General features: G+C 42.9%; 3 protein-coding genes and 1 pseudogene across 8 annotated transcripts; 3 read left to right on the top strand and 1 right to left on the bottom strand.

The window, feature by feature from the left end:
• The first annotated feature begins 32,439 nt into the window (after positions 1-32,439).
• On the top strand, positions 32,440-44,885 carry Bmi1 (BMI1 proto-oncogene, polycomb ring finger). 5 transcript variants are annotated; one of them, XM_050152708.1, is made up of 14 exons: positions 32,440-32,634; positions 33,902-34,013; positions 34,131-34,194; positions 34,290-34,324; positions 34,924-34,983; positions 41,713-41,843; positions 42,160-42,256; positions 42,771-42,826; positions 42,916-42,966; positions 43,113-43,221; positions 43,299-43,338; positions 43,619-43,717; positions 43,925-44,005; positions 44,093-44,885. In XM_050152708.1, the coding sequence occupies exons 1-14, from the start codon at positions 32,496-32,498 to the stop codon at positions 44,420-44,422; spliced, it is 1,404 nt and encodes a 467-aa protein (XP_050008665.1). In that variant the 5' UTR covers positions 32,440-32,495; the 3' UTR covers positions 44,423-44,885. The 5 variants fall into 5 exon arrangements, with proteins under 5 accessions (XP_050008665.1, XP_050008666.1, XP_050008663.1 ...); XM_050152706.1 differs by lacking the exons at positions 32,440-32,634; positions 33,902-34,013; positions 34,131-34,194; positions 34,290-34,324; positions 34,924-34,983 and adding an exon at positions 36,915-37,362; XM_050152707.1 differs by lacking the exons at positions 32,440-32,634; positions 33,902-34,013; positions 34,131-34,194; positions 34,290-34,324; positions 34,924-34,983 and adding an exon at positions 37,521-37,720.
• A 12,622-nt stretch (positions 44,886-57,507) lies between these two features.
• Spag6 (sperm associated antigen 6) lies at positions 57,508-112,740 on the top strand. Of its 2 annotated transcripts, XM_050152744.1 has the most exons (12): positions 57,509-58,061; positions 58,622-59,139; positions 59,224-59,319; positions 74,297-74,463; positions 78,637-78,820; positions 93,225-93,430; positions 94,326-94,499; positions 95,673-95,825; positions 98,174-98,365; positions 104,150-104,266; positions 106,668-106,813; positions 111,047-112,740. In XM_050152744.1, the coding sequence occupies exons 2-12, from the start codon at positions 58,968-58,970 to the stop codon at positions 111,114-111,116; spliced, it is 1,677 nt and encodes a 558-aa protein (XP_050008701.1). In that variant the 5' UTR covers positions 57,509-58,061; positions 58,622-58,967; the 3' UTR covers positions 111,117-112,740. The 2 variants fall into 2 exon arrangements, with proteins under 2 accessions (XP_050008702.1, XP_050008701.1); XM_050152745.1 differs by lacking the exons at positions 104,150-104,266; positions 106,668-106,813; positions 111,047-112,740 and adding an exon at positions 101,773-101,848 and having other exon boundaries at positions 57,508-58,061.
• On the top strand, positions 83,811-93,360 carry LOC126507895 (60S ribosomal protein L34-like; annotated as a pseudogene).
• A 3,255-nt stretch (positions 112,741-115,995) lies between the features above and the next one.
• Positions 115,996-116,521, bottom strand: LOC126507899 (60S ribosomal protein L27a). Its single transcript, XM_050152747.1, has one exon. The coding sequence runs from the start codon at positions 116,487-116,489 to the stop codon at positions 116,043-116,045; it is 447 nt and encodes a 148-aa protein (XP_050008704.1). The 5' UTR covers positions 116,490-116,521; the 3' UTR covers positions 115,996-116,042.
• Between the last annotated feature and the right edge of the window lie 5,375 nt (positions 116,522-121,896).

The raw sequence follows: 121,896 nt of genomic DNA on the forward strand, positions 1-121,896 counted from the left end.
CACTAGGACAAGCATCGCCACTGCATTGAGAAGAAAAGTAAGATTCAAAGAGAATAAATATTTATTTGAGAATGCTCTGCGCTCTATTCTTTCTCAAGAAGAATCAAAATCACATTTATTTATTTGTTTGTTTGTTTGTGTGTACAAGTGTGGGGACATATTAGCACATGTGTGGCAATCAGAAAACAACATAAGGGAGTTTATTCATTCCTTCTACCATGTGGGTTATGGGAATCAAACTCCGGTCATTGTGCTTTGTGGCAAGTCCCTTTACCTACTGAGCCATGTTGCCTGCCTGCCTTCTTTCTCCCTTCCTCCCTTCCTTCCTTCCTTCCTTCCTTCCTTCCTTCCTTCCTTCCTTCCTTCCTCCCCTGTTGTCTGAGGTTTTCTGTCCTGCCTGGTTCCCACAGTTGTGAAGTCCCAAAGAAATCACACAGAGTTCTATATTAGTTATAAACGGATTGGCCCACTAGCTCAGGCTTCTTATTACTCTTACAACTTATATTAGCCCATTTTACTTGTCTATGTCAGCCACATGGCTCAGTACCTTATTCAGTGAGGCAGTGAAATCTTGCTTCTTCTGGGTCATGAATGCAGACCAAGCTTTCTTCTTCCCAGAATTCTCCTGTTCTTGTTGTCCTGCCTCTACCTCCTGCCTGGCTACTGGCCAATCAGCGTTTTATTAAAATACAACTGACAGGGTACAAACCATTGTCCCACAGCACTCCCCCCACTTTCTCAGTGCTGAGCATTGCACCGAGAACCTCACACACGCTAAATACTTTAGTCCCTGACTCTCATACAACTTGACGTTGCATAACTATTGATGACTCTAAGGTGGGAAAACTGATTTTTCTAATAACTAAGTCATGAAGGCATTTATTACAAATGTCTATTGATAAACACTACATTCAATGAATCAGTTTAAATTCCTTACAGTGCTTAAGGTAAACAATACATTTATTCTTTTGTTTTGACTTATCAGACTAGTTGTAAGAGCAAAGATAATTCATATCTTTTGGCAGACAATAAACAAACATTGTGGCCGAGGATGGCTCAGATAGAATCCTTGCTGTGAGCTTCATCTTCTAAACCGCATAAATCAGGTATGGTGGTCACCCCTGTAGTCCCAGCACTTGGGAGGCAGAGGCGGAAAGATCAGAAGTTCAAAGTCATCCTTAGCTAAATAGTTCAAGTCCGTTCTGAGATGCTTGAGACTCTGGAAGAAGAAGAAGGAGGAGGAGGAGGAGGAGGAGGGGTAGAGGAAGAAGAGGGAGAGAGGGATGGAAAAAGAGGAAAGGGAAGAAGAAATCTAATCTCTAGATCTTGCTAGCTATAGCTATTTAAGTACTTTTCAAAGATGCGCTAGCTGCTGTAATAGGTCTGTGGTTTCCACTGATGCCTGTATTTATTCTTTGTCCTTCTGAAAGAAAGACACCTTATCCATCTCCCGGGAGTTCTGTAACATCAATGAATGAAGAGCTTCAGAACTTTCTTCTGAGCCAGAGAACAAACCATCAGGCTATTTGATCTTGCTCTTTCTTCTGTATGTGCAGTTCCAGTCCTTCTGCTCCTGCATTTGAAGCATCAGAGAGATTTGACCTTATACTGCCTTTTCCAGAAGTCTGAAACCTTGTACTTGGGCTGCATGGGGAACAGGTCTGTGGTTCCAGATACCTGGGAGCCTGGGGTTGAAGTGATTGCTTGAGTCTAGGAGTTTAGAGCTAGCCTGAAAAATATTTTGAGGCTCTGTCTCGAAACAGAACCCCATATGCCTTAGCAGTGCACTGCTCACTTCTAGCATTTTGTAGGTTTAATGAAATGTGAGAAGTAGACAATCTCTGCATTCCAGGATCTTCCGTTTGCGACTGTGCTAGAGAAGAATGCAGCAGGTTCTGCAGAATAGACTTATCTTATTTATCTGATCACGTAAGTTCTCTAAATCCCAGAAAATCTGTTTTTCCCAGACTTGAGGAAGTGTCAGATTTGAGGGCTCTGGGGGCTTGTACACAGCTTGTGGGTAAAGCACTTGCTTAGAATGTGCAATGCTCTGAATTTGACCCCCTGTAGCCCTCCCCACTCTCACCCCAAACTTTTTTCCTGGAAAAAAACCATCACCCTTTGAGTCATTTAAAGCGCGGGGCGCCCCCTTTTGTGACTCAGTTTCTGCAAAGGTGGGCGCAACCTCGTCGTCAGGCTCCTGACAACTCTTTCCTTCACGGTTGTCTAGGGGAAACCTTCCTCCTTAAACCCGGGGACTCTCGCAGCTTCTTCCCAACCCCCACTACTGCCTTCTTCATCTTCTCTGTCGAGAGCACACGGGGACGACTGTGCTACAATGAAGTCCACAGTGCCCAGCTTCGGTGGATATGTGTCCCGACAGCGGCCAGCGAACACACCGTCATGATTGCCCAGGTTGCTGGAGGAAACTGTTACTTTTCTGGCACCTACACACTAAGGCAGGAGTCCAGACTTGTGGATGGGCAGCCAGCCACGCCGGCAGATGGCCACGGGGAAGGTGGCCAAGGAACCGTGTAGGCGCATCCAGCATAGGTGCTCAGAACAGGAGTTCCCGCTGAGAGTATCAGAGCCAGGCTCCAGACCAGGCTAACGGGTGCCAGCCCCCGCCTTGTCTCCCGTCGATAGATTGGGGGTCCAGAGAATTGACAGATTTCGACAGAATCTTAAATTTACCTTTTTGTTGTTGTTGTTAAAACAAACAACAACAAAACAAATGAAGCATAAAGATTATATGTAAAGTAGACATTTGCAGCAAGTGGTTTGGTGGTCTTGTCTGAGCAGAAACTTACTCAAGGGCTCTCTGTGGCTCCATGATTACTAAGGGCCCCTTAAAGAGACAGGAAGCGGCCCTTTCACAACCTACCGCAGTCTCTTATTTCTCATTAAAATGTTCAGGTGCATTCAACTTGTGCTTTAAAGTCACTTCAATTTTTTCTTTTATCTTTTCCTTCCTTCCTTCCTTCCTTCCTTCCTTCCTTCCTTCCTTCCTTCCTTCTTTCCTCCCTCCCTCCCTCCCTCCCTCCCTCCCTCCCTCGCTTCCTTCCTTCCTTCCTTCCTTCCTTCCTTCCTTCCTTCCTTTCCTTCTTAAGACAGAGTCTCACTGTGTAGCCCTGGCTGTCCTGGAACTCATTATGTAGACCAGGCTGGCCTTGAACTCAGAGATCCACTTCTTCTGCCTCCCAGGTGCTGGAAGTAAAGGCATATGCCATGACACCCTCCTTTCACTTTTATTAAGGAACAGACAGACTAAAGTAAATTTCCTAACTTTAACAATCTGTTCAGTCTAGAAAATGCCTCGTCTGTTTCACATTCTGTTTAATTCATAGCAGATAATCCAGAAGGGACTCAACTGGGTTTTAAAGTTTTCCTTCAAAATTAACCCGCGGATCAGCAAGAAGCACTTGCTGTGCAAGCCCAGAGACTGGAGTTCAGTCCCCAGGGAAAAGCTGGAGGCTGTGGCTCCCGCCTGTAATCCAGGTAATGTGAACAAGATGGGAGGCAGAGGCAGGGGAGTCACTCAGACCGAGGCCAGCTATCCTTGAGTATGCAGAGAGCAATAGAGACCTTCCTTCTGAAGGTGGAGGAGAAAACTCCCATGGCCATTCTACTTTCAGTTTTATGGAGGATCCACCACACTGATTTCCATGGTGGTCGAATAGCAGTGTAGGAGGCCTCCTCATTCCCCGCTTCCTCTCTAACATTAGCTGTTTCTCTTGATGATAACGGAGTCTCAAAGACGTTTGCATTCGCATCTCTCTGATGACTAAGGATGTTGAGTACTTTTCAAACATGTACTGGCCATTTGTATTTCTTTTGAGAACTGTGTTCAGTTATTAATGGGATTTTTGCACTTAGTTTAAAATTTTCTCTATATAGCCTATGTCTTAGTCAAGGTCACTGTTGCTGTGATGAGACACCAGGACCAAAAGCAACTTGGGGAGAAAAGGGTATATTTGGCTTATATATCTTGAGTTACCATTCATTGAGGAAAGCTGAGGCAGGAACTCAGACAGGGCAGCATCCTGGAGGAAGGAGGTGATATAGAGGCCATGAATGGATGCTGGCTTACTCCTCATGGCTTGCTCAGCCTGCTTTCTTATAGAATCCAGAACTACCTGCCCAGGGATGGCACAATCCACAAGGGGCTGGGCCCTCCCCTATCAATTACTAATTAAGAAAAGGCTCTATAAGGTTGCATACAGCCTGATCTTAAGGAAGCATTTTCTCAGTTGCAGTTCCCTCCCCTAAAACGACAACAGCCGATGTCAAGTAGTCATAAAAGGAGACAGCACAGACTTTATATTAATTCCCTGTGAGGTATGAGTTGGCAAATATTGTTGCCTATTCTGTGGCTGTCTCTCTACTACGGCGATTGTTTCCTTTGCTGTGCAGAAACATTTTAGCTCCATGCAATGCCCCTTGTCCACCCTTGCCATTGTCTCTGTGTTATTAGTGTCCTCAAAAAGCCCTTGCTGTGCTGATATCTTGAAGTGCTTCCCTGTGTGTTCCTCTAGCAGCTACTAGGTGTAAGGTCTTCCTGTTAAGGTCTCCGATAAATCTTGGGTTGGCTTTTGTGAAGGGTGAGAGGTATAGACCTAGGTCCATTCTTTGATATGCAGTTTTGCTAGCACCAGTTGCTGAAGAGGCTGTCTTTTATCCATTATACGTTTTTGACACATTTGTTGAAAATTAGGTGGCTATAACTTTGTGAAGTTATTTCTGGCTAATCTTTTCTATTCCATTCTTGGTGTACATGTTTGTTTTTGTACCTGTATCATACAGTTTTTGTTATGAGGGCTCTGTAGTTTAGTTTGAGGTCAGTTATTGTGATTCCTCCAGCATGGCTTTTTCTGCTTTGGATTATTATGGTGGCAATTGTGATTATTAGCATTAATTGTCAACTGACAAAAGCTAGAGAGGGGCCTCTGAGCACGCTTATGGGAAAGTATCTTGATTTCATTCATTAAAATGGGAAGACCTAAGCCAGGCGTGGTGGCAGGCGTGGTGGCTCCAGTACTCAGGAGACAGAGGCAGGTAAGTTCAAGGCCAGCCTGGTCTACGTAAATGAATCTAAGAGGGTCAGAGCTACATAGTAAGACTCTGTCTCTCAAAACAAAATGCAGACAACAAGCAAAAGAGCAAAAGGAAGATGTGACGTGCCCACTGTGGACAGCACCATTCCCTGGGCAGTGATGATGAACGCATGAAGTGGAGGCAAGCAGAGAAAGTATGCATGCGTTGTTTGCGCCCTGTTTCTTGAGTAGAAATGGAGTGTGAGCAATTGCTTCAAGCTCCTGACACCTTGGCTTCCCCACCGGGACAGACTGTGCCTTTAAGAATGAGCCAGGAGAAACCCATTCTCTCCTGAGCTGCTGTTGTCATGGTGTGTTCTTACAGAAAAGAAGCCAAGACAGCCCGGGTCATCACAGTTTTCTTTTTAGTCTCCTGGTGGCTGTGGTCATGCCAGGTCATATTCATATTTATAGATTCAGAGTGGCCCAGTGTCCCCCAGGAGGCAGAGGCAGGTGGCTCTCTGCGAGTTCAAGTCCAGTCTGGTCTACAGAGTGATTTCCGGGTCAGCCAAAGCTACACAGAAAAACCCTGTCTCAAAAGAGCTGAAGAAAAAAAATTCGTAACTAAGGTACAGAAGTAAGAAAAAAAATATGTCTTATTTTCTACAAATACACAAGCAAGAGCAAACTTGGCTCTCCGGGTCTGAGTTCCCTTACTTGGTTGCATCTGTTTATCTGCACAGTTGGCCTTTTCAGTATTCTTTATGGCCGAGTAGTATCCCATTGCATAGATGTACAAATTTTCCCCTATTCAATCATCACTTGACGGACACTTAGGTTTCTGTTTCCTAGCTATTGTGAATAGAGTGGCTGAGCAAGTGTCTGCGGAGTGGGATGCTGGATCCTTTCAGCAGGTGACGAGGGTGGCCTAGCTGGACCATGTGGCGGCTGTTACAGTGTGAAGTCATTTCTGGTTACTCTGTCCTATTCCACTCATTGGCGTCCATGTCTGTCTTGTGCCGCTCCTACAGTTCTTTGGGTTTCTATGGTGCGTTTGTACCTCTGCTGGTGTGGGTGCCTCTTCCAGTTTTATTTGGTGATTCTGTTATAGAGCAGCCTTCTCCCAGGTTCTGGATCTCCAGCTCCACTCAGGGAGGAAAACAAACTGTCCTGGCCAGTGTTCTGCTGCAGTGGAGAGACAGCACGGCCGTGGCAGCAGTTAGAAAAGAAAACAGTTGCTTGGGGATGGCTTGCAGTTTCAGAGGTTTGCTCCACTGTCATCACGGCAGGGGGATGCTGGAGAAGGAACTGAGAGTTCTGCGTTCAGATCAGAAGACGCAGGAGGAGAGACACTGGACGAGGCCTGGGCTTTTGAAACTCCAGCACCTCCAGTGACACACTTCCTCCTCCAAGGCTGCACCTTCTAATCCTTCTCAAGTGATGACTAAGTATTCAAATATGTGAGTTTATGGGAGCCATTCTTACTCAGACCACCACAGAAAGTCATTAAAATAGCAAGCACCAGCTTGAACAAAGCAGAAATACACTTAAAATTAGTGAAAGCTCAGGAGTACATCACTAAAGTCTACAACTATATAAGGGAAAGCTAATGTAGAATCTGCTATGGAGTTAAAATTGTTCAGGATAAATGTTGAAATTAATGAATGAATCAGATAAAAGGAAGGAAAAGGAGGAAGTAGAGGAGAAGCAAGATTAAATACATTAAACAAATAAAGGGGAGTAGAGATTAATGCTATAGAAGAGAAAGAGAAAGAGGAGGAAGTAAATTTTTTTCAAAGAAAGAAAAAAGATTTTTTTTTGCAATTAGAAAGTTTGAATACAAACTTTGATAAATATAGAAAAAAGGATTAGCCTGATGGTGGTGGCTCATGCCTTTAATTCTAGCACTTGGGAGGCAGAGGCAAGTGGATCTCTATAAGTTCAAGGCCAGCCTATTCTACAGAGCAAGTGCCAGGATAGGCTCCAAAGCTACACAGAGAAATCCTGTCTTGAAAAAAACAAAACAAACAAAAAGGATTAAAAACAGGAGTGTTTTTAAAACAACAACAAAATACCTACTAAAAGTAAAGTAAGGAAGTAAGTGGTTTTATAAAAAGGAAAAATATGCAAGAGGAAAAATAATAAAATAATAATTGTCGATTGCGTTTGGTGGGTTATTCAGTCTAGGGGTTTGTAACCCACCCTGCAATCAGTTATTCCAGGGTCTCGGAGGGGCGCTACCTGGAAGGGAATGAGCTAGGACAGAAGAAGGAGGCCAAGCAAATTTGTCAAAGCCTCTGTTTATTAGGGATGGGTTACAGTTTATGTATGGTAAGGAATGGGGGGCAGGGCACGGGATCTCGACGAGTGGTCACACCTAGTTCCCTGGATAGCTGGAATGTGAGGCGGGTTCCGCTAACAGATTAGCAGTTAATTGGGTGAGGGGCAGGTTTTCTCAATAGAACATAATTATGGGTGTGAGGTTCTCTGCAGACTCCCTAGGGTGATTTTTAGGGGGGAAATGGCTCCTGACAAATAATTTAAAGATATAAATAAAATTAGATGTATGCATATAGGTGAATTAAATGAAAATATATTTTGAAGATGCTATGAAGTCAAAATACTGATAAAACTGCGATAAAGGAGGTGAAAGCAATTCTAAAGAGAAAAAGGGAAAAGGAGGGAGGGAAGAAGGAAGAAAGGAGGAAGGGAAGGAAGGAGGGAGGGAAGGAAGGAGGGTAAGTGAGAGGGAGGGAGAGAGGGACTGGAGCAGTTTCTCTAGGGATCGTGTAGCTGTGTCTTTCCTATGGCTTATGCTGGTAGGAAATCTGTTTTGGACCAGTGCCTGCTATCTGCCAGCTGCCTCCACCTCGGTAGCTTGCCTTCTTTGAGTACCAGGAGCCTCTGCTGGCCGTGTTTAGCTTTACACGTCACCACCCTCCCAGAGCTCTCTCACCCTCCCTAGAGCTCTGAGCTAATTCCCGGGGGGGGGGGGGGGGGNGGGGGGGGGGGCTGATGTTTTCACAGTAGAAAGTCTCCCAGGCTTCTGTGTTGAAGGCTCCGGAAAAGGATTTGTCCCTTTGTCCTTTCTAGGCCTCTAAGCTATTTGTGACCTTGCCCGAGGGTTTCAGCTGTGGTTGAGAAGCGAGCTTGGGCTTGAGTAGCTAGTCTCCTCCCACTGACCTCAGACCTGGCCAGTCCACTCCAGGGTTATTTAGTTAATGAGGTCTGGTCCCAGGCACCAAAGCTTGGGCTTCCTGTCCTTATGTACTTTTACGCCTGCATCAAAAGCCCCCTTGCCTTGTTAGAGCGTCTCACTTCCTACTGCCTCCGAAGTTGTCGCTTACCTTAGGCCACGGCAGATTCCAGCTCCCTGTCTTGTGCCTGTTTGCCCTTCTCTGGCCCCCAGAGTAGCTCAGTTTTAAACAGGTTCTCTTGCAAGATGGCAGGAGGTCTCTGCCCTGTGAGTCACACAGTAACAGAGTATGATTCCTTTCATCTCTGGAGAACTTCATCTGCTCACCAAAACCCGCAACTAGGCTTGTCAGGTCTGCGGGCTGGTTCTGAGGGCAGGATTCCCTGTCTCTAGTCATTAGGGCTGTTTGGGTTACCTTCTGGAAGCTTCCTCAGATTCCCCTCCACGCAGTGCCGAGTGCAGCTGCTACAGCTGTTATAGCTTTGCTTCCTTCCCTTCTGAGTGCACCCTGTCTTTCTCTCCATCCTGTCAGACAGACCGCCTGTGCAAATTTCTGATATCAATCTCACTGATTCTCTCTTCCTCTTCCTCTCCCCTTCCCCACAACTCCCGGAATGTATCTATGACTTCTTATTCTGGCTCATTTCACCGGGTCACAGGGAGACAACAACGTCTTGTCTTCCAACTCTTTACACATAAATTTGGAATTTTTTTTTAAAGTTCTTTATTCATTGTTGGTTTACAGAAAATCAGCTTCAGCCAGGTGCCGTATCCTGCACTTGGAATCCTAGGTACTCACGAGGCTGAGACAGAGGATGACTTGAGCCCAGGAGCGCAGGACAGGCTTGGGCAGCATAGCAGGACCCCACCTTTAAAACAGGATAAAAACAAACCTGTTTTATTGAGTGTTAACCCTTCACTTTGCTGCTTGTTGGCTTTAGTGCTGATTTTTGCCTTCTTTGAGCATCTCCGCTTTTACTTTCTTCTTTGCCCAATTAGCGCCCTTTGTTACCTTTTCCTGCCTAATTGCTCTGTCTAGAGCCCGAAGCACACTGTTGAGTGACTGAGGTTGGAATGAGTACTCTTATCTTGCTATTAATCTAAGGGGAAAGAGCACACCGTACCACAGTGTTAGCTGCAAGTCTTTCACAAACGTGTTTCCCCTTTTCCTTCCTTGCCTGCTGGTGACTGACCACAGCCTTGTGCGTGCAAGGCTAGTGAGCTGCCTCTGAGGCACCCTGGAATGTGCCCTTTAGTGTAACAAGGAGGCTTCTTCTATTACTACTTTTTTTTTTTTTTTTTTTTTTTTTTTTTTGAAGACAGGTTTCTCTGTGTAGTCCTGGCTGTCCTGGAACTCTCTTGGTAGACCAGGGTGGCTTTGAACTCAGAGGTTTTCCTCTGCCTTTTGAGTGCTGGGTTGAAGGGCATGATCTCCACCACCCAGCTATTCCTACTTCTCTAACTTGACTGATTGCCTTCTTTTTTTCTTTCTGTTTTATAAAAGGATTCTGCCAAATATCGTTGTTGTCTTCTCCCTCTTCCTCTTCCTCCTCCTCCTCTTCTTCATCATTAACCCAATTGAAACTCTTGTGGTTTTCTTCCTTAATCCTGTGGTGTAGTGTGCTAATTATCTTGGGTTTCAGCCACCTTTGTTTCTCTAGTTAAACCCACAAGCCAGGTATAGTGGCACATTCTTGGAATTCCAGCACTCAGGAACCTGAGACAGTAGGATTGAGATTCCCAGGCCTGTCCTAGCTAAATAGCGAGACCCTGAGCAAAGGCAAAGAGAAAATAACCCACCCAATCAGGATCTAATTCTCCTACTGTGGGCTTGGATGGGTACGAATTTGCAGAGGGTTGTGTTTGAACAGCCACCAGGAACATCATCTGTAGATTCTTCCCCCGCAAACCGCCTTCAGCAGGAGAGTACTGGCCACAGAGAATGACTTGGTGTCTCCTTCTCTTCTGTTCCTTGCCAGGGTCTAAAGCAGGTTGATGCTAGTTCTTTAAGTGTTTGGTAAAAGTAGTGTGGTTCAGTTTGAGTTTTCTGTTGTTCGATGGAATTAGGCATCTTGAAGGCTTTTTGGACATTTTTACATCATCTTTGTGAAACTCTATTCTAGTCTTTTGATCATTTGCCAATTGGCATTGTTTCTTTTCCTTGATTGACAGTTTTTTTTTGGTTTTTCGAGACAGGGTTTCTCTGTGGTTTTGGAGCCTGTCCTGGAACTAGCTCTTGTAGACCAGGCTGGGAACTCACAGAGATCCGCCTGCCTCTGCCTCCCAAGTGCTAGGATTAAAGGCGTGCGCCACCACCGCCCGGCTGTAGTTTTTATGTATTCTAGATGCTTCCTTTGTCAGGGATAGCATTGTTAGCCCTTTCTCATTCTGTAATTTCTCTCTCTCACTCCCCCTCCCACTTCTTTCTCCAGGATCTTGCTTGTGCATGCCAGGCTGGCCTTGAAAACCTTCTGCATCAACCTCTTTAGCTGAGGTTATGGGTATCTTATCGTGTAACTTCTTTTAACTCTCTTAAGGCTTTTTTTTTAAAAAAATATTTATTTTTATTTTTTTACATGTATTGGTGTATAACCATGAGTGTCAGGTTCCCTGGAACTGAAATTACAGACAGTTATGAGTCACCATATGGGTGGTGGAAATTGAACCCAGGTCCTCTGTAAGAGCAGACAGTGATCTTAACCACTGAGCCATCTCTTCAACCCTTAAGAGCTTCTCTTGATGAACAGACTTTTTAATTCAATATAACCCTGGTAAATCCTTTTTTTTTTTTTTTTTTTGTGGTCTTGTGTGGTCACCTGTTTGAAGGGTGAGTAAACCATCTTTGCTCATGGCAACGTCAGAAGGATTTCCTCTGTGTTCTCCTTCAGCAAGCACTACTGTTTTATGTGCAGCTATCTAGAATTTATTTTCATATAGGGTGTAAGATTAAAGGGTTGAGGGACATTTTTCCCTCACACTATCTAATTGATCCAGCCGCAATGTTTTCCTCATTGTCCTCCAGTGTCACCTGATCGTGAATCAGATAACCATACACACAGGGCTACTCTTGTGCTTCTGTTCTGTTCTACACACAGGAATTGCCCCGGCTTCACCACTCCAGCAGTCCCAGAGGCTGACAGTGAATGACCTCCCATTGTATTCTTCAAAGTTGTCCTAAATCTTATTATTTACTTTACTTTATTTGTACGAATGTTTTGCCTACACACACACACACACACACATACACACAGACACACGCATGCTCGGTACCCAGGAAGGTCAGAAAACGGCATCAGATCTCCTGGAACTGCAGCTATGGATAGGTACAAGCTACCGTGTAGGTGCTGGGAATCAAATCTGGATCTTTTGCAAGAGCAACAAGTGCTCTTAACTGTCTCTCCAGCGCCATCTTCTCCAAGGTTTTATAAGGCATCCTCCATCCTTGGAAGTCTGTGTTAATTTTATAATTGGCTTTCTGCTTCAATAGAGAAGAAAAGGAAGCTTTCTGTAATTTTAACTGGGAGTATCTTATGCCAGTGGACTCTAGAAGTTGAAGGGGGAAAAAAGTACCTCCAGAATTTGGACACAAGATCAGAAGAAACAATATATATTCAGCAAACATTTCATCAGTGCCTAGTGTTTGCTCTTTTTCACTGTTAGCCTGGATAAGAAAAGTAATTACCAACCATGCTGCAAACTAAATGCTATCTTGCTGTCAAATATCTTTTCTTTGTTTTGTTTTGTTTGTTTGTTTTTCGAGACAGGGTTTCTCTGCAGCTTTGGAGCCAGTCTTGGAACTAGCTCTTGTTCTGGTCTCAAACTCACAAACATCTGCCTGCCTCTGCCTCCTGAATGCTGGGATTAAGGGTGTGCGCCACCACCGCCTGGCCAAATATTTTCTTTCAAACATTTTGTCCATTACTTTAAAAAATTATTTTTATTTTAAAATTATGTGTGTCTGTGTGCATGTGAACATAGTTGAACATGCTTGTGAAGGACAGGAGAAGGCATCAGATTTCCCCGGCGCTGGAGTTACAGGCTTTCGTGAGGCACCCTATGTGGGAGCTAGGAACTACACGTAGTTCCTCTGCAAGAGTACCGTGTTCTCCTAATAGCGGAGCCATCTCACTTGCCCCAAGTACATTGCTCTTAAATTCAGCCTCATCCAAGTTATCAAGACATGGGAAGAATACAGCCAGATTATTTGCCAAGACATAACTCAAATGGCCTCTCGCCCAGTTCCCAAAAGAGTCCTTGTTCACTTCTGAAACGTCGTGAGCTGGGCCTCCGCAGTCTGCATTTCTCTCAGCATTTTTTTCTTCCAAGCTCCCAACAGCCCACCCAGCTCTGCAAACAACACTCAAGGGCTACTCTAGCCCAGAGTTCCAAACTTTCCCATGTTCCTCCCACAAACCAATTCTAGAGGCCTAAGAGCCATGTGGTCATATTTTTTACACCCACAGCCCCATTATCAGTACCAACTTTCTGTATTAATTTTCTCATTGCTGGGATGAGATTCCTGATAAAAATCAACTTAAGAATGTTTATTCCAGCTCCTCCTCTGTTTCTGTTCTGTAGGGGGCAGATCTCCTATGAGTATCAACAAAACATGGTATATGAAGTTGTGGTATGACTAACCACCTCCCCTTGTATTAAGGCTAGACAAGGCAATCCAGTATGAGGAATAGGTTCCCCAGAGCCAGCCAACGCATTGGGTGCAGCCTCTGCTCCCACTGTTAGGAGTCCCACAGGTAAACCAAGCTACACAACTGTCACATATAGGTAGATGGTCTAGGTTGACCCCATGCAGGCTCCCTGGTTATTGGTTCAGATTCTGTGAGTTCCTATGAGCCAGGTTAATTTTTTCTGTGGGTTTTCTTGTGATGTCCTTGATCCCTCTGGCTCCTACAATCCTTCTTTCCTCTCTTTGGCAGGTTAATCTCAGTTTCTTATTTGTGAAAAAGAAGTGAGTGTGCCTGAGAGAAGTGTTGTGAGAAGACCTGCCTCAGGGCATCAGCACATGGTACCCAGCAGATACAACAGACAGCATTTCCCTTGTTTTTCAAGTTATCTCATTTTATTAAGATTATCATGGCCTGAGGTGGCCATGCAGGCCTTGAATCCTAGCATTCAGGAGGCAGAGGCAAATGTACCTCTGTGAGCTTGAGGCCAGCTCACATAGTGATTTTCAGGACAGCCAGACTACATGAGACCCTGTCTCAACACTGCCCCACAAAGGATTACTATGACTTGCTATTCTCCCTCCTGTGTTTTCTCATACATAGTCCTAAGCAGATATGCAAGGGCTAGACTGAGGTTTTTATAGGGATGCTTCCGGGAGGGCTGGTAGGTCTAAAACTCAGCATGCAAACCCAGACTGGCCATGAACTCATGTTGACTCTCTTCCCTCCTAAGTCTAGGAGTCTCCTAAGGACTTTGTAAAATAAAACGAAGTGTTTAGACCCAAACACATTATGGCTAGCATTTATTTTTATGACCCTACACTCAAGAACGGGCATATGGTTTAAGGACCATGAACAAGTTTGTCTACTTTCACTGTTCCTACTCAACATTCACACTGAAGATCCTTGCCAGTGCATTAATGCATGAGCTGGAGATGAAAGACCCAGAGGTTGGAAAGAAAGAGATAAAACTGCCTCTGTTTGTAAAAGACAGAATTATCTACGCAGAAAAAGCTTCGGGTCTATTAAAAACTTCCAGAAGTAGTGAATGACTCTTTGTGAAGTTATAAGGTCATACAAAGCCAGATGGTGTGGTCCTTAGTTATAATCAAATAACTCAGGAGACTCAGGTATGCTGCAAGTTCAAAACCAGCCTGGCTTATATATCAAGCTCTAGTCTAGCCTAGGCTATAAGATTCTGTTTTAAAACAAACCAATATGTAATACAAAATCTCTGTAGGCTTTTGCTGTTGTTTATAAATTAACACGGTTACCCTAAAATTAATACAGAAAAAGCAAATAAAAGGAAGTTATCAAAACAGCTTTTAAAAAAAAACAGGGTTAGAGGATTTGTACCCACTGTTTTTAAGACTTAAATCTGGAATACCCAGTACTGTCTAATATTAGCAAAAGAGTAGGTATATAGATCAACAAATAGAAAACCCAGAAGTAGGCTCAATAGGTCAACTGACTTTTTGTTTGTTTTTCAAAATAGGGTTTCTCTGTGTAATAGTCCTGGCTGTCCTGAAACTCACTTTGTAGACCAGGCTGGCCTCAAACTCACTAAGATCTGCCTGCTTCTGCCTCCCGAGTGCTGGGATTAAAGGCGTGTGCCACCACTGCCCAGTTACAACTGATTTTTTTTAAAGAAAAGATTTGTTTATTTATTATGTTTACAACATTCCTTCCATACATGCTTGCGTGCCAGAAGAGGGCACCAGATCTCATTGCAGATGTGCTCTTAACCGCTGAGCCATCTCTCCAGCCCTTGAACTGATTTGTGATGGAAGTGTAATAATAATTTAGTGTAGATCAGTCTTGGGTCCAGAAAACAAATGTCTCAGTGGTTATCTTAGTATTTTATTGTTATGAAGAGACGCCATGGCCACGGCAACTCTTATAAAAGAAAATATTTAATTGGGGCTTGCTTACAGTTTCCGAGGGTTAGTCTACGGTTGTTGTGGTAGGGGGCATGGCAGCATGTAGACAGACGTGGTGCTGGAGAAGGATGTAGAGTTCTACACCAGGATCCACAGGCAGAAAGAAAGCCACTGGGCCTGCATTTGGGCTCAAAGCCAACCCCCAGTGACACATTTCCTCCAACAAGGCCACACCTACCCTAACAAGGCCACACTCTAATAGTGCCGGTCCCTGCTAACCAAGTATTCAAATCTATGAGACTATGGCGGCCATTCTTACTCAAACCACTACATTCCACTCCCTAGCCCCCAAAGGCTTGTAGCCATATCATAACATGAAAATGGATTCAGTCCAACTTTAAAAGTCCCCATGGTCTATACCAGTCTCAACACTGTTTAAAAGTCCAAAGTTTAAAATCTCTTCTGAGACCCATGACAATCTCTTAACTGTAATCCCCTGTAAAACTCAAAATCGAAAAGCAGATCACATACTTCCAACATTCAGTGGCACAGGGTATATGTTACCATTCCAAAAGGGAGGAAGGGAGCATAGTGAGTAAATACTGGACCAAACAAGACCTAAAACCAGCTTGGCAAACTCCAAACTCTGCATCTCTGTGTCTGATGTCAAAATGCTCTTCATATTTCCAACTCCTTTCAGGTTTGTTGGCAGCAACACACTCCTCTCTCTTGGACTGGTTTCGTTCCCTGTTAGCAGCTCTCGTCAGCAGGTATCCCAGAGCTCTGGCATCTCGAACATTCTGGGGTCTCCCAGGAAATGTAGGTTTCACTTTTAAATATCTACACAAAGGCCTTTCTGGGTCTCCATGCAGTGACACCCCTGGAACACTCCTGGCCTCAGCAACTATCCTTAGCCAAAGAGGGAGAAGCCACAACTCCTTTCCTGTATCTAAAGCCAGAGCCATATGACTGAAGCTGCCAAGTTCTGCTGCTTGCTGGGACTGGAACATTGCACTCTTGCTCAAACACTTTTCCACCTGTCCTGGAACTCAATCTGTAGATGAGGCAGGCCTCAAACTCAAAGATGCCCCTGCCTCTGTTTCCCAAGTGCTGAGATTCACAGCATGTACCACCGCAGCAGCCCTAAGCTTTCCTTTAACTCCTTTTCACAAGTTGGAAACGTGGCCGGGTAGTGTCTCATCCTAAGTTACCACTCCCTTTATTCCACCTAGGATCAGGCCTTTCTTTAAACTTTCTGTCTCCTCGAGAGCGTTGGACTTGGCTTCATTGCACCTCTTGGTGCCCCTTTTCTTCGCAAAGAGTACATTTTGTATTTTTCTTTGCTCAGGCTGCTCTTTTAAATTATAGATTTACATAAGACCGGCCTCTAATAGCCATGCAACACAGTTATGAAATCTCTTCTGCCAATATCACAAGAATGGTCTCTAGGCCACACACTAAATATTCTTCCCCTCTGAAACTTCTTAGTCTGGGCCACCGTAGTTCCAATCCCCTTTAGGACCACTGTATTCCCTGATTCTACTAGGATGGCCCGTTAAATTCTGCTTCAAGAGTCCAATCACTTTTCTAGTCTGGAGTCCCAAAGTGTTCCGTATATCTCCAGAGAAGAGCATGGCCAGGCCTCTCACAGCACCACCCTACTAGCGGTACCAACCTCTGACAGAGACACCATGATCATGGCAATTCTTTTCTTTTCTTTTTTTTTTAATACTTATTTATTTATTATGTATACAATATTCTGTCTGTGTATATGTCTGCAAGCCAGAAGAGGGCACCAGACCTCATTACAGATGGTTGTGAGCCACCATGTGGTTGCCGGGAATTGAACTCAGGACCTTTGGAAGAGCAGGCAATGCTCTTAACCACTGAGCCAGCTCTCCAGCCCCATGGCAATTCTTATACAAAGAAAGCATTCAACTGAAGTTTGCTTACAGTTTCAGGGGTTTAGTCTGTTGTCATCATGGCAGGAAACATGGTGACTTGTAAGCAGACATGGTGCTGGAGAGTAGCTGAGAGTTCTACGCCCAGATTGGCAGGCAGAGAGAAAGCCACTGTGTAGCAGTATTTTGTCTGTGTTTTAACAAATAAAGCTTGCCGGAAGATCAGAGTACAGAGCTAAACCCCTAGAGACCAGGCAGCGGTGGTGGCATGCACCTTTAATCCCAGCCTTTGGGAGACAGAGGCAGAGGGATCTGTGTTAGTTCAAGGTAACCCTGGGCAACACCAAATTGATTCAGTCTAAAAGAGAAACAGAGGTCACACAAAGGTGATCCCAGCACTTGGGATCACTTGCTTTTAATCTCAGCACTGGGGAGGGGGAGACATGAGGGATATTACTGGGTGGAGAGAAAACTATACAGGGAAGAGACAGGAGCTCGGGGCAGTCTGAGGCAACAGTCTGAAGAGGCAGTCTCTGAGGACAGGACTGCCCCTTTGGTCTGAGGATTCGGTAGAGGTAAAATGTCTCTCTAGGGCTGCACTGCTTTCCAGATCTCAGCTTTCACTCCCTCAGTTCTGACTCTAGGTTTTTATCAAGAACAATTAGAATTTGTTCTGCTCCACTGGGCTGGGCTTTGGGCTCAAAGCCCACCCCCAGGGACACACTTCCTTCAGCAAGGCCACACCTACTCCAACAAGGCTACCTCTGTTAATAGTGTTATTCCCTGGGGACCGAGCATTCAAAACAACGAGCCTATGGGGGCTATTTCTATTCAAACCCCCATAGTGATTTTAAGAGCACTGGCTGCTTCTGCAGAGGATGCAAGTTCAGATCCCACGGAACAGCTCACAAACATCTTGTTCCCAGGGATCTGGTATCTTTCACTGGCCTCGAGGGGCACCAGACATGTACATGGTGCACAGACATGCAGGCAAAATACTCACACACATAAAAAACATAAATAAATCTTTTTAAGAAGACAAATAATTGAATAGCCATATAGTAACAAATAATAACAACAAACCCCAATAGCTTAACTTAGTTCATCTTCTGCCATATATAAAAGTTGTCTTAAAATTAATTACAAACATGAATGTAAAATAAAAAAAAAAACCTAGATAGCTTCAAGGGTAAAACAAAGGAGAAATTCTTCACAACTTGGTGAGAAGATAGTTTTGAGATGCAATTTCAAAAGCCTAAGTCATCCTGTTACTTGGTCTTACACAATTAAAATGTGTATTATTTGGAAGACACAATGAAAATATGAAAATGCAAGCCAGAGCTCAGTGAACTGTTCACATTGCCAATCCTAGAGCTTAACTCTTTACATTCCAAACGCTGTGTCCTTCAGTCCACAGTGAATGGAGTCCTCACTGCTGTTAAACATGCTTTCTTTCCTCAATGCCTTATGAAGCCTCTGGTCTTTTAGAAAATACTTCAGAAAAGGTTAAAAGGGATCACAGATTACAGATCACTCAGTAAAAGGGTGACAACCATTCTCAGAAGTAAGACAACAGACCACCCTAGGGGAATATGAATGTATCTTGATTTTCCTTCCTGAGACTTAAAAGAAAATAAAGTACATCTATTTATGTATTGTGTGCGTACGTGCACTCGCTTGCAGATGTGAAAGGTAGGCGGCTTATTCCTCTTACTGTGTAGGTTCCAGGAATGGAACTCAAGTTGCCAGGCTTGACAACAAGCACTCTTGTTGATTCGTTATCTGTGCTCCCTGAGACTTTCTCAGGGAGCACTAACCAAAGCAATTGTTTCCAGAAAACCTGGAGGGGCTGGAGAGATGGATTTGTGGTTAAAACACATACTGCTCTTGTAGAGGACCCAAATTCAGATTTCAGCATCCATCATGGGACATTCATAACTACCTGTAGCTTCAGTTCCAGAGAGATCTGATGCCTCTGGCCTTCATACACATACACATAGACACACACGCAGGCATGCACACACACACATGCACACACACACGTGCACACATACACTTTAAATATAATTCTAGTAGCTGAGCGGTGGTGGTGCATGCCTTTAATCCCAGCACTTGAGAGGCAGAGGCAGGTGGATCTTTGTGAGTTCAAGGCCAGCCTGGTCTACAGGCGACAGACTCCAAAACTACACAGAGAAACCCTGTTTTGAAAAACCAAAATAACAACAACAACAACTTTTTAAAACTCCGAATAAAAACTTTGTTGGCCCTCCTTCAGAGGCAGTGAGGCTGACCATGACTCCAAGATTCCTGAGAATGAGGGAAAGGTCGTTATCAAGAGATGGGAGGGTAAGAAAATCATCATTGGAACCTTGGAGAATATAACGTGGTTAGTGTTATTATAAGACCTCTTAGCCAGGCGTGGTGGTGCACGCCTTTAATCCCAACACTCAGGAGGCAGAGGCAGGGTGATCTTTGTGAGTTCAAGGCCAGCCTGGTCTACAAAGTGAGTTCTGGGACAGCCAGAGCTGTTACACAGAGGAAATCTTGTCTCAAAACAAAAACAAAAAACCAAGTCAAACCAAACTAAACAACCCCCCCCCCCCCCCCCAAACCCCAACCTCTAAACAATTCACTTCTGAGTCCCTGACTGCAGTGCCAGGTAGCCCACAAGGTTTTTGTTTAGTTCTCAGTAGGCACTTGGGATCCACAAAGAAGTAATCACACATGCAACAGCTATGAACGTAACTGAGAAGCCAGCTAGGTCAGTAGACTCAAAGTTCAGGACTGTAGAAGTCTTCTGTTTGGTCCATGTGTAAAACACACACATTTTCTCTGAATGCTTTTGAAGAGTCTCTGGAAATGGTGTCTTTGTCATCTCGACGGTACAGTCGAGGAAAGAGAGACTTAGAGAAATCATCTGTAGCCCAAGAGCATAATAAAGGAGCAGGCGGGACGAGGGGCTGAGCCCAGTTTGCTCTTTCCTCATTCTCTCCCACAGCCATTTATTCAGGCAGTTCTTATGGGCTATCTATCATATGCCAGGCACTTCCCTAATAAAAGGTCTCTTTGCACTGGCTGCTCTTCCAGAGGTCCTGAGTTCAATTCCCAGCAACCACATGGTGGCTCACCACCACCTGTAATGAGATCTGGTGCCTTCTTCTGGCCTGCAGGCATACACACAGACAGAACACTGTGTACATAATAAATAAATCTTTTTTTAAAAAAATACAACCCAAAACATTAATAAAAAATAAAATAAAAGGGCTCTTTATAAGAACAGCAAAGTAAAAGTTAACCATTTTTATAATCCATTTCTAAACCCCTGAACTTCAGCCAATGCGGAGAAGGCCCCGTAGATTATTTGTGTGACTTTATGGTAATCTTCACTATTATAAATATAAAAGTTAACTTTTAAAGAAAAGTTAGGAAAATCTTCTGTTAAAAAATATTGGTATACCTTTGGATGAATGCTGTCTAAAAAGGTTTTAAATACTCCTTTTCAATAAATTTTATTATAACCGCTTGCTAATAGAAAAACAATATTTTACTTAAGACTGAAAATAAACTCTAACACTGAAAATTGCCACTTTATAGTGTTGTAGAATGTTATTTTAAGATGTGTTACATTTGTTTATGCTGTGGAACATTTGTTTAATGATGCAAAGGTCTGTTGCATTCTTTTATGTTACATTTGTTTAACTCTGTGAAGCTGTGACACTTTGCCTGTCTAAAACACCTGATGGTCTAAAAAAGTGTTGAACAATGGATAGCAAGGCAGGAGAACAGATAGGCGGGGCTGGCAGACAGAATAAACAGGAGGGGAAACCTGGGAGAAAGAGGAGCAAGAAAGAAGGAGAGGAGGACATCAGGGGCCAGCCACCCAAGCGTCTAGCCGGCCCGCCCGCCCGCCAGCCAGCCAGCCAGCCAGCCACCCAGCCAGCCAGCCAGCCAGCCAGCCAGCCAGCCAGACACCCACCCACCCAGACAGCCAGCCAGCCAGACAGACAGCCAAGCATGGAGTAAGAGTGAAAGTAAAATATACAGCAGTAAGAAAAGGAAAAGGCCCAGAGGCAAAAGGTAGTTGGGATATGTAGTGATATTTTGTTTTTGCTTTAACAAATAAAGCTTGCCTGACATTCAGAGTACAGAGCTAGCTAGCCACGAGTTAGCCACAAAGGCTAGGCAATGGTGGCACCTTTAATCCCAGTACTCGGAAGGCAAAGGCAGAAGAAGCTCTGTGAGTTTAAGGACACCCTTGGATACACAAGATCGATCTAGTCTGAAAGAGGATCAGAGTCAGATGGTGGTGGCTCAAACCTTTAATCCCAGAACTAGGGAGGTGGAGACAGGAAGGCTTGACTGGATGGAGAGAGGAATATAAGGTGGGAGGGGACAGGAGGTCATGTCATTCAGCCTGAGGATTTCTGGAGACAGGATCGCCCATTCGGTCTGAAGAATCGGCAGAGGTAAGAACTAATGGCTGGTTGCTGTGCTTCTCTGATCATCAGGTAAACTTTATTTGTTAAAGCACAAACAAAATATCACCACGGAGATAATTTTAGAAAAGCCAGCAAGAAACAAGCCAAGCTAAAAACCAGGCATTCATAAGTAAGTATAAACCTCCAAGTGTGATTTATTTGGGATCTGGGTGGCGGACACCTCAAAAGAACAAAGAGTCAAAGAGAAAAAAATAACAAACAACAACATTGTATTTTCCTTAATAATAAATCACATAATTATTCAAGCATCTTTAACAAAAATTTGATAACTTTTCCCTAGGAGAATGGTGAGCTATTATAATGCATGAAGTTGTGACGGCTGCTATGACGGGAGTTCCTGGTGATCAGCTTGACGGTCTCTGGAACGAGCTACGCTCCAGGAGTGGAGGACACATTGTGAGAGTGTTTCTGCTTGCTTTGAAGTGGGTAGACCTTTGGGGTGGGACGACACAGGCTTTTGATCCAGATCGGGAGGCCGGATGACACACCTTTAATCTCGGCTACACCTTCTGCTGGGAGTCTATGGACAGACTTGGAAGAAGGACAGTTTTGCTCTTTGCTTGGTTGTCCTCACCTTGCTAATACATTCACTCTTCACTGGCATTAGAGCCTATTCTTTGAGATTCCAGCATACATAGACCAGCAACTGAGATACCCAGCCTTGTGGGGCTGAGCAGCTACTAGATTCCTGGACTTTTTGTATATATATGTGACTCTAGAGAACCCTGACTAATGCAGCTACTCTCTTGTTACTGTGTTTTATTTAGTTAGGATGGAGATTTAAATATTTTTGCTTATCTCAGTCCCCAGGACCCACATGGTAGAAAGAGAGAATCCTCACCAGTGAATTGTATTTCCACATGACACACTGGGCCATACACACACACACACACACACACACACACACACGAATACATAACTAAGCAAATGTGATTTAAAAGTGATGGCAGACATGACGGCTCATTAGTACAAGTCTTACAGCCTGACTTTAGACAGTAGAACCCAGATAAAAGTGGAATGAGAGAACCACCTTTATAAACTGTCCTCAGACCTCCACATGGGTACAGCACATGAATGTCTACACACAGATGATCCACACTCTCACACACTAAAAAATAAATAATTTTAGATTAAGTATTGTCATAAGGAAAACTCTACAAAATTCTGATGCCAATTCTACAGAACAGCTTTCTTTCTTTCTTTCTTTCTTTCTTTCTTTCTTCCTTTCTTTCTCTCTCTCTCTCTTTCTGATGAATTTTCTTTATTTTTTTCCTTTTATTAAAAATTGATTTTTCTTCCCATAATATACCCTGATTATGGTTTCCCTCCCCCTACTCCCCCCCAGTTCCTCCCCACATCCCCTCCCCTCTAGATCCACTCCTTTCTGCCTCTCATTAGAAAACAACAGGTTTCAAAGATAAAACAGAATAAGCTAAAACAAAAACTAACACATAGGAATTGAACAAAACAAATAAGCAGAAGGAAGAGAGGTCAAGAGAAGGTACCAGAAACAAGAGACCTGCGTGTTCACGCTCTCAGGAATCTCCTAAAAACACTAAGCTGGAAGCCACAACACATACACAGTGACCTGGTACAGACCGGTGTGGGCCCTGTGCTTGCTGCCTTGGGCTGGGCTCCGAGTTCATCTGAGCTTCCGTCACGTTGATTTAGAGCCTTGTTCTCTTGTGTCCTTGGTCCCTCTGGCTTTTACAGTTCTTTTTGCTTCCTCTTCTGCGTGTTTCCCTTTGCCTAGTAGCTGCTCAGCCCCACAAGGCTGGGTATCTCAGTTGCTGGTCTATGTATACTGGAATCTCGAAGAATAGGCTCTTCTGCGTGGCCTGAGAGGAGGGATTTGATGAAGATAAACCTTTGAGGGCTGAGTTGAAACAGCTTTCTTTTCTTTCCTTTTCTTTTTTTCTTTTCTTCCCTCCCTCCCTTCTCTCCCTCCCTTCCTCCCCTCTCCCCTCTTTTATTCGAGACTAGGATTCTCTGTGTAACCCTGGATGTCCTGGAACTTGATTTGTAGACCAGGCTGTCCTCAAACTCATTGAGATCAGCCTGCCCCTGCCTCCTGAATGCTGGGATTAAAAGCATGCACCATCACTGCTGGGCCTGGAATTGCTTTTTTAAATTAATTTTTTTTTTCATTTTCAAGACAGGGTTTCTCTGTATAGCCCTGGCTGCCCTGGACTCGCTTTGTAGAGCAGACTGGTCAGAGATCCACCTCTCTCTGCCTCCTGAGTGCTGGGATTAAATGTGTGTACGACCACACCTGATTTAAAATATTTATTTATTTAGATGGATCTTGTATAGCTCAGGCTGGCTTCAAATTCTCTATGTAGTTGAGAAAGATCCTGAGCACGTAGCCCTCCTGCTTCTGATTTCACATGCTGAGATCACAGGATGGACCCTACATCTGTGTCTCCATATGCTGAGATCACAGGATGGACACCCACATCTGTATTTTCACGTGCTAAGATCACAGGATGCTTTGTGAGACGCTGGAGATTAAACCTGGAACTCTGTCCTTAGCCCTCTGCCAACTGAGCTGCATACTCGGCTTTCTTTGCCGGTGCTGGGACTCTCTCTGCTGGGGTGGGGGGGAAGGGGGTTGCTATACAAATCATTCACTCATTGAGCTGTACTTCTAGCCCTGGTGACTTCTTTTTTAAGATTTATTTATTTTACCTTTTTTATTTGTATGGGTGTCTTGTCTGCATGCATGTTTGTGCAACACATGCATGCAATGCCCACACAGGCCAGAAGAGGGTGTGTGATCCCCTAAACTGGGGTTCAGAAGGTTTGTGAGCCACCATGCTGGGCTGGGAACAAACTGCCTGTTCTTTGAGAGAAGCTGGTGCTCTTATGAGCACTGAACCCTTTCTTCCACCCACGGAGACTTTTCTAAAAACCACGTTAGGAATCATATTGATACTGTGTATTTAAAACTGACCAAGATTGAACACTATTTTCTAGAATTCTAATAAAGGGCACTAAGAGAAAAGGCCTAAGCAAATACAATTAGCTTGTTTTTAAATCATTTACGTCAATGGACAGACATTTGTGGCTGAGGTAAATATTTGAGTCTGTTACTTATGACACATGCTGCCCCTCCACGCACAGGATGTTTGCTTTCGAAATGACTACTCTCCTATAGTTGCTCTTGATTTTAATTTAACAACAGACTATTATTATGACTCAACTTAAACATTAAATGTACTGTCTCTATAAACAGACAAATATTGATCATAGCAACGTAGAAATAAAGAAATAAGAAATAAACTATAAATTAACTTAAAAGTATCAGTTTGAAGATTCTCTATAATCATTGGTTAAAATAGTTCACAAAAGATGTAGCCTTATATTTTATTTACATTCGTTTTGTTACCAAAACAATCTAAGGTAACTTCCAAAAACTATATAAAATGTATGTAGAATATTTTTTCTATGGTTATTACTAACAAATAAAAAAATCAGTATTTACCAACATTTCTAGTGCATACTACTAAAAGAAAGACTTGTTTAAATGTTTTTCTTTAGATTCGTTTGTTTTATGTGTTTGAGTGTTCTGCTTGCATGTGTACATGTGTACCCCATGCATGCCTGATGCCTAAGGTGGTCAGAAGAGGGCATTGGATCCTCTGGAACTGGAGTGATGGATGGTTGGGAACCACCATGTGAGTGTTGGGAACTGAACCCAGATCTTACCAGCTGAGCCATCCCTCCAGCCCAAGAAACACAGGCTTGCAGAAGAGAACGCACAGTGTCTAGAGTAGTTTATGGAACAAACCTGTCCTTTTCACTGTTACCTGTGGTCTCATGAAACTATTCTTCATTTTTATCCACAAACACATGTATGACACTATTATTATTCTAGAAAAACCAATGATTTTCTTCTACTATCTAATATATATTTATATGTTATACTTGGGATTATATATGTTTATATATTATATATCATTGTTATATGTTTACCTATTATATTTGGGCTTTATTTAAAATTCTCTGTCTTGAGTTAAGAAAAGTTTAAAAGGGCCAGGCATGGTGGTGTATACCTTTAATCTCAGCACCTGACAGGCAGAGCCAAGCAGATCCCTGAGTTTGAGGCTAGCCTGGTCTACATAGTAAATTCCAGCACAGCTAGGGTACACAGAGAAACCCTATCTCATAAATATAAATAAATAAGTAAATTAAAATAAAAATTAAGAACACTTCACTGTTTTTTAAAGAAGCAAAGTAAAGCTTATGAAAATTCAGAGTGTCCGGGATCTCTCACTCCATACAAACTCAATCATCCATATTATTATTATTCTCGGAATTTTTTATTTCTTCACCTGTATTTTTTTTTTTTTTTTTTTTTTTTGTTGTTTGAGACAGGGTTTCTCTGTAGCATTGGGGCCTGTCCTGGAACTAGCTCTTGTAGACCAGGCTGGCCTCCAAACTCACAGAGACCGCCTGCTCTCTGCCTCCCGATAGAGAACTATAAATAAGGTTTAAATTGTTATCTTATGATGATTTTAAGGTACTCCAAATGATTAAAAAAAGCCTGTGGAGTTGAATAATTTCATAAATATTGGTAATAAAAGTCCAAGTTTCTAATTTCATGGATTAAATTGACTATATAATACAATTCCCCATTTCACCCTGTTAACAGTTAACAATATTTTCTTGGTATTTTATTACATTAAAAAGTTTTTATGGGCCCGGGGATGTAGTTCAGTGGCCGAGTAATTGCCTAGCCTGCAAGACCCTCAGTTTGAACCTGAGCTCCAGACAGGAGAAGAAAAAAAAAAAAAGGAAAAGAGTTTGTAAACTTTGCTTCAACCCAATCTTTTTCCTTAAAATACAGATGAAAATGCTTGCACTGAAAGTGCTTGCACAGAAAATGCTTGCACTAAAAGTGCTTGCACAGAAAATGCTTGCACAGAAAATGCTTGCACTAAAAGTGCTTGCACAGAAAATGCTTGCACAGAGACTTCTAGCCTGGGTTTGGAACTTGTGCTTACTTAGCAAGCACATGGCCCTGGATAAATCTCCAGGAGCACAAAGAAAACAATTCTAATCTAGAATGTAACATTTGAAAAAATTACAGCATTATATTTTAAAGCTCAATAAACCAATGAAACTAAGAGAAAAACCTGAGTGCCGGGGACGAAACAGTAGGAAAGTTGTATCTGTTTTGTGCTTGCTTTCTCAACAGTCAAAAAAGATGTTTTGAAGTTTTTATAACGATGCAAAGGCTGTTCAGAAAAATTCTATCCATGAGGAAATGTGAGAACGTGGAGACACTAAGGTTCTCTAGAAATTACTTTTTTGGCTGAATTGTTTACAAAATTGTTTCAGGTCTATGTTTTACTTTGAAAATAACTTATTCATTAACAATCATAATTAAAATGTTAAGTTCTCGACCAGTATTATTTTAAATTGTATATGTATTTCAAAAATTCTAAAACTTCTGTCTACTGTCAGCAACAGTCTCCCTGTAACGTATATAACCTGTCGCTTCTCTGGGCTGCTCTAAAGCACCTTGGACACCTAGGCGAGGTCATCAAGTCCATCTTCGTCAAGCTGCAGAGTGCAGACTTGTGATGGAGGGTTCTTCAGAGTCAAGTTCCCACTAGAAGGTCCACATCTCGCAGAAGTGGGGCTTCAGCAAGCTTCATGTAGGTGGGTTTGAAGATATGGTTGCCAAGCTCATCCCTGATGGCTTTGGGAGTCAAATACCCCCCCCCCATTATATCATGGTTCCCCGGAAAGGTAAGCTCTGCACCCCTGAGGGCTTCCACCGCTGAATTCTACACCCCACCAAAGCATGCTCATTAATAAATCTCACATCTATCCTGAAAACAAACAAACCTTTTTTCTGGACTTTTCTTTGCTAAGCTCTTTCAAAATCTTTTCATTTTTGTGGGTTTGTTTTTTGCTATGTTAGGGGTCTGATCTAGGGCCTTGTATGCTCTCAGCAAGTGTTCTGTTGCTGAGCTACAGCCTCTGTCTCTTTTAAAATTTAATTTTCTTTTAAATGCTTATTTTAAGTGAGTTCAAAGTACATTTAACATAGTCTTTTTAGTGTTTATAATGCATTTAATTCAAACCATCCCTTCTACATGTAATGTTCCTGCTGGAATGTATCATTTGATAAGTGAATATAGTCAACTCCTGCAGGTTATAAACAAGGACAGAGTCTCGTTATCTGAGATTTCATCTATAAAACATTCCTTTCCCTTTTCTCGGTTTGTTTTGATTTTCCTTTGAAAACTTAATTTCATTGATTAAAATAAATGAGACTATTTACACTTTAAATTTTAATATATGAAAAGCATGTTCTCAAAATGCAAACTTTAAAAATTATTGCTATAGGCAATGATATTACCTGGCAAAGGCTTATTTGTTTGTGTTTTGCTGGAATTTATGGATCTGATCAAAATTCCAATTTCTGAGGCCTGAGAATATATCTAGCAGCCAAGAGGGAAGATATGGTCAGAGGCCTGTTGTGGCTAAGATGTGAAACACCTGGAAACCAAAAGGCTTCTGGGCACTGCAGTTGCTGATCCTGCTCCGTGGGAATCTGCAGCTAAGGAAGTCTTAAGGGAAGATAAACCTAGTTCATCTCTCTCCTTCCCATTCACACCCACTTCTTATTTTTAATTCACTCTCTTCCTTTATCTCTTAAAAATATCCTGACAATGTAGTGGACAGCCTGACCCGTGAGGACTTTGATATACTCATCAGCACAGACTTATCCCCACGTGTCTGCGCTTCAGTTTCACCCTCAGCTGAACCACGGTCATAGCTGACACCCATCAGTGATGTGGGAAACTGAAGCTGTGATCTTCATAATTCAAACACGCGTGCACGCACGCACACACACAGAGGCAGAGAGGGACAGAGAGACAGACAGAGAGACAGAGAGAGAGGCAGAGAGAGACAGACACACACACAGAGACAGAGAAAGGGGCAGAGAGAGACAGACACACACACACACACAGAGACAGAGAGACAGAGAGAGAAAACTGTGCTATTGAGGGCCTATGTTCATTGTCTAACTAGAGTACTTAGTCTATTTTCTAGAACTTGCTAGATGACTGACCAACTCCTAATTATTGTCACAGCTGTTCACGGGTGATAGAAATAAAATCGATGTTGTTTCAGGAGTAAACTTGCTTTTAACACCTTTTTTTTTTTTTTTTTTTTTTTTTTAAAGGTAAGTAGCTCTGCCACTTCGGCCACTTGATGAGTTTAAAGACAAATTAGTGCTTCCCATTAGTGCGGAAAATCCAAGACACAGAATGCTCTCTTCCTCATTTCTTCCTAGTTTCCTCACCTCTAAATTAAAATTTGCCTTCATCTTTGATAACTGACATTTGCTCATTTCCATTTTCTTCTCACAAAGCATTTCCTCATTTCTCTTTCACAACGCTGGCGCGTGTCACTCAGATATTCCCACGTAACTACTGTTTTGCTTTAAAGTAAGGACTTCGGCATCTTTGTATAAGTTACCCTGAAGCCCTAAAGGGAAGGAATTATTTACTAATATGCAGAAAGCCGGTCTAGTTGCAAAGACTTGATACTACAGACATGTACCTTGGTGCCCACACAAGTCCCTTTAGTTTCACACTCTTCTTACTCTTTCTCTAGTAACTGACAGAGCCACACTGGCCCCCGTGGCAGCAGGTCCCACATTTCAGACACACAAAAGATTTGTCATGATCTTGACTACAGAATTTCCTATTTGCAACTTTTTACAAAATTTGTTCCCTTCTTTCAGGAAAGGCCTTGAGATGGTCCTTTAAAAAAACATATCTTATCAGCGTGATGTTTTAGACTTTTTGAAACTTAGAATTAAACTAATTTTCATTTTTGTTCAATTTTGAAGTTCTTATACTTTATATGCATTCATTTAAAATGAGAGATAGTACAGAATGGTGAAAAATCTTATCAAAATGAAATTAAGCTATTTAGTATTTAATTTCAATGCCTTAAATTAAAATTTAAGGAGAAAAACCAAAATGCTTGTGCCGAATCACAATCATGACTTTTCTGAGTGCTTTAGAGAACTTGTTTTCATGGACTTCTGCCCCTGTGGTTCTAATTTCTTTAAGTCACCTCACATTTCACCTTTCCTCCCATGTTGACTCTGACTCCATTGAATTTAATTTGCATTTTGTTCTTAAATACACATATAAGGACTAAGTTAGACTACCTTAAGGAAATTGTTCTATTCATCTAAATTAATTACTGTAGCAATGGCTGTTTTAGAAATTATTTGAGATTTCATTTTATATTTAACTTGAAAATAAAAGCTTTAGCGCCTCCTCTTAATATTCATGTCACTTGAACTCTGAAATGTTTTTGACCTCAGCTACTCAAAGGTCATGCATAACCCAGTTAAAGTCCTTTAAACTGTCCAGTTACAGTAAAGGACAATGGAAAAAACCAATAAATTCTATTTTCACTAGTGAAATTGTCAAGAGTTTATTATAATTAATCATCAAAGAAAACATATTGGGAACAATAAGCAAAATGGTATTTTTTTTGTTTTGTTTTGGGTTTTGTATGGGTAATCTTTAGATATTTGTTGCCTTCTTCTCTCTGCTAGAACGAGCAGGTTGTTTGATGGGCAGGAATCAAATAGGCCCTCTTTCCTATAGTCTGGCAAACTTTGGCATATCTTGTAGGCCTTCCTGAATATTAGCTTTGATTTCCTGTCCACAGATGTCTAATGGCCTCTTTAAACTACAGGATACCTCCTCTCAGTTTGCTTTGCACAAAAGCAGAAGTACTTGTTCACCTAAAAAATGTTTCTTAATTCATAAAACTAACAAATGTACAACGCTAAGAACTTTGGGGAAGGCTTATCACAGAGATCATATTAAAGTCCAGGTCAACTGTCATTGTAACGGCAGTGCAGTGGCCAGCACTGAGTTGCTAAAACAAACAGAATGTTCAAAGGATACAATATTCTCTGAAACTCTAAAACATGCTTTTAAAACTGATGCTTTTGAGTTCTTGAAATAATATCTAGGTTCTTAAAAAGTAAAACGAATTTATCAATATGTGGTACTTCAGTATTTGTAACAATAGAAGCAAGGTACATTGTTGACAGGAAGATGTTTGAATGCTGTTATTTTCAGCTCCCCCAAAGTCTTCTTTTAAAATGCCCTTTGCGGTCAGACACAGTCCATTGGCTTTGAGTCTGCAAAAATTTGAAAAGTTTAATGAAGTTTGGTTTCAGCCTGGAAACAAAACTGTTAAGTACTTATTTGCTCACTTTGAGAATGTTTTTCAGTTTCTAGCAACATAAAATGCATTGATTTTATGACTGTGGCCAAAGAAGTTTAAGGCATGACTTTGGATGCACATGTCTCTATACATGGCAATGGCTTGTCAAAGACACACATGTCATTAAATGAAATATTTAGTCCTGTGTCTTCACCAAGGGGAATACAAAGAGATTTAAATGGTAAGTGTTAGAGTAAGAAAACCCAGTTATTAGCATGAGAAAACATTATGGTTAAATTTTTGGGAGAGCTGGAAATGCAACCATTTTTGGGGCCTAACGCATGACTCTCTTGATACAGAGGAGCCATACCCTCTGTGCACTGGCACGTGGGCAGGAGGGTGATGTGAGGGCTTTGCCACGTCAACCCCTTGTTTGCTACTCTTTCCAACGACAGCATTTCAGAAGCCCATGCTCACGCATTCATCTTTCCATTTTTGATTCTAGACTATGATCAGAGCTATCAGCTCTAATTCTATTTGAATGCTAACGCTCGGTGGTCCTAAAATGTGTAATAAACAGAATGTTTCGGTGTTGTTAATATTAACATATAGAAGGTTCTGCCCTGTAAAATCAAGTTATCTCGAAATTTTTCAACTGACATTTGCAGAATTTAAAAAGAAATAGAGACGTGGAAAGAAAGAAGAGCACAATTACTACGTGTTTGTTTCCTAAGAACCCTAAGGAGACTTCTAAGCCTTCCCCGCTGGGTTCTCACCTGGAGACCACTGCTCCTGCTTTCAAAGCTCGGCTGAGCAGCGCTATTCAGCTTGTTGGAGGTAAAAAACATCGCGTGCTGTTATTGTGAAGTGGGGTACTGTCCACACGTCGGTGAGTCGTGGCGTATTGACTTCATTCATTAATAACCTTTCCCCCACAAATAGGCACCGAAATTAAGGCAAACAAGAGTGGTTCATGTTGAATCTGACGTTATGTGTTATTTCTCCGGAAGAGTAAAACACGTTTCTTGTTCCATGGCCCTTTCCTCCATCCTTCAAAAACTGGATTTTTTTTAAGTTCTCAAACTCTCTTGATTAAAAAAAAAAAAGCCTAACGTATTTTCACTTCGTGGTTTTCTTTACAAAGAACTATTCTTGTTCTCCTAAGCCAACTTCGTAGTAAAAAAAAAAAAAAAGGGATGGGGGGAGTTAAACTTTATACAGGATTTGTCTTTGAAGTTATGGGTATCTGAAAAGGTAACTCATTTCTACTGCAGATTTTGCCGTTCCTAACCGTACTTTACTAAGATAACCATCTCATATATATTATGAAGACTCTACTGAGTAATTAAAGCCACGGACGTAATAAGTTTAGGAGCACAGAATTTATATGACAGAGTGCGTTTGAAAGATATTTATATGAAGTAGCATATAAAAAATTTAATAATCCTGTCAAATATGTTCATGAATAATTTATTAATCTGCCAATTGTTAAGTACGGCGCGCTCACACCCGCTCTTTATGCCTGTGTCTCCGTGCACGTAACACAGGAATCTACTGCCATATTCCTGAAATGACAAAGACGAGGTAAAATTGGTGTATTTAGCTGTCTACAGCCCCGCAAAAGGGCAGCGCTGCGGGTTAGGTCGGCGAGTAAGACACGCAGCAGTCTCCCGCTGTCCCGAAGCCCCGCTTCTCGCCGCGGTGGCGGAGGACAGATTCCTTGCCTCCCAGCTCCGGGCCCCTTGGGGACAGAGCGGGTGCGGTTCCAGGTGAGCGCCAAGCGAGTCCACTGGGCGTCCTCGGTCGCCGAGGCCGAGGCCAGCGGCTCCCAGAGAGTAGGAAAGGCCGGCGCGCCCGGGGGCAAGGCCCGCAGAGCGGCCGAGGCCGAGAGGCCCAGCCGCCGCTCGAGCTTGGCCCGAACCCTCCCGAACCTCCTCGAGCCTCCTCCCGAACCTCCCCGAACCGTCCCGAGCCATCTCCGAACCTCCCCGAGCCGCCCGCCCGCGGGCGCGCGCGGCCGATCAGCTGGGCGCGCGTCGCGAGTCACGTGGTGCGCATGTCGAAGGTCACGGCGCGCTCACAATGGAGCTCTCCGAGTATGTGCAGAGAGGCTTCCAGACGCTGGCGGATCCCGGCTCCTTTGACTCCAACGCCTTCGCGCTTCTCCTCCGGGCGGCTTTCCAGAGCCTGCTGGACGCCCGGGCGGACGAGGCCGCGCTAGGTAAGCGGCTCGCCCGCCGCCGTGGCCTGGGCGGAGGGGCGCCCGGCAGAGCCGCCAGCCCGGCGCCGTGGGCACAGCCCCGGCCCCGGCAAGTCCCCGGGCTTTGCCCGGCGCTCGGCCCGAGTGTGGGGACCCGAGCGGGCCCTGAGCGCCCTTCTGCCCCTGCAGGGCACCTGCAGGCGGCCGGCCCCACGCTCCTGGCCTGGTTTTCCTGCCAGTCTCTTTGTTCCTTTGTAAAGCCGCCTTCAAGTCTTGTTTGTGGCCTAAATGTGTGGGGTTTTCAGCCTTCTCGGAGCCGCGGCTGTTTTGACACTTGGACTTCAACTGGGGAGGTCCTGTGATTCAGGCTCCCTCGGCTGGACTGGAGGGGGTTGAAAAGGGTCAGTTTCGGCTGGGTCAAACAGCATTGACATTTTCCACCTAGAGAACACCTCCGGATCCTGCGATCACTGCAACACTGAAGTTGTGTGTTAAATCCAGCTTCCCCTCCCAGAACCTTCAAGTAGGGCGCATAATGTTTTTTGTTCTGCAGCGGTTACCAGGAAGAGAGACAGTTTTAAATGTCTGTCTGGTGGCATTATGCCGTTGTCATGGATTAAGAGCGTACTTTAAGACAAATCACTTCTAGGTTATTTCCTTAAATGTATCAACACAATTCAGATCTGTTGTGTCTGTCCCCCGCCCCCACCCCTCACCCCCGGTTTCATACTCGACACTTGGACAAAAAGTATGAAAGTGGAAGCTGTTCTTCAAGCAAAAAATAGTAACCACCACCTGGGTTAATCTCGGAGAGGTGTGTGTGTGTGTGTGTGTGTGTGTGTGTGTAAATAGTGCGATTTTGAAATTTCTGTTGTACATTCTAATGTATGCTATTTTCCTGTCAAGCTTCCTTGGTGTATTTATGTCCACGGAACCAATTACTCTTAAAATGTCATTTTTTGAACATCGTTCATTTTGAAATTTACATAATGTAAACTACCTTCAGTTTCTCCTTTGCTTTCAGTCCATCCAGCAACCACTGCCCTTTTTCTTTGAGGCCTGGTATTTTTAAAAATATTGGGATAAAAATAAAAGGTGATGGAAAGAGATTGACAGCACATTATTGTATTCTGTTTATTGTTGTGCACCTGACCTTGTTCATCCCGTTCATTTACACTTGAATTTTTGTTACCTTTTTTTTCAAAGGAAGCTTTACCCAAACCAAAATAATCCCTCTTAGGGACAGGGTCTAAAGAATTTGTAATCATTAGCAATTAATTTATTTTAGATCACCCAGGCTTGAAACACATCGACCCCGTGGTTTTAAAGCATTGTCATGCAGCTGCTGCAACCTACATACTGGAGGCAGGGAAGCACCGGGTTGACAAATCCACTCTAAGGTACAGGCTTTATCTAAATGCCCATTTACTTTGTAGGTGGTATCTTTGCAATTGTAACGTCAATCAGTTTTTAAAGACAGAGACTAAAACATTGGTTTCCCTCTCCCCACCCCCCAGCACTTACCTAGAAGACTGTAAATTTGACCAGGATCGGATAGAAATATTTTGTACGGAATATCAGGTTACATACTTTAAACTTTTAAATTAGCAATTAGTCCCCTTTCCCCTGCTCTTGTTTGTAAAAATGTGTTTTCTTTCTTTTTTCCCCCTTCCCAGAATAATAAGAATTCTCTTGAAACCCTGCTGGGAAGGTAGGTACTGTATTAGGTGACAAGCTGGGGCACTTTTCACTTGTGGGTAACGAATAGAGCGTGCTGGTGTGAAACAAAACAGGGCCAAAAAATCCTGGGATCCTAACCCAAAATAAAAGGGCCAAAGGGTGTGTGGACCAGTTGAAGTTAGACTAATGTTTTTAAAGATAGAACTTGATATAACCTTAGATGCTTTTACTCTTTGGAATCTAATGATGAAGTTGAGCAGAACTTTAAGTTCAAAGTGGGATGAAGGGGTTGAGGAGAGAAGACGTGGTTTAGTAGACACTACAAAATTACCATTGTCTTTCAGTATAGGCAGAGCTCTCCCTCATGTAACTGATGTTTCCTGGCGCTTGGAATATCAGATAAAGGTAAAGTTTAACAAACTCTTTGTAGAGGGATATAGGGAACTTTCTTTTTTTTAGGTTAAATCCTAGTGTTTTCTGTTCTTTTAGACCAATCAACTTCATAAGATGTACCGACCTGGATATCTGGTGACCTTAAATGTAGAGGTATGTACAGATCCTGGTCTACAAGTTCATGTACAACAAAAGTTTTCATTGCCTTCTAATAAAGAGCATTTTTTTCTTCCATAGAACAGTGACTCCCAGTCCCACCCAGAGATTAGCTTTAGTTGCAGCATGGAACAGTTACAGGTACAGTATCAGGATCTCTGAATATGCTTTTTCCTGTTTGAGAACTGTAGTCCACCTATCATCAGATAATGAAGGTTGGTTCAGGGTTTAATGGCAAAGGGAGAATGGAAAGCAGAAATGTAGCAGATTTTTAAAAAAGTATTTTTAAAAAGTATTTTTAAAAGTATGATAGTAATATTTTCAATAGCATGTATTTGCTGTTTTCTCTAATTAAAATAGACTTCTCAGTACAATTTATCATGTGTCTGATTCATCAAAACTGAGCAAAAATAAGAACAAGGGTTTAAAATGCCTTTCACAAAGTAATCCTCCAAAGCTGTATTTTGAAAGCTGTAGTTTTAAATTACTCTATAAAGGGAAAGTCACACAAGTTCTTAAAACTGTTTATATTGTTAATGTAAAACTGAAGAAACTGAATTTTCGTTGACTGATGGATATAACAACGAATTTCTTTCTTACCAGTTAAATAAAGTGAAGATCATCCCTGGAAATTTGATGAAATTGAATATTCCAGAGACATCTGCAGCCATTTTATTGTAAATATTAGCGAAATTTTAAAAGGTTAAGAAATGTGTGTGAATCAGAACCTTTCTTAGAGAAATTGAGACATGACTTAGATATTCTCTGGCTGCAAAAATTTTGTGAGAAATTCTCTTTTAATTAGAACTTGAATAGCTGATTCGAAGACAAGGTCCTGTGGTTAAACTCCCCTGTAAAGACTCGTTAGGTGTTCTTCCGACTTTTCTTCTTGCCGCTGCCTCCAAATTGGGTGCTTACTTACTTGTATCCCAAAATTGTGACATGAGTGTACATCTTTTAGGACTTGGTGGGAAAACTTAAGGATGCTTCAAAAGGCCTGGAAAGAGCAACTCAGCTGTAACTTGGGACCCCAGGAGCCCAGAGGAAAAGCAGATGAGCCTTGCCTCCTGCAGGACCCTGGGAGCTGGATGTCATTTTCAGGAGAAAAAGAGCGCCCTTTCGAAGTTACGACACCCATTAAGTTTTGACACTTTTTTACACATGTGAAATGGTTAGGAGAGAAACTCTTAAGCATCTGAATTTTCAGTATTAGCAAGCATTCCTTTCTGAGCGTTTTGAAGCCCTAACAAAGTATCGGTCCCTGAATAAATAAGGTGGTGTTCCCACCGAAGGGCGGTGTTCGGTCTGGAGTTTGTGTGTGAGTGACGACTGTGTGTGCGAAGCAGCTCCGAGTGGCGCGGCCTCGGGACGCCCGCCTCCCCGGGTCAGGCGCCGCGGGAAAGGTGTGCGGGGAGCCGCGCTCGCAGCCGGGGACGGCCCGTTACCTGCTCCCGGCCCGCCCGACCCTGCGCGCGGAGCCAGCCCGGCCGCTCCCCGCGCGCGCCTCTCCCCGGCCGCCAGCGGGCGGGGCGGCCGCTGTTGTTTCCGCGGGCCTGAGTCGGCGCAGGTTCGGCGGGGCCGAGCGGGGGCAGCGGCCGGGCGCCCCCGGCGGCGGGCCCCGCGGACGTGTGCGCCGCGAGCGGGAGACACGGTGGGGGCGGGGCGGGGCGGCGTGCGGGGCCGAGCGGGCCGCGCCGAGAGGAGAGGGCGGCGTGTGGCGCTGTGGAGAAATGCCGCCGTCGCGGCCGCGGCGCGCAGCGAGGGGAGGGGGCTGGGCGCGCGGCGCGCAGGGGAGGGGGCGGCCACGGGCCCGACTACACCGACACTAATTCCCAGGCCGCCCTTAAGGAATGAGGGGAGCACGTGACCCGGCGGGGGGCGGGGGGAGGGGGCGGGCGGACTCCGAGCCATTTTGGAGCCGGTGTCAGTTTCCACTCTGCCTTCAGCGGTGCATTTTTTTCCACCCTCCCCTCCCCCTCTTCATCCTTCCTCCCCTCCCCCGCCTCCCCGCCCGCACGCACACTCGGCGCCCCCCGCCCGCCCGCCTCCCCCACGCGAGTCTGAAATAATAATCGTAGTATTAAAGGCAGAGAGCGGGCGAGACAATGGGGAGGTTGGCGAGGGAGCCCCGCGCCGGCTTAGCAACACCTCCCAGCCCCGCAGAATAATACGGCTCGGCCCCTCCGCGCGCCCTCCCCCGAGCGCGGCCGGGAGGCGGCGGCTGCGCCGAGGAGGAGGAGAGGCCCCGAGGAGGCGGCGGCGGAGGCCGCTCGGAGGCGGAGGAGGCCGCGCGGGAGGAGGAGGCCGCAGCGCGCAAGCAGGAGGCCGGCGGGGGAGCGGCATGAGCCGAGCGCGGCGGCCGCGGCTGTTCTCGGCCGCGCTCGGTGCCCATTGACAGCGGCGGCGGCAGCTCGCTCCAAGATGGCCGCTTGGCTCGCATTCATTTTCTGCTGAACGACTTTTAACTTTCATTGTCTTTTCCGCCCGCTCCGATCGCCTCGCGCCGGCCGCTCTTTCCGGGTACGTAGGAGGCGAGGCGCCGGCGGGCCGTGGCCGGGGACTGGTGGGGGTCGGGGCGGTATGGGGGGGGGCGGCGGAGCTGACAGCGTGGGCAACCGGCCCGCGCCCCGCGCCCGCGCCCGCGCGCCCGCCACCTCCCGCGGCGCCGGACGCCCCGCAGCCCGCACCAGCGCCGCCCGGCCGCGCTCCAGCCGCTCCAGCCGCCGCCCGCGCCCGACCGCGCCGCGCCGCCCCACGTTTTAGTTCCCCGCTCCCCCGAGCGCCCCCCGGCACCCTCGCGCCGCACATGGTCCCCGAGAGCGGCACTTGTGTCTTCAGCCTGCGCGGCTCCCGCGGCCGCTGCGCCCTTTGTTGAGAGGTAGACTTTGCTGAAATGGGGACGGGATCCTGAGATCGGGCGCTGCCTGGGTCCAGTGTCTTCCCTCCTCTCCTGAAGAAAGGGCTCTGGAGGTCTTTGAACCTCCAGGGAACGCCCCCATTTTATAGGGATGGGTACTGTGGGGGGCAGCGATCCCGACGAGGTGGGTGTTAGGATGGGGAGAGCCCGGACAAAAATGTTATTAACTTAAGTTGGAGGGACACTTGTGTGAAATTGGATGGCTGGTAAGATGGCGGTTCCCAGTTGTTTCCAAGGTCTTGTGCATTTGTGTTGGAAAGGGTAAAGTTTTCAAGGTGTTATTTGTTGGGAGTCCTGGACAGGGGTACCATACGTACTTGGGGCGAGCTCTCCAGGAGGTGGGCATTTCAAATTTAGAGCTTTGTTTTGGCGTGAAGACGGCGACTGGTCGTTAGCCTTGCTGAAGGCTCCCTTTCTCTGTCCACTTCTTTCCCCCCCCCATTTTTCTTCTTTTCCTTCGAAGACACTGCAACTTTGCCCTGTTCTGTGGGATGCGCAGAGACTCGTGGCTTAGGTCCACCGCGTTGTATAGATTTTACTAAATGTCAGCATAGGTCATGCATAGGGGATGCTTTGAGGAAGGAGTACTAACGCATTGATTGCTTATGTTTACGTAGTCATTTGGACTTGACAGCACTGGAGCGTGATCTTTTCCCCAGAGCTTTACAGTTAATAATTGGAAATAAACAAGGAGAGAGACTTTGATCATTCCCAATTGCAATAAAAGGATTTAGTGGGCTTAGTGGTCACGGTTCAATATCTGAAAGAGAATTGACTGTTAACCCCTTCCCTTAAAGTAGGCAAAATTTCGGGCATATTTACCCAAATGATGTATGATGTTAGCTCAACCTATTTTTATAGGAGACCCTCCCCCTCAACCTTTGGAAACGCATCGTAAAATGTAGTAAAGACTTGATCCTAAAGGATGTAAATTGTTGACGGCATGTGTGTAACCAAGTTGTGAGACTATGTAGTAACATTGGGTCTTAAATAGACGAGTGACAGAATTTCTCAGAGGTTGATTTTTTAAGTAAATAGATATAGATATATCCAGTTCTTTTCCATATATCTCCTACGAAAATGCAGTATTTGAAATTACCTACCAGGGCAAATCATACTCTTGTAATAATAACTTAAAGCTATGTAAAAGATTGTGTATGCATGTGTAGACACTCAAATATGGTCACATACAAACTTTTGTAAGCCAAGTGAGCATTTAGATGTATTTGATAAGTCCATTAATGCTCTACCACTGAGTTCTTGGACGTACGTTAAGTATCCTAATAGGCAGAGTTCTCTCCATGAGTCAAGTCACCTCCAACTTTCCCCTCCTGGCATTTGAGCAGTGAGCCCCCAGAGGGATTATGGAGTTCATTTGCATTTCTTAGGTTGCAGTCAGTAAACTGATTGTTACCATAAGAGCTTGCTTCTGTTTTCCATCATTTTGACCTTACTGGTGTTAGGCCTCCAACTAAAAACTGACAGCTCCTACTGAGTAAGCTATAAAGGCATGTTTTAACTATTGAGTATTTTCAGCGTTGTATGCTTGTTGTATTTTTACTGGCTTACAGGCTCTCTGGTGCAAGAGATTGTTTCTTAAGTTTTTACCAAGCATTCCAGAAAATCTTTATTAGGTTGTCAGTACTGTCCAGTAAGATAAAATGATGAAGAATTGAGGTTTGTATCAATAGCAAAGTGATACTTGATTAGTACTATGAATGGTTATAGGAAAAGGGGCCAGATTATTTTCAACTGAGGTAAGAGAGTTGCATGAATTCCAATTTAAGGTGAATTTGAGAGCCTTTGGTCAAGTTTGTGTGCCTGAAATGTTCCAGGGTAATTAGTGATCACCTTCTATGGAGGCTCGAGTGTTCTTTGAGTTAGTATTTGTACTTAGGTAATAGAATGTGCCTTGTGTAACATGGGGAGAGGCAGGCCCTTTGGTGAACCTATGGTGCCTGCTTTGTAGGTTGTGCTTTCTTGCCTAGGCAGAGTATCAATCAGCCTTGCTGGCCATCTTTCTAGGAAAGACCCTGTGGTCTCACCCGGGGAGTTTCCTTTGAGCAGTAGGCAGAGGTCTTTAATCACCAGGTATGGTTGCATTAGGATCTTGCTCCTCTTTAGAGGCATGATTCCACCCACACCTTCTCTACTACTTAAATCGGTGCTATTTGTTGACAGTACTCTAAACAAGTAATAAAGATGCTCTCTGGTTGAAGTCACTGAGCTTTGTGTTTGGGCCATCTTTTAGGACTCACTGTTAGTTCCAGCCATTGGGGTATGCTTCTTGTTATTTTCCTCATCTGTATTAAAATTTCCTTAAAATTAAAGCCCCATTGCATTTTCCTAAAAATTATACAAGTTCCTATATTTCCAATACAGACAGCTTTGAGGCTGTATTTCAGCCAGGTGTAGAAAGGTCAGCCTTGGTTAGAAGTCTGCAATGAATGAAAGGGTAGTAATTGGAGCTGCATCCCACAGCAGTACACTGGGTAATTGACTTCCCTGATTACTTTCTGCTGTGACGTTGCTGACAGTTCTCAGCTGTGAGTTTTCTAAAATGTATCTGTTGGGATTACCATTTATTCATCTTGTGAGTATTGTATGGAAGTTAGGTGAGAAAATAGCATTTGTTTTTCCCTTCCAATCTTTACTCTGCATTTAGCTTTGGGAATGGGATGGTCACATGGCTTTTTACATGTTGTCACTATCCTACCCACTAAAGTAGTTTTTCTTGCCTCCAGGGTAGTTTATTCAAACGGAGGTTTGTCCCTCCTCTTCTTGTAAAACAGACTTCAGGATTTAGCCCTTCCAAAAACTTTGCACGGCTCATCTGATCTACTGGAGGACTTATTAGAGAAGGGAACCTTAGAGGTTCAGTTCAATAAATGTCTCTGCAACTCGAGTCTTGTCGGGTTGGAGCTAAGTGCACAGTTGGCAATTCTCAAAAGATCTCTAAGTGAAATTTCTGACGAAGTGATTGCTAACAGGACAGACAGAAGAAAAAAAAACCGGCAAGATAAGAAAGTAGCTCTTCTCTCCCAGTGGATGTGGAAGAGATCCGGAGAGTGTCTGGAATGACCGGTACACTCTCTTTGGGGCTGGGACTGCGGTGGCGGTCACCCGAAGATCCGCACCCTACGACCCAGCCCCGCCCCTCCCCCCGCACCCGCCACCCCGCACGCCCGAAGAGGCTTGGCTTGGCCAGCTCCTCGCAGAGTTGCAGCGGTGGCCGGATGCCAAGTGTAAGTGTAAGTTGCTATGGAAACCCCAACAGAGGCGAGTTCCGAATCCGGAGCAAGACCTAGCCCGGGGCACCTCGGGATCCGCCCCTCACATCCCGCTGGTGTCCGCAGCGCCCAGGCCTCTGGAGAGGCCCACGAGGTGCTTCTGTTCTCGGCACCCAGTCCGGAAATGCCAGGGATGCAGGAGGCAGCACCGAGTGCTTTCTCTTTGTGGGGCCTGAGCCCTGCCAGGTTCTGGTTGTTTGAGCCGTCTGAAGAATCCCGAAGTTTTTGACTGGAGGACCTGCAGGAAATTCCACAGTAAATTCGGAGACTTAGATCAAGCGCCAGTGACTTGTAAATATCTGCGGGGACTGCATGGTGTCTGAAGAGTCTCCTGGTGTCTGAGGAGTTGGAGGACAGATGGAAGGAAGAGACTTGAATCCACCCAGCTCCCAGCCCCCATTCCAGACCTTTTCATCTCGCTCCTGGAATGACCTGAGAGGCCAGAAGTAAATTTAGTTGGATCTTTTTACACCATTTCGGTGGAGGTTATTCTGATCTCATTAGTAAATTCCTTCTGTGGAAAAACGTTTGGAGAGTCCAGCTGTACAGTGTTAAACAAATTTTATGAACTACCCAGCGTTTTAGGGTATACAGTTACTGAAGAGTTGTGGAGATCATCTGAATCTCTCTTTGAATTATAGTCAATATTTTTGTGTCTTGCAGGATCTTTTATCAAGCAGAAATGCATCGAACAACCAGAATCAAGATCACTGAGCTAAATCCCCACTTAATGTGTGTACTTTGTGGAGGGTACTTCATTGATGCCACTACTATAATAGAATGTCTACATTCCTGTAAGTACATGTTAGCCTTCTTGTGGCTGTATAGTTCACAGCTCATTCTGGATGCTAAACTAGCAACATTCTCACATTCCTTGGAAATGTTAGCACACAGTTGTGGGGTTTTCTTTCTCTTACATGTAGTGATTTGTTGCTGGTTTTGTTACAATTAGGCAGTATGTAGTGTTCAGGGTATTCATTGGTTTCACTTTTTTACTTTGAGAAATACCTTTGTCATTTCCCATCCTTGAATTTTCAGTTCTGATAGTTTTAATGCTTGAACCTTTATTTTCCACACTTACAAAAAAATTTTCTATGTTTCTCTTTCTAGTCTGTAAAACATGTATTGTGCGTTACTTGGAGACCAGCAAATATTGTCCTATCTGTGATGTCCAAGTTCACAAAACTAGACCACTACTGAATATAAGGTAGGAAAATGCTGAAATTTCTTGGTGGTAATGGTTACTGGAATTGCATAATTCACAGGCAGGGAAGGCATCCTTGTTTTTGCTTTGAAGGAAATTTATTCTTTAGTCTTAATCTGATATGTGTTCTTTCTGGGGGATAGGACTTTAATTTTTTGCCATCTTAATGAAGACTATGTTTTGACAAAGCTCAGTGTTATTCCAGTGTTCTAAGGTGTCTTTTCTGCCCTTTAAAACTAGTTTCCCTGTTTTGTGCATTGCCTTATTGATTTAATGATGGACAAGAATAATTTTCCAATGTTCCCATATTCCTTTCTGTGTTCTTAGTTACACGACAGACAGGCAGCTTCCTTTGATTCAGTGGGTGTGAAGAACTACTAAGCACCCTCACTGTTTCCTTACCCCTGTTCTTTTGCACTGTATCACAATCAGTAAAATAACCACAACACAAAAAAATACCAAAAGCTTAAGAACATTTCTAGTTTTGCCATATTAATTGATTCTTACTCTTTTTCAGGTCAGATAAAACTCTTCAAGATATTGTATACAAACTAGTTCCAGGGCTTTTCAAAAGTGAGTAACTTGATTAAATAAATTTTTAAAAAACGTTGGTTTTACCTGTTGTGCCATATTTCTGTATTTCCCCTTCCCGCACCTTTCAGATGAAATGAAGAGAAGAAGGGATTTTTATGCAGCTCATCCTTCAGCTGATGGTAAATTGTGGTGGGACAAAAGATATTTTATTTGGGGAGGAAAATTTATTAATAATTTATTGGGTCTACTCAAAATTAACCCTTCTATCCTCTTATATACAAAATACTCAGTTTTTTAAAAATCAAATTTCAAAATGTCTTTATAGCATCCAATGGCTCTAATGAAGACAGAGGAGAAGTTGCAGATGAGGATAAGCGAATTATAACTGATGATGAGATAATCAGCTTGTCCATCGAGTTCTTTGATCAGAACCGGTAAGTTCTGCAGGAAATGTGTGCCAGGTAATGCAGTATTAGATTCTTGGTCTCACCAATCATTGTCTGTCTCTTAGGTCAGATCGGAAGGTAAACAAAGAGAAGTCTAAGGAGGAGGTATGTCCACATTACAAAAACACATGGGCCTTTGGTTCTCCATTTTATGTTGTCCTTTACAATACTCTGGAGTCATGTGATGGTGTTAAATGGCCAAATAGTGTTGGAAATTTGTTGATTTAGTGTTTTTAATAATAAATTCCAATTATATCTAGTTGAGAGTTTTGTTGCATTTTGGTGTGGATATTAGTACCTTTTATCATATTTAGGCAATTCAAACTTTCTTTTTACCTGAAGGTTAGGAATTGGGAGAAAATTATTTTTGTAAATGTGCTTATAGGTGAATGATAAAAGATACTTACGATGCCCAGCAGCAATGACTGTGATGCACTTGAGGAAGTTTCTCAGGAGTAAAATGGACATACCTAACACTTTCCAGGTACCCACCCCATGCATTTCATGTAGATTCTTACATTGTTTATTTTTTGGTTCTGCACCTTAAAAAGCAATACAAAGAAACCTTAAATTTGGTGGCAAAGTTTAAGATATCTCTTAAAATAGCTGGTGAAGATGCTTTTAAGACTATTTTGGATTATATTTAGTGTTTGTCTTTTTGTCACTGAATACCTGAAATATACTTCAATAGATTGATGTCATGTATGAAGAGGAACCTTTAAAGGATTACTATACACTAATGGACATTGCCTATATTTATACCTGGAGAAGAGTAAGTAGCTCTCTACCCTTAGCTCATGTTGGCCAAATTCATGTAAAGAATTGAGAGTGATAATTCTTTTTCTTTTTAACTTTGTAGAATGGCCCACTTCCTTTGAAATACAGAGTTCGACCAGCTTGTAAAAGAATGAAGATGAGTCACCAGCGAGATGGACTGACCAATGCTGGAGAGCTGGAAAGTGACTCTGGGAGTGACAAGGCCAGCAGCCCAGCTGGAGGTGTTCCCTCCACCTCTTCCTGTTTGCCCAGCCCCAGTACTCCAGTGCAGTCTCCTCACCCACAGTTCCCTCACATTTCCAGTACCATGAATGGAACCAGCAACAGCCCCAGTGGTAATCACCAATCTTCCTTTGCCAGTAGACCTCGAAAATCATCAATAAATGGGTCATCAGCAACTTCATCTGGTTGAATCCTGAGACTGTTAAAGAAAAGATTTTTCAGCCCCTGATTTAGATACCTTCATCCATTACAGCTTTATAGATGCTAATACATGTGACTATTGTCCAGTTTGCTTTCTTTTGTAGTGACATTAAATTTGGTCATAAGAGATGGACTAGATGTGATACATCATCACATGGATGTTAATTGAAAAGAAAGGTTTTTTCTGTAAAGAATTGGGTTTGAGAAGGCAGGCAAGATTTTCTGTGTTAGGAAAGATGGGGAATGGTTTCTGTGCCATTGTTCGGATTTGGAAATGCTCTGCAGTGGGTAGAAACATTGGGCCGTAGTTTGTTAATCCCAACCAATGCCTACATTACATTCTCTTTGATTGTTCTTGTTATTATGCTGTTTTGTGAACCTGTAGAAAACAAGTGCTTTTTATCTTGAAATTCAACAAATGGAAAGAATAAGCATAGAATAATGCATTCTATGTAGCCATGTCACTGTGAATAACAATTTCTTGCATATTTAGCCATTTTAATTCCTGTTTGATTTTTACTTCTCTGTTGCTACACAAATGATCAAAGGAAACTTCAGTTTTACAATCTGTATGCCTAAAAAGCGGGTACTACCGTTTATTTTACTGACTTGTTTAAATGATTCGCTTTTGTAAGAATCAGATGGCATTATGCTTGTTGTACAATGCCATATTGGTATATGACATAACAGGAAACAGTATTGTATGATATATTTATAAATACTATAAAAATATTGTGTTTCATGCACTCAAAAACAGCTGTTAAAATTCTCCAAACTGGTTCGACCTTTGCAGTTACCCATAGTGCACCCTGTGTTGAGGCTTACTTATCACCAGCACAGAATTTGTTTCAATGCTGATGACTAGTTTCAAATCCTTTTCCACTTAGAAGCAATTGGCAGATCATCATAGTTCTGGCTTTTCTCCAATAATACCTTCAAAATTAATGTTACAGTAAAGAAAAATTTTAACCAAGGCAAATGGAAATAGTGTTTTAATTTTCCATTGGTTAAATAGAATTGTGTTTTTAAATACTATTATCACTGGAATTCTAAAATAGATTTTTAAGTCACCAAGCTAATTGCTGAAGGAAAGCATTTTATCTGCAATGATTTTAGTGTATGTGGCATAATAATAATTTCAAATTTAAGAGTTGTTTTCATAGTTAACGGAATCTGCCTTTTCTGTATTGTCTGGAAATAGAAGCAATTTATTATGAGTTTCTACAGGTATTTTTAAATAGAGCAAACATGTTGAATTTAAAATATGAATGACCCTACCAATTCTGTTTTGCTTTGGTCGAACTTAGTGTGTGTTCATCATCTATCAGTTGTTTGTGAGGATGTTTATTCTATATGAATATTGTTTCATGTTTGTGTGGGAAATTGTAGCTAAGCATTTCATTGTCTCCAGTCTGCGAAAGAAGCACAATTCTATTGCTTTGTCTTGCTTATAGCCATTAAGTCATTACTTTTACATATATTGCTGTTACTTCTGCTTTCTTTAAAGATTCAGTAAATGATGTTTTATGAAGCCACAAAATACATATATTTTTATTTTGACCTAAATTTGTACAGTCCTATTGTGTGTGTTGTTTCTAATTATAGATGTAAAATTAAATTTCATTTTTAATTGGAAAATTCAATAAAAGATATTCATTTTAAAAAAATCTGATCACAGTCTTATTGCATTAGCCTACCTGGCCTAGAAACTGTACTTTCAAAGAGCTGCACATTTTTACATTTTACTTATCTTTGTCCACAGCTCACAAAATATTAGAGATAGCCATGAAAAACTTCAATTACACATTTTCAAGGATAGCTCTCATTTGGTGTATCCGTGCAGAGAGAAGCATATTCATACATATGTGTGGGTCTACGATCCAGAAGTCAGCTTAAGGAGTTGTTCCTCAGGAGTACTCCACCTTGTTTTTGAAATGAGGTCTTTCTCACTGAGACCTGAGAACCACTGATTAGGTCGGGCTGGATCACCTGTTTCCACCTCTTTAGTACTGAGACCACAAGTACATATTGCCACATCTAGCTCAACTCGGTTCTCATAACACCCAACAAGCATTTTACCAACTGATAAGTACTTTTGTAGTTAAGTAAAATGTCTAACTTTATATTAGAATGTAAAACTACAGGTCTTTAAAATATCTTTTTCCACCTTGATTGGCCATGTAGGCTGTTGCAAATACACAGTTTTTTTGCAATGTGAAGCACCCAGAGGTAAGACATAGATGAAGAATACTGTTACAGAAATAGCCAGTTTAGCGAGCCCTCAACTTGGCAAAAAAAAAAAAAAAAAAAAAAAAAAAAAAAAAAAAAAAAAAAAAAAAAAAAAAAAAAAAAAAAAAAAAANTATTTCTGAAACTGCTTGTTAAAATGTCAGAGGCACTTAAGGCTTACACAGCAGTGTGTCACCATACTTGAAAACACTTCCATTTATTGTATCTGGGAAGAGGCTTTTTACCCTTACTCAATTTGAAAATTGCTTAAGCTTAAAAGATATTTCAGTCAAAATTGTCTTTTAATAAAACAACAGAAAGATGAGTCGTGGTTTGCTTCTTAAATGACTAGTCATTATTGCTCTTACCATTGAGAATTAAAACCTTTGCCAAGTTAACATTTTAAAAATTCTCACCTTAAGAAAGTGAAATCTATTGAATCTTCTAACTTTGTAATTTACCAAATTAGGGTAAATTTGAAGAGTTGATTTTAAAGTTTGACTTTTAATCCCGTGTATTCTAGAATGCTAGAATACAAAGTTAACCAAGTGGTCTACAGAAAACGCCTAAATTGATCCCACAGATACTTAGCTGAAAGGTAGAAAGAGAAAAGGGGCTCTACTGCTGTTGTGTAAATAGTGATCTATCTTGCTTTACACATGCATAACACTTTCCAAGTACTTTTTACCTCCTAAATTGCCGGCCGTTAATTGCAGAGTAGAAAAGGGTTGCCCTTCAGTTGACTTAACTAGTTAAGCACATTGCTTCATTTCCATCGGGCGTCTGTTCAGAGGGTAGTTTCTCAGGAAGTAAAACCCAACAAGAGCAAACTGCTGGGACCTTTCCTTCATCTTTTCCTATTATCCCCAAGGTTTGAAATTAAACTACCAATGATGTCTTTCATTACACTGTAATGTTTGTGTGGGCCAATCAAAAACAAGGTTTTTTTCTTCTGAAGCCTATAACAAGAACTTAAAAAGTCACATGAGCTACTCACTGCTTGCACAGATCAGCAAGAAATGAAGATGTATGATTTTTTTATGCACTCCATAGCGTTTAGATGCAATAGGATTCAGAAGCACTCTGCACCAAGAACTCAGCATCCTGGGGTGAAGGAAGTTGTTTTGCTTTTCTCTTTGTACTCTAAAGGTTTAGAGTACACCTTTCCTCCCATCGCACCAGGAATGACAGAAGTTCTGATGATGCTTCCATGAGAGATTGAAACTAACAAAAAAAGCTCTTACTCAAATTACATTTAAAATAACAGGACTTCCATGATGTTAGATCAGTACATCTTCTAACACCACACAAAAACCTCAAAAATTGCATATCCCTTTAAGACACCTAAAAGAATGGGAGCACAGACCGCCTACTCTAATGTAAAGCTCTTGAGTTAGATACATACATATATATATACATATATATATATGTATATATATATATACCTCTTAAGGAAGTCTCTTTCTATATAAAATGCACAGTACAACAGGTGGCCGGTTCCAAAACGACCTAAAAAAATCCCGACTCCTGAAACAACAGCCCTCCTCCAAAAAATACCCCGTGAATTCAAATGGGACAAGGGAGAGAAACAAGTTATCACATTCCAGCCAGTAAACGTGGCTTGAGAAACAGTCCCGCGGAATCCCTGAACCAGAGAATCGCCCTGCAAATCTCAAGATCACCAGCTTTGATTATGAAAGTCTCAGAAAAATGTTTACACAGTCTAGTGTTTCCTGTTTCCGCAGTTAATTTTTAAAACGTTTTTTTTCTTTTGGTTCCTTAAACGGATTTCCTTTATTTGCATCAGTTTCTTTTTCTTAGTATGTAATTTCTGGAGGTCTTTGTCACACGAAGAACCTCACTAACCGCCTTCACCAAGACGACGACGCCAGAAGTCATTTATCATTCCAGGGACCTTACAGGTTTTCTTAAATGTTCAAGTGGAAAACTCATTCCGAAATCTCATTGAGCCCTTTGAAGGAATAGTAAAGCACTCAATAAAAACTTGAGTGGAATTACCTTTTCTCTGACTCTCGCCATAAAAATAGTACTACCGGAGATTATCAGAAGAACTTAAAAAAAAAAAAAGCTGGTGTTCCCTTGGTCACCTACACGTCAAAAAAAAATATCCCTACTTGCTATCAATTTTGGGCCATCATAAAACCCCAACTTCAAAATGATTTCAAGGTTCAGACAGGTTGGAAGCTCTCCAAGTCTGTCCCATATCAGCTAGACCCCAAGGTGATTTAGAAAGCTTTGGACCACGATAAGAGGGGAACGCGTCAAAAATTGAGTGCTGCAGATTGAATCTTCCGTCTAAACGACCCAGAAACCAGGGAAGATATTCCAACAAAGGCCAACAGTTGGGGAAAACAAAGCCGGTGACCAGGGTGATTTCTGGTTGGCGCACCTGTTTAATAATAATAATAATGATGAAAGTTTCCAGTGCGGGGTGGGAAGGAGCGGGACACCTGAGGAAGTAACCTCGCTTGGACGGCAGAGCTGCCTTCCTGGTCTGGAGCAGGTTAGGAGAAAGCGTCCTCGTCCTCCTCTCAGTTTTACCCGTGAGCAGCAGCACGCGCTCCAGGTCCGACCCGCGCCGCGCGCTCCGCCTCTCCCCGCGCGAGCACAGGCCGCGAGGAACCGGGAGGCCATTTTGCGCGTGCGCCGCTCGCCTCGCGCCGTCCTCGGCTCCGCGGACGCCACTCCCGCCAAATTTAAAAGCGAGGTTGTCAGGCCCCACCGGGCCCCGGAGGCCGATGGACTCTGCAGGCTTGCAGAAGCGGAGCCCGGGGGCGAGAGCGGCCATTGCCGGGCTGCGGCCACTGCCGGGCTGCAGCCTCCGGACACGGCTCCTTCTCCGAGGCCGTCCAATCCCCGGCAGCGCGCGGTCACCGAGGCGCGAGGCCGAGCCGCAGAGCCGAGTCCCGCGTGGACGCGGCTTCACCCGAGGTTGCATGATAATCGCGTCTTTGTCCTCCTCCTCTCTGCTCGCTTCTGTCCCAGCGCCCTTTCCCCTTCCACCAAGGAGCTGTCCTTGCAGCTTGCAGTCCGGGTTTGGGTGGATGGTTGGAAGCTGAGCTCCGGGCAAACGCGAAGCTGCCGATGTCCCGCAGGTGACCTGGAGGGAGGAGGGAAGCTCGCTACCTCGGAGCGAGCCAGTCTCTCGGGTGGGCGCCCGGGTGGGAGGGCAGCGTGGTGCGGGGCGAAGGATCGCCCAACGGGGTCCCCTCCCCTAAGTGGGTCGTGCGGCCAGGGAGCGCGGGGACGCCGGGGCTTGAAGGCGCCAGCGCTTCTGTTACCGCAGGGAAGTGAAAGTGGCCTGCCAATCCCCTGTCAGTGCAGCAGGAACCGCCATTTGGTGAGGAGTTCGGCATTTGTGTAGCACGCTGTGTGGAACGTCACAACTGGCTCGCCCACGTGGCTCTGCTCTTAAAAAATAAAATCCACATCCCCCTGCGTTTTAGCGAATGCAAATCCTCCCTCCAGCTTTCCACTTTGGCCACTGCAAGGCCCTGCCTGGCCGGGGGGGGGGGGTAGACCTTCCCTCGGACCTTTGCACCCAGCACTGTCCTCTGCCCAGCACGCCAGCACGGAAGATCTTATTTCTCCGTTCGTAGGAAGGTGTCGTGGGCCCTGTCATTTCTCCTCCCCGCTCTCCCGCCTCACACCTCCTAGGCGTGAGAAGGGGAAGTGCGACCCAGCCCTGTGGGGAAAAGAGGCGACCCTACGAGTGGCGGCCCGGGGTGACGCGATCGGGCGTCACAGCCCTAGGTGCAGCAGCCGTTCTCCCTCTCCCTCCCCCGTGGCGGCGCCTCGGGGGTCGACATTCAGACCCTCACGGCGAGAGTCGGCCACGGAGTGGAGAACAAAGGCCGACCCGCGCGCCACCCGGAGCCTGGCGGGGCTTGGCCGCAGGCAGCCACCAACAGAAGGTGCGGACACCGGGGCTGGAGCTCGGCGATCCGCTGACTTTCACAGGCCGCCGGGCTTCGAGTCCGGCCTGCCATGTTGCTTTCACAACACGATTTTGAGGCGCCAGGATTTTGAGGCTTGCAGAGCTGCGCCGCCGCTGCCGAGCCAGAGGCCTCCGGCTCCTGGCCGAGTACAGCTGCGCTCATGGGGGCGGAGGGCCTCGGGGAGCTGGCGGGGGCGACCGTCCTGTGGGCGCCATAGCCGCTTCCCTCGCCACCTTCCTTGGGCGGCTGCGGGCTGCGCTCGGCGGAGGCACGGTTGCCAGTAGCAACCACACGACGGCGATCCGCAGCCCGGACCGTCGCCGCAGGCGCGGGGACCGCTGCCTCTTCGGACGCCTCAGGACTGAGCTTTTGGATCTAGGGATGGCTTTTGGTGACAGCTCTCTTCCCCACCCGCGACCTCGTTCTCCCGCAGCCTCCTGGGCTGGGCTCGAAAGCTGGAGTCGGGGCTTCGCCCAGCCCCCACGGCAGACAATGGGGGCGGCTGCCAGCGCACACTGCCGTGCAGAGCGGAACCCACATCTTCGAGTTGCGAGCGTTTTCCCGAGCACAGGCTATAGATGCCCTCTTCTCCGACTTAAGTCAAAACCCCTTTACAAGGGCCAGTTAATTGGAACAAGGTTGGTGTCAAAGAAAGCAACACCAAGATGGTCACTACCTTTCTAGCAACACGAACACAAAGCCGAGCTCACTGTATTTGCTCTTGGTTAGGGATGGCTTTCCCACACGCATAAACACACCTCAGGTTTTCCCTCTTTGTGTACCACGAATATTTAATCACTTGCCTTGGCTCAAACACTGTAGGCAGGTTCTTGGTTCCTTTTATTTATTAAGTAGATAGAGGACCTCACCTCCACCCGATTTCAATTGAGGACCCACAGCAGCTTTAGTCGGTGTAGACAAGGATTTGCAAACAGTGATTGGCAAGAAGTATCGCCCCCTCCCACGTGTGTGTGTGTGTGCCAGGGTGTGTTTCTAGGATACTAACTTTTGAAAACAAATGTTTCACACAGGTATTACTGAGGAAAAGTCTTTAAAGTATCCTGCTAAGTGTTTTATTTAACTACTATTATACAAATGCACATTGCCAGATTTCTTTGGGTCTCAATACTTCCCCTGGCCTTAAATATCTATTACATTTAACTGAGTGGTTTTGTGGTTTGAAATTTCACCTAAGTCGCAAATGAGCTGACATTTCTAAGCTCAGAGTTCCTGGGGGAGGGGTGGGGGACAAGCACCTGTCTTATTTACCTTTGTATGCTCCGGAATCTTTTTTATAACTCTGCAAATATTTGTCGGATTTGCAGAGGAACTAAACTACCCTTAGTAGAAAACAAAAACTTAGTGTTAGAGCACAATCTTGACTGTGTTGAGTGGACTCCGTGAAAAGTTCAGCATCTTTCGCAGTTAGTGGCATTAACCAGACACCCTCATCCACACATATTTTTAACTTAATTATGTTTCAAATGTGGTGGGTTGTATTTTAAAACATCTGACAAATGTTTCTGGATTCTGAGATACTCTGTAAGGTAAGAATTTGTAACATTGTTCCTTTCTTGCCCAAAATGTCTGAATTTTGCTTAAGTAAAATTGGCCATGAATGGGATTTTTAAATTGCTTTTCATATTTACAAGTAACATAGTTAGGACACTCACCAACTGTCTCTACAGTTTATGAGAATGCTCAAAGGGGTGGTACTGAATTTCTACTAATACTGGGCACTTTGAAATGCCTATGCAATAAACGTTACGTTATACTAACAAATGCTTACAATGTCTTTATCACACACGATGGTAAAATACATTAAAATGACTCATAGAAATGTTATTAAAAGTAGTTCCCATTCAAGTTTTTCAAAATGTCAAGTTCATTAAGATAGTTTACTTCTAAAAAGAAGTGTCACCTCCTGGTTCCTAGAGGCAGCCTGACCCTGTATTTCACCGGCCACTCAGCTAGCGCCTTAAAAACAGGAGGGTGAGGCTGTGGGGACGTTTCTTCCTACCCTCTTTCAAGAAAGGAAAGTGCCAACAACTTCCTTTGGCCAACTTAGACAGATTATCTCCTCTTTTCATTACAACTGCCTCCTTCAGTGAACCGAAGGATAAGATCAAAGTGCTTTCATATTCATGTGAATTCTTGTTTTTGACTTGAATAATGATGGATTTTATTGTTTTATTTAAACTGAAAACCTGGAACACTGCTGCTCTTGAGGTTACACCCTTAAGGCTGTAGAACTTGTATGAGAACTCAAAAACCAACCAATTAGGTATGATAAACCATGCCATTTGCATCATGCATGTACAAACGACTCTCAGAAAAGAAAAAGAAAGAAAGAAAAAACTGGAGCAGTTACGTTTCTATAGACTCTTGCCACTCAGATTTTGATTTCCTTCCAGCTTCCTTAACAAAACTCCTATGTTCAGCAAGCACAGTTCCCAACTGTCCAGGAACGTGTCACGATGGGAAGATGCATCGATACACTTTTAGCTGTTCAGGAATCACTGACAAATTAGTGTTATCAGTAATTAGCTCATGGGAGGAGTGACTTTTGCTTTGAACATGATCCATTACAGTTTGTTCCCCACTGTAACTGAAGAACTCGGTCAGGGAAGCTTGAGAAATGTGTTTACCAGCTGTTTCCATCTACTCCTTGCGACAATTAAAGTATTTTCAGTTGGGTTTTCTTCAAACTCATCTTTTTTTTTTTTCTTTTTCTTTTCCCTTCCTGAGGAGAAAGAGGCTACCAGATTCAATGGAACCTGCTTGGTTTTTACCAAATGATCATTCTGATCCAAAACTTCATTTGTTAGTGTGCCTCCACCTCTTTGGAGAACACATTTGTAGGAAATCCATTGCCATAAAGTAACCCCACACTGGATAATCTGGGCGACCTTTAAACTAGGCTTCGGGAAACGCATTTTCAGGAACTTTAGCATAGTACATGTAGTCTTTCTGAACTCAAAGGTGGAAATAGAGCTTCAAGTTTACTGTGTTATCTTGGTCTGCCATGGGTCTGGAGTACCCTTCCCAGACGCAGTGGTGCCAGTGCCTCTCTTCTGGAGCTTCTGCCCTCCATTTGTAACATCACAGGAGCGCCACATTAAAATAAAAACCCAATGCTTTCTATCCTGTTGTGTTAGAAGTCTCTCCATGCTGGGCATCACACATCCTTGATAACACCAAGATTCCAGCAGCTGTTTCTCTCTGGGATATGTCCATAAAAATGCTGAAATTATTTGGAAACTTTTTACCCTTGCTTTGTAAATAAAACGATAAGCAGTTCCATATTGTTTCACCCTGAGAACAAGGCTTCCAAAACAGAAAAGCATTCCTTTACAGTTAAGACTACGTTTTTCTCATCAATGGGAAAGGTAATCATATTTTCTTTATGGGAACTATCTTTTGTGCTATTTGTGTGACATTGCTTTTCAGTATAAAATTAAATATGGGTTAATAGTGGAATAAGAAGTAAATTTAAATAATTCAGTTTAGAATATTCATCTTACTTCTGAAACAATAATTCATGATAGCGCAAGCATGTCCTCTGTAGGAATAATATGTAGTGCTCCGGGGGTCCTTGAATTCACTCTAGTTTTCAGCGATGTTCGCTGTCCACTCTGCCCATTTCTCTTAGAGGAACGGACCTGAAGAGTTGATAAACAAGTGACGCTATTTTTACTTCAAAGGTTTCAGAAACCTCGCAAACCTTTTCTGTATTTTTGCAGTGACTTTCAGGAGTCAGCGCACATAGCTAAGTAGTTTCTGAAATAATCACTGCACAAGACATTTTGGCTTGGGACTACTTAGAACGGCAAAAGTTAAAAAAAAATTTTTTTTTTTTTGGAAACCTCGCACATGCGCAGTGAGGTGCAGCTGCTCCGCCACCCCTCTCCTCCGCCTTTTGGCTAAATAAGCAGCTGTGTTCTGCCCCAGCCTCTGGGACCCCGCGATCTCCCGGGCTCTGAGGGAGCTGGCTGTTGGGGGGACCTCGCAGGGCTCTCTCACAGCCCAGTTCCCGTGCCCTTCCCCACTCTCCCCGAGCTGCTCGGGAGCGTCCGGGAGGAGGCCGGCCCGGCAAGTCCAGCCTAGCCGCGGCGGGGCGTTTCTCGCGCCCGGGCTGTGCCCGGGCTGCAGCCTGGCCGCTGGGCTCCGGGCTGGCTCGGCGGAGGCCTGGCCCGCGTCGTGGCCGCGCTCTGGCCGGGCGCGCCGCGGGGAGGCTCGAGGAGTGGCTCCTGCGCGGGAGGCCGGGCCGCAGAGCCCCAGCGGAAGGAGGGAGGCCTTGCCTAGTTCAGCCCCGCCGGCTCCCAGGCCCGAGCGCCGCCGGAGGGCAGAGTGGGGAGCCGGCCCCGAGGCCGCGGGGCGAGGCCGGGTGCGCGGCAAGGCGCTTCCGCACAGCGCTGGCGCGCCCTCCCCTCCTGGGCCCCGCGCGCTCACCGCCCTGCTGCCCGCGCGTCCCCGTCCCCGTGGCCTCAGGGTTGTCTCACCGATTTTGCCGCCAGTCCCCACGCTGCTGGTCTCTTCTAGACCTGAGGTCTGGAAGATGCTCCTGGAAGCTCGAGAAACTTCGGGCTAAACTTTCGGGATAAAGGAGGCCGGGGCCTTGCCCTCGGCCCAGCGCGGCACGCCGTGGCCTGTCGGAGGCAGGCCCCTCGTTTCGGGGACCCAAGCACACCAGGGGAAAGGAATGATCCTCCAGCGGACCCCCTTCTCGGGTCTAGACCACTGCCTAACTTAGGGGACTAGCACCTGAGCCGTGCGTGTGCTCCTGTGCTCCGTCCTTGACGCCGGGGGTCGTTTCCAGCGAAGCACCTTCCAGCATTGTCTCTTGTGTTTTGTACAGTAATTAATAATAATAATAATAATAATAATAATAGGAATTTTTAAGCACGGGAGCGCAAAACCCCACATGATTTCTAAGAAAAGCTCAACAATATAATTTGTGAGACTTAGGGGTTCTCGAGATGGTGGTGGATAATCTTAAATGCAAAGTACTCCAGAGTTTTTTTTTGTAGTCATGCTGGCTTTGGAGCAACTTTTAATTAAGAAAGGTTGTGTAAGTAAGATGCATACATGCACATACGACGCAGCAATAATTTGTGTTTGCTCTGCATGTTACAGCATGAAACATATTACACTGTTTGACTTCTACTTTTAAAACCTAGATTTTTAGTAATCACCGCTATTTTGGGGTAGGGTGGGGGAAATGAAGTCATTGCCCTAATCATAGCTTTTTTGGGGGAGTCTGCATCCCCTGAGACACTTCCAAAGAAGCCATGTCTAGGTGTATCTAGGTCTGTGGGATAATCACTGTCATCTTGACACTGCTGGCCTGAAAAGCCACAGAGCCTTAGGACATAGGAGGCTGACTGTAAAAGAAGTGAGAAGCAAAAGGCAAATACAAGTAAGACACACCACCACACTTACATAGAAATGTCAGTCTTTCTATTCATAGGGAGGTATCCATGGCTCTTTTGCTCTGCTGGCAAATTTGCTGGTACACTGGGTGGTTAGCTCAGACCCCAATGCAGGATCCTGATGCTTATGCTTCAAACAAGGGTTGTACCTTAACTTGGGTAGTCTGTTTGCTTTCTTCATGATAAATAACATCTGAGCCCACCGATTTGGCGCTGGAAAATACAGCACTTCTATCTTAAAGTGTGGAAATATAAAGCTACTTCAGTGATTTTAAACTGGATGTTGGCAAAAAGGATTGTTGAAATCTCACAAGTTGACAAATGACATCCAATTACTAATTGAATACCTTTGAAAACTACTAACATGTTTGAATTGAAAAGATTTTATGTCTATATAGACCAGATAATATTCTGCTAACAAGTTTAATAACCTGTTAACAAGAAGTTTTTCCTTCTCTAAATGTCCCAGATAGTTTGCCATTCCCGACATGACTCAAACCCTCTCATCTTTGCTCTCAAAACACAGTATTTGGGGTGACTTTACACCTGAAATCAGTGATAGGCATACACTGTTGGATTAATAGAGATTGCATTATATGAAGAATGAATTAATTTCTCTTACTAGACTTTATGCCCTGACAGACAGGCACATTCTCTTAAGAGCAGAGTGCCCAACACACATAGTGATATTGTATGTGTTAGGCTTAAGAGAGGAACAGCTGGACACTCCAGAGACCTCAACAGGTTTCTAAAAAGGTGGAAGTTAGTGTATGATTAGTATAGAGAGGACTTTACCTTTTCAGATTCAGCTAGGAACTGGAAAGCAGCCGTGTTAAAATTAACAAAGCTGTATGCTTGAGTAGCTTACAGTCCCACAACAGAGTTTTGTGGATTCTCAGAGGAGATTTGTAAAGAGAAACGGAACAAGATTTTAAAACTGGTTTTAAGCCTCATTTTTATAAATAACTAAATAATGATTTTGAAATTGTATAATTAGCTTTTTCCAAAAGGAGGCAAAAGCTTCCAAACTTCATTGAAACAGTTTTCAAGTTACTATTTCATTCCCAGTCAAACGCATAGTTTTATTTGACAAGCACATGCTATACCTATAAATGCAGCTGGTGCTTTAATAATAAGAACCTTAGTTTGTAACATTTTGAGTAGTTCTTCACTTTACCAATAGTCTAAAGGGTTATATGTGATCATGGGACATTCCTTTAATTATGTAAATCAGAGAAGTATTTTGTTTTAAAGTTAATAACTTAAAAATGGGTCAGAAAAATATAGAGTGGCTTTCTTTTTAATTGCAGTAATCTCTTCATTATATTTGATATTTAAATTACCAACAATTTCACTTATGGGTATATTAGATCATTATGTTACATTTCTTCACTGAATTTTAATGACATTAGGGAAAAATACTAAATAAAAAAGATGAAACTTCATCAATACATCTAACTTCAGATATGAAATAGGCATCCTATACTGTGTTTCATTAGGACAATAAATTCTATTCATGGGCATTGTTCATGCCATACACAAGCCTCCTAGTTTAAAGCACCCTTTCTGCTTAACTTTGCAAACTGTGTAGCATCCCATGAGTAGGTTACTGAGCTCTTAACCATGTTAAGATAGAAATACATAGCAAAGCACCTACTAAAAGTGGAAGGCGAGGCAATTTAGGAGTTTGAATTGTTTAAAGACTGAAGCCTTTTAGTTTTAAGGGACTTTTTTTTATTCTTCAAAATGCAACAGGGAACTGAAAAAATGAAACTAGGACATTTCACTAGCAATTTGAATTATTCACTCAGGGTTTCCTCTACATCTCCATGTGGGAACAGACACTTCTACCTTAAAGGCCCTTTGGGAAGAATGTAGAAGACCACTGCGAGACTTAGCTTTAGAGTTAAGGGGAAGGACGGTGTGGCTGCCTTCTGAACTGGAAGAAGCAAAGGCTGTACCTGCCCTGGACTGAAGTTTAAGACTCCACACACTTCTTTCTTTCGCAGGTAGGTAGGCCATTTCCCAGCCCGCTGGGAATTTCACAGGATACCGAGACTCCTTCAGAGGAGATTTTAAAAGTGACTGTGGAAGATTCCAAATGAGAAAGCCAGAGATGTGTGTGCTTCCTCCTGGTGAGGAGGAGACATCAAGGATTTCCGGTTTGCTACCTTTAGGCAACAGCTGGGGCTCGCTGCCCACTTGACACCTGGTGAAATGGTAGTTTGGGGGGGGGGAGAGAAATATTTAAAGTGACACCTGTCACTGAAACATTTGGGGCAGAATTCTCAAGGAGTAGCTAGAACTAATGATAGTAAAAAGTAAGGCCGAGGAACTCAGGTATGTAAGGTAGTCTTTCCAGTAAAGATTCTTTTGGAAATGTCACTCAGCTGCGAAATGACGCCAGAATTGAAAAGAAATTCTTTTTAAAAATCATACTGAAATAAGGAGACAGCAAACTTGATAGTACTTAGAAAACCTGCAGGATAGGATATTTATCATTTCCCTCTCCTCTGTTTTCCATAGACCCTCTAGGTGTCCTTATTGCTGTTACTATATTGTATTTTAGTGTATGCACACAGTTGCTGTGACCCTCCAGGAATTCGGGAATCTGAAGTGTCAGGTAGGTAAGAGAGCCAGGAGGAGGAACACAGAGTAACTTGAGGTTGTGCAGCCACTGTTGTATTGATCCGATGACTCGTATCTGTCGGAACCGACATCGGGCCCGGAGAGGCCATTCCCCAGGTCCCGGCCCCGGGTGCAGTCGGGGACCCTGCGGCTCTCGGTGCGTCGGTGCCGTCGGCGTCCTCTAGGCGGACGCCTGCGCCCCGTGCCCAGTCAGCAGGGAAGTGACACCAGACGGAACGCGACGTGAGTCCGCGGGTACCAGGGCTTCCCTCTGCCTTCCTTCGATCATGGTTGTGACGTCACGCCCGGGCCCTACCGTTGCCAAGGGACGTCTGCGTTCCGGTTCCGGTCGGTTACCCCGGAGCTTGGGTACACAGAAGCAGTCCGCCAGAGGCCAAAGGGTTGCGCGGAGTGTGAACCCCACGCGCGGCGCCATGAGCCAGCGCCAGGTGCTGCAAGGTAGGGAGCTGTGGGCGGTTGCCCCGACGGGATGGCGCCGGGGGGGGGGGGGGCGCGGTTGCTCCACCTTGCCTCTCTCCCCAGTGTTCGAGATGTACCAGAATGCCCGGACCCGGTTCGTACAGATGGTGGCAGAGCAGGCGACCAGACCTCAGAACATCGAGACACTGCAGAATGCGGGTGAGCCTGAACCACGCCCGGCACCCTGGCCCCACACCTCATCCTGCATCCATCCTCGTCCTCCCACCACCTAGCGCCAGCCTCACCTGGTCCACGGTCGCCTTCTCGCTCCGCTGTCAGCCTCACTTCCTCGTCCCCTTACCAGTTCAACTTCTGGGAGGCTTGGGAATGGGCTTAAGTGAGGCGACGTTCCTCCGGACCCTTTCCTCTCTGAGGGAACATCCTCTGAGGGTGAAGCAGAGGATGGCGGAGGCCAGGGATCATTTCCATCTTCGTTACAATCGGTCAGCCATGTGAACTGCCTGGAATTCATTTTCCCGGATAGGAATCTACCCTAACCAGACCCATTTATCCCGACGCCCTTTCTTGCCACTCTTTGATCACATTCCTCTCCTAGAAGCGGAGAAATTTCAGGCTGCTTTCGCAGCTCTCCTCCCGACATTAGTGGAAGAGGAGCAGTGTAGTAGGCTTGAATCTTTCCCAAGAGATTCGAAGTCGGTAAGGACCTGGCTTTGTGAACTCTACGAAGCAACCCTTTTCACCTCTTAGTCTGAAGTCTGAAAGAGAGGAGGGGGAGAGAGGAGAGTTCATTTTTGGCGAAACTAGTCCTCTGCTCTCACTCTTTCTCTCTGTGTGTTTTTTCTGAAGAGACAGTTATCCCCCCCCCCCCCGCCATGGGGCAACAAGGACAGACCACAGAAAGAATTCCATCCTAGCCGAACTTGAAGAACCAGTGAGTTTTTACTAAGCTTTATTAAGTGCAACCAGCTCACCAGCAGCTACCACTGAAAATCCGTTTCTTCCTCAGCGACCTTAACTACTTAGACGTCCTGGAAGAGGGTTTGGACTTCATAAACGCCTCCTTCTGCAGTCTTTATCTTTTCCCACCCCGTGTGTGTGTGTGTGTGTGTGTGTGTGTGTGTGTGTGTGTGTGAGAGAGAGAGAGAGAGAGAGAGAGAGAGAGAGAGAGAGAGAGAGAGAGAGAGATTGAGAGAGTTCCTGCTGGTAACCACACAGCTGCTGAGAGTTCAAGCACCAGCCTTGCTCAGATGACAACTTTCTACAGGACCCACTGACTGAACTGTAATCTAGATTTTGCTCACTAGGTCTCAAGAAATCCCTAGTTTATAAGATGAGATCTTTAACACTAGTTTAAATGAACACATCATTAAAAATAAATTAAGAACACGTCGTCATGGCCACAGCATTTAGACAGTGTTTGCTCTGGGTTTCTTTGAGGAAACATCTATTTATCAGATACTTTCTCTCCTCACTGGAGTTTGCTGTTTGTGGTTGAGACAGGGAGCCATTTATAATGAAGAAACTATGTTTTTAAAAAGTCTTTAAACATCTGTGATATTGGTGCAGTCGCAGGGAATAATGCAGTCCTCCTATCTAGCGCCCTTCTGGGACATTTTTTCAGAACTTCAGCACATGTGCTGACACAGAAATTCCTGGATCCCAATTCACATCTTCCCAGTTTGTTTCTCTTGTTTTACTCTATAAACTTTTGCTTCAAGATCCTCTGTGATAGTCAGGATACTTTGACTATTACAAACTAGAGGAATTAGTGTGTGCAAATACCATGGTGCCTGGTGGCAGTCAGAGGACAGCTTGGGAGGCCAGGGCTCTCCTTCCACCTCATGGCTCACCTCATGGGTCCTGGGGATTGATCCCAGGTTGTCAGGCTTGTCAAGGACCTTCACCCACTGAGCCATCATGCCAGCCCTCGAATTGTCCTCTTACAATCATGACCACTTCCTGCTGTCCCCAACCCCTGGGCAACCATGGAACTAATATTTGTTTCAAAAATGTTGCCATTGTAGAACTCATTTTGTTCTATAATTGTGTCATGTATATTTATTTCCTTTATTCTACGTACAAACATTACATTTATTAGGACATTTTACATTTTAAAAGCAGTTTATTTTTCTCAGTCCTACTCACTGTACTCTGTGAATGAATGCTTACTGTTTACAAGGATTTACTGCTTGGGCACTATGTACACAAGCAAAAAATACTTTTTAAATAAGAAAACATTTAGAAAAAAATTAATTCTGAAATATTTAAATGTATATAACACTGAAGATATAGAGTGTCTTTTGGTATTTTGAAGGCAGGGAGAATACATTGTGTTTTGCTTTTTCCTTTTAAAACAAGCTTTCAACTTTGGTGTCTAGGTTGGCCTTGAACTCCCTGTCTCAAGTGATCCTCCTACTTTCTTCTACCAAGTAACCAGGGTTATGCTCCAAATGTATGATGAATTTAATTTAAACTAGCTGACTACGTGATTACCAATCTATAAGAGGCACACGACTCGGACCTGACATTCTACACTTGCTTTTGGCTTGTGAAGAAATAAATACAAAAGAGATTAAAGTAGTCTTTCAAAATGATTTTCTTTTGATTATCATCTTAATGTCATGTTAAGATTTTTTTTGGGGGGGGACATTTTAAACTTACTTAAGTTTACTAAATCTGATCATTCTTTTTAGTAATTTAAAATCATGATTATCCTTGCCTGTACATTCCTTTAGTTAAAAATAACCTACAAATTTTATTATGGAGCCTTTTCCTCCTTACAAGACAGTAAGATTAATACATATTTTCAAAAATATATATTCTTGAAAAAATCAACATCGATTTAAACAAGCATTTGAGTGTGGTTGACTCATATTACAGGCAAGCTTTCATCAGGCAAGTGCCTTTCCTTTGATATGTATGGTATGGATGCATTTTACTTTTGACTTTGACACATGGACTATGTATCTGGCATATGTACATTTTATTCCCCCATCTCCAACATATTCTTTAATTAGACATACAGCATAGATCCAGGATTATAGGAGAAACATTTTCCATATAGGCATAATGAGAAAAGCATAATTTTCTTGTTAAGAATTTTAAATCATTGTATGTGAAAGGAATATTAAAGATGAAGATTATTATGAACTTTGATGTAAACTGTTTAAAGAAGTTCTCAGTTTCCATCTTTAGGTACTAGTGGCCATTAAATAAGTGTGAAACTTGTCAGCCTTTGAGATCTCCCTGGGAACCACCAGGGGAATTTGAAGGAAGCTAGCCCTGTCAAATCTTAACAGATAAATCCCTGGAGGTGTGAGGGATGGGGCTGGTAGTAAATTTAAGCCGGTCTCTTAGGGAGCTTTAGGCTTCTCTTGTTCTAAAAACATCTTATCAAACCAGAGCTCTGTAAAAGTATACAGAGAAAAGTCTAGAGTCCCCTAGGTACTGAGAACCAAGGTAGCAGTTCAAAGAATGGATTGATAATCTGCCTGGATCAGGGCAGTTCCACAGAGCATTGTGATTTACTGACTGAGAAGCAGAAGGGAACAAGAGGTGTATTTGCTATCTGTTGGTTGATTTTAAGTTTATGATGAACATTTTATCCTTTCATTTTGGCTTAGGCCATACTTTGTATGAAGTTCTTATTAAGTGGAGCAAAAACTGAGATATCTGCTGAACAGTTGTGTTGGTCCTAGGAGAAACCTGTGCTATATTCTGGAAAGAATGTTGGCTTTGCCTAAGAGCCAATGGGATGGCCTATGAGGATACGAGCTAGGATACTCTAGTTTTCAAAGAGGAGTGTTGGCTTTGCCATCTGTCTTATGCTTCCTGCCATGATGATCATTCGATGTTAATTTTTGAAGATTTATCTAATTTTGTGTATATGAGTGTTTTGCCTCCATTTATGTATGTATGTGCACCATGTGTGGAACTCGTACTCATGAGGATAATCTGGAACTGGAATCGTGGATGCATGTAAGCAACAGGAGCTCCTAACCACCGAGTCATCTCTCCAACCCTCAGTGTTAAATTTCCGGCTTGTTTGCCTTCTTTCTAAAGTATTGGTCTTGTAAATGTGAGCATCTCTAGAGAGAATAATCTCTGCCCACTCTTCTAAATGTTCTGTTTTATGCCTGTCAAGACAGTCATTGTCAAAGAATATGTGGACTACATTGTTTTCCCATAGAAATGTTTTTATAGCAACAGGCATTTTGTTAAAGTTATCCAGGCTGGCCTTGAACTCACTTTGTATCTTAGGCTGCTCTGGAACTCAGAATCCTCCTGCCCCAGCTCTGAGTGCTGGGATACCACCACTCAGGCATATAACATGAAAATTTTTTTTTTGTAGAATACTAAAGTCTAATTTTAAAATGAAATAGATACCTGTCAATGAAGACATTGGCCATCTTGTTGAATTTATCAAAAGATACGGTTATTTATCCTAAATTACTTGTTATTTATTATGTCAAGTTAGCTACTCGATGTGCTATTTCTGGTAAAAATTGTTTCTCTTTATTTTGTAAAATATTCCCCCTCTTCTCTTGCTGACTAAAAACTTCTATTCAGTCCTCAATCGCAATACTAGCCTGCATTTCTGATTTCAGTTATCAATCAGCTCCCCAATACAAAGCTGTTGTCATCATTTTAAACATACCATTTTGTGTGAGCTATGGATTGAACCCAGGGCCTCTAACATACTAAGTATGTAGTGTACCATGTATACACATCTTCTAAAGTAAGCTTTCTCTAACATGCATACAAAGACAGTAAACTGTCTAAATCGTTTCGGGAAAGTATGAGAAATAGGAATTAATTCTGTAAAGATTGTGTGTGTGTTTGAACTGCCTCTCAAATATCTTCTCTGCAGATATTACCCAAGAATCATGTAGTAGAAGCAAGTCCTTTTGGTATAGCTCTTTAACTTAACATTCTGCCTTCTCCCTAATATTTTAATCATCCAAAATTAAATAATCTTATATATTTCATAAGAAACAACACATTAGTAAAAGAAGACAAGATAAAATCAATTTCAGCTGTCCACATGACTTTCAAATTACACAGAACTGTAATCATTTGAATGATTCTTTTCAGTATGGGGTGATTTTTAAGGGGTGGAACAGTTTAAATGGCCAATAAGAGTTGCTTTAAGTTTTAAGAATATATAATTACATTATTGCTACACCTAACATCATATGCCTAATATGAAAATAACCATTTTATTAATTAATTTTTTAAAATTTTGCTTTCAACTAAAGTTTATCTGAAAGAAGAGAAAGTTGTACACTAATTTTCACAGTTGATTCTTTTGTTATTAGTGAACATTTATTGCATGTACAGGTATCAGATGGACACTGAACATGCGCGCTGATCATGAAAACATTAAAAGGATCAGTTTTTGCCCTTCTGTGGCTTATTTGACAGTGGATATAGATTATAATATGTGATATATGTTATAGTTATATATTACTATGTATATCACATAATATATAATAACTACATATTACTATTGTTATATATCTATATATTACTATTTATTTGAAGGACACCTAAATCAAGATTTGGGTATGAGGGGTTCTGTATTATGGGGTGCATCTTGGTGTAGATATTACCTCTGTTGAATTTTTGACAGTGAGTCAGATGCAACTGCTTTTATGCAGAGGAGACATTATGTGTAAAGACAAGAAGGCACAGGAAAAAATCATGCCGAGCAGAAAAGGCCAGTGTTGAGGTATGGCTGGAGCTTGGGTGCAGGGGCCAGGACTGGAGTCAATTGAATCTGGAGAGGAAGAAGGCCTACTTACAGAGTTGGGGTTTGTCCCGAAATAAAGGCAAAGCCATCTCAAGGCTTCAGGTGGAGGAATGATTGGGTCGGTGTTGTTCTTGGGAACGTGGTGTTAGGTTAGTGTGGAATAGTTCAGCAGGGGTTGATAGCACCAGGAAGAGCCTGTTCATGCTGCAGCGGTCGGGCTGGACAAGAGCCCTGGAAGGGGGAAGTGCACAGGATGCATTGAGTCAGAGTGGAGGGCAGGGCAGGTGAGGACAAAGATGGGCTGGGAGACTCCCAGAAGTCCTCTTGCCTGAATACACCTGGCACCGAATAGAAATGGAGGGCACACAAAAGCAGGATTGGCTCCTCCCTCTCTAACACTGTGGAGGACTGAGTGTCTGATGCGGTGAGCTGCTTGGAGACAGAGCAGGACTAGGAATCCACATCTGGTTCCTTGTCTAGAACTTTTCTTAGCTCTCTCAGGCCCTATGTTTGGATAGCTGAGCCTCCATATTAGATGCCGTATGTAGTCAGATCTTTCTTTGGGCAGCCAGCTCACAAATAATGACATGAGACTTCTTATTAATTATGAAAGCTCTCCCTTTAGCTTAGGTTTGTTCCTAACTAGCTCCTTTAACTTAAATCAATCCATTTCTGTTAATCTATGTTCTGCCATGTGGCATTACCTCTCTTCCATCTTGTACCTCCTGTTTCCTCTTTGTGCCTTCTGGCTTCTCTTGCATGCCTAGATTCCTTCTCTTCCTTTCTCCCTCCAGAAATGCTGCCTGTACCTCCTGCCTGGCTATTGGTCATTCAGCTTTTTATTACATCAGTCACAGAAATACACTGTCCACATGTATAAACATCTCACAACATTTCCCCCTTTTGTCTAAGTAGAAAGGAAATTATTTTAACTCTCACATAGTAAAACTATATACAATAAAAACAATTATCAGAGAATTAAATGTACAATGTTTAGTCCATCTACATTTGGCAAATTGGGAGAAAGTACTGCATTATCTGCCCTATCTTAGTCCAAACTACTTAAGCTACTTTCTGTCATAACTTGTATTACTTTCCTAAAAAAAACTTTTAAACCTTAAAGCTTCTTAACCAACTTAAGCTTTTATGCTTTTCAGCCTTAAAACTTGACAACTCTTATGTAAGTCCTGAATTTGGTAACAAGGAAAACTGTAAAACTATAACTATCTAGTCTTCAATTCTACCAAGGACCTAAAAAGGACATAATATTACCTGAATAAACAGGAAGTGTATAGCAAACAACTTCCAAAACTATAGAAATGACAGAAACAGCTGGCTGCCTGGGAAGTCACCCAAAGTTCCTCTGCAACACTGGGGCATCCAGCCTGCAGGCCTAGAGTATCTGACAGACTTTTCTGTGAAGCAGGAATTTTGAAGGCCTGTCCTACCTTGCCTTGTCAAAGTTGGGTACTTGCTTTCTTTTGTGTCCTGCTTGTTCAGTTTGGACAGCATACTGTCAGCAGTCAAGGCCAGGGCATGTTTTATTTTTTTTTCAGCTCACTTTTGCCACAAAGAAAGTAGACTCCATATGGAGGTTCTTCAATGCCCATCTCTTCTCTGAAGTAGATTGGTGCTGCCAGGAGTAGAGCAGACATGTCTCACTATCTTGAAAAGCCCTTTTTTACTTAAACATTTTAAATGCCATATTATGTAGGTCTTTAAGTGTTTAAAGACCATCTATCTATTTAAAATATATCTCTGTTCAACCTTGAAAACATACCTAACATGACTATAAGTTTGATTGTTATAGATGATTAACTACCAATCTGTCTTTCTTTAATTATCCTAAATAGCTTTCAAGGACTAAAACTTTACATTACATTTTTAAATGAGATGCATAGCTAAAATACCTTAAACAAGAGTAGAAACATATATACAGTATAACAAAAATAACCTTAAGTATGTATCGATATATAACAATCCACACCAATGTAAAATATTTTAGACCAATAGTTGTTCAAAAGTAGATTTGACAATCCACCCTTTTATTCCATCATTTTTATACTATATCTCCCCCTTTTTTTTCCACTCAGAAAGAGATCCCTGGATCTAATCTCCTTTGTCTAACATGAACAATAACAACTTGTAACCAGCATTCCAAAATGATGACAAACAATTATAACCCATCAAATAACCAAAAATTATCTTCTAGGCTATAGGCCAAGCTTTCATAATTAATAAGTCTCCGTGTCATTATTGGGAGCTATCTAATGGGACAGAAAAAGACTAATTATACTTCTGTGGCAATCTTTCCCCTGCTTCACAAAAGAAAAGAAACAGTTTAGACAGGAAGCCATTGAAGAAAACTCTTAAAAATTGTGATAAGGATGCTGAAGTATAGTTCTCCATAGTTGATGGCTTCTGGTGGGGTGGAAGTGGGGAAGGACTCAGTTTTCTTTAAGGACCTGGCCACAGGGAGTTTGACCAGGCGCCAGTAAATATATGGGTAACATAAATTAGATTCTGCTTTTACTGGGGGAGGTCATCACATTGGTGACAGTGGGGTGGACCTGGGAGGACTGGGAAGTGAGTGTGATTGGTTACATTATGTGAAATTCCCAAATAATCGATAACAATAAGTAATGTAAGCCGGGCGGTGGTGGCGCACGCCTTTAATCCCAGCACTTGGGAGGCAGAGGCAGGCGGATCTCTGTGAGTTCGAGACCAGCCTGGTCTACAAGAGCTAGTTCCAGGACAGGCTCCAAAACCACAGAGAAACCCTGTCTCGAAAAACCAAAAANCCACAGAGAAACCCTGTCTCGAAAAACCAAAAAAAAAAAAAAAAGTAATGTAGAAAGAAAAAAAAACAAGTAAGCATTAAAAGGGCAAATTGTTATAAGAAAATAAAAACAGTGAAGGAAATGAGAGCCTCTTATATATTAATCACTGTTGTGAAATAGTTTCAGTAAAATATAGCCACTTAAATATAATAGCTTATAGGAATCAAAATTACAAACCTATTAGAGGGGCTAGAGAGATGGCTCAGCAGGTCTTGGGTTAAGTTCTCAGGACCTGCATGGTGGCTCAAAACCATCTGTACCTCCAGTTCCAGGGAATCTGAAGATCCCTTCTGGACTCCTTGGGCTCGTACATGAACATGGTACACATACATATACCTAGGCACACAAATGCACATAAAGTGAAATTTGAAAAATTAGAATAAGGATTAATAACCAGTTGTATTATACTAGAATATGCTTACAATAGGAAAAAGTGGATGGGTGGCTTTTGGACCAGAGTTGAGGGTCTGAGTGAGCTGCATATTCAGAACTCTGCTGGGTAACTTGAACAGACCACACCTACTCACATAAGCAAGAGGACACAGAACACGCATGTCAGGGTGGCGCTGTGCTTTCTCCATATCCAAGTCCCTATCATGCCATTTGCAGCATGATCCAAGGAAGTGGTGCCCCCAGGGCTTAAGCAGTGCACGGCTTGAATAGCCATCCCCAATGGGTTGGGCATTGGTACAAATCTTCAGTGTGCTTATTTCTTTACCTCCGTAGCAGTAAGCGCTGCAAACAGAGAAATGGCTTCCCACAGCACTGCCAGTAACATTAAGGGGACGTGGATTTGGCCTGCAGTGAGACTTGATCTTCTTGCTCCAACCAGCCTTTCTAGATTTATCTCTTGCCTCATGAACCTTTTCCAGTCTTGTAATTCAGGGTAATAGGAATTTAGCAGGACTCAGAAACCAGGCTTCCATCCCTCTTCCTAGCCAGAAACAGCAGTGTTGCTTACCCCTGCCGCCTGCTCTATCTCCTTAGGTCTTCCAGTTCCCCCACACTGTGTGCCTTCAGTTCCGCACGTATTCCCCCACACTGTGTGCCTTCAGTTCCGCACGTATTCCCCCACACTGTGTGCCTTCAGTTCCGCACCTAGCTTCCTCCTTGTTTTTCCTACTTGCCATCCTTTCTCCCCATTGTAGTCAGAGAGATGTAACGTTTGATCCTTTTGTTACTTTACTGCCAGAATAAAGTTCCAAGTATTCAAAACAGTCCGTAGGAAACTTCCAGACTTCATTTCTGTTTTATCTCAGCCCCTTTCCTCCTGTCGTCACCCTGCGTTCGTGGCTGTCCTTTGACCTCTACAAGGACATGCTGTGGCATACATGTGTCCACACGTGGACTACACTCACACACACACACTCACACACACACACACACACCTGTAATAAAAAACGAACAACTAAAATTTATTTTATATTTTCCTCAGTCAAAATAAGCAAATTTAAGAAAGTTAAATAAAGCTCATAACAGATAACTGAGCAACAATGGATGCCCCCTTTGCTCTTCCTTCTCTTCTTTCTGTTAAAGGTATTGAGAGAGGGGGTGGAGAGAGAGAGAGAGAGAGAGAGAGAGAGAGAGAGAGAGAGAGAGAGAGAGGAGAGAGAAGTGCAGCACACATGTGAGACCAGAGGGCAACTTTCAGGAGTAAGTTTCCTTTTTCCACCACGTGGGTCCTGTAGATTTAGTTAAAGTCCTCAAGTAGGCACCTTTACCAGCCTTTTTATTTTTATTTTTTCTTTCTTTTAGAGACAGGGTCTTGCTATGCAGTCCAAGTTAGCTTCATCACAACTGGGGACCAAGTTTTCAAACTTTTGAGCCTGCGTGGATATTTCAGACCCCAGTACTTCTGCTCAGAGGCAGAGGCAGTGCTCCTAGCGTGAGCATGAGCCGCATGCCATGCCTTTATTTATTTTAAAAGACATAACCTCCCTGTGCTGCCCAAGCTGGCTCCAAGTTCCATGCTCAAAGGAGACAATTCTTAGCCCTTGAATAGCTGGTTCTATTTGTGGGCCCCACCTTGCCTGGCTAAAAGACTTACTGTGACTGAAGTAGACCAAAGGCCTATTAGCAGACCTTTTAAGAATAATATTAACTTTTTATTACAGTGATACTTTTAAATATTATTATGACATAGCTTCACATGTGGCAATACTTAAACAAGAAGTAAGTTGGGTGTTGGGGAATACATCTTTCATTCCTGCATTCAGGAAGCCTCTGAGTTTATCTCTGTGAGCAGCCTGGTTTACAAATCAAGTTCTAGGACAGCTAGGCTACCTAAAGAGACTCTACCTCAAAAAAGAAATAGTGGACCAGGCTGCCCTTGAACTCACAGAGATCTGCTTGCCTCTGGTATTAAAGGTGTGTGCCACCACCGCCTCACTAAAAACTACACATATGTCTGTTTGGCTTACACTTGTACATTGGTGTCCCTCACTGGAAGAAGCCAGGACTGGCTCTCGGGGCAGGAACCTGGACCCAGGAGCTGATGCAGAGAGCACGGAGGTGTGCTGCCTATTGACTTGCTCCCTGCGGTCTGCTTAGCTTGCCCTCTTACAGAACCCAGGACCACCAGCCCAGGAAGAGCATACCCATAACTGGCTGGTATCACTGATTAGGAAAATGCCCTACAGCCAGATCTTACGGAGGCATTTCTTTCAATTTGGATTCCCTCCTTTCAGATAACTCTAGCTCATGTCAAGCTGATATAAAACTAGCCAGCACACTGAGTGTCCCACCATTGAGGTACCCTACCACGTTCAACCCCAAACTTATAAAATAGTGACGTCTCCAAGCCTGTGTGAGGTAAGAATTCCTCTTGGTAAAGAGACGTGCCTGGAGATGACGCAGATAAAGCAGAAGCTGTGCTTTAGGAGGCAGACACTGGGGCACCATTTGAAAATTTATTTTCTTTTCTAATAAAGTTACCTTTCTCAAAGTGATTTATTGAATACAGTTATTTAAACCAAAGTATTTCACACTGACTTTTCTATTTTCTATAATTTTGGAGGTTTTAAAACTTGGTATTGTGCAACTGTCTAAAGTAAGGAATGTAGGAATATTATGATATGGCAGAAATACTGACATAGAAGGTTAACTCCGACTTGGGGCAAAGGAACAGAAAAAAAGGAATTATCAGTCATTCATTGGCTTTGCATTTTTAAAAAGATTTATTTGTGTGTGTGTGTATGTATAGGTATGTATATGTGTATGTATGTATATGTGTGTATATGTGTGTGTGTTGGTATGTACACTTAAGTTCAGGTGCCTGAGGAAGCCCCAGAAAGCAGTCCCCTGGAGTTGGAGTTATGAGTGTTGTGAGCTGCCTGATGTCACTGAGGACTGAATTCAGGTCCTATGGAAGAACAGCAAATGCTCTTAACCTTTGAGCCATCTCTCCAGCCCTGGCTTAATAGTTTATGAGCCAGATGTATTTAAAAAATGAGAAAAATATAAAAGGAAGAAAATTTTTTTGACTCTGTGGACTGGTGAAATAAAAACTAAAAATTTCCAAAATCGGGAGATTTGTAGTTGGTTAGTCATAACTAACAAGCCATTACTAATAAAGACTTAAAATTAAATTAAATATTGTAACTCCAGATAGCTCATTTTAAGATTTTTTTTTATTAGTTTTAAAGACAGGGTCTCATTATGTTGCCCTGACTGGATTGAAACTTGCTATGGAAACTAAACTGGTTTTAAACTCAGAGAGATTCTCCTTCCTCTGCCTCCCTAATGCTGAGATTAAAGATGTGCACCACCATGTCTGGCTATTTTTCACATCACTAACAATTCAGAGTTCTTGTAGTTTAATTTAAAATACAATCCAATATGAATAACAAACTGTTAACTATTTTCTCAATTACGTATTTCGAAATACGTATGCCTTCATGCACATATCAAAAAGAGAAAAGGAAGAAAAGAAATACCAGATCCATCTGGAAAAAGAATAACTTGAAACCACTTTGTGGTTCTTAAAAACACTATTTTTAGCAACTTTATGGTTGTGGTCTCTAGAATGCATTGTGTGCTTCTTCACTGTTTATGTTGTTGACATCGTTTAATAAAGTGTCACATATTGATTATAAGTATGTCAAGTAATAGTTGACAGCCCAGTGAGGAGATGGGTCAAACACTTAAGTAGACATCTTTCCAGTAAAGACAGAAATGACCAATAAACACATGAGAAGATGCTCAGCGTTCCTGGCCGGGGAAACGCACATCGGGGAGCAGTGAGCAGCCGAAGCACGCGCCCTAGATAGCCGCCACTTACAGTGGTGGGGATGCTGTAGGTTCTGAGCCCCTGGTGGTGTAGCTGCTTTGGAGACAGTGGGTCTTAGCTGGTGATGGTCAATAGCACTGTAAGCACACAGCATATTCATCATATACTTAAAAACGATGAAAATGGTGTCTGTCCATTGTGTTTTATCACAGCAAAACAAAACAATAAAGCGCTAAAAAGAAATCTTTTTTTAATATCCAGAAACTTTCCAGAAATAACCCATGTTAACATTTGGTAATTATTTCAATTCTTTACTCTGTGCTTTAAACTTTCTGTTGTGAGACTTCTGTCGCTGTTTCATTAGAAAGTCTAGCTAAAAGTACCAACAGCATTCATGAACATGGGGCTTGGTTAACACAGGCCCTGAACCACATGCAAGCAGGCAGCCTCTCCTGTGCAGGCAGCTGTGGTCTTAGAGAGCATGGTCCAATCTGGCCAATTTAAACAGAAATAATAACCAAACGAAACTGGAAAGCTAAGAAGACGCAGGCTGCATAATTAAATACATCTTGACAAGCATAGCTGTTTCTAGCTTGCGCTATTTGGCAGTGCTATTTTTGGCCTGATTTCATGTTACTGTAGATGCTATTTTCTCTCTTTCAAATGTTTCTAAATATAAAATGAGACAAGAATATTTGCCAATATTCAAGTTTGTCTATCACCAGAATATTCTTTATTAATTTTTTTCTTTTTGTTTATTTGAGACAGAGTTTCCCTGTGTAACAGCCCTAGCTGTTCTGGAACTACCTCTTGTAGACCAAGCTGGCCTCGAACTCACAGAGAGCTGCCTGCCTCTGCCTCCCAAGTGCTGGGATTAAAGGTGTGCACCACCACCACACAGCGCATTATATTTTTATTTGCTTGTTTTGTGTGATGTTTGTGTGTGTATGTGTGTGTATCTGTGTGCTACAGGGTACATGTGGAGGTCAAAGGACAGCTGGGTTCTCTGCATGTGGGTCCTGGGGATGGAACTTGTATTTAGGCTTGGGGAGACATCTTTACCTGCTAAGCTGCTGAACCCCAGCAGGATTTATTTTTAAAGAATAGATGTAATGATATCGAGTTTAATAAATGTATATGTTAAATAACATTTAGAAAATCAAGGGGCACTTTGCCCCAGTCTGAATGCTGTCATTATTTCTTGTGACTTTAGACTTAGCAGTGTCACTGAGGCGGAAGTAGCACATGGCACTAAGAGGAAGTTGGTGTAAAGGGTTGGAATGTCCTGTGAGGTAGCCATGATGCATTTATCACTGGGTTCCCTTCCCCGGTCTCCTCTCTTCTCAATACACATTTGTTCTCAATCAGTAGAGAATGTCTAAATTCTCAATTCATTCCATCAGTTCCTAATTGTGGACATTTTACTTGGTCGTCCTCAGCTTCAGCTTCTTCATTGGTCCTAAAGAGAGGGCCTAGCACTAAGGTTTGTCATAGACGTTAGTGAGTTAACATGGAAAAGGTTCCCAGAGCAAAGCTTCTGCGTGAAGCTCCAGGCTGCATAAATGACTTACGTGGTGATGATGGCCATATGGCCGCTGTGTCTTCAACCGTGGCACAAATATTATGGGGAAGCTAATGATATGTTTGCTTCCTTAGCGCAAGGATTTGTTTAAAGATCCAGTTGTGCTTTTGTGAGTGCAAGTGCTGGCCCCAGAACAACGGCTCTCCCGGCTCTCGAGTCTGAGACAGCCTGAAAGCATTTTCAATCTGAAGAAAAGACCAAACGGGACAAAGGACCTGGAATGATCCTTGAGAGATAGGGTTTGCGAAGGTGGTGGGGTTGGTTGGGCTTTGCCGCAGACATGCTACCTCTCTCTCACTCCTCCCGATGGCATCCTAGGTGTTTACCTGTTGTGAAGAGATGTGAGTTCCCATCCAGCTCCAGAGCCACAACTTCCTCTGTGTTAGTAATTTTGGCAGCTAGCATGATTTTGTGTCTTGGCCAGTTAGATGCCTCCATAAGAATCCAGTTAGTTTTCAGTGAACATTCTGTGTGTGTGTGTGTGTGTGTGTGTGTGTGTGTGTGTGTGTGTGAGAGAGAGAGAGAGAGAGAGAGAGAGAGAGAGAGAGAGAGAGAGAGAGGAGAGCCAGCTTTGACCTCATGGTGCCTCTGCCTTAGCCTTGGAAAGCAAGGCATTACAGATATGTACTGCTATGCAGCTTGCTTCTGTTTGTTTTTTTCCTGATTTGTTTTATTTTTAAACCTTCATTTTCTCACTGAATAGATGCTGAATCACATGTTTTGCTTTGCAAATTAAAATTTTGCTGAGTTCCGGTTTTTGTACTTTACCTCAGGTATAATGTCCTTGCTGAGGCCTCTTCTTCTGGACGTGGTTCCAACGATTCAGCAGACTGCCGCCCTGGCCCTGGGGAGGCTGGCCAACTATAACGATGATTTAGCCGAAGCTGTCGTCAAGGGCGACATTCTTCCACAGCTTGTCTACTCATTGGCAGAGCAGAATGTAAGACTTTTTCAAAAACTTTTGTTTTTGTTTTCCTTAGATTTAAAAAATTGAGAGCTTTGGCACAGTTGTAAACTTGAAGGCATTAGTATCACTACGATGTTAATACAACCATAGATTCCTATATGTGGGTGAGAATACCGCTCGGGAATTTTGCCTTGGAGCAGGTAGGAGGTTCTATGAAGAGGACTATGGAAAGGTTCAGGTGACTAGACTTAGGCAACGCAACGGAGGATCTGCCTCAGGGAGGAGGCTAGCACCCTGGTAAGACTGTCACTGCTTTCGGCAGCCCTACCTGCAGGTGAATGGCGAGCAAGACACGGCCCTGAGGGAGAGATGGTGTTAAATGGGAAGTTTGATAAAGCATTTTTCCGAGAAAACAGGCAGTCTAACTCTTTAAAACACTGGAGGCAGGAGAGACAGCTCAGCCATAAGCTGCTTGCCCCACTAACATCAGTACCTGTGTTCAGTCTCCAGACTCCACGTAAAAATGGCAGGCACCGTGGCACATGCTTCTAATCCCAGTCCTGGGGATGAAAGGCAGGAGCTTAAGGACCCCTGGGGTTCACTGTAAGGATGACCCCCAAAGCCGACCTCTGGTCTACACACACACACACACACACACACACACACACACACACACACACACACGAGTACTTTGGTGTTACTTGATTTTTCTCCGCCTGTTTGGTATCCGTAAGTAGAATTTTGACTACTCATTCCACTCTTAGCTTATCATAATGCAGCATGCCCCTTCTTTTGATGTCCTTAAGACTAGATTCCTACTTATAGAACAAAACATAAATAAGACCTGGAGAATGGGCAAAGGGATAGATACTTCCCCCAAAGAACATCTCCAAATGGTGGGCAAACGCAAGAGAAACTTGGCAGCGTTGGTAAGAGACACAACTAAAGGCATGCTGTGGTACCGCTGCACACTTACCAGGAGGAGCAGAACGAATATTTCCTAGAAACATTCGAAGTGTGGTGATGATGTGGAGAAGCAGGAGCCCGCAGCGGTCGCTGGGAGGAGTGTAGAACTGCGTGACTACTGTGAAGAGTAATTCAGCAGGTATGCAGTGAGTTCAGGGTTTCAGGATACGAATGAGCAGTTCTTCCAGCTATGGACCTGGGAGAACTAAAAGCAAAGCTCACAACTCATATACAAGTGTTCGGAGCAGCGTGACTCAACTCACAGCAGTCTGCAGGGGAAAGCAGGTCAAGTCATCAACAGATAAATGAGTAAAGAAATACCATCTGTCCCATACAACGGCTGTTGTTCTGTCATAAACAGGAATTGAGTACTGATAAATGTCACAACATGGGTGATTCTTAGATCATTATTCCACGTGAAAGATGCCAGACACAGAAGACCGCATAGTATAATTTATATGAATATACAGAATATGCAAATCCACACAGACAGAAGCAGACTCATGGGTGCCAAAGGCTGTGGGAAGAAGGGAGAGGGGGAGTGACTGCTTTATTTTAAGCGATGCTTTTATTGGGGGGGGGGCACTGAGACAGGAATTCTCTGTGTAGCCCTGGCTGTCCTGCAGACCAGGCTGGCCTCGAACTCAGAGATCCGCCTGCCTCTGCTTCCTCTGTCTCTGCTGAGATTAAAAGTGTGCACCACCACTGCCCGGGTCTTTAAAGGATTTTTGGGTGGTGAAAATGTTCTCAGCAGTGACACATGCACAGTATTAGGACTGCATCACAGTTACAATGGGAATTCTATATTTATTTTACCCAGCTAAGACATCTTAACTGTGAAGAAATTTGTTTGATTTTATAGGTTTATTTTTTTATTTTTTTTAAAATATTTATTTGTTTATTATGTATACAATATTCTGTCTATATGTATGCCTGCAGGCCAGAAGAGGGCACCAGACCCCATTACAGATGGTTGTGAGCCACCATGTGGTTGCTGGGAATTGAACTCAGGACCTTTGGAAGAGCAGGCAATGCTCTTAAGCTCTGAGCCATCTCTCCAGCCCTATAGGGTTATTTTTTAATGCCTTTTAAAGGAATTCTAGAAATTTCACTTTTCTGTAGGTGTTCCTGCTCCGTATGTGCGGTGCGAGCAGGCACTTTGCTTTTGCCTCCCATGTATAAAGTCTTGATAGTTTTCTAAATATGACTTACTGTGTACTGGTTGTAAACAGACATCTAACACGAGACCGAGGAGTGGGGAAGTGGCTTGGCTAGAGCCAAAGCAGGGGTGCGAGGCAGTGCTGTGTGGCTGTCAGCTTCACAGTGGCTGCAGACCATGCCCTCCCCGACAGCCCTGTGAGCTTACATTCTGTTTTCAGTTCTTGCTACAGGAGTGAGGCTGTGAAATGTGAAACACTGGTCCAGTGCAGGAGAAGGGATCAGAAAGTGCCAGTTATAGGCACTGTACTTAGCTGGTAGCTATTGGTACGTTTACATTATAAATGTGGTAATTCTACAGGATAAATAGTCAAATTGGTTTAAGATAAGGACAAGAAACGTGCCAACACTATTTTTCGTGATTATAATAAAGTATTATTTAGAAAGCTATCCTGAAAGTCTACCTTAATTTTTGAATAATTTACTAGAGAATAGGTTTTTGACATAATTTAAGAAACAAAAGGAAATGTCACATTAAAACATAGGTATTAGCACAGTACATTTTTATATTAACATATATCACTGTTTTAGATACAACACGTTCAAATACACGTAGTGTGTTTTCTCTTATTATTTTTATTATTTATATTTTTAGCCTAAATGATAGAACTCTTTCAGAGAAGGCAGTTGGCCGCTTCTTCTTTAGTTGGCGTGGTGGTTTGAATGACAATGGCCATCTTAGGTTCATATATATGAACACTTGATTCCCCAGTTAGCAAAACTGTTTGGGAAAGATCAGGAGGTGTGGCCTTGTTGGAGCAGGTGTTTCACTGGGGCTGTGGGCTTTGAGGATTCAGAAGCCAATGTTAGCCATTTCTCTCTGCTTCCTGGTTGTGTATCAGATGTAAGGTCTCAGCTGCTACTCCAGAGCCATGCCGGCCTGCCTCCTACAGGATAGGTCATGGACTATATAACCTTTGAGAAGCGTGAACCCTCAAATGAAATTCTTTCTTTCATTAGTTACCTTGGTCATGGCAATTTTCATAGCAATAGAAAAGTAACTAAGATAGTAACTAATATAAAGAAATCAAAGCTGATAATGTCGAGTAGGAGATGACAGGTTTATTAATAGGGATGGAGAGCCCAGCTGAGCATGGTGATGCACACCTTTAGTCTTGGCACTCAGGATGTAGAGGCAGGTGGATGTCTGTGAGCTCAAGACCAGCATTGCCTATGTGGTAATTCAGGGTCAGCCCAGTGCACACAGTGAGACCTTTACCTTAAAAAAAAAATAAGTAACAAACCAACAGAGAACTCATGAGATCATCTCTATATTATTTTAGTCACATAACAACCGTGTTGTAGTCGAATATTTCCTGCAAATACTTTTAGCAAACGGATAGAAATACATTACTCCTATGTTTTGCTTTCAGTTTTTATTCCCCAACCAAGTAAAATTTATATAGAGAGCATACTATCCATATGAAACAGCATTCACAATTCACACAATAGCTTACTTGTTTTTATCTTTTTTTTTTTTTTTAAAAAAAAAGCCTTTCTAGAACAGAAAAATAACATGTCCTGTGTTAACCAGGAGAAGCGTTAGAAATGTTGTTACCTCTCTCTGCGATTGCCGTGTATCTTGGAGCATAGCTGCTGTTCAGGATGACCTGCTGAGGTCAGGCAAGCTTGCCATGCTTAGAGGCCGAGAGAAAGTGAAGGAAAAGAGGTGGTCGGTTGACAGAGACAGTCAGCGAGCTACCGTTCTAGAGTTCCAGGAGTCAAACAGTATCAAGCAGATACAGAAAATCATATTATTTTATGAATCTGCAGAAAGTGCCATGTTTATATTTGATTTTATACAATTTCCAAATGCGTGCTTCAAAGTAAAATATGTGTAGCATAATTTAAAACTCACCTCTTTCCAGGTTAATTACTGAACAGAAGCAAAGGCGGCTAAGTACCAGCGTTTGCGGGCTGTTTCAGTGTTTGCATTCGGCGGCCGCTGCACTTCATGTTAATGCCATTTTGTGTTGCTTTTGGGCCATTTTAGATTCTGGGTTTGTTCTCTTTTCCCTGTAGTGTGTCTACAAGAAAGCAGCTGCCTTCGTGCTGCGAGCAGTTGGTAAGCACTCTCCGCAGCTGGCGCAGGCCACGGTTGACTGTGGCGCCCTGGACTCGCTGGTGATGTGCCTGGAAGATTTTGACCCTGGAGTTAAGGAGGCTGCAGCCTGGGCACTTGCATATATTGCAAGGCATAATGCAGGTACTGTGGGATATTTGAAAAGAGGGTGACTCAAGTTTAGGTTTATTAGATAAAAGTTTAGTAAATCGATGGAGTTTTAAAGTGTTGCTGGACATCGTGAGAGAGCAGTCAGTCTCGAAGGAGAGCCATACTGTATGGCTCACGTATTTACAAAACACCTCTACATTTGAGTTCAACAGAGGGAAATTTGAAGGAGATGGATGGTATGGCCGAGTGGGATTGGTAATGGCACGTTGCCTGTAATCCCAGTGCTCAAGCAAGTTCCACCAACCTGGGTTACACAGCAAGACACAGTCTCAAGACCAAACCAAACCAAGCCAGATAAAACAAAAACAGTTCAGCCAAACAACCAGATAAATAATTTCTTGGCAGCTGGTCAGATAATGCCGCTTTTGTGGTTTGTCGTCCTCTGAGCTCACGCTCATTCATGACAGGGCATTCCAAGTCAATCAAGGAGCCAATCGTACGAATGAATGATGTTACAAGATGGGATAAAGCTGTAGGAAATGGTTTATTCCCCTAAACTGGCAGGAAGGAGGAGGAAGAAAATAAGGGCAACATTCTTTAAACTGAATCGTGATGACGTCAACATGATGGGCTGGTAGCCCTGGAGAGGGCTGTGCAGACACGTGACTGGGAGATGGTGTGTGGGGGAGGGACTCCCCTCTCTCTGTAGAACGTGCTGAAGAACGAACAACAATGGCATGTGAAAACGATCAGCTTAGCTAGGAATCAACAAACGGCAATATTGGAACACGATAGCCATCTGCTGATGGGGAGGAGGAACAGGGCAGGGCGGCCACGTGTCTGGGTCTGAATTCCAGCCTAGTACACTTGACTGCTGAGTGACCTTCTGAACTTCAGCACCCTCGTCTGAACAGAGGGCGGCCAACCGTCATTTCTGAGGTTTGTAATGAGGGTGCCGAAATTAGATGCAAAGAGCTCCAGTTAGTGCTTGGTACCTGGTGAATACAAGATATTGATGTTAGTGTTAAATAAAGGAAAGGACATTGTAACACTGATGGCTTTGAGCAAGGGGTGCTGGCATGTGCCTGTAGACCTGGCTACTTGGTGGAGGAAGGGGTGGAAGTCTGAGTTCCACCCCACACAATATAGTAAAGCTTCAATCTTAAAAAACATACTAAAGTTAAACAAGATGACATTGGAGGAAGAAGTATAAATTGTACAAACCAATGGAAAGCAGTGTGTCAAAATCAGTGAGTCATGGGAGAGTCCGGGCTTACCTCAGACACCTGCTTTGGAAACTGGTCCTGAAGGAAGACGATCATAGAATGAAAAAACTGTATTTGTGGAAATGCTTTTATAACATTCTTTATAGTATCAAATGCCTCAAATATTTGATAGAACTTAAGTGGTTAAATAATAGCAATCCATTTAATGAGATCTCATGCAACAAAGTAAAAGGTAATTAATTGGGTCCTTACTTGGTAACGAGGAAAAGTAATTCTAAGACTAAAGAGGAGAAAGTTGTGTACTGTGGTTCCGAACTGTACAATGAGCTTCCCTGTGGCTGTAGATTAGAAAAGGCATGCTGCATCACCAAGCTGGTGCAGTTAAAGATTGTCCGGTGAGTACAGGGCAGCTGCTGTGTGGGGTCATCCTTGTCGGGCTGGCTCTGGGCCGTGCTCTCCTCATCGCTATCCCACTGTGCTGCAGCTGCCCTTAGGTGCCTCTCTCCCCGGCTGATGAGAAGAGTGTGACTTAAGAGGCCTGGGATGATGCGAATGGTGGCGTCAGAACTGGGGTCTAAATTTTCCTACTCCCAAGTCCGTGTTAGCTGCTGCACATACTGGGCTGACCACTTCCTGGCCATGCTGGAGGAAACCCACAGAAGCAGGCAGAGGCTCTCACATTATAGTTGGTTTGTAAAATGGGGATACCACTAGCGACAGACTAGACATAGAACAGCAGGAACCTGAGGTGAATAAGAAAACTCTTGTCATGTTTAGAAAAATTCATATTAATTTTCTTTCCATAATGTTGGACTCTGGCGTCCAAACACCGAGAAGGAGTCGCCCCCAGAGACCACACATCACAGCCGATGCAAAAGCATGAGGATTTTATTAATTCTGTCATGACAGGGTCCCCCAGCATTCGGGAAGCCGAGGGACCTCGAATAGCGGGTACAGTCTACTTTTAAAGGGGCCACAGAAGCAAGGGGGGTTGTTCTTTGACTATTCTGATTGGCTTATTTGAAAGGGCTATTACCAATAATTGACTGGAGAGCTGTTGCCAGATCAGTGAGGTAAGAGGTCATTTTGACCCCGTTTCCCAGGGGACCGAACCAAAGCATATGTATATGGGTAATTGTTCAGGAACTGAGTACGTGCGAGTGTAGCTGTTAGGTCCTTGGTTCCCAGGGGAGGAGGGGAAGCACTATGGCACAGAGGCTGAGAGGATTCAGAATTGTCAAAAATGGCTTCAGGATTGTCTTAAAGTCTTACAATAGTAATCAGAAGCCAAAAGCTTCACAGTCGGCTTTGGTAGGTTCTGAGAAGTCAGAGGACGGGTCCACACTGTGCTGAGTCTCTCTGAGGAGTACCAGAAGCTCTGCAGGACAGTCACACACTAGTGGGCGTGTGCAGGGATGTCCTGCCCATCTTCCTTCGTTGCCCAGTCTGGGAGATATTACTGTAGTCATAAGTAGGATCCGACTTGGGGATCTCATTGCACTTTCTTTCAGGATCCCCTGTGGGACCCCCAGTCTAAGTTACCACATCATGTAGTTAGGACCTAGGGCCCAACACTCCTCAAAGAGATTACTGTGTCGGTTTCTCAGAACCACGGAAGCCACCAGTCACAGCCAAATCGCAGACAATGGAATGCTTACCCTGAAATAACTGGTTTATTTCCCAGTGTCTCCTAGGAGTGGAACTTGTTGTGATCACTTGGCCACACCCACTCCCTGCCCTCCTGCTCCTTATCCGTGCTAAGGTGCCCAATGCTTTAAAGTGGTTTAGACCTTAAGTGAAATGCCAACCTTCCCCTCTCTTGCCCTTAAGTAAGGAAAGCTTGGAGATCTGAGGTCAGCCCTTGTCTCAGAATGGTCTCTCTCTGTTTCCTTCCTTCTTTGGTGTCTTTCCGGCTTTACTAACATGTCTGTCTCCATTTTTAGGGCCTAGCCTCGGTTTTGGAGATAGAAGTGTCTGACCAGAAGCATGAGGGATGAAGTAGCAAGGGCAGTAGGATTGTAGCCCCCGGGGAAGTGGGCACACAGATGCACAGGAGCCCTAAGCCCGGCCTCCCAAGCTGAACCCCTCAGTGCCTAATTAAAAGTACAAACTGAAGGGAAGGCAAAAAGCGGCTTGGTGTTTGCAGGGAAACTTCTCTACATCTGGGCTCAAAAATAAGTTTTAGGTGTTGAGAGCTTTAATTAAAAAATCAGGCTATCTTTTGGCAGTAAGCTCTGGTTGAACTTCAGTCTAGCGAAGAGGCGTACATTTGATTAGATCTTCTACAGCTTAGGCACGGCTCTGTGCTGGGGTCCAGATGAAGAAGCTGCAGAGGCGGGTTAGAGGGAGGCTGTCACCAGCAGCTTCTGATGGGACACTTGGACAGCCAACAGCTTCTCAGCCCCTCCCCTGTGTGAGGAAACGGTGTCCCCAGCATACTGTCCTCTTTAGTTCAAGCTCCTCATGACGTCAGACACCTCTGCCTCTAATTGCTAGGTGCTGTCTTCCACACGTGTGCTCTTCCTCCTCAGCTCAGACTGTGAGATGGAGCTTCTGCAGCCTGGCTCTCAGGCCTGGCCGCTGTGGACACCCACGGATATATTGCTACATCACCGCCCGCTTTTTAAATGAGCAGCATGTGGAAGGACTCTTAACTCTCCTGTGCAGAATAATGAAACGAGAAAGGAGAGGGCTTTAAAATTTAGATTTCTATAACTAGTCATCTCCTTCAGTGTGCCAGTATCAGAGACATAAAGAGGGTAGGATGACCTAGGAGGCAATAATCAATTTTCAAACCACACATTTATTTATGATGAAACTACCCCAATCTACTTAACAACTTTCAAAGGAATTAACTTTTAAAAGTGCAGTTTTAATCATCAGTATTGAAGAGAAATGATGTTATAGTGATAGTGTAAGATCAGATGAGCAGCAGGGGCAAGAAGCCACTATGCCGTGCCTGGTGAAGTCCCCACAGAGCCACTTCTATTGTCCCGGGTGCAGGGGAGGAGAGGTAGGCACATCCTGGGAGTTTGAGAGCAGCCCAAGCAACAGACTGAATGCTCCCATCTCAACAGCTGAAGCAAAGCCCTGTGGACTGGCGACTGCAACGACTATGCTGATTTCTGTAACATTTTTCATTTTATATATATGCTTGTTGTACATACAGAGGAAAACGAATCTTAGAGGATCATAATATTTTATATCATATCTATTTGATCCTGACATTTATTTTCCCAAATTCTTTTCCAATGATCCGGGTGTTAGAAAAAGGGGGAAGTGGAAAACAAGTATCTCCTGTTTGTTTTAGGGGGTAGACCCCAAATATGTTAAAATATCATTCTAGTTAGAGCCATGTTCCACCGGGCAGTGCACATGCGGGCGAGAAGTACACTCTGATTTTCCTGTATTTTGAAATTCTTGTGATTTTTTTTGTTTGTCCTTCTTCCCTCCCTCTCTCCCCTCCCTCCCTCCTTCTCTCCCTCCCTCCCCTCCCTCCCTCCTTCTCTCCCTCCCTCCCTCCTTCTCTCCCTCCCTCCCCCCCCCCCCCCCCCCTTCCCCCCCCCCCCCCCCCTCCCCCCCCCCCCCCCCCCCCCCCCCCCCCCCCCCCCCCCCCCCCCCCCCCCCCCCCCCCCCCCCCCCCCCCCCCCCCCCCCCCCCCCCCCCCCCCCCCCCCCCCCCCCCCCCCCCCTCCTTTCCTCCCTCCCTCCTTCTCTCCCTCCCTCCCCTCCCTCCCTCCTTTTTGTTGTTGTTGATATAAAGAACTCAGGCCTGGCAGTGGTGATGCATGCCTTTAATACTATCACTTGGGAGACAGACAGATCTCTGAGTTCGAGGCCAGCCTGATCTACCGAGTGAGTTCTAGGACAGCCAGGGCTGCACAGAGAAACTCTGTCTCGAATCCACCCCTGCCCCATTTTTTTTTACACTTTTAGTTTCAAATACATCTATACATCTTCTGCGCTATCTACCACTTCAGACAAAACCCATGACTGCGTCAGAACTAGAGAGGTGGTTTGCTTCATGTCCTCTTCATAACCCAGGTCCAGTGTCTGCATCTGTCCTTCCTCCCCACTCACAATCAGCCTGGCTTTCCCTTTTTTATGTTAGACTATACCTACATGTATGTTTATATACAGATATTATTGCCTCGGATCCACATGTGAGATTGTGTGACCTCACTTAATATTATAAAAGTCCAGTAATTTTCCTGCAGTTTTTAAAATTAATTTTTCCTTAGAGCCAAGCACTATTCCATATACATCTATCCATCCATCTTCCATCTATCTATCTATCTATCTATCTATCTATCTATCTATCTATCTATCTATCTATCTATGTATATACCAAATCTTCATTACACATTAATCTGTTGATGGACAACCAGGTTGGTTTCAATTCCTTGCTATAGAGAATAAAATGGCAATTAATATAGTGGTGCAAATATCCCTATGGTGGGGTATGAGTTCATGGGTATATGCCTAGGAATGAAATAGCCGGGTCATATGGCAGTTCCTTTTTTAATTTTTTGAGAAATCTCCAAACTGACTTCCTGAATGGCTGTGTCAATTTGCACCTCCACCAACAGTAAATAGGGTTCCTTTCTCTCCCACATCCTCTCCAACATTGGTTGTCAGATTTCCTGACAATCACCGTTCTGACTGGGATACCAAGTAGTTTTAACTGCAGTTCTCTGATGAAGAAGGGTGCTGAATACTTTTAAAAATAGTTATTGACTATTGCGTTTCTTTAAAAAAATTATTAGTGCTCTTCCGGGGACGGTGCTTAGAGGCACTGAGGATGGTCCAGTGTTTGACATACCGTCGTAGGCTCTCCTACAACACAGCCTCTAACAAAACTAGGCTGTCCTAAACCCCCGGCAACAGGATTGTTTACCTTTACGCCGAGAAAGTTGGGAAAGCACCTAAACCGCATGCGGTGTGTGCCCAGGCCAACTTTGAGGGGTTCATGCTGTGAGACCGAAAGTCCTCATGAGATTGTCGAAGACAAAGAAGCATGTCAGCCGGGCCCATGGAGGCTCCATGTGTGCCCAGTGTGTCCGTGACAGGATCAAGCGGGCTTTCCTTATTGAGGAGCAGAAAATTGTCGTGAAAGTGTTGAAGGCACAAGCGCAGAGTCAGAAAGCGAAATAAATGTGCGGCCTTTTAAATAAAAAAATTATTAGTTTGTTTTTCCATCTATTGATTGATTGGCAATTTTATTTCCTTGGTATTTTATTTTGCAATTCTTTGTAAATTCTGGATATCATCCCCTTGTGTGAAGTGGAGTGGGCAAAGGTTTTCTCTATTCTGTGGGTTATATGTTTGCTATGATTGTTTCCTTTGCTTTACAGAAACTTAATTTTCATGTCACCATTTCTTTCTTAATGGACAGAGGAAAAGTTGCCTCAGATCTCATCTCTGAGGTAAAAATGATATGAATGGGCGTAAAGGCCATGCAGACAACGGGGCTAACACTGGACAGGAATGTATAGAAGTCCAATACTGTATTGAAAAGCATGTATGAGCGCTGGGGTTGTGGCTCAGGTGGCACAGTACTGGCCTAGGTGTGATCCTCATCACCTCATAAAATGGGTCCGTGATGTCATGTGCATCCAACACTGAGAAAGTGGACACAGGAGAATCAGAAGGTCATGTGTGGCCTTCTGTGTTCAAGGCCAGCTTGGCCTCCATGAGACCCAGCCTTAAACAAAGCAAACACATATAATATACTGAGTGACGCCCATTAGAGGCACGTGAATGAGGTGCAAGTGAAGTCACTAGAACCTCAGTCTGTGCCCAGCTCATTTTTTTGTTTTGTTTTGTTTTTCGAGACAAACTTTCTCTGTAGCTTTGGAGCCTATCCTGGAACTAGCTCTTGTAGACCAGGCTGACCTCGAACTCATAGAGATCCGCCTGCCTCTGCCTCCCGAGTGCTGGGATTAAAGGCATGTGCCACCACTGCCTGGCCTCATCTCATTGTTTTATGAACCACTCAGGCGATCACTGATCAGACTCTGGGAACTGAAGTACAAAGGGAATGACAGAAGACATGGGAGAAGAAAGAGAGCTCCCTGACCCCTCTCCTTGATGGCTCCCCATCTTCTCTTAGTCTGGGATTCACTTTGGTTCTGTGGAGAAGAATCGCTGTGTGTGGAGAGTGGAGAGAGAAGGGTATTCCAGTGCCTGAACAGAAGATACCCAGTCCTGTGTGACACGTCCCACACAGATTCTGGGCCACCCTGCTTCTGGAACTTTCTTTGTTTTCCAGTTCACATAACACCTATTAAATACGGAGGGGAAAATATTTGAATTTGCACCTAAACTTCTAGGACTACATTAAGCATATAATGCATTTGAAATCTGAAAGTCCTCACTGGGCGCTTCACAGCCTTCTAGGAGAGTGCTGAGGACTTTGTCAATGTAGAATTGGGCTCTCCAGTAATTCCCGCATATCAGCTGGTTTCCCATAGGTCTTGATGCCATAGTCTTCAGGAAAATAGCAAGTATACTGTGCTGGCTGACATAGTTTGGGGGCCTTTTGTTTTTATATGTGGTTTTAGATGAATGGCCCAGCTTGCTTGCAAAGTGCAAAGTAAGTTAATTACATCAAAGCATTTTACTCAAACTGTTTCTGAAGTTGTTAGGGTGAGAGCCTGGGCCCTGGCAGCCCTAACAAGCTGACCACCCATCCTCAGTAGGCCAATTAAGCAAATAAGTAATAGTGAAGGCAGAAAAAGGAGAATTATTCAGTGTGGCCATACTGGGAAGAAGAACAAAGAGGTCCTGCCACCCCTGCCCACAAGCATCTGAGAAGCTCTGGCATGAGGTTAATGCTTAAACAGGAGGAGGAGATGGGTACACAGCTACACACAGCTAAGCTGGTAACCCAGAGCAAGCTGGCCAGCCACGCTAGCTGAAATGGCCAGTTCCGCAGACATCCTGCTTCAATAAATAAAGTGTGTGTGGGGGGGGCAATGAAGAAAAGATTTAATGTCAACCTCTGATTTCCACACACATATGTATCTATACATATGCAAACATGAATCCACACATGTATACCACACATACATACCCAAAATATATAAACGTGATCAGCATACAAGATATTCTATATTTTATGTATAAATAATATATGTATTATATTAAAATAACAATCAAACTTAGCATAAACAATTAAACATCTCCTATGGAGACTGACTGAGGAAATAATGGTACTATCTACCTAATGTGATTTTAGACAAACATTAAAAATGCTAGGTGAGAAGCTGAAGAGATGGCTCAGTGGGTAAGACCACATCCTGCTCTCCTAGAGGACCGAGTTCAGCTCCCAACACCAGTGTCAGGTGACTCACAACTGCTATTCCCCCAGCCCCGGGGATGACACCTCTGACCTCCATGAGCACCTGCGATTATGTGCACGTACCCTCACAGATCCCTGCAGACACACATGACTAAAAAGTGGAGGCGGAGGTTAGATCTGCCTCCAGATTAAAAGTAGACAGAGAAGCCCAGGGGACCCTCAGAGCCACTCAGGGGAGGCTCGGCAGAAACTCGTGAACAGAGACCTCTTTTCCAAGAGCCTGGTGTGACTTTGTTGTTTGTTTTAAGAGAGGGTCTCTCTATGGAGTCTTGGCTCTCGTTATGTAGACTAGGCAGACCTTGAACTCACAAAGATCCCCCTGCCTCTGCATCCTGCATGCTGGGATCAAAAGTGTGTGTCACCATTCTTGGCGACTGGTGTGACCTTTGTAGTCTCCAATGTCTTATTTTTGTTTGCCTTTCGATTGGATCCCTCCTTGGCCTGTTTCCATAGAGAATTCCATCAGAACCTTGTACCCTTGGGCTCAACAGTCTTCTCCAGCCCACTGAGTTTCTATAAGGCAGGGATCCTACCTAGCACTGGGCTGAAGCCAAAGAAATAGCAATAAAATCTGAATCACAGACAGAGGCCTTTCCCATCAGAAGGATTTGGTTTTTACCTTGTAGGCTAAGGGAAGTGCAAAGTTCTATCAGGCAAGTGGAAAACCTGAAGACTTGTAGATACAAGAAGCCTATTTTGTGAGGATCTAATTCCACTTACTCCACTGGGTTGTTTTTAGCAGGCCACTGTAGACCAGTTCAGTAGCTTGTGTTTGCCCAGTCTCAGCTGTGGGGAGTCAAAGGCTAAGGAGGGAGTGGGGGTGGGGCTCAGGGCGCTTTCAGTCTCCTCCTACCTGCTGTCATTCGGGCCACAGCCAGGTTTCATTGTTTTCTGCTTTCTCTTGTTTGGTCTCCATTTCTTGACTTACGCACATCATGTTTTGAGCCTCTCTAAATAGAAGCTTGCGTAAGCGCTGCCTGCTCTGTCCAATCAGCTGATTGTAATTTCTAGCCAAAGCCCGGTTGTCCGTAGACCAGTAGCTTGTTTGATTCACTTGAGTTTTCAAAGGCACCAGAATCGTTTTGCCTTGGAAGCAAATGTATGTATATAAGTTACCCCTTAAACTATCATTCAAGACATTTGCGAGGGCTCGACCAATGACCATGAAAATACTGGAGAGGAATGCGAGACGGGAATGATGGACAATGACTTTTGTGTGTGGGAGGAGAAAGAACATTCACATGAAACTTTTTCATAGTACACGGGAGCTTCCTCTCTCTGCTTTTCTCATTTCTATCTGCAAATTGAGATGTCAATCAACCAGCTCAAAATTATAACCAAATGGAGGGATTGTTGGCTATGGATGTTGTGTCTTTCAGCTGTGTTGGTGAAGAACAGGTTGCCGTGGGAGCCAGCCTGGTGATTTCTGCTTCCTGCTGTGCACAGCCTGTGTGGTCCCTTCTGCCAATAGAAGTGACGCTTTGTAACGTCCAAGTTTGGCTATGGCAGACTGCAGAGTTTGTGTTGGCTCATGTGTTCTGGATCACTCCTTTTCAATACACCCTCCTGGATGGCCTACGGGGAAGCCCACATACTGGACAGGGCAGGTTTTCCCCAAGCCTCCTGAGTACACTTGGAAGTGGATTTCAGATGACAGAAGCAACCATGTAGCCCAGGCTGGCCCCTTGATTGTAGCCCTTTGACTAAACCATTTCCTTATTTCTGACCAACGGAGATCACAAGGGAGTAAATGCTTCAGGTTTTGAAGTTTGGTGTAATTTATTACACAGTAGTAGATAACCACCACACCGATGGTCAATAGCTGGGTTAGACCAAGACTAAATTAATTTGGCTTTGGAAGAACTGGTATTAAAGCCATTCTGAAGCTTTGGACTGCAGCTTGTTTTTCTAATTATGAAAAATTGATTGAATGGGACGTCAGATTATTATTAATGTAAGATTGCATCCTCAATGTATTTTCTATGTTGCTTTTTTAAAAAAAGGTTTAATCGGGCTGGGGATATAGTTTAGTTAGTAGAGTGCTTGCCCAGCACACGCAAAGTATGACTCTCCAGCCCTGTGTACAGTGACCTGCAATCCCAGCATTCCTGACTCCAGCCCTGTGTACAGTGACCTGCAATCCCAGCATTCCTGACTCCAGCCCTGTGTACAGTGACCTGCAATCCCAGCATTCCTGAGGCCCAAGCAGGAGAATCAGAAATTTAAGGTCTTCCTTAACAACATGATGAGCTTGAGGCCACTAGCCTGGGGCACACAAGACTGTCTCAAAATAAATAAACAAATAAATGAAAGTTTGGAAGTGATATAGCTAGGTATTTTATTTTTATGGCTAGAGCAAAAACCAGCCAGCCGATTTTAACATAGATATAGGAAACCTAAGTGCAAGGAATTGGATTACGATTTTTGGTATTTTTATAAGGAAACAGATTGAAATATAATTTTGCAGGGCTTAGAAATAAAAGTAAGTAAAATTAAAGAAATAAGGTTTCCAGAGGAGTTGCTGAATTTGCATGCTAAAACTCTCTCTCTCTCTCTCTGGGGAGCCTCTTTAATTTATGAGTTCTCAGAGTCACTTCATTTTGCTCCAGTCTTTTCTATGTACTGATTATGCACAGAAAAGTCAGTTAACATCTGGTTTTAGATCAGCCCTGCCCCTTTGTTGCTGTTAGTTGTTCATCATGGCCTGGTTTCGCCTTTCGTTTTCCTTCTATCACTGTGGTGGTCCTTCCTGTATGCGGCCCTGAACTGACTTTAAGAACTGAAGGTAGAAAGAACATCATGTTTCCATATCAAGAAAGCGCCTGCACAGGTCGTTTAAGAAGGCTCAGAGTTAAGCCTGAGGTTGTAAAATGGTGGTTGAGTTTGAAGCGGGCTCCCAGGTGGATGTGTTTTATTTGGCCTGTATTATGTTGTCTCACACAGAGTTCTTTTAAAAAAGAAAGTTGCCAGCACTTAAAGGGCAAGGAGCTTCACATTTCGAAAGGGTCTGAGGACAGCATATTCTTGCAGGGCCACACAGGGCTAAGGCTAGCAACCGTTGTCCCTGTAGATAAAGGCTTTCCCTCCTCCACTGCTTCTAGGTGTCCTGTTTTCCTTCCTTCTTTGGGCTTTATTTATTTTCGTTTCTTTCCAACAGGCACTGAGTTTACTTACTTTGGTTTAAACAGACAACGTAATGCATAATTACGAAGTAAGATCGAGAGTTTAGGGTGTAGCCTAGTGTTTCACAGATGGGGAAGGAAGACCTCTGATATCCCCCCCCCCCCCAGTGGCCTTCAGAGTATCTTCCAGCCTTGAAAGCTGCCAGGGAAGAACAGCCTCTTTCTAAGTTAGACTCACAAGATTTGAGATTTGAGAGAGGGTCCTGTGCTGGCTGGGTTTATACCAACTTGACAGGACTAGGGTTACCCTGAAAGGAGGGCCCTCAGCTGAGAAAATGCCGCCAGAGGGTCCCGTGGTAGAGCGTTCTCTTAACTAGTGTTGGATGGGGAGGGCCCACTCTGTGGTGGGTAGTGCCATTCCTGGGCTGGCGGTTGCAGAGCGGCATAGTGTGGTTGGGTAGCATTTCAGGACAGCGAGCTTTATTAACGGTTCAGCACCCAGCTGACGAGCATTTGTTACTCCAACAACCGTTCAATGAGAAATATATGCATATTATAAAATAGGTGTCTTGTGAAAGGATCTCAAGTTTTTGTTGTTAATGGCTTATTTATTTATCTGGGGAAGGTTTAATATTCCCTTTAAAGAGTTGACGTTCATTATGTGCTCTTTATCCTAGGAACTGTAGAAGAGGGCAAACACAGAAGCAGTTAATCTTTCCACTGTCTTTAGAGAAGTGTTTGGCCCGCTGTCTTAGCTTCTTTCCTGCTGCTGTGGAAAACGGTGTGAGGAGAAAGGGTTTGTGTGGCTCGTGATTCCGGGTTTTAGCCTCTCAGAGCAGGGAGATCACAGTGGGAAGAGCTTGAGAGAACTGCTTACATTACACCCACAGTCAAGAGCGGAGAGGACCAGTGAAATCACCCGTGGTGGTGCTCAGTCTGTGGTCTCAGTCTTACAGAGTCCATGGTCCCCCTGCTCACTGAATGATATTGTCCACAATCAAAGTAGGGCTTCCCACTTGTATTAATCAAGGCGGCAGTCCTTCTCAGATACTCTCAGAGGCTAACAGTAATCTACACAATCCCTCACAAGGCTTGCTCCTGGGTGTCAAGTTGACAGGATTTACCATCTTGCCCACTGTATTCCAATAGGCACATATAAAATTAATATTACCATATAATATCTGTATAATTTGGATTGGTTTGAATCTCACAGGAACCTGTTAATTAACAGGAAATTTGAGTGTTGTATTTAGAAACGACACACACTGTCATATATATATTCTCTTCTATTTCCCTTGAGTGGGTGGGGTGTGGGAGAGAACAGGGATTGCCTCCTGAGCCTGCTGTCCTGTTCATCTTCTGGTGGACCGATCAGCAGATATTCCCGAGGGACCTGTTACATTGCTGTGTGACACCCAAGTCTTTCTGATATTATGTTTGTTAAAAAAAGATTCCTCTTCCTTCCCCTGGTTTTTGAGATGGTGTATAAACTTCACATGTATGTCATATTACATACCAGATTTTTTTTTAAATCAAAACATTTTTTAATGAATGTAGTGTTAATTTGTAGAAGTGTGTTACAGGCCCCAGAATTCAGATGATAACCTCCCATTAATACTTGTTTGATGAAAGAATGAATAAAATGTTTATACATTATTGTGACTTTTAAGATAATTATGGTAGTTTAAGGAAAACAAATTATACACACCAACCTGTATTTGATAACATTAATTTCTAATCTTTTGAAAAATTAAATATTTTCTTCAAATTAAAGACTAAAGTGACATGGTAAATAGCTACTTTGGCTTGATAATGGAGACATTTATGGAAAAGGCTCTAGAGAGATGTGAGAAATGGTGGGTGTGACTCCTTGAGGCTACAAATGCATCAGGAGCAGAATGAGTTCCTGGGCAGCTTCCTGCTTCTGAAATGGCATTTGTCGCATCTGCCCTGTAAGCATCTGCCCCAACATCTCTCATTCTCTGAAATGTAAAATTATTATTTTATAGCTGCTATTCTTGGACATGTGAGTAAATCAACACATATATTCAAAAGATATTTGTATGCTCCTTGTATAACATAATAAATATCAATTTATTCCCTTACCTAGATAGTAATAATTGTATGTAAAAGTATGTTGATAAGTTTTAAACCTCATTTTTGAAAGTATTTTAGCATACAATGAAAAGAAAGTCTTTTATTTTGTATAAAATATTTTTTTAAAATCTTTTTGAAGTATTAGAAGATGAAAGGAATTTAAAAATCGACATTATTGGTCCATGATTCATGCTAATGTTTACTCATGTAAATAGAACAAAATACTACCTAATTAGTGTGGTTGGTAAATTTTTGGTACTTTAATTTTCTCTGTTATTGTAAACCATGCATAAAATGCTGGCCTATTGAGAAGTGCAGAATTGCCAGAGCTTAAACAGCTGACATCTGCTTACTCTCTTAAAAAAAAAAAAAAGGATAACAAGCCATTTCAGCCTAATCTACCTCAAATGTGTTCATGTAAATGGAGGCCCATCTATTGACCTGTGTTCTTTTCAGCTCGGGATTGGTCCACATGGTTTATGAAACCAGAAAGGCTGATTTGAAATGCAGATGGCGAGAGAGTGAAGTACACCCTCCCCTTTTTCCTTTGCTGTATCTGTCAGGGTGAAAGATGGCTTGCACAAGGGTCAGTCACCCATACTCACTTAATTCCTTTTCTTGGACCCACAGAACTGTCACAAGCTGTGGTGGATGCGGGAGCCGTTCCTCTTTTAGTGCTCTGTATCCAGGAGCCAGAAATTGCTTTGAAAAGGATTGCTGCCTCGGCCCTCAGCGATATTTCAAAGCATTCTCCAGAGTTAGCACAGACGGTGGTGGACGTAGGAGCTATTGCTCACTTAGCCCAGATGATCCTCAACCCTGATGAAAAATTGAAGGTATTTAGAACTGAGGTCAAGAGACAACAGACAAGCCAGCGCTCTTACAATCCAAGAAAATGACGCTGTGTACAGACTAATGTTACAGAGAAGAACAATTAACAAATACAGCTGAAAGCAGATACAAATATATTGTGTATTGGGTCCTTTAGCACGTGGAAATAATGCTTTGGGTGTCACATTTAAGGTGTTATTTGGAAATTTGTGTGCAATATTGAAGATTCCAAGTAAAATTAATGCTAACATTAATAATTTAAATAAGGCATTGGCCTGGCCAAAATAGCTCAGTTAGGAGCGTCTTAGACTGAAAACAAGACCATAAAGATTTTCTAGTCCATCACTAGAATATCTGAATTTCCTATGAAATTTTCATGTTTATTAGTCCTCTGTTAGCTTTTTAAATCCACCAATTATACAAATATATATGCATCTATACAAATATATATACAATATATATACAAATATATATATATATATTAATTGTTAACATTAGCTAAGTGATGAGAAGTTCTTTGAGATTGTACCAACATCATGTGATAAAGACATTAATTCTGCTTGTTATTGTAATACATACCACACATACCATAAATTAGCAACCTATGTACGGTGTAATTAAGAAGTGATTTTTTTAAACACCTGAACGTCCTACATTTTAATCACTGGTAAAGGTTTTAAAGTACTCCATAGAGAATTAATGGGGAAATCTAAAAATTTAAGTCTGTGACTAATATGTGAAAGTCCCAGTGCTCAGAAATCTTAGATTGTGCTAAGTACCTATGTAGCTCTTTTTTCCTCATAAAGAAATATGGATATTATCAAGCTGTTTAGTTACACCTGAGCTCCGAGGTGGACTCTCTATGGTGTTTTGATTTACTTATATTTTTCTGCTCACCAGCACCAGGTCCTTTCAGCTCTCAGCCACATTGCAAAGCACTCTGTGGACCTAGCAGAGATGGTTGTTGAAGCCGAGATTTTCCCGGTTGTTCTCACCTGTCTGAAGGACAAAGATGAATACGTGAAGAAAAATGCTTGTACTTTAATTAGAGAGATCGCTAAGCACACACCCGAGGTAAAGCAAACAAAACAAAAAAGCAGTCTCCACGGAACAGTTATACTTGGTGTCAATTTTTTAAATAAGACCCTAAATTGTTTTATTTGTCCTGAGGCTTGCTCCGCGCCATCTGACTGGGTCGTTGCTCCTCGTCCTCTGCTTGCAGACGTTTTGGAGGATGTGACAGTCTGTACTTGGTAGGGCGGATGCTCACCAGTGTTCCTGGGCTCTGCCCACTTGATGGCATCACTGTTGTCCCCGCCCCCCAGCAGTGGCAATGAAAACTGACTCCACACATTGTCAGACATTCTCTAGGGTGCAAAATCACCTCCATTTGAGAACCACTGAATTGTATTAATGACATTCGAGTCTGAAAGTCAGTTTCTAATCACTGATAGCTTTCCATTTCTGGGTTGTGGGGACTATGAACCCTTGTCATCCTTATCATTTTATGACAGCTGGGAGCATTGAGAACGATACTGCATCTGTAGGTTGGGACAGACCACAGAGGCTCTCTGGCCTACTGTGACTCTCTGATAGCTAGCTGCTGTAATATGATTTTCTGCTCTGAGCTTTTTGATGTGAAAGAAAGAGAGGCAAAGCAAGCCTGTGTCGATTTTGAGGTTGAGGTGACTTTTTCTGTGCCTATTTTGACTAATCTATTTTCACTTTATTGCATGTTGACGCCCTTATTTTTATTTTATCCAGCGCTTCTATGTAGTTGAGATTTTTCAAGAACCGAAGTGCACCCAGATAGTAATCACTGTTGGTGTGTGGGGTAAAATTAGATCAGATGTTAAGTCTGATGTCTTTGGGCATTGATTCATCTTTAAACGAAGGCATCATGATTGGGCACTTGTGTAGCTAGCCAGTTATGAATTAGCCCTCAGCCTAGTTTCTAAGTGAGGATTTTTGAAATTCATTACAACAGGAATAAAGTTATGTAATTTTTTAAACCATAGAATAAACCTTTCCACTATGAATATCTGAACATTTGAAGTCACAGGATTATTATACTTGAACATTTGAAGTCGCAGGATTATGATACTTGAACATTTCTCTAATAAACGCAGTAATCTCTTTGAACAGTATTTCGATTTTTACCAGGTATTTTTAAGTCCTACATCAAGTGTGGCCAAATCCTATTTAAAGACCATCTTGTGCTGCCCGGGGCCTTTTTTTCTCTTTCAGCTTTCCCAGCTGATCGTTAATGCAGGAGGTGTGGCTGCAGTGATCGACTGCCTGGAGTCCTGCAGAGGGAACATCCGGCTGCCCGGCATCATGATGCTCGGGTACGTGGCCGCTCACTCCGAGAACCTGGCCATGGCAGTGATCATCTCCAAGGTTGGTGCTTGCTTCTTTTCTCCTAACATTGTGGTAGGACGGTCCGAGTCAGCCATAGGCTGCCACCAAACAGGAAACGTAACTGGACATAGTGAAAGAATTGCCTAAATGTGTTCAGTTGTTCACTGCTAATGTCCGTGTTCATTGGTTTGTTTTCCAGGGGGGGTCTTTGACAAAAGGTGTGAGTTACAGGGAATGTACAGTTTTCCGTATCTAATATCAACTTTTTGGAGCGTCACTGTAATCTGTCTTTATATAATACATTATGTATAATACACATATCTTGAAGGATTAATTGTGCACACATGCAAAAGCACACTATAGTAAAAACATCATGAAGTGATTTGCCTATTTATCACTTCCATGCACCTCATGAAGGCCTGTGTATTCCTCCTGCTCCTGGCATTTGGATAAGGAGACGGTGCTGGCTATCTCTCCTTCAGGCGTAGTCATTTAGACAGAGGACACAGCAGACGGCAGTATTTGTGTTGCTTCATGTTCTCAATTACAGCTTTGTATGAATCCACCCTATAGTCAACCTTGGCCCATAGTAGGCGCTCACAAAATATGTTAGTATATAGATATGGATTTCCTGAGGAGCCCTTCAAAGACCATGTGCTCACACTGTGTGTGGCAGCTCTCTAGGGGGTAGGGCTCTTATCGCCGTAGAAAACCTGCTGCTGTTTGTTAAACAGAAATGGGAATCTTTCTTCCCTTGCTTATCCTCAGAATACAAAGGAGCCCTAGATCTCGACTTTCTGCCTATTCCACAGCGAAGTTCTGCAGTACTGAGCTCTCCTCCTGCCTGTCTTTTGTTCTTTCACTCCAGACTGCAGCAATGGCTAGGGCAGTCCCGGTGCTTTGGGAGGGGTCGTTAGGGATGTCTGTGTCTGGGTTCTGATCCTGGGCTCCTTTGTGGAAGATACCCCATCAGAATGATGCAGGGCAGCAGCAGTTGACTGAGCACCCTTTACATCCTGTAGAGTCTGGCCAGGACACTGTCCCCTTCTTTGGCGGAGTTCTGCCGCCAGTCTCTCCCAGTGTCTGAAGCAAGGCACACAGCAGGGAGGCATTTTCTCCTTGTCCTCTGAAGGAACCAGTTAATAATGTCTACCTTTTGTGGCACATTTATGCTCCGGGTCTCGTCTGAGTATTCACAGTTGTTGGGGCCAATAAGAGGGAGCATGGGATAGGCTACGAGGGCCATCTGCTGTTCCTCTTTCCACTCCCCACTCCCTCAAGCTTGTGTTCTACAAACATGGGCTCTTTACAAGGTTACTCCATCCTTCGCAGGTCTGACTTTTTGTATTTTGGACACACCAGTTTTGTACTTTGAACGGGACAGATAAGGAAACATGGTAAATTTCACCAAACTGATTCAAAAGGGGCAAAAAGAAAGAAAAAAGATAAGGAAAAGCAGATTAAAAGGCCACGGGGAAGGCACATGTGATGGTCTTGGCCTTTGCCACACAGCATCAACGTGTGATACCAGTTCTTGCAGTACTAAATTTGAAATGATTACTATTGTCTCAAACTAGTTACAATTATGCCTCTACAAAATCTGGAATTAAAATTTGATATGTTTAATTGATTCTTCCTTAGGTCTATAAACTCATTTTTTGAGGCCTTTTGATGGCCTTTTTATTGCTTAACCAAAATTAGAGTCTAAATGAAAAATGTACACGTTTGCACTTGTGTAACCAAAGCGACCTTGTCCTGGTCAGCCGGTGAAGGTAACAGAACTGCATTATAAATGGCCAAGACTACTGGAAAAGTGTGTGTACTTCAGGAACGATATTAGTGGGGCATTCCATGTAAAAGGCACTTAGAGTAGATTCTTGCTCACACTCGTTTGAGTCTTAGTTTGTTATAGTTATTTTATTCTAGATTACTATAGTTTTATTCTAGATTACTATAGTTTTATTCTAGATTACTATAGTTGGAGTGCGTATGTTGCTGAGGGTTGAACCGAGGGCTATCCTCAGTCTTAACTTTTTAAACGAAGGAAAATAAATTTTAAGTTTATCACCATGGAATCTGGTCTTGCCCGGTCTGAGGCATCTCTGTTGTTTGCTTGAATGTCCCTCTATTAGGGGGGTAGAAGCTGGTAGAAACATTCTTATTTAAGTTGGATTGTTACAGGTAATTAAGGCAATTTAGTTCTAGTCATTTTATTGACTTAAGAAATGACCGCCCTTGTGATGTGCACATTTATTGAACCACTTAGGAGGAAAAAAAAAAAAAGAGAGATCAAGGCTGAAATGATTTCTTCTCATGCCAGAGAGACATGGAGAACTCTTTAATCCCGCTCTAGATTTAGAATTCTTGCTCTTTTGATCCCCCTGCAGGGTGTGCCCCAGCTGTCAGCCTGCCTGTCAGAGGAACCTGAAGATCACATTAAAGCCGCGGCTGCCTGGGCTCTAGGGCAGGTTGGGAGACACACTCCGGAGCACGCGCGGGCCGTTGCTATCACCAACGTGTTGCCAGTGCTGCTGGCTTTGTACATGTCCGCAGAGAGCTCTGAGGACCTGCAGGTCAAAGTGAGTGTTGCTCTGAACAGGCTTGGGGTGATTGCGTAGATGCTGACTTAGTCTTTAAAATATGTGGTTTAAATATTTTGATTTTTCTGGTGGACTGTGTTGCTTTTCTGAGTCAGGAAATGCAAATCTGTCAGAAGAATGGGTAACCTGTCTTTGAAAACCGGTTCCCCTCATCTCCACAGTTAGGGATAAATTTTCAAGAAACTTTTGTACAGATAAAAACTTGGTTGTAAAGCAAATGTCAAGTTTTTGCACTCTTTATTGCTGTTGACATTTTCTATGAAATAGGAATGAAATAATAACAGAATTTTTGAATTTAGATTCTCTGGGGAATACTTTATCTCTTTTGCTTTAAGAAACAAACTCAAAAATAATTTAAGTTGCTTTTCAAAGATATAACCAGTAAGGGAATATTCTTGAAGCTATAATTTGCTCCTCCTAACTTCAAGGATGTCTGATCTTTTAATTCTTTGTGTCGTTTCTTTTAAAAATGTGTATAAGATTCACTAAACTAAAATTTTGAATCATGCATTTTTAAAAGGCAAATTTCTAAGAAAATTATTACTGACCGTCAGGGTGATTGATGGAACACGCACAGAAAGTAGGATGAACTATTTAGTAATTTTATCATTTTAAAGAAAGGATATTTTATAGCATACATATTAGGAAAATATGAAGGTCTTTGAGCTGATGGGGGAAGTTTACCGCAAAGACAGTAATTCAGAACAAAGTGAACATGGCAGCCGATGGCTCAGTGAGTAAAGGCGGTCACTGTGAACCCTCCTGACTTGACTTAATCCCCGGGACTCACATGGCAGAGCAGACTGACTTGGCCACATCACCCACTGAGCCCTATCTAACACTGCTGCAGGCACAACTCACATTCCACAGAAAATAAATAAACAAATGTAATTAAAACCCCAAATAAAATTAATAGTAAAGTGCATACAAATTTACTAAGATGGTAAATGAATGAATAGTGAATCATATTCACTGACTGTAACTTGGCTGACAAGGTAGGAAGTCCCTAAGCTTCATGGACGTGAGTTTCTTTATGTGTTCTTACATGCTAAGTTTCTATAAACTGATTTCCAAGAGTAAGATTTTTCTTAGTAGTTGTAAGATTTTCCAGATCAAAAAAATGGTTTATGCCAGGCAATGGCTGTGCACGCCTTTAATCCCAGCACCTGGGAGGCAGAGGCAGTGGATCTCTGTGAGTTCGAGACCAGCCTGGTCTCAAAGTGAGCTCCAGGACAGTCAGTGCTGTTACACAGAAAAAACCTGTCCCAAAAAACAATAACAAAACAAAACAACAACAAAACCAAATTAACGTCTTACAGCTGGGCTGAGTGGTTTGTGCCTTTTATCCCAGCACTCAGGAGGCACAGGCAGTCATATTTCTGGGAGTTCAAGACTACACTGGTCTACATAGTAAGTTCCAAGACAACCAGGGCTACACAGAGAAACGGTCTTAGAAAACAAACAAACAAACAACCCCCCCATACCAAACAAAACAAACCCTATTTTAGTTAGGGTTTCTATTGCTGTGAAGAGACACCATGACCATGGAACTCTTATAAAGGAAACCATTTAATTGTGTGGCTTACAGTTCAGAGGTTTATTTAGTCCATTATCATCATGGCAGGACATGGTGTCATGCTGGCAGACATGGTCCTGGAGAAGGAGCTGAGAGTTCTACATCTTAATTTGAAGGCAACAGGAAGTGAACTGAGATATTGGGCATGACTTAAGCAAAGGAGACCTCAAAGCCCACCCCCACAGGGACACACTTTCTCCCACAAGGCCATACCTACTCCAATAAAGCCACACCTCCTAATAGTTACTCCCTGTGAGCTTTGGGGGGGCAGTTGCATTCAAACTACCACAACCCTCCCAAAATCCAACCCAAAAAGCAACAGTTTACATAGCTCTAGGGCTCCCCTCATGTGACTCTAGCATTGAGGTAATGTAACAAGTTAGCAATAGCTGACTGACAGAGATGAACAGGGTCTTCTCCAGTTAAAGGGGTGCCTGATTCTTTGACTTTCTGGTGAGAAATCCCAGCTCCATATGCAGTTTAGATCTCTTCAGGTGAATGTAATCACTGGTAAGTGTAGCTCAAGAAACCCTGGCAAGATAGTCCTTGGGTAGCCTTGTATACTTTTTGTATACTTGTAAGTGGTACTGGGGATTAAGCCCAGAGCTGGACATGTCAGGATGTAAGCTCTCAATCACTAAACTATCTCCCCTGCTCATCCCATAATTGTTTTAAATGAGCTACTGTGACAGTATATTGTATAAATATTCATGTAGAAAGCCATTACTTTAAAGGTTGTGCTCTCTCTTTAAGAGAGCTATTGGCAGAAGGAGTGGAAGGAGCTCCCGTAGCAAGATATCTTTATTTTGTTTAAATTTGTCAAAGAAGGTTTTATAGTTAACTAAGAGATATGAAGTTTCTCTTGATACAGTATTTACTTTCAGGAAATACACTAGGCATTAAATGTAAAAACAAACCTTTAATAATCTCCCTGGCAACAAAACCTTCCCAAAACTTGAAGTTCATCTGAATAGCTTCTTCCTGTATGGACCTCAACTCTTCTGTTCTTCTGTGGGGTCTCTTGGAGCACACAGCAGCTATTATAGAGTGAAGGCCATCAAATCTGTTCGATTTAACACTAACTGTGAGCAATGTGTATCCAAAAGCATTAGAAACTGGCGAGTGGCCTTTCTCATTTGTTTCTCTGTGGCAGCTTTCAAAGAATAAAGCCACCTCAAGGTTCTTTCTGTCCCCAAAACACGTCAGCTTCTGTAAGCACTGGCTCGTTGGTTCTAATCTGGGAGAGCCAATGGGCAGCCTCTTGGAATTTCCCCCATGTGGTCATGTTTGCCCTCCCTTCGCTATTCTACTCTCTTACAGAGAGTGAAAAGTCTGATAGCCGTAAGACCATCTATTCTGTCTTCTCCAGAGGCATCACGCTGGCGTTTGAATCGCTAGGAAACTTCTAGGTGGTTTATTCCCCAGAGCTTCCATGTTCTTGCCGTCATAGTTCTCATTGCACTTTTAGTAGCTTTATTGAGATATAATTTATGAAATATACCCATTTATAGTAGAAGAGCCAATAGTTTCTATGTGTTTATAGGACTGTGAGCCCATCACAGCAAACTGATTTGAAAAGGTTTCCCCCGCCTGTCAGTCATGGCTCCACATCTCTCCTGCCTGAATCCAGACAGCTTTAATTTTCTTTCCATCTCTGTGGATTTGCCTCTTCTGGACATTTCTTCTAAAAGAGATCTTATGTGTGTCCTTCTGGGCCTGGTGTCTTTATTACCTAGCCTTAGGGGTTTTTTGTTAGCTTTTTAAAACGTGTGGCATTCTGTAAACCACGTGTACCTTGTGTCTGTGGAAGGCCAGAAGAGGGCATCAGATCCCCTAGCGCTGGAATTACCAGCCATTATGAGCCACCGTGGGTGCTGCGAATCAAACCTGGGTCCTCTGGAAGAGCAGCCGCTGTTAACCAGTGAGTTCTAACCTGAGTTTTAAGATTCTTCTGTGTCATGTGTTCCTCTTTAGTGCTAGATAATAAATATTCCATTCTTTATCCATTCACCAGTTGATGGACTCTGGGGTGTTTCAGCTCCTTAGATATTTCCATATGTTTCCATGTGGATATATATTTTTAATTTAAAAAATTTTCTTTAGTACATGTATATGTGTATGTGTGTAGTGATATTTTGTTTATGATTTAACAATAAAGCTGAGAGATCAGAGAAGCAGTGCAGCCAGTCACTAGAGAGACCTTTTACCTCCACCAATGCTGAGACCAAAGGGGCGATCCTGGTCTCAGGCTGCTTCAGACGGTATCTCAGGGTACATCCTTGAGCTGCAACAGTCTCTACCAAACCTCAGACTGCAACTGCTCCTGTCCCCTCCCGCCTTATATTCCTCTCTCTGCCCAGTCATATCCCTCCTCTCTCCACCTCCCTAGTGCTGGGATTACAGGTGTGGGATCCCAAGTGCTGGGATTCAATCTCGTGTAGCCCAGGGTGGCCTTTAACTAACAGAGATCCCTCTGCCTCTGTCTCCTGAGTCCTGGGATTAAAGGTGTGTGCCACCACTGCCTGGCCTCTAGTAGTTTAGCTCTGTACTCTAATCTTTAGGCAAGCTTTATTTGTTAAAACACAACAAAACATCGCTACGTTTCCCCTTTTGTATCTCTCTAGTGGCTGGCTGATTTGCTTCCCCGATCTCTCTGCTGTATTTGTTAAATCATAAACAAAATATCCCTACATGGGTGTGCATATGTATGTGTGTACATGACATGTGTGTTGTGGCTGAATGTGGAGGTCAGAGGCCAGTTCTTTGGAGCTGGTTCTTTCCTTCCATCTGGGCTGGGTTTGAGCAGCATGCACCTTTTCCTGCTGAGGCTGTCTCCAGATGGACACACGTCTGTATTTCTTTTGGGTTTGTTTCCATAGGTGAAACCACTAGGCCGCTGGAAATGCTCTAAGATTTTGAGAGTTATTGGACCATTTTCTTACACAACCGCACTGCCTTATCTTCACCAGCAGTGTAGGAGGTTCCAAGTTGGCACATTCTTGTGAATGCATTTTGCTCCTTCATTATATTTTTACTGAAGCTATCCTAAAGTGTACTTTTGATTTGCCTAATGGCCCATAGTGCTGAAAATATTTTCATATATGCTCTGGCTGTTTTTGTGTATTCTTTGACCCTTTACTCATTTTATTATTAAAATATTTTTTGTAGTGGTGGGCAGCAGTCTCGGAGCCTTGCACATGTTAGGCAAGCCTCTGCCACTGAGCTGCATCTCCCGCCCTGCTCATTCTTAAACTGGGTCCTTTGTCTGTTGATTATTACAGTTCAGATTAGGCAAGTAAGCAAAACCTTAGCTAACTAATGTTTCTTTCATGCTAGACATGAAATTATTAATAATAATACTATGTTGATGATTATCTAAATATCCATTCCTACCTAAAAGAATAGTTATAAACCAAGTGTATATCTTTCAGACTGAGAATAGAAAGTTCCATGAGCTTCTGAGGTCATTAGATTGCTTTTTAGAACTCTTGACTAATGACTTGATTGTACATCATCAGCGTGAATGATGAGAGTTAGGGTAGGGCTGTCGGAGAGGTGCAATTGATATAATCTGTGCTATTACAGCTATTTTAACCTTGTCAGCAATGGTGGTTAAGTTAAATTTCTTGGTCTGCTAAGGTCATCATGGTCTGAAGATGGTTTACAAAGGAACGGTATAATTAGGTGTGTTAGAAGCTGGGAGTTTAGTCCTAATCCACACTACTGTTTAACAGATGGAGCAATGGTTTTGTTCAAATGTGTCAGGAGATGAGGATGTGTAAGACTTCTTAGTCTGGATCTCTAAAGAAAACCTAAAATTCAAGAGATCATTCACTGATAGCACAAAAATTATAACAGTTCTGCCGAATACAATACCATTTTGACGGGCTGTGATATGTATTTAAGAGCTCAGCCACTCACTGCATGGTTTCAAGTTTAACAGAAGACAACTGATAAAAGTGACAAAAACGCCAGTCCCAACAGTTCCTCAGCTCTTGGGAACTTGGGAAACTGTACCCTGCACATCTGACTTAAAACATAGCTGAGGAGATGTCTCAGCTGTGAAGGTCTTCAGAAAACTCTTTACAAATGAAACAACTGCAAGAAACTGATTTCATTTTCAAAATTCAGGAATATGAGACATGAATTGCCAAGCTTTGTATGCATTCTGCTTTGTATTTCACTAGAGTAAAAGGGCCATAAAGAATATCATCCAGAAATGCACCTACCTCCCAGCCCTCGAGCCGTTTCTCTACGATGCACCTCCCAATATCCTGAAGTATGTGGCCGGACAGTTCAGCAAGGTAAGAAATGCTATCACAGCCTGGAAATGGGGAAGAAAAGGAAATGATTTGTGAAATTGTTTTTCTGCTTCTATAAAATTTGGCCTGGGTTTTACTATGTAGGTCTCAACTCTCCTCAATCTCAATTGGCAAAGGGTAACATAGGTTACTAAAACTCACAGGTAAATGAAATTCTCCATCCTTCTTCATGCAGTTCTCAAGCTCTGTGGTGTCTTCTTAAACAGTATAAAAGGCGGTATTATGCCAACGCATTCAATCTTTATAATATAGATGATTTCTGCTGAAACTTACCTTTTAGTAATTTCCTGTGTCCCTTAGTCTCCCTTTTAGTCTAGGAACTAGCAAACATCTTCAGAACGAGAAAGAGAAAGGTCTTTGAAACACTGTACTGCTGAGATACCCTCAGTCATTTGGTGCACAGCTCTTCTTATGAACAGTGTAAACAAATGTAACTGTCATATTTCATAGATCATTGCAGATTGATAGCAGTATAGAAAGGTCAAGCTGCAGAAGTACACAGCCACCAAGGCGGATTCTGACAGCAAGGACTGAAGAGAATGACTGTGTTATGGCCATTGACAGTCAGGACGGTGCCCCTCAGCTATTGGGAACTGGAGAAACTGAACTCAGCATATTTGGATTAAAATATAGGGTCTGCAGGGGCTGGAGAGAAGACTCAGTTGTTAAGAATACTGACTGCTCTTCCAGAGGACTTGGCTTCGATTCCCAGCACCCACACAGCAACTCCTAAGTTTCTCTAACTCAATTATCAGAGGATCTACGGCTTCTTCTGGTCTTCACACGCACATGGTTCACAGAATTAAATACAGACCAAACACCATACACATTAAAAAAATAAATTATTACCATGTAGGTTGAGGCAGAGGCGGGAGGTTGTCTGGAATTTGAGGCCAGCCTGACCTGTACAGAGATTTCCAGACCAGCCGGGCGTAAAAAGTAAGACCCACCTCAAAAATAAGCAGCAAGCCAACAAAACAAACAAACAAGAAAGAAAGAAAATGTTATTTGCTTAAGTCATGCGCCAGAGTGTTTATGTGTTTAGGCTCAGTTCTGTCTCTTTACCTCTTTTGCTTTATGTTTGGAGCTGGGCAAGGCAATGAAGGCCACCCACGCACAGGAGTTGGCTCTGCCACTGAATCATGTTACAGCTCTACCCCCCCAGGAGAGCTCTGACCTCTCTAAACTGGAGATTATTACACGTAAGACAGGAGCAAGAGTGCTTACTCCAGATAAACAAAATTGTGTTTTTAAGAAACAGGACATTTGGGCCCAGTGTCATGGCTCAGCAGGCAAAGGTGCTTCCGGCAAACCTGACGATCTGAGTGTAATCCGGAGCCCATTTTCTGACTCCCATGAGTGTGCTATGGCATGAGCACCCCACAGCACAAATTGATAGACGTTAAAACAGCACTCCACATTGGGGCTGGTGAGCAAGTACCGGCCTCTGCCAGCCAGGCTTGACCTGAGTTCAGTCCCTGGATCCTGTGTGAAGGCGGGAGGAGAGAAGCAACTCTACGGGGTTGTTCTCTGAGGTGCACAGGCATCTTGTGGCACACATGCCCACCCACAATAATAAACAAACTAACAAGCAAGCAAGCATTCACATGTTTAAAGCCAGCTAAATTTTCCCCAGTTATGGAAGAAGACAAACTCAGTTGGATAGCCAGTTTTAGTGCTATTGTAAACCAGGCCACCACCTCCTTCCTCTCCCTCCCCTCTTCCTTTTATCTCTCATCTCTGTGTCTGGTGCTGAGGACCAAACCCAGGGACTTGTGCGTGATTGCCAAGTATTCTTATCATTAAACTACCTTAGTTTTTCAAAGACAGGTATCATTGTATAGCCTAGGTTGATCTCCAGTTCATAATCTGCACAGTTCATGATCCTCTGGACTTTGCCTGCTGAGACAGGTGTATGCCACCATACCCAACCTGCATTTCCTTAAAGGAAGTAAAATGGGAGCGAGTATTAAACAATGAGAGAGAGTTAAGCAGCAAGGGGACGTTCCCCATTGGGAAATACAGCTGGTGACACAGCGTGCATGCTCTGATGTTCTGGAGATGATGCATTTAAGAGATGATGGCAGAGGACCCCCTGCCTTGCTAAGGAGCTTGGCTTCACTGTTTTCGATAGCGGAGACTCACGCTTTCGGCGTGAGTGGATCAGCCAGCTTTGCTCATTTCACTGCTTTATTCTCTCCAATAACATGAAGGTTAAAGTAATTTGAAAAGAACGCATTTCACTTCCAGCCCTTTATTTTATAGGTGATATACTAAACATAAATTCTCTTCTGCATTACTTTTGATATAATATTGCTTTTAAAGATAAACAACCTAACTTGGAAAAGTAAAGATGATGTTTTTATCTGTTTCTCCGTCTAAGGTGTTGCCTCATGACAGCAAAGCTCGCCGGCTTTTTGTAACGAGCGGTGGACTTAAGAAGATCCAAGAGATAAAGGCGGAACCTGGTTCCCTCCTCCAAGAATACATCAACAATATTAACAACTGCTACCCAGAGGAGATAGTAAGGTGAGGGAAATGGACTTTAAGCAGTTCAATATTACATAACTTTTGTTCTTTGTTTTCAAATATAGCTTTTATATCAATGCCAAAATGTAGATTTTGGGCTGTCTCTCCAGTCCAAGTTATGTACTCTTGAGAGGCTGATGGGAGCTTAAAACAATTCCGATAAGCCTGTTCTGAAACTATTAATATATTAGTATATGATATCAAAGTAGTAGTATGCCATAGCATATATAAAATACACAAATAAATAATAAAAAGCTATATAACAAAATACTTGTAAAACCACAAAATGAGCCAGGTGGTGTTGGCATGCGCCTTTAATCTCAACACTTGGGAGGCATAAACAGGTGGATTTCAGTGAGTTCGAGGCCAGCCTGGTCTACAAAATGAGTTCCAGGATAACTAGGACTGTTACACAGAGAAACCCTGTCTTGAAAAACCAAATCAAACCAAACCAAACCAAGACAAGACAAGGTAAGGCAAGACAACACTAAACAAAACATAACAACAACAACAAAACCCCACCAACCCCTCCCAAATGAAGTAATTCTGAAAATAGTTTTCAATTCGGTGTTTTAAGAAACAAAATAAAATAAAAATCGAGAAAACAAAAGGGAAGCTAAAGATCTCCAGAACAGAATGATCTGTTGCTTTTTTTTTTTTTTGAAAAAAATTTATTCTTTTTCCCTTTCTAGGTACAGTTTAACTAAGAAATAGTGGAAATAAAAAAAAACTGTCATAGAATTTAATCTGGTGCTTTGTCAAAATACTTAAAAATTTAAATCCTTAAATTCTATGCTTTGATGTTCCAATTATTATTATTATTATTTTGGTTTTTGAGACAGGATTCCTCTGAGTAGCTCTGGCTTTCCTGGAACTGGCTCTGTAAATCAAACTGGCCTTAAGCTCACAGAGATCCACCTGCCTCTGCTGCAGTAATGGAACTAAAGGCCTGTACCACCATGCCCAGCAGAAATTTCATTTTAAAAACATCTCATTTTCATGAGGATTTTGGCTAGCCAAACTTTTCAATTTTCTGGTTTTTAAAAAAGCATTAGGTGCTCTAAAATCATATTAATGAACATCTTTAAAGCACTGTGAAAATAGACAAATATAATTTCAAAATGGTTTCATTTTTACAGGTACCTATTTTTCAAAACTCAGTTGGTGACAACTGTTTTAGAATTAATTATTTTTATGACAACATCAGCCTGATAGTCATTTCATAGTTCCTTCCAATTTTAATTTTAATTTCTAGCACAAGTGGGTGTTATAGGAGGAAAGCGATCTGGACAGGCTCCCCAGGGACCTGTGCTCTAGGTCTGCTCCACTCCTTGGCCACAGGGCATGCTCTGAACTCGCCTTCTGGATTTCTGCCCACTCTCAGGACAGGAGCCTTGGGGCACATGTGTTGTGGGGACAGTTCCAGCAATTTACCAGTAAGGCACCAGATCCAAGCCCCAAGACCAAGACTAGAGTCATCCAAATTCCTTGTGGCCTGCAGAAAGGTTGATTTGCTTACCCTGGGATTAAAGGCCACCCGAGCTAGGTTAGAGTTGCAGTGACTGATAGCTAGAAGGAATGAAGGAATTTCTCACTGGTTTTTTCTATGGCTCTTTGATGATAGCTCAGGTCACGTGTCTGGACAGACCGAGGTGCCTATCTCAGTTCTAATTATTTACTCTGTGACCTTAAAGACAATTATTTAAATTCTTTAAACTAGAATTTCTGTATTTGTAAATATTATTACCTGTATTTCATAACATTAGAATTAAATGACATGATCGTCAAAGGGCTTTTATTAGTATGACATCAGTCAGTATTTCTCATTGTCCCTTTTGGAGTATCTCTATTCTCAATTTTTTTCCTCTTGAGATTAAGTAGATTTATTAGGCAAATAAAATTTAATTTTATAATCGTATTACAGATACTATATAGTAGTGTTTTGTTCCTTATTTTTGCTATTTTTTTGATGATAAACATCTCGCAAGCAAATATAAAATAAAGTTATTCTGTTATATTTAAAATGCCTTTCATGGCTGAGCCGGAATTATATAGTTTTTCCTAATAGGAAGCTGCTTTTGAATCCTTAGCACTATAGTAGTTGGGATGAGGCTTTCTCACAGGAAATACGTAACTTGATCTGCTTATTTCTGGGTCTATATTTTGAGACACTTGCGAGGTCAGTATGTAGTCATGAGAAGGGGGCAATGCTGCCCCGCTCTGCTGGTGAAGGAGTGTGGGTATGTTTGAGCACGTTTTCTTGAAGGGGAGTCCTAGGGACAGTGAAGCCTCGGAGGTCTTTGGGAAGGAAAAATGGCAATAACAGTAAGCTTATAGTGAATCTAGCAAAGCCTCAAGAATGATCTGCACATCCTAACTGATCTATTGAGACTCTTAAAATAACAATGGCCGGTAATAATATAGTAAGAACCACATCTATAATTTCTAGTTTTCTGATAGTCACATTTAAGAAAGTAAAATGAAATGGTAAATAAATTTTGATGATTTTAAAAAAAAAAACAACCCAAATATCTAAACCATATAATTTCAACTAGTAATCAATATAAAATTAGTGAGTTATTTTACATTTGTATATTTTGTTACTTCTAGCATATCTTAGTTCAGGTAGTAAATCTCATTGGAAATATTTAGGTTAAATTCAGATCATATAAAACTTACATTGGAAAAAGAAGACTCACAAATGATTCCAAACTCATTTTTTGTGTTTTCCTATAGTTGATTTGTCAGTTCTGAAGTTAAATTTTAAAAATATAGTTTCTTAAACATGGTAGCCATATTTCTAGTGTTCTTCAGACTAGTTAGTGCCTATCATTTTAAGCAGCACTTTTTAAAGATTTTAAAGCCCTGCCTCCTAACATTTCTATAAAAGCTACCTGTCTGGTGCTGACACTTTATGAGATGCCAGTGAAAGCAGGACCAGCCTTAACATCTGCACTAACTCAGACTCCGGGAGGAAGACAATGCACAGTTCTGCAATGCCAGACTAAGAAACCCAGTTTCAAATGCATTTTTCTAGATTAGGTGGCCTTTTTCATCTTTTGATGATAATTTTTTTTGAGACAGAATCAAGGTCTTAATATGTAGTCTTGGCTGGTCTGGAACTTTCTATGTAGACTAGACTGGTCTCAAATTCACAGAGATCCACGTGTCATTACTTCCTGGTAGGAGTAAAGGTGTGTGCTACCACACCCAGCTAAAATTTTGTCTTATTTTAGTTTTGAATTCTGTGTATACGTGTGTGAGTGCAGGAGGAAGAGCATTCATTAAAAGAGCTTCTTAGGTAGTGTGTGTTCTGTTTGACTTAAATTGTGAACAAAGACACTATTAAAATATTCCTCTGCTTTGTCCACCTTAACCTGATACACTGTGGAAGCATGTACAATTTTTAAATCCATTTCTACATTAGAATACCTACTAGGTTTTATTTAGCTTTTTATGTAAATGAAAATTCTTTCCATAGTATATCACTGTTTATATACACTATTCATATATTTAAGACTTTATACTAAATATTTTATGATACTCAATTGAGAAGTCTAGAAATGTAAATGTATTGTACTATATATGTCCCAGAACCAATGAAGATGGTTAAATTTCTATTTTATATATAATGGGTATTTATAAATCATTTTTCAACTGTTTTCAACATGAATTATGTCTGTTTCCGATCAGGCTGTATTTTAAGACATAATTTCTAAGGTAATTGGAATTCAGAAACTTATTAGCAATCATAGGCTGTATGGTCTAACGTACAGAAGACACTTATTAGCTATTATCCTGAAGTACCCTCACTCACTTGGTATGGTAAGAAGGAAGTCTCTGAGATATTACCGCTGGATTGAAGGAGTGTGCTTGGACAATATCTCCTTACAATATGATGCATTATGAGGAGGCTTCTCTTTCTTCTCATGATGTATAAGCAGCACAGGAACATATGTGAAGTTTCACCCATGATTATCTATTTCAAAGCATTTTCCATGTGTTTATGTGTGCACACATATGTGCACAATACATGCATGTGAAGGTCAGACCTGTAGGGTTGGTTCTCTCCTCCTACTGTGTGGGATCCAGGGATGGACCCAACAAGTGCCCTTATTGGGTGAGCCACCTCACCAGCCCCAGAAGTTATTTCAATAAGTTCTTTGTGTAGATCACCTTGTGCCTACTGTATGAAAAATTTCCATATGTCTGATAGCAGATTGTCTTTTTCAGGTACTATTCTCCTGGATACTCAGATACACTTCTGCAGAGGGTGGACAGCTATCAGCCGCTCACGAACTGAACAAAGTATATCTGTAAACTCAGATTCACAGGAGAGTCTGCACACCTGTTAAAGATCTTTCTGAAATGTTTGAACTAGTGAATCTTAGTTTTGTTCAATGTGAAATACCTTTAATATTTCCTATATTTTGTAATACTTTATAAATTATTAGCTGCAATGTGTGGAAGACTAATTATAATCATTTGCACGGGTAGAGATATGCATAAAAGGTAATGAAGGTTTTAAGGTATTTACTTTTCTACAAAACACACAAACACAGTACAACACACATCCTTACTACTAGATAGAAATGAGATGTGTTGTTTGAAAACCCTTAGTTATTTCCCCATGGGGGTGGCTAAGGAAGACGACCTTGACAGTTACACAGAAAATAAGGAGGGGAGTATGGGAAGACGGAAGTCGTGACAGAAATGCAGGGCTCGTGCGCTGCATGGTTGCTTACGTGCTCTGAATTAATGCAGCAGCTCTGCAGCTAGCCACCTGCCCGGTTTCCTAAGCATTCAGGAAAACTTATTATTATTGTGAAACACTTTTCTCCTCACCCTAGGCGAAGTGTTCCTTCCCTTTCGTGCACTCTGTCGGCAAGCTCTCCGTTGTCTCTGAGACGTCTCGTCGTGATTCCCGTACAAGGGAAATGGGTCTTCAGGATTCCCTTGTCCCAGGTTCCCTTCCCCACGTATTTTCAGAATTCACAGAAATCACCTCAAATTCATGGATTTAAGGTCTAATTTGAGTAGAACAGCAGCAGGCTCAGGCTTAATGCATTTCATTTAAGAAGCTGTAATGGGGCCCCAGCAGATTAAAAAAAAAAAAAAACATTAAAAATAGCATTGCTTTTTTTTTTTTTTTTTAAATTTTCCTACTTGGCCTTAGGAACTTGTGCTTGGATTTAGGAGTCTTGGTTGTTACGCCTATGTTTTTGGGCCTAATAGGACATTTCTCTTTTTAATTAATCTTATTATATGTGTGAGTGTTTGTGTATGTCCGTGGATCCTGTGCATACCTGGAGCTGATGGAGCCCAGAAGAGCACTTTCTCGGAGGCCCGAAGAACAGAGAGGGACAGGATATTCAGAGAATCCCGAAGCTACAGTGGGTCCAGTCCTAAACACCTGGATCCATCATTCCTTCTCGAACTCCTGTGTTGTTTAGTCTCCTCAGGATGAAGGTACCCATTTACATGGGATATTTTCCTGGGTTTACCTCCATATTCCTTATTTTCTACCACCAAACAGATTTGAAAACCTCTTCATAACCAGCAACCACTTTCCCGTCTTGTTTTCACTGCTGTCAGGCTGGAACACCTAGTGGAACACCTAGTGGAACACCTAGTGGAACACCTAGTGGAACACCTAGTGGAACACCTAGTGGCTTCCTGTTTGTGGTTGTATGCTGGGACTGAGCTTGTAGTCCTGTACGGACAACGACACCCCCACTCCTGAGTTCATTTCCTAATATTTTCATAGCCCATTTTATTCTTTGCAGCAATTTCCTAGACTCATTGCATAGTAAAACATCATTTTTATTCCCAATCTTTTAGCTTCCCTTTCTTTTTCTTGTCTCTCCACCAGTTTTTCCTATAAAAACCATTTAACGATTGGAGGACATTAAAGCTTTCATCTTCCTCCCTCCCTCCCTCCCTCCCTCCCTTCCCTTCCCTTCCCTTCCCTTCCCTTCCCTTCCCTTCCCTTCCCTTCCCCTTCCTTCCTTCCTTCCTTCCTTCCTTCCTTCCTTCCTTCCTTTCTTTCTTTCTTTCTTTCTTTCTTTCTTTCTTTCTTTCTTTCTTTCTTTCTTTCTTTCTGTTTTTCAGGACAGAGTTTCTCTGTGTAGCCCTTTCTGTCCTGGAACTCACTCTGTAGACCAGGCTGGCCTTGAACTCACAGAAATCTGCTTGTCTCTGCATTCCAAGTTCTAGAATTAAAGGTGTATGTCACCCCTGACTGGCTTCATCATTCTTAATTAGACTTTTCACGTGTTGAAAAAGTCTCAGCAATGGGGAAGCTATGGTGTCAGGATTTCAAGTTTGTGACTAGTCTGTGTGACAGAGCAAGAGCCTGTCCGAAACAAAAACAAACCAACAAAACCGTGACAGCAGTTTTTCAGATGACCATGATGAATTTAGCAAGGATAAAGTCCTTTCCATAGTAGGGTGCGATCCCTCGCTTCTTCCGATCACAGTTCTTCCCTTTACATGTCATTTTATCTCTATCAGAGCACTACACTAAGAATAAAATAATACTGTTCTGCTGGGTGCTTCTAATTTGATCAGATGTGATTAGGAAATTTTAGGATATGTTTCTTTTGTTGGTTTGTTTTGTTTTGTTTGAGGCAGGGTCTGTCCACTAGGTATCGCTGGCTGTCCTGGAACTTACAATGTAGACCAGGCTGGGCTCCAGCTCTGAGAGGTCTTTCACCTCTGCCCTTGAAGTACTGGCTTTAAGGGGTATGCCACCACACCCAGCTGTATGAAATGTTTCTTTACAAGACACTTTAACCAAAGTCAAACTTTTTAAATATAGCATTAAAAATTCTTTTATTTGTGCTAAAGCAAAAATAATGTCTGTTATTGATGATATTCTCTGGTATTTTCACTCCTGAGTTTTGTTGGTACTAATAGTGCAGACTAACCCCTCTCTTGCTGTCCCTGCAGTTTATTCAAATTTTAACTTTTTTTTTCCGGATTCCTCACATATGAGGGATATCCGCTGTTAGGGCTTCGGGAATAGAGTTGGCCAGCTTGTTTTTGTAGCTGAAGCTATGCCACCTGTGTGGGAAGAGATGAAATGAGTAGGACCTTTCTGAAAGGGATAGTGAAGCCAGGGTTCTAGGCACTGGTCTGTCAGGGAGGAAGGGTGATAAGCCTTCGTCTTTCTCTTAGGATACTTATGAAAACAACCTATCATGAAGCAGGTAGCCATGTTGTAACTCTTTCATTCTATATCATGAGAGATCTGAGGGACAAAGTTATGTCGTGTCTTCCAGTCTCATGCTTAGGCAAGTGGGGTTTAAGTCCAATGATTTGTGATAAAGCAAAGCTCCATTTCCTGCCCTCATGGAGTTCTCTAACACACACACACACACACACACTTTCCCAGGTGGAGCAAAATAGCCACAAGACACTGAACACAAAGCAGCCATACTTCAGCATGTGAAAACAACTGACAACTTCATATTCATAGGACATGGGTCTGATTTTCTAACCCTTTCTTCTCAACAAAAACCTTCTCTTAAAGAATGAAAGGTTTGCTTGTTGCTAGAAACGAAGCCCTGCTTAACATTCACCCTGTCTTCAAACCCCAAAGGCCATCCCTAAGAAGTCAAGTTTAGAAACTGACCTTGAAAGGATGAAGACTTTTCTGTAACCATCCCTTTAAGACAGGTGCTAGCAAATGTTGGGGCTTATTTGGCCATCAAATTTGTCGTGTAGAAAATTTAATTTGCAGTTACTTTTTCAGAGATTGACAGGACAAAGTGACAAGTCTATAACTCTTGTATTTGCCAATTGCATCAGCGTCTTTTGAGTTTTAAAATTGGATGTTGGTAAAAAGCATGAACACATCGTCTTGTGTTTGATTAGTCCTGGGGCTACACAGTTGGTCTAACGAGAGGAGCTGCTTTAAAGAGCATAGAGCTTTGTAACTGCCCGTGATGATGTGGCAAGGGGAGGGAGAGGAGGAAGCAAAACCTCTCCAGATCTCAGAACCCGGGAAAGAATCCATTAAGCAGTTAGTCGAACTTCAAACGCCTTCCTTAGCCTTGAACAGTTAGAAAAAAATTGGGGAAAATGGATCCATGTTATTCAAGGATTTTAAATACGATTCCCAGAGACACAGTAGTTTCTTTGTTTTATAGATCACAGAGTTTTCTATCTATTTAGATTTATCTATCTAAATGGGTTTAGGGGAAAATATTTCCTCAGTAATTAATTTAGGGGTAAGTATAAAAATAAGCATTTCTGAGTTCCTTTTAGTATGATACTATTTCTCTAGTAATTTTAACTGAATGCTGGATCAAGAATATTAATATAGCACCATCATAAGATGGTCTAGTACAAATACTTACACATTAAACAAAGCCTGTTAGTTTGTCCATGCATAAAATGTATACATTACCGATGGTAAATGTTCAAAGTATGCTGAATATAAAGATGTTCAGCTGCTTGAGAATGATTACATTGAGTTCTCCATTTTACATATTTCTGTTGCGTTCACGGTGTAAACCAACCATACAAGTGTTGCGGCTCTGTTCTCTTCAGTTCTCAATATCTCCAGCACTGCAGCAAGCCTGCAGCCTCAGGGACAGAGGCTGGGCTGAGAGTCAGGGCTTCTTGTCTCTGACTGCATTAGGCCGAGACAATTTTCTCGCTACGGTCTTTCAAGTCTCTTCAAGTTCTGAGGCTGTAGTCTTCTGAAGTACTGTAGTGTAGAAGGGAACACAACGGTTTCAAGGAGACCAAGATCCGCATGAGAACCCCCAAACTTCTATGCTCTGAGCGAGGCCATGGACAAGTCAGCAATAGCATACTCCCTTCATACAATTCCGAGGTTGAAATGCAGCTGAAAAAGCACATGACCCGGCGGGCTAGTAAGCAGGGCCACCATTAGTCCATTCTTTGTGTGAGTTGAAGAGGGTGACCAGTCCTCAGTACATGTTCTTTCCATTGGCATAAATTGTTGTAACAATCTTATTTTGTTAAAATAAGACACTTGACTGCCATCTGCTGGAAAATTCTCTTTGTAAACATGCAAATCTATGACGTCCAATACATAAACCATGACACCAAGAAGTACTGGTACCTTTGTATAGAAATGACCCACACTGCTGTGTGTGCAAGCACTCACTAAAAGTCTACTTGGTATTCTTCTTCTTCTTTTTTTTTTTTTTTTTTTTTGAAAGTGTTAGCATTTAATTGGCCTCCCTGAGTGGCTTCAAGCCACCAGAACACAGGCACCTCCAACACCCTTTATCTTCTCTTCAGCTCTTCTGCTGAAAAATTTGGCTTTCACGATGACAGGCTGCTTAGGGAGCTTTCCCTTCCCCAGAACTTTGTAGTAGCCCGATCGCACGACATCAATGATGGGAGCAACTCCGGTCTTGTTCTTGGCAGCGTTGACTCGGGTCTGCTCACTGACCAGCGTCCACAGTTTATCCAGGTTGACAGTCGGGCAGAAGCTCTGGTTCCTCTTTAAGTGGTAATGCCTCATCCCAACTTTCCCGAAGTAACCTGGATGATATTTATCGAAGTTTATCCTGTGATGATGCATGCCTCCAGCGTTCCCGCGTCCTCCTGGATGCTTGCGGTGTTTACCGATGCGGCCATGGCCGTGGCTCACGTGGCCCCGGAGTTTCCGGGTCTTCCTCAGTCTGGATGGCATGGCGGTGGCAGAAAGGAAAGAGGGCTTGGTATTCTTCTAACTTTTTTTTTTTAGAAAAGCATTCCAGGCAGCACTGTTGTGTAAGTAAATTTATTTGTAAAATTCAAAGTTAATCTCTGGAGTCAAAGTTCAGAGCACTAAACATTACACCATGGAGTCAGTAGCAAAGTTAATCTCAGTAAAAGGAATCAACATCTGTCTTTTACAAGCCTAGAAACATTTGTGCGCACCTCTTCCCCCATTTCCCACTTCTTTACCAAAAAGAATATCCTACAGTGAAACCTGTAGTTAAGGCTGGCAGAAATGCTAACTGAAGGCTGGAGAGATGAGGCAGCACTTAAAGTGTGCTTGTTATGTTTGCGGAGGACCAGAGTCGGGTTCCTAGCCCCCACTTCTGGAGCTCAAAACCATCTATAATTCCAGATCCAGGAGATCTGACACCATCTTCTGGCCTCCACAGGAACCCATGTGCCCACTCTTGCATGCAGACGTGCATACACATGCACAAAATAGTAATAATAATAATCTTAAAAGTTGTCATTAATCTTACACTTATAAACTTTGCATATAAGATCAAATTAGGAAATTTTAATGTATTTAAAGCAAAGCATGTTTTAAAAGAACATTTTTATTTAAAAAATTGAACCCCAAACAATTTGCTGATGATATACCATTATTACAAGGCAGATATCTCCCGGGAAAGCAGCTCTCCTGTGTCCCATTTAGCCAAGAACCTTGGCTGGGATATAACAGGCAGAGAATCCTTATTGTGGTGATGATTTCCTTTTGCACACAAAAGGATGATTTGGGCTCATTTTCACACCTAGCACTGCAATCACAGAGAATGCTGTCTAGCACTACATACGGGAGAGTTTGGTAGTGGGAGCACTCTAGGGCTAGGATGGCTCCTAGGAACTTGGAGGAAACAGTGCCTATTGTACAAGAGGAGTAAAAGCAGGGTGACAAAAGGTACCAGCGACTCCAAGTGTCATACTACCTAAGGACAGAAAATGACCAGCCAGAGCCCACGGGACAGAGCATATGATAAAGTACATCTAAAAGGTAACGATTACTAAGGACTTCAGTGGCGGCTTCTTGTGTATGTAGAGCTGACTGAAGACACAGTTATAGAATGGGGCTCTTTCACAGAAATAAGGATAAGATCCCAGAATAATAATAACAGAAGCCAGATAATGCCAGGAGCAAAATGTGCAATTATTGCAACAAAAGGACAAGGTTAATATTTCATTCAATGGTCCTATTCATATAGCTATGAAGACAGTTAATAGAACTTAATGTTCTAGAGACAGGATGGGGGTGGTTTACAAGGTAACAGCTTAGAACAATGATAAACCAAGAATGGACGGGTCTCCTCGATGACGGACTGTAACCTGTAAGGCAAACAAAGCATTTCCTTCAGAGTCGCTTCTGCTCACAGAAACGGAAAGCAAACCAGGACACTCCTACAGTCACTAGCTCAGCTTCCAGAACTGCACACGTCTCAAACCTCAGTGCCACTGTCTAAGGAGACAGTGCTCCCCTCAAAAAACGTACTTAGTGCGGTTTCTCATCACCAGAATGCTGTTCTAGCCCTTTTACCAGGGAAGAACTTTACAGCAGGAAGCCCTGACACACCTCTCAGAATACCCTATGGTGTTAGTGGGATTTGTTGGGACGAGGAGACCAGGAAGTTACCAGGAATCATAAAAGAAGAATCAGAGCACAGGCTTCTAGGAACCAGGAGCTAGATTCACACCACCCATAGAAACAACATTCCACTACTATGACCTAGCTTGGATGACTCATCTGACCATGGGGCATCATCAGCTTTGCAGCCAGAGGTCTGGTTGTACACACACAAGTCATATAACCTGTGGAGAAGTAATCTTTCATTAAAAGGAAGAAGCAGACATGGGGTTGGGCATGAATACAGAGGGAAGGCACCAGTTTAGGGACGAGACCCAAATGTCATCCACTGCTATTGTGCTGGTATTCACAGCTATGGCTGCATGGGGTTGCCCTTTGAGCAAACTTATGGGTGAGGGGAACAGGAACCCATTTTTTCACAGATGATTTAGCCAAGAGTGCAAACTCACGGTGGACGCCGCTTCCTATGCTATCTTGGGGTGACCTTGAAAGGGGTGGTGAGGGGACTTCCTTACAATGGGGAAAGTTTCTGATGCCCACTGGACACTCACTTTGTATGGAGAGAAGTGTGGATGAAGGGAAGACACACAGGGTAGTGGCTTGATCAGGGACACAAGAGAATCCCTCGTATGAATAAGAAGTTAGCTGTTCCCTAAGTGACACTGAAGAGCATTCACCACAAGCCACATGTGTAACTGAGTAACCGTAGTGCTGGCACAAGGGCCCAGGGATGGGTCAAGTGTGGCAGGGACAATGGTCAGGTAGGTAGAGTTTCAATTGTGTGGCCGTTCATTCACCAAAACCGATCCGGCTACTGCTACTGCCTGATGTCCATACAGCAGAGCCCACAAGTTCTATCCAGTTTGGAGACTCCAGCCTAGAGATGACACCCTAAATCAACGAACAGTTTATGGGGGCTATGTCCAAAACACAATACATAAAAACATAGGCCTGAGGGAAGTAGGCGTGACTCTGCATCACGTCATTCTCAGTGGCATATTTGGGCAATTGTACTTCCTGTTACTCAAACCTCCTATTCTGTGGGTCAAGAAACCTTGTTTCCTGGAGGCGTGATATGTCATTAAAGGACCTGATTGTACTTTAAAATGCAGCTGCCACTCAATCCAGTACTCTAATCTCTGTACGCCACGGAGCGGGACTGTAATCACTTCTGTACCAACAGTGATTATTGAGTCTGGTCTCCCAGAGGAGGCAGGGTTGCCTTACAGCCTGCAGGAAGGAAAGAGCATTTGACCTACGTGATGCAACAGGGGTAGGGTAGCTCCTGATGCCCATTCTTAGTTTCAACAGAAAACTGACAAGAACAAAATGATGCCTGGGGTCGGCATGGCAACCAGGGCCTGTGAGGACATGGGCTTTGCATGCGCCAGGCTGTGTGCCTAGACCAGCATGGGATGGGCTGGAGTTCTGGAGAAGGTGGAAGTAGCGCTTCAGACTGAGATCCAGTGCAGTGTCAGCAACTGTGGTTTCCCCACGCATACCCCAGCTCCCTGGGTCTCAAGTGCAGTCACACTTTGTTCAAAAATTTTTCTTTTTTCTGAGATAAGGTCTTGCTTGCAGCCTAAGCTGGCTTTGAACTTGAGATCCTCTTGCCTCAACCTCCATAGTGTTGTGATTACAGATGCGCACTACTCCATATGGTTAGACATTTTTTATATCCTAACTCCAGAAATGAACTGAATTAAATCTACTTACAACCAGAATGAGTCTTAATAATTTGTCAAATTTTAAAATTAATACCTTCATCTGAATAAAAGTAATTTAAGAACATTGAGGTAACTGGGTCACATCAGAATTCAGCCAGATAAAAATAATCCAAGTTCTTCAGATTTCCTGAGAATTTTAGAATTTACGTGGTGAAGAGGTCATCACTGTGTCTCTGGGGTAGGTTTTGCATGTTAATGGCAGAAAGTGTCTTTTATATTAAAAAGTGTGTGTCATGGGCATGTGTGGGCATCCATGCCACAGCAGGCATGTAAAGGCCAGAAGACAGCTTCGTGGAACCAAGTCTCTCCACAGCTTTACGGCGACGACTAGTTTAGAAGAAAAGACCCCACGCTGTAGGGAGACTTTCAAAACATATCTCACGACTTCAGTTTGAATATTTATTATGTGAACTCACTAATAAGAGTCTCCTGGGAATGTTAGAATTTACTCATGAAACAGTGATAATTGCATCTTTTAGAGTGATTCATGGCAGCCAATCAGTGGGCTCTGGCTTTGAGGCACTAGGAACGAACCACACAGAGCTTGGTTGTTCCATGAGATGCTCTAAGCATGTTCGTAAATGTGTACGGTCACTTAGGTTCTCCCCAGCTCGCTTCTGCTCTCTGCAGACAGAGGACCAGCATCTGGAGGAAACCAGATAGATCCCAGTTTTGGGCCATGGAAGAATTTTGGTGTTGCCCAGGGAAGTAGTTGAGGAGGGGGAAGGAGACCCAAGTCCAGAGTTAGTCCTGAGATGATGGCTGACAAAAGAGGGCTCTAAGTGGCTCTACCAGGTGAGACTGGGTTCAGCACATCCATCTCAAAAGCAACTATATACTCTCTTCTTGGTCTCTTCCATGCGTAGGGACGCTTTTTACAGTTCCTGCTCTGACAACTTAACTTTTAAGTTTTGTGTCTTTTGCCTTATCCATCCAAGGTGCCAAGTGAGGACCAGTAAGAGTGTCAGAGAGGTTTTGTTTATTTTAAGATATTCCTGTGAATTCATTAGCTTTTGTACTGAGCCCAAGGAAGGAACTCAAACGGCGACTCAATCCTTGCATCTTTTCTTTTCCTTTCACATTTTAAATTACCCCATTTGCAATGATTTTTGTACTAAATCCTGCTTCTCTGGTTTAACCATCTATACCAATGAGGCCTTTGGAAAGAAAAGACTAAGTTAGGAAGGGGAAGAAAAATTATTGCAGATCTATGGAGGAGGAGGAGGAAAGAGGGGGAATTTGGATCATTTATATGCTGCGTGTCTTACTGAGAGTTAAATACAGTGTTTTGTTCTGTTTTCTGCCACTCGAGGGTTATTTAATTAAATTCATGACCGAGGATGCTAACCAGCCCCACATCTAAAATAATTGCTTCTCTGTTGGTGAGACGTAAAGCCAGGATTGATTTTCCCCGGCTGATGGCTCTCCTTTCTGACTCATGAATGTCATCTCCACTCCCCTCCCCACGTAATTTGATCTCTGCATTTGATCCCTATTTAGTAGTACACTTCGCTAAACAGATGTCCGAGTAATTAAAATCCCACATGGGCACACTAGTCAGTGAGTTACATCTATTTAATAGTCAGCTTAGAAACTTTTCCCCCTTGGCTTTCCCCTGTCCTAGTGGTGTGTGTTCCTGGCCTTTGTCAGGCTTTTGCTAGCACAGCTAAAGCTGGCTATGTTTGTTTTCCTGCACGTGCTGAGTCTCCTTTTCTTTTCCTGACACCGTTTTTTCCCCACAAGTTCCAGGCCTTTCTGTTAACTCACCTGGGTTTCCACCAGCATCCAAATCCCCAGTGAATGAATCATCTAGTGTTTATGCATGCCAGCTCCAGCAATTAAAAAATCATAAAGAGGTTGTTATAACCATGGATTTTAAAAAGTGTCTTTTATTTTTCTCTCCTGAGACATAGCCAAAATATTTAAGTCAAAAAAATCTTAAAAATAACAAAACTATTAGATCAAATACTAGAAACCTGTTTGGTTGCTGTAAATCACCGAAGGACTTTGATGCCAAAGAACTAGAGAGGAAA

Source organism: Alexandromys fortis, unplaced genomic scaffold (genome assembly GCF_014885135.2).
Source record: "Alexandromys fortis isolate MF-2015 unplaced genomic scaffold, M_Fortis_MF-2015_v1.1 scaffold_54, whole genome shotgun sequence".
NCBI lineage: Eukaryota > Metazoa > Chordata > Mammalia > Rodentia > Cricetidae > Alexandromys > Alexandromys fortis.

What these genes read in the sequence shown, in the direction of transcription:
- LOC126507899 (XM_050152747.1), bottom strand. Translation starts at nt 116,489, where the DNA reads ATGCCATCCAGACTGAGGAAGACCCGGAAACTCCGGGGCCACGTGAGC.
- Spag6 (XM_050152744.1), top strand. Translation starts at nt 58,968, where the DNA reads ATGGTTGTGACGTCACGCCCGGGCCCTACCGTTGCCAAGGGACGTCTG. An exon ending in TATTGCAAGGCATAATGCAG is followed by an intron (nt 78,821 to 93,224) that starts GTACTGTGGGAT and finishes TTGGACCCACAG; the next exon opens with AACTGTCACAAGCTGTGGTG. An exon ending in TGGCCGGACAGTTCAGCAAG is followed by an intron (nt 104,267 to 106,667) that starts GTAAGAAATGCT and finishes TCTCCGTCTAAG; the next exon opens with GTGTTGCCTCATGACAGCAA.
- Bmi1 (XM_050152708.1), top strand. Translation starts at nt 32,496, where the DNA reads ATGGAGCTCTCCGAGTATGTGCAGAGAGGCTTCCAGACGCTGGCGGAT. An exon ending in GCAGCATGGAACAGTTACAG is followed by an intron (nt 34,984 to 41,712) that starts GTACAGTATCAG and finishes TGTGTCTTGCAG; the next exon opens with GATCTTTTATCAAGCAGAAA. An exon ending in AAGAGAAGTCTAAGGAGGAG is followed by an intron (nt 43,339 to 43,618) that starts GTATGTCCACAT and finishes ATGTGCTTATAG; the next exon opens with GTGAATGATAAAAGATACTT.